Source organism: Oncorhynchus gorbuscha, linkage group LG01 (genome assembly GCF_021184085.1).
Source record: "Oncorhynchus gorbuscha isolate QuinsamMale2020 ecotype Even-year linkage group LG01, OgorEven_v1.0, whole genome shotgun sequence".
NCBI classification, from domain to species: Eukaryota; Metazoa; Chordata; class Actinopteri; order Salmoniformes; family Salmonidae; genus Oncorhynchus; species Oncorhynchus gorbuscha.
The window spans coordinates 6,356,777-6,481,695 of NC_060173.1; the positions used below are offsets into that span (position 1 = coordinate 6,356,777).

General features: G+C 45.3%; 3 protein-coding genes across 7 annotated transcripts; 2 read left to right on the top strand and 1 right to left on the bottom strand.

The window, feature by feature from the left end:
• The first annotated feature begins 26,115 nt into the window (after positions 1–26,115).
• On the top strand, positions 26,116–60,014 carry LOC124032086 (tyrosine-protein kinase CSK-like). The gene is made up of 11 exons (XM_046344168.1): positions 26,116–26,253; positions 26,997–27,113; positions 27,713–27,825; positions 38,814–39,033; positions 49,683–49,842; positions 50,169–50,268; positions 50,984–51,074; positions 51,185–51,258; positions 51,633–51,828; positions 58,033–58,119; positions 58,820–60,014. The coding sequence occupies exons 1-11, from the start codon at positions 26,239–26,241 to the stop codon at positions 59,000–59,002; spliced, it is 1,356 nt and encodes a 451-aa protein (XP_046200124.1). The 5' UTR covers positions 26,116–26,238; the 3' UTR covers positions 59,003–60,014.
• Positions 60,015–63,387: 3,373 nt separating this feature from the next.
• Positions 63,388–105,098, bottom strand: LOC124032090 (caprin-1-like). 5 transcript variants are annotated; one of them, XM_046344209.1, is made up of 18 exons: positions 104,942–105,098; positions 99,886–100,059; positions 95,076–95,138; positions 94,457–94,543; positions 93,337–93,584; positions 92,924–93,006; positions 89,149–89,322; positions 88,695–88,747; positions 88,351–88,428; positions 86,433–86,609; positions 74,423–74,446; positions 74,048–74,374; positions 73,675–73,785; positions 68,976–69,107; positions 66,033–66,177; positions 65,708–65,878; positions 65,212–65,306; positions 63,388–64,460 (listed from the first exon to the last, which is right to left on the bottom strand). In XM_046344209.1, exons 1-18 carry the CDS (start codon positions 104,972–104,974, stop codon positions 64,347–64,349), a joined length of 2,289 nt encoding a protein of 762 aa, XP_046200165.1. In that variant the 5' UTR covers positions 104,975–105,098; the 3' UTR covers positions 63,388–64,346. The 5 variants fall into 5 exon arrangements, with proteins under 5 accessions (XP_046200165.1, XP_046200147.1, XP_046200139.1 ...); XM_046344191.1 differs by having other exon boundaries at positions 65,708–65,875; positions 74,048–74,446; XM_046344183.1 differs by having other exon boundaries at positions 74,048–74,446.
• A 13,388-nt stretch (positions 105,099–118,486) lies between these two features.
• lmo2 (LIM domain only 2 (rhombotin-like 1)) lies at positions 118,487–121,160 on the top strand. The gene is made up of 3 exons (XM_046344230.1): positions 118,487–119,151; positions 119,776–119,991; positions 120,256–121,160. Exons 1-3 carry the CDS (start codon positions 119,111–119,113, stop codon positions 120,476–120,478), a joined length of 480 nt encoding a protein of 159 aa, XP_046200186.1. The 5' UTR covers positions 118,487–119,110; the 3' UTR covers positions 120,479–121,160.
• The last annotated feature ends 3,759 nt before the right edge of the window (positions 121,161–124,919 follow it).

The following is a 124,919-nucleotide window of genomic DNA, read 5'->3' on the forward strand; positions in this document are numbered from 1 at the left end:
CGAGCACCAACGTGAAGTTCACAAGAGCATGTCAAATTGAATGTCAAATGAAAGCGAAGAGTCAATATTTTTGTTATTGTCGATATCAAGGCATATATACATTTTTAACCATATTGTCCATCCTAAAAAATTAAGTATAAGCAAAGGCCTAGATTTGTGGTCAAACGGCTGAAACAAGGGGGTGTTAGGAAACATCTACCAGAAAAGGTCTTAAGTTAAATGGAAATGCATGAAAACAATGTTGTGAACTAAAGACTCCTGCCAACTAATAAACACTTTACAGGGCATTCAGAAAGTATTCTGCCCCCATCACTTTTTTCCACATTTTTGTTACGTTATAGACATGTTTCTAAAAGGGATTCAATTGTTTTTTTCCACCTCATCAGCCTACACACACTACCCCATAATGACATCACAATACCCCATAATGACATCACAATACCCCATAATGACATCACAATACCCCATAATGACATCACAATACCCCATAATGACAAAGCAAAAACGGGTATTTAGACATTTTAGCAAATGTACCAAAAATAGAAAACTGATGTCACGTTTACATAAGTATTCAGACTCTGTACTCAGTACTTAGTTGAAGCACCTCTGTCAGCGATTACAGCATTGAGTTTTCTTGGGGAATGATGCTACAAGCTTGTCACACCTGTATTTTGGGAGCTTCTCCCATTCATCTCTGCAGATCCTCTCAAGCTCTGTCAGGTTGGATGGGGAGCGTCACTGCACAGCTACTTTCAGGTCTCTCCAGAGATGTTCGATTAGGTGCAAGTCGGGGCTCTGGCTGGGCCACTCAAGGACATTCAGACACTTGTCCTGAAGCCACTCCTAGTATTAGTAGTAGTAGTAGTATTAACAGTAGTAGTAACAGCAGCAGTAACAGCAGCAGTAGTATTAGTAGTAGTAGTAGTAGTAGTAGTAATAGTAGTAGTATTAACAGTAGTAGTAACAGTAGTAGTAACAGCAGCAGTAACAGCAGCAGTAGTATTACTAGTAGTAGTAGTACCAGCAGCAGTAGTATTAGTAGTAGTAGTAGTAGTAGTAACAGCAGCAGTAACAGCAGCAGTAGTATTACTAGTAGTAGTAGTAGTAATAGTAACAGCAGCAGTAACAGCAGCAGTAGTATTACTAGTAGTAGTAGTAGTAATAGTAACAGCAGCAGTAACAGCAGCAGTAGTATTACTAGTAGTAGTAGTAGTAATAGTAACAGCAGCAGTAACAGCAGCAGTAGTATTACTAGTAGTAGTAGTACCAGCAGCAGTAGTATTAGTAGTAGTGGCAGTAGTAACAGTAGTAGTAACAGCCGCAGTAACAGCAGCAATAGTAGTAGTAGTAGTAACAGCAGTATTAACAGCAGTAGTAGTAACAGCAGCAGTAGTATTAGTAGGAGTAACAGCAGCAGTAGTATTAGTAGTAGCAGCAGTAGAAACAGCTGCAATAGAAACAGTAGAAACAGCAGCAGTAGTAACTGTAGAAACAGCAGCAGTAGTAACTGTAGAAACAGCTGCAGTAGTAACAGTAGTAACAGCTGCAGTAGTAACTGTAGAAACAGCTGCAGTAGTAACAGTAGTAACAGCTGCAGTAGTGACAGTAGAAACAGCTGCAGTAGTGACAGTAGAAACAGCTGCAGTAGTAACAGTAGAAACAGCTGCAGTAGTAACAGTAGAAACCGTAGTAACAGTAGAAACATCTGCAGTAGTAACAGTAGAAACAGCAGCTGCAGTAGTAACAGTAGAAACAGCTGCAGTAGTAACAGCTGCAGTAGTAACAGTGGAAACAGCTGCAGTAGTAACAGTGGAAACAGCTGCAGTAGTAACAGTGGAAACAGCTGCAGTAGTAACAGTGGAAACAGCTGCAGTAGTAACAGTGGAAACGGCTGCAGTAGTAACAGTGGAAACAGCTGCAGTAGTAGTAACAGTGGAAACAGCTGCAGTAGTAACAGTAGAAACAGCTGCAGTAGTAGTAACAGTAGAAACAGCTGCAGTAGTAACAGTAGAAACAGCTGCAGTAGTGACAGTAGAAACAGCTGCAGTAGTAACAGTAGAAACAGCTGCAGTAGTAACAGTAGAAACAGCTGCAGTAGTGACAGTAGAAACAGCTGCAGTAGTAACAGTAGAAACAGCTGCAGTAGTGACAGTAGAAACAGCTGCAGTAGTAACAATAGTAACAGCTGCAGTAGTGACAGTAGAAACCGCAGTAGCGGTAGTAACTGTAGAAAATGCAGTCGAAACAGCCGTAGAACCGGCAGTAGTAACAGTGGCAGTAGATGTGATTTATTAGGACCCCAATAAACCGCAGCCAACGGCGACAGCTAGGTTTACTGGGGTTCCGACATATAACGAAAAATACATCACAGACAAGACTTTTCAATTAAAAAAATGTGTGTGTGCATCTATCAGTTACATCCATGTCAGTACATACACAACACCAAGTATATCACATGGGGGAGAGGCGTTGTGCCATGAGGTGTTGCTTTAATGTTTCTTAAAGCAAGAAATGACAGTCAGTCTTTCCTCAACTCTCAGCCAAGAGAGACTAGCATACATAGTATTAGCCCTCTAACTACAATGAAGAGCAAGATGTGCCGCTCTGTTCTGGGTTCTGTTCTGCAGCTTAACTAGGTCTTTCTTTGCATCAGTTGACCATATGACTGGACAATAATCGAGATTAGATCAAACTTGAGCCTGCAGGACATGTTTTGTGGAGTGTGGTGTCAACTCGGAGCATCTCTTTTATTACGGACAGACCTCTCCCCATCTTTATAACCATCGAGTCTATATGTTTGGACCATTACAGTTTACAATCTGGTAATACCAAGTAATTTAGTCTCCTCAACTTGTTCAACAGCCACACCATTCATTACCAGATTCAGCAGAGGTCTAGAACTTAGGGAATGATTTGTACCAAATACAATGCTCTTAGTTTTAGAAATGTTCAGGACCAGTTTATTACTGGCCACCTATTACAAAACAGACCTACAACTCTTTAAGGGTTTCAGTGACTTCATTAGCTGTGGTTGCTGATGTGTATATGGATTAATCATCAGCGTAAATGGACACACATACTTTGTTTAATGCCAGGTCATTGGTGAAAATAATAGTAGAGGGCCTAGAGAGCTGCCCTGCGGTACACCACACTTTAGATGTTTGACATTAGATAAGCTTCTGTGAAAGAAAACCCTTTGAGTTCTATTAGATTGCCATATCGTGGATTCAGAGCTGAGGTTGAAAAGCCATAACGCATAAAGTTTTCTCAACAATGGATGATGGTCAATATCAAGAGCTACATTGAAATCTTACTGTACAGCTCCCACAGTCCTCTCATCAATTTATTTTTCACCAATCATCAGTCATTTGTGTCAGTGCAGTACTCTATAAGCATGCTGAAAGTCTGTTGTTAATTTGTTTACAGAGAAATAGGATTGTTTTTGGTGAAACAGCCAGCTGATAGGTCTGCTGTTAGAGCCAGTAAAGGCCACTTTACCACTCTTGGGTAGAGGAATTACTTTAGCTGAGAACAGACTTTCCTCTTGGCTCAGATTTAAAGATGTGACGGGTAAGAGTGGCTATAGAGTCAGCTATTATCCTCAGTAGCTTTCCATCCAACATGCTGACCAAACTGGACGTGCACACATGGTTTTTGTTCACCCACACCAGAAGGGATCAGGACACGCAGGTTAAAATATCAAAATAAACTCTGAACCAATTACATTAATTTGGGGACAGGTCGGAAAGCATTAAACACTTATGACAATTTAGCTAGCTAGCTAGCTGTTGCTAGCTAATTTGTTAACTATTTAGCTAGCTAGCTGTTGCTAGCTAATTTGTCCTGGGATATAAACATTGTGTTATTTTACCTGAAATGCACAAGGTCCTCTACGTTGACAATGAATCCACAGATGAAACGGTCAACCAAATTCCTTTCTCGTCATCCCTCCTCCTTCTTCATGCTGCTTCTTATTATTTCGGACTTTAATAGGGTGCAGTGATTGAATAACATGTACGTGTAAGATTTATTTTGCAGTGCTCGCACACGTGACGTGTCTAGTATGGTCAGCGTGTAAGTTGTCAACGCCAGGAGGTTTGCCATTTTCAATTTGTTTGTTTTATTTAACCTACGTTTTAACTAGGCAAGTCCGTTAAGAACAAATTGTTATTTACAACGACGGCCTACCCCGGTCAAACCCGGACACGCTGGGCCAATTGTGCACCGCCCTATGAGACTTGTTAGAACAGTTATTGTCCACAATAGTTGGTTACACGATTGCTGTATATGATTGTTGGTTACACGACTGCTGTATATGATAGTTGGTTACACGACTGCTGTATATGATAGTTGGTTACACGACTGCTGTATATGATAGTTGGTTACACGACTGCTGTATATGATAGTTGGTTACACGATTGCTGTATATGATAGTTGGTTACACGATTGCTGTATATGATTGTTGGTTACACGACTGCTGTATATGATAGTTGGTTACACGATTGCTGTATATGATAGTTGGTTACACGACTGCTGTATATGATAGTTGGTTACACGACTGCTGTATATGATAGTTGGTTACACGATTGCTGTATATGATAGTTGGTTACACGACTGCTGTATATGATAGTTGGTTACACGACTGCTGTATATGATAGTTGGTTACACGACTGCTGTATATGATAGTTGGTTACACGACTGCTGTATATGATAGTTGGTTACACGATTGCTGTATATGATAGTTGGTTACACGACTGCTGTATATGATAGTTGGTTACACGACTGCTGTATATGATAGTTGGTTACACGATTGCTGTATATGATAGTTGGTTACACGATTGCTGTATATGATAGTTGGTTACACGACTGCTGTATATGATAGTTGGTTACACGACTGCTGTATAATGATAGTTGGTTACACGACTGCTGTATATGATAGTTGGTTACACGACTGCTGTATATGATAGTTGGTTACACGACTGCTGTATAATGATAGTTGGTTACACGACTGCTGTATATGATAGTTGGTTACACGACTGCTGTATAATGATAGTTGGTTACACGATTGCTGTATAATGATAGTTGGTTACACGATTGCTGTATATGATAGTTGGTTACACGACTGCTGTATATGATAGTTGGTTACACGACTGCTGTATATGATAGTTGGTTACACGACTGCTGTATATGATAGTTGGTTACACGACTGCTGTATATGATAGTTGGTTACACGACTGCTGTATATGATAGTTGGTTACACGACTGCTGTATATGATAGTTGGTTACACGACTGCTGTATATGATAGTTGGTTACACGATTGCTGTATAATGATAGTTGGTTACACGATTGCTGTATAATGATAGTTGGTTACACGATTGCTGTATATGATAGTTGGTTACACGACTGCTGTATAATGATAGTTGGTTACACGATTGCTGTATATGATAGTTGGTTACACGACTGCTGTATATGATAGTTGGTTACACGACTGCTGTATATGATAGTTGGTTACACGACTGCTGTATATGATAGTTGGTTACACGACTGCTGTATATGATTGTTGGTTACACGATTGCTGTATATGATAGTTGGTTACACGACTGCTGTATATGATAGTTGGTTACACGATTGCTGTATATGATAGTTGGTTACACGACTGCTGTATAATGATAGTTGGTTACACGACTGCTGTATATGATAGTTGGTTACACGACTGCTGTATAATGATAGTTGGTTACACGACTGCTGTATATGATAGTTGGTTACACGACTGCTGTATATGATAGTTGGTTACACGACTGCTGTATATGATAGTTGGTTACACGACTGCTGTATATGATAGTTGGTTACACGACTGCTGTATATGATAGTTGGTTACACGACTGCTGTATATGATAGTTGGTTACACGACTGCTGTATATGATAGTTGGTTACACGACTGCTGTATATGATAGTTGGTTACACGACTGCTGTATATGATAGTTGGTTACACGACTGCTGTATATGATAGTTGGTTACACGATTGCTGTATATGATTGTTGGTTACACGACTGCTGTATATGATAGTTGGTTACACGACTGCTGTATATGATAGTTGGTTACACGACTGCTGTATATGATAGTTGGTTACACGACTGCTGTATATGATAGTTGGTTACACGACTGCTGTATATGATAGTTGGTTACACGACTGCTGTATATGATAGTTGGTTACACGACTGCTGTATATGATAGTTGGTTACACGACTGCTGTATATGATAGTTGTGCCATCCTTAGCCTTTAGACTATCGACCAACATCGTAGAGGTGTTGTGTTGACGTACTTCTTCTCTCTGGGACTGTCTTTCGTGCCGTTTGTTAGCTGTGCCTCTACCTCTGTAAGTCAGTCTGTATCACAGAGCACATCATGTCGCCATGCTGAGAGAGGCTTTTCATTGAAGCCAACTTCCTGGTTCCTGTTGTAGCCTCGGGCACATGTCACGCAGCACGACAGGCATTCTACTCTACTGTACTGCATGCACTGCAGCGTGTATAGAGGAAACGGGGTGTGTGTGTGTGTGTGTGTGTGTGTGTGTGTGTGTGTGTGTGTGTGTGTGTGTGTGTGTGTGTGTGTGTGTGTGTGTGTGTGTGTGTGTGTGTGTGTGTGTGTGTGTGTGTGTGTGTGTGAGGGAGCCTGGTGGTGTCCATCATAAAATATGTAGGCTGAGTTCACTTTGCTGAATTGTCAGTCAGGAACCAAGGTTAGCAGAGATTCGACTGCACTTCAGACCTCTGCAACTAAAGTATGTCTGACCCACACACACTCTGAGATCAGTAGGACCAGACCACAAAGACTGTGTAGTGTCTTCCTGTAAAGGGAAGGGCTATGTAGTGTCTTCCTGTAAAGGGAAGGGCTGTGTAGTGTCTTCCTGTAAAGGGAAGGGCTGTGTAGTGTCTTCCTGTAAAGGGAAGGGCTGTGTAGTGTCTTCCTGTAAAGGGAAGGGCTGTGTAGTGTCTTCCTGTAAAGGGAAGGGCTGTGTAGTGTCTTCCTGTAAAGGGAAGGGCTGTGTAGTGTATTCCTGTAAAGGGAAGGGCTGTGTAGTGTCTTCCTGTAAAGGGAAGGGCTGTGTAGTGTCTTCATGTAAAGGGAAGGGCTGTGTAGTGTCTTCCTGTAAAGGGAAGGGCTGTGTAGTGTCTTCCTGTAAAGGGAAGGGCTGTGTAGTGTCTTCCTGTAAAGGGAAGGGCTTTGTAGTGTCTTCCTGTAAAGGGAAGGGCTGTGTAGTGTCTTCCTGTAAAGGGAAGGGCTGTGTAGTGTCTTCCTTTAAAGGGAAGGGCTGTGTAATGTCTTCCTGTAAAGGGAAGGGCTGTGTAGTGTCTTCCTGTAAAGGGAAGGGCTGTGTAGTGTCTTCCTGTAAAGGGAAGGGCTGTGTAGTGTCTTCCTGTAAAGGGAAGGGCTGTGTAAAAGGGAAGGGCTGTGTAGTGTCTTCCTGTAAAGGGAAGGGCTGTGTAGTGTCTTCCTGTAAAGGGAAGGGCTGTGTAGTGTCTTCCTGTAAAGGGAAGGGCTGTGTAGTGTCTTCCTGTAAAGGGAAGGGCTGTGTAGTGTCTTCCTGTAAAGGGAAGGGCTGTGTAGTGTCTTCCTGTAAAGGGAAGGGCTGTGTAGTGTCTTCCTGTAAAGGGAAGGGCTGGGTTAGGGTTAGGGGGTAGGGTTTGGTTAGGGGTAGGGTTGGGTTAGGGGTTAGGGGTTTGGGTGGGGTTAGGGGTTGGGTGGGGTTAGGGGTATGGTTGGATTAGGGGTTGTGTGGGGTTGGGTTGGGTTAGGGGTGGGGGTAGGGGGTGGGTTTAGGGGGTAGGGTTGAGTTTCCCTACACTCTGATGTTGGGCCTATCCAAGGAGTTAGGGTTTCCCTACACTATGATGTTGGCCTATCCAAGGAGTTAGGGTTTCCCTACACTATGATGTTGGGCCTATCCAAGGAGTTAGGGTTTCCCTACACTATGATGTGGGCCTATCCAAGGAGTTTCCCTACACTATGATGTTGGGCCTGTCCAAGGAGTTAGGGTTTCCCTACACTATGATGTTGGGCCTATCCAAGGAGTTAGGGTTTCCCTACACTATGATGTTGGCCTATCCAAGGAGTTAGGGTTTCCCTACACTATGATGTTGGGCCTATCCAAGGAGTTAGGGTTTCCCTACACTATGATGTGGGCCTATCCAAGGAGTTTCCCTACACTATGATGTTGGGCCTATCCAAGGAGTTAGGGTTTCCCTACACTATGATGTTGGGCCTATCCAAGGAGTTAGGGTTTCCCTACACTATGATGTTGGGCCTATCCAAGGAGTTAGGGTTTCCCTACACTATGATGTGGGCCTATCCAAGGAGTTTCCCTACACTATGATGTTGGGCCTATCCAAGGAGTTAGGGTTTCCCTACACTATGATGTTGGGCCTATCCAAGGAGTTAGGGTTTCCCTACACTATGATGTTGGGCCTATCCAAGGAGTTAGGGTTTCCCTACACTATGATGTGGGCCTATCCAAGGAGTTTCCCTACACTATGATGTTGGGCCTATCCAAGGAGTTAGGGTTTCCCTACACTATGATGTTGGGCCTATCCAAGGAGTTAGGGTTTCCCTACACTATGATGTTGGCCTATCCAAGGAGTTAGGGTTTCCCTACACTATGATGTTGGGCCTATCCAAGGAGTTAGGGTTTCCCTACACTATGATGTGGGCCTATCCAAGGAGTTTCCCTACACTATGATGTTGGGCCTATCCAAGGAGTTAGGGTTTCCCTACACTCTGATGTTGGGCCTATCCAAGGAGTTAGGGTTTCCCTACACTATGATGTTGGGCCTATCCAAGGAGTTAGGGTTTCCCTACACTATGATGTGGGCCTATCTAAGGAGTTAGGGTTTCCCTACACTATGATGTGGGCCTATCTAAGGAGTTAGGGTTTCCCTACACTATGATGTGGGCCTATCCAAGGAGTTAGGGTTTCCCTACACTATGATGTTGGGCCTATCCAAGGAGTTAGGGTTTCCCTACACTATGATGTTGGGCCTATCCAAGGAGTTAGGGTTTCCCTACACTATGATGTTGGGCCTATCCAAGGAGTTAGGGTTTCCCTACACTATGATGTTGGCCTATCCAAGGAGTTAGGCCCAACATCATAGTGTAGGGAAACCCTAACTCCTTGGATAGGCCCAACATCATAGTGTAGGGAAACCCTATCCAAGGAGTTAGGGTTTCCCTACACTATGATGTGGGCCTATCCAAGGAGTTTCCCTACACTATGATGTTGGGCCTGTCCAAGGAGTTTCCCTACACTATGATGTTGGGCCTATCCAAGGAGTTAGGGTTTCCCTACACTATGATGTTGGGCCTATCCAAGGAGTTAGGGTTTCCCTACACTCTGATGTTGGGCCTATCCAAGGAGTTAGGGTTTCCCTACACTCTGATGTTGGGCCTATCCAAGGAGTTAGGGTTTCCCTACACTCTGATGTTGGGCCTATCCAAGGAGTTAGGGTTTCCCTACACTATGATGTTGGGCCTATCCAAGGAGTTAGGGTTTCCCTACACTATGATGTTGGGCCTATCCAAGGAGTTAGGGTTTCCCTACACTATGATGTGGGCCTATCCAAGGAGTTTTTCATACTGCATGTTCTTCACCCGGCAGGGCTAAATGCAGTGTGCAGCTATTTCTGGTAGAGAGAAATGAAAAGTATCATGTGATGCAGGTGTGGTCCATGTTGTTCCATTCCTTACACAGTGATGTCACTGGCCGGGGGGCGGGACTTTGCCCAGACCCTCTCCTGTGGTCCATGTTGTTCCATTCCTTACACAGTGATGTCACTGGCCGGGGGGCGGGACTTTGCCCAGACCCTCTCCTGTGGTCCATGTTGTTCCATTCCTTACACAGTGATGTCACTGGCCGGGGGGCGGGACTTTGCCCAGACCCTCTCCTGTGGTCCATGTTGTTCCATTCCTTACACAGTGATGTCACTGGCCGGGGGGCGGGACTTTGCCCAGACCCTCTCCTGTGGTCCATGTTGTTCCATTCCTTACACAGTGATGTCACTGGCCGGGGGGCGGGACTTTGCCCAGACCCTCTCCTGTGGTCCATGTTGTTCCATTCCTTACACAGTGATGTCACTGGCCGGGGGGCGGGACTTTGCCCAGACCCTCTCCTGTGGTCCATGTTGTTCCATTCCTTACACAGTGATGTCACTGGCCGGGGGGCGGGACTTTGCCCAGACCCTCTCCTGTGGTCCATGTTGTTCCATTCCTTACACAGTGATGTCACTGGCCGGGGGGCGGGACTTTGCCCAGACCCTCTCCTGTGGTCCATGTTGTTCCATTCCTTACACAGTAATGTCACTGGCCGGGGGGCGGGACTTTGCCCAGACCCTCTCCTGTGGTCCATGTTGTTCCATTCCTTACACAGTGATGTCACTGGCCGGGGGGCGGGACTTTGCCCAGACCCTCTCCTGTGGTCCATGTTGTTCCATTCCTTACACAGTGATGTCACTGGCCGGGGGGTGGGACTTTGCCCAGACCCTCTCCTGTGGTCCATGTTGTTCCATTCCTTACACAGTGATGTCACTGGCCGGGACTTTGCCCAGACCCTCTCCTGTGGTCCATGTTGTTCCATTCCTTACACAGTGATGTCACTGGCCGGGGGCGGGACTTTGCCCAGACCCTCTCCTGTGGTCCATGTTGTTCCATTCCTTACACAGTGATGTCACTGGCCGGGGGGCGGGACTTTGCCCAGACCCTCTCCTGTGGTCCATGTTGTTCCATTCCTTACACAGTGATGTCACTGGCCGGGGGGCGGGACTTTGCCCAGACCCTCTCCTGTGGTCCATGTTGTTCCATTCCTTACACAGTGATGTCACTGGCCGGGGGGCGGGACTTTGCCCAGACCCTCTCCTGTGGTCCATGTTGTTCCATTCCTTACACAGTGATGTCACTGGCCGGGGGGCGGGACTTTGCCCAGACCCTCTCCTGTGGTCCATGTTGTTCCATTCCTTACACAGTGATGTCACTGGCCGGGGGGAGGGACTTTGCCCAGACCCTCTCCTGTGGTCCATGTTGTTCCATTCCTTACACAGTAATGTCACTGGCCGGGGGGCGGGACTTTGCCCAGACCCTCTCCTGTGGTCCATGTTGTTCCATTCCTTACACAGTGATGTCACTGGCGGGGGGGCGGGACTTTGCCCAGACCCTCTCCTGTGGTCCATGTTGTTCCATTCCTTACACAGTGATGTCACTGGCCGGGGGGTGGGACTTTGCCCAGACCCTCTCCTGTGGTCCATGTTGTTCCATTCCTTACACAGTGATGTCACTGGCGGGGGGCGGGACTTTGCCCAGACCCTCTCCTGTGGTCCATGTTGTTCCATTCCTTACACAGTGATGTCACTGGCCGGGGGGCGGGACTTTGCCCAGACCCTCTCCTGTGGTCCATGTTGTTCCATTCCTTACACAGTGATGTCACTGGCCGGGGGGCGGGACTTTGCCCAGACCCTCTCCTGTGGTCCATGTTGTTCCATTCCTTACACAGTGATGTCACTGGCCGGGGGGCGGGACTTTGCCCAGACCCTCTCCTGTGGTCCATGTTGTTCCATTCCTTACACAGTGATGTCACTGGCCGGGGGGCGGGACTTTGCCCAGACCCTCTCCTGTGGTCCATGTTGTTCCATTCCTTACACAGTAATGTCACTGGCCGGGGGGCGGGACTTTGCCCAGACCCTCTCCTGTGGTCCATGTTGTTCCATTCCTTACACAGTGACGTCACTGGCCGGGGGGCGGGGGGGGGGCTGCTATCAATATAACAAATCCAGATGTATTGTCATACAGATCAATATGTAAACAACAGTAAATCAAATTGATATCTCAAAAGCATCAGTTTGATTTGGGTTTCCTCTGTCCTTCTTACATTTGCAAAAGTCTTAAACGGCTGGTCAGGGATGTTTTCATGGTTGGTGTGTTTGGTGCGGCAGCGTAGTGGTTAGAGTGGAGGGGTGGGAGGTAGACTAGTGGTTAGAGTGTAGAGGTGGCAGCGTAGTGGTTAGAGCGTTGGACTAGTAACCGAAAGGTTGCATGTTCAAATCCCTGAGCTGACAAGGTACAAATCTGTTCTTTTTTAATATATATATATATATATATATTTTGTTTTCTATATATTTTTATACCTTTATTTAACTAGGTAAGTCAGTTAAGAACAAATTTTTATTTACAATGACGGCCTGGGAACAGTGGGTTAACTGCCTGTTCAAGGGCAGAACGACAGATTTTGTACCTTGTCAGCTCGGGGATTTGAACATGCAACCTTTCGGCCCCTGAACAGGCAGTTAACCCACTGTTCCTAGGCCGTCATTGAAAATAAGAATTTGTTCTTAACAGACTTGCTGAGTTAAATAAAGGTAAAATAAATAACTTCAGACACGTCAGCTAATCTATTTCTGCATGTGAAGGAAGTGTGTGCTTGACCTTTGACCCGATAAAGGGCAACAGTATGTGGTATTACTCCTCATCATTACAACACCATGTGGAACTGAACTGCCTTGCCCAATGTGTCATGGGTAGGTCATACATTATATGACTGGGAGCCTTCAAGTGTCCTGACTTCTGCTGCTGCTCTACACACACCGTAGCTGTGTTGACCTCTCCTGCTGCTCTACACACACCGTAGCTGTGTTGACCTCTCCTGCTGCTCTACACACACCGTAGCTGTGTTGACCTGACTTCTCCTGCTGCTCTACACACACCGTAGCTGTGTTGACCTGACCTCTCCTGCTGCTCTACACACACCGTACCTGTGTTGACCTGACTTCTCCTGCTGCTCTACACACACCGTAGCTGTGTTGACCTGACCTCTCCTGCTGCTCTACACACACCGTAGCTGTGTTCAAATCAAATCAAATTTATTTATATAGCCCTTCGTACATCAGCTGATATCTCAAAGTGCTGTACAGAAACCCAGCCTAAAACCCCAAACAGCAAACAATGCAGGTGTAAAAGCACGGTGGCTAGGAAAAACTCCCTAGAAAGGCCAAAACCTAGGAAGAAACCTAGAGAGGAACCGGGCTATGTGGGGTGGCCAGTCCTCTTCTGGCTGTGCCGGGTAGAGATTATAACAGAACATGACCAAGATGTTCAAATGTTCATAAATGACCAGCATGGTCAAATAATAATAAGGCAGAACAGTTGAAACTGGAGCAGCAGCACAGTCAGGTGGACTGGGGACAGCAAGGAGCCATCATGTCAGGTAGTCCTGGGGCACGGTCCTAGGGCTCAGGTCCTCCGAGAGAGAGAAAGAAAGAGAGAATTAGAGAGAGCATATGTGGGGTGGCCAGTCCTCTTCTGGCTGTGCCGGGTGGAGATTATAACAGAACGTGGCCAAGATGTTCAAATGTTCATAAATGACCAGCATGGTTGAATAATAGTAAGGCAGAACAGTTGAAACTGGAGCAGGAGCATGGCCAGGTGGACTGGGGACAGCAAGGAGTCCTCATGTCAGGTAGTCCTGGGACATGGTCCTAGGGCCCAGGCCAGTTGAAACTGGAGCAGCAGCATGGCCAGGTGGACTGGGGACAGCAAGGAGTCATCATGTCAGGTAGTCCTGGGGCATGGTTCTAGGGCTCAGGTCCTCCGAGAGAGAGAAAGAAAGAGAGAAGGAGAGAATTAGAGAACGCACACTTAGATTTACACAGGACACCGAATAGGACAGGAGAAGTACTCCAGATAAACAAACTGACCCTAGCCCCGACACAAACTACTGCAGCATAAATACTGGAGGCTGAGACAGGAGGGGTCAGGAGACACTGTGGCCCCATCCGAGGACACCCCGGACAGGGCCAAACAGGAAGGATATAACCCCACCCACTTTGCCAAAGCACAGCCCCCACACCACTAGAGGGAAATCTTCAACCACCAACTTACCATCCTGAGACAAGGCCGAGTATAGCCCACAAAGATCTCCGACACGGTACAACCCAAGGGGGAACCCAGACAGGCCGACCACAACAGTGAATCAACCCACCCAGGTGACGCATCCCCCCCCAGGGACGGCACGAGAGAGCCCCAGCAAGCCAGTGACTCAGCCCCCGTAACAGGGTTAGAGGCAGAGAATCCCAGTGGAAAAAGGGGAACCGGCCAGGCAGAGACAGCAAGGGCGGTTCGTTGCTCCAGAGCCTTTCCGTTCACCTTCCCACTCCTGGGCCAGACTACACTCAATCATATGACCCACTGAAGAGATGAGTCTTCAGTAAAGACTTAAAGGTTGAGACCGAGTTTGCGTCTCTGACATTTAACATTTACATTTAAGTCATTTAGCAGACGCTCTTATCCAGAGCGACTTACAAATTGGTGCATTCACCTTATGACATCCAGTGGGACAGTCACTTAACAATAGTGCATCTAAAACTTAGGGGGGTGGGGTGAGAGGGATAACTTAACCTATCCTAGGTATTCCTTAAAGAGGTGGGGTTTCAGGTGTCTCCGGAAGGTGGTGATTGACTCCGCTGTCCTGGCGTCGTGAGGGAGTTTGTTCCACCATTGGGGGGCCAGGGCAGCGAACAGTTTTGACTGGGCTGAGCGGGAGCTGTACTTCCTCAGTGGTAGGGAGGCGAGCAGGCCAGAGGTGGATGAACGCAGTGCCCTTGTTTGGGTGTAGGGCCTGATCAGAGCCTGGAGGTACTGAGGTGCCGTTCCCTCACAGCTCCGTAGGCAAGCACCATGGTCTTGTAGCGGATGCGAGCTTCAACTGGAAGCCAGTGGAGAGAACGGAGGAGCGGGGTGACGTGAGAGAACTTGGGAAGGTTGAACACCAGACGGGCTGCGGCGTTCTGGATGAGTTGAAGGGGTTTAATGGCACAGGCAGGGAGCCCAGCCAACAGCGGTTGCAGTAATCCAGACGGGAGATGACAAGTGCCTGGATTAGGACCTGCGCCGCTTCCTGTGTGAGGCAGGGTCCTCTGCGGATGTTGTAGAGCATGAACCTACAGGAACGGGCCACCGCCTTGATGTTAGTTGAGAACGACAGGGTGTTGTCCAGGATCACGCCAAGGTTCTTGGCGCTCTGGGAGGAGGACACAATGGAGTTGTCGACCGTGATGGCGAGATCATGGAACGGGCAGTCCTTCCCCGGGAGGAAGAGCAGCTCCGTCTTGCCGAGGTTCAGCTTGAGGTGGTGATCCGTCATCCACACTGATATGTCTGCCAGACATGCAGAGATGCGATTCGCCACCTGGTCATCAGAAGGGGGAAAGGAGAAGATTAATTGTGTGTCGTCTGCATAGCAATGATAAGAGAGACCATGTGAGGTTATGACAGAGCCAAGTGACTTGGTGTATAGCGAGAATAGGAGAGGGCCAAGAACAGAGCCCTGGGGACACCAGTGGTGAGAGCGCGTGGTGAGGAGACAGATTCTCGCCACGCCACCTGGTAGGAGCGACCTGTCAGGTAGGACGCAATCCAAGCGTGGGCCGCGCCGGAGATGCCCAACTCGGAGAGGGTGGAGAGGAGGATCTGATGGTTCACAGTATCGAAGGCAGCCGATAGATCTAGAAGGATGAGAGCAGAGGAGAGAGAGTTAGCTTTAGCAGTGCGGAGCGCCTCCGTGATACAGAGGAGAGCAGTCTCCCTAGTCTTGAAACCTGACTGATTTGGATCAAGAAGGTCATTCAGAGAGAGATAGCGGGAGAGCTGGCCAAGGACGGCACGTTCAAGAGTTTTGGAGAGAAAAGAAAGAAGGGATACTGGTCTGTAATTGTTGACATCGGAGGGATCGAGTGTAGGTTTTCAGAAGGGGTGCAACTCTCGCTCTCTTGAAGACGGAAGGGACGTAGCCAACGGTCAGGGATGAGTTGATGAGCGAGGTGAGGTAAGGGAGAAGGTCTCCGGAAATGGTCTGGAGAAGAGAGGAGGGGATAGGGTCAAGCGGGCAGGTTGTTGGGCGGCCGGCCGTCACAAGACGCGAGATTTCATCTGGAGAGAGAGGGGAGAAAGAGGTCAGAGCACAGGGTAGGGCAGTGTGAGCAGAACCAGCGGTGTCGTTTGACTTAGCAAACGAGGATCGGATGTCGTCGACCTTCTTTTCAAAATGGTTGACGAAGTCATCTGCAGAGAGGGAGGAGGGGGAGGGGGCGGAGGATTCAGGAGGGAGGAGAAGGTGGCAAAGAGCTTCCTAGGGTTAGAGGCAGATGCTTGGAATTTAGCGTGGTAGAAAGTGGCTTTAGCAGCAGAGACAGAGGAGGAAAATGTAGAGAGGAGGGAGTGAAAGGATGCCAGGTCCGCAGGGAGGCGAGTTTTCCTCCATTTCCGCTCGGCTGCCCGGAGCCCTGTTCTGTGAGCTCGCAATGAGTCATCGAGCCACGGAGCGGGAGGGGAGGACCGAGCCGGCCTGGAGGATAGGGGACATAGAGAGTCAAGGGATGCAGAGAGGGAGGAGAGGAGGGTTGAGGAGGCAGAATCAGGAGATAGGTGGGAGAAGGTTTGAGCGGAGGGAAGAGATGATAGGATGGAAGAGGAGAGAGTAGCGGGGGAGAGAGAGCGAAGGTTGGGACGGCGCGATACCATCCGAGTAGGGGCAGTGTGGGAGGTGTTGGATGAGAGCGAGAGGGAAAAGGATACAAGGCAGTGGTCGGAGACTTGGAGGGGAGTTGCAGTGAGGTTAGTGGAAGAACAGCATCTAGTAAAGATGAGGTCGAGCGTATTGCCTGCCTTGTGAGTAGGGGGAAGGTGAGAGGGTGAGGTCAAAAGAGGAGAGGAGTGGAAAGAAGGAGGCAGAGAGGAAAGAGTCAAAGGTAGACGTGGGGAGGTTAAAGTCGCCCAGAACTGTGAGAGGTGAGCCGTCCTCAGGAAAGGAGCTTATCAAGGCATCAAGCTCATTGATGAACTCTCCGAGGGAACCTGGAGGGCGATAAATGATAAGGATGTTAAGCTTGAAAGGGCTAGTAACTGTGACAGCATGGAATTCAAAGGAGGCGATAGACAGATGGGTAAGGGGAGAAAGAGAGAATGACCACTTGGGAGAGATGAGGATCCCGGTGCCACCACCCCGCTGACCAGATGCTCTCGGGGTGTGCGAGAACACGTGGGCGGACGAAGAGAGAGCAGTAGGAGTAGCAGTGTTGTCTGTGGTGATCCATGTTTCCGTCAGTGCCAAGAAGTCGAGGGACTGGAGGGAGGCATAGGCTGAGATGAACTCTGCCTTGTTGACCGCAGATTGGCAGTTCCAGAGGCTACCGGAGACCTGGAACTCCACGTGGGTCGTGCGCGCTGGGACCACCAGAGTAGGGTGGCCGGTGAGGAGCGTTTGTATGGTCTGTGCAGAGAGGAGAGAACAGGGATAAACAGACACATAGTTGACAGGCTACAGAAGAGGCTACGCTAATGCATCTGCCTACCCATCTGACATGGGTAGGCAGACCGTTCCATAAAAATGGAGCTCTATAGGAGAAAGCCCTGCCTCCAGCTGTTTGCTTAGAAATTCTAGGGACAATTAGGAGGCCTGCGTCTTGTGACCGTAGCGTACGTATAGGTATGTACGGCAGGACCAAATCAGAGAGGTAGGTAGGAGCAAGCCCATGTAATGCTTTGTAGGTTAGCAGTAAAACCTTGAAATCAGCCCTTGCTTTGACAGGAAGCCAGTGTAGAGAGGCTAGCACTGGAGTAATATGATCAAATTTTTTGGTTCTAGTCAGGATTCTAGCAGCCGTATTTAGCACTAACTGAAGTTTATTTAGTGCTTTATCCGGGTAGCCGGAAAATAGAGCATTGCAGTAGTCTAACCTAGAAGTGACAAAAGCATGGATTAATTTTTCTGCATCATTTTTGGACAGAAAGTTTCTGATTTTTGCAATGTTACGTAGATGGAAAAAAGCTGTCCTCGAAATGGTCTTGATATGTTCTTCAAAAGAGAGATCAGGGTCCAGAGTAACGCCGAGGTCCTTCACAGTTTTATTTGAGACGACTGTACAACCATTAAGATTAATTGTCAGATTCAACAGAAGATCTCTTTGTTTCTTGGGACCTAGAACAAGCATCTCTGTTTTGTCCGAGTTTAATAGTAGAAAGTTTGCAGCCATCCACTTCCTTATGTCTGAAACACATGCTTCTAGCGAGGGCAATTTTGGTGCTTCACCATGTTTCATTGAAATGTACAGCTGTGTGTCATCCGCATAGCAGTGAAAGTTTACATTATGTTTTCGAATAACATCCCCAAGAGGTAAAATATATAGTGAAAACAATAGTGGTCCTAAAACAGAACCTTGAGGAACACCGAAATGTACAGTTGATTTGTCAGAGGACAAACCATTCACAGAGACAAACTGATATCTTTCCGAAAGATAAGACCTAAACCAGGCCAGAACATGTCCGTGTAGACCAATTTGGGTTTCCAATCTCTCCAAAAGAATGTGGTGATCGATGGTATCAAAAGCAGCACTAAGGTCTAGGAGCACGAGGACAGATGCAGAGCCTCGGTCCGATGCCATCAAAATGTCATTTACCACCTTCACAAGTGCCGTCTCAGTGCTATGATGGGGTCTAAAACCAGACTGAAGCATTTCGTATACATTGTTTGTCTTCAGGAAGGCAGTGAGTTGCTGCGCAACAGCCTTCTCTAAAATCTTTGAGAGGAATGGAAGATTCGATATAGGCCGATAGTTTTTATATTTTCTGGGTCAAGGTTTGGCTTTTTCAAGAGAGGCTTTATTACTGCCACTTTTAGTGAGTTTGGTACACATCCAGTGGATAGAGAGCCGTTTATTATGTTCAACATAGGAGGGCCAAGCACAGGAAGCAGCTCTTTCAGTAGTTTAGTTGGAATAGGGTCCAGTATACAGCTTGAAGGTTTAGAGGCCATGATTATTTTCATCATTGTGTCAAGAGATATAGTACTAAAACACTTGAGCGTCTCTCTTGATCCTAGGTCCTGGCAGAGTTGTGCAGACTCAGGACAACTGAGGTTTGGAGGAATACGCAGGTTTAAAGAGGAGTCCGTAATTTGCTTTCTAATAATCATAATCTTTTCCTCAAAGAAGTTCATGAATTTATCACTGCTAAAGTGCAAGTCATCCTCTCTTGGGGAATGCTGCTTTTTAGTTAGCTTTGCCACAGTATCAAAAAGGAATTTCGGATTGTTCTTATTTTCCTCAATTAAGTTAGAAAAATAGGACGATCGAGCAGCAGTAAGGGCTCTTCGGTACTGCACGGTACCATCCTTCCAAGCTAGTCGGAAGACTTCCAGTTTGGTGTGGCGCCATTTCCGTTCCAATTTTCTGGAAGCTTGCTTCAGAGCTCGGGTATTTTCTGTGTACCATGGAGCTAGTTTCTTATGAGACATTTTTTTAGTTTTTAGGGGTGCAACTGCATCTAGGGTATTGCGCAAGGTTAAATTGAGATCCTCAGTTAGGTGGTTAACGGATTTTTGTCCTCTGGCGTCCTTGGGTAGGCAGAGGGAGTCTGGAAGGGCATCAAGGAATCTTTGTGTTGTCTGTGAATTTATAGCACGACTTTTGATGTTCCTTGGTTGGGGTCTGAGCAGATTATTTGTTGCAATTGCAAACGTAATAAAATGGTGGTCTGATAGTCCAGGATTATGAGGAAAAACATTAAGATCCACAACATTTATTCCATGGGACAAAACTAGGTCCAGCGTATGACTGTGAGAGTGAGTGGGTCCAGAGACATGTTGGACAAAACCCACTGAGTCGATGATGGCTCCAAAAGCCTTTTGGAGTGGGTCTGTGGACTTTTCCATGTGAATATTAAAGTCACCAAAGATTAGAATATTATCTGCAATGACTACAAGGTCTGATAGGAATTCAGGGAACTCAGTGAGAAACGCTGTATATGGCCCAGGAGGCCTGTAAACAGTAGCTATAAAAAGTGATTGAGTAGGCTGCATAGATTTCATGACTAGAAGCTCAAAAGACGAAAACGTCTTTTTTTTTTTTGTAAATTGAAATTTGCTATCGTAAATGTTAGCAACACCTCCGCCTTTGCGGGATGCACGGGGATATGGTCACTAGTGTAGCCAGGAGGTGAGGCCTCATTTAACACAGTAAATTCATCAGGCTTAAGCCATGTTTCAGTCAGGCCAATCACATCAAGATTATGATCAGTGATTAGTTCATTGACTATAATTGCCTTTGAAGTAAGGGATCTAACATTAAGTAGCCCTATTTTGAGATGTGAGGTATCATGATCTCTTTCAGTAATGACAGGAATGGAGGTGGTCTTTATCCTAGTGAGATTGCTAAGGCGAACACCGCCATGTTTAGTTTTGCCCAACCCAGGTCGAGGCACAGACACGGTCTCAATGGTGATAGCTGAGCTGACTACACTAACTATGCTAGTGGCAGACTCCACTATGCTGGCAGGCTGGCTAATAGCCTGCTGCCTGGCCTGCACCCTATTTCATTGTGGAGCTAGAGGAGTTAGAGCCCTGTCTATGTTGGCAGATAAGATGAGAGCACCCCTCCAGCTAGGATGGAGTCCGTCACTCCTCAGCAGGTCAGGCTTGGTCCTGTTTGTGGGCGAGTCCCAGAAAGAGGGCCAATTATCTACAAATTCTATCTTTTGGGAGGGGCAGAAAACAGTTTTCAACCAGCGATTGAGTTGTGAGACTCTGCTGTAGAGCTCATCACTCCCCCTAACTGGGAGGGGGCCAGAGACAATTACTCGATGCCGACACATCTTTCTAGCTGATATGCACGCAGAAGCTATGTTGCGCTTGGTGATCTCTGACTGTTTCATCCTAACATCGTTGGTGCCGACGTGGATAACAATATCTCTATACTCTCTACACTCGCCAGTTTTAGCTTTAGCCAGCACCATCTTCAGATTAGCCTTAACGTCGGTAGCCCTGCCCCCGGGTAAACAGTGTATGATCGCTGGATGATTCGCTTTAAGTCTAATACTGCGGGTAATGGAGTCGCCAATGACTAGAGTTTTCAATTTGTCAGAGCTAATGGTGGGAAGCTTCGGCGTCTCAGACCCCGTAACGGGAGGAGTAGAGACCAGAGAAGACTCGGCCTCTGACACCGACCCGCTGCTTAATGGGGAGAACCGGTTGAAAGTTTCTGTCTGCTGAATGAGCGACACCGGTTGAGCGTTCCTACAGCATTTCCTTCCAGAAACCGTGAGAAAGTTGTCCGGCTGCGGGGACTGTGCCAGGGGATTTATACTACTATCTGTACTTACTGGTGGCACAGACGCTGTTTCATCCTTTCCTACACTGAAATTACCCTTGCCTAACGATTGCGTCTGAAGCTGGGCTTGCAGTACAGCTATCCTCGCCGTAAGGCGAGCACAGCGGCTGCAATTAGAAGGCATCATGTTAATGTTACTACTTAGCTTCGGCTGTTGGAGGTCCTGACGAATCGTGTCCAGATAAAGCGTCCGGAGTGAAAAAGTCGAGGAAAAAATAAATATATGAACGGTAATTAAAAAGTGAAACCCGTAAAGTTGTCAGGTAGCAAAATAGGTTGGCAACAAAACACACAGCAATTTGAAAACAAGCCTGCAAGTTGTGACCTGACCACTCCTGCTGCTCTACACACACCGTAGCTGTGTTGACCTGACCACTCCTGCTGCTCTACACACACCGTAGCTGTGTTGACCTGACCTCTCCTGCTGCTCTACACACACCGTAGCTGTGTTGACCTGACCTCTCCTGCTGCTCTACACACACCGTAGCTGTGTTGACCTGACCTCTCCTGCTGCTCTACACACACCGTAGCTGTGTTGACCTGACCTCTCCTGCTGCTCTACACACACCGTAGCTGTGTTGACCTGACCTCTCCTGCTGCTCTACACACACCGTAGCTGTGTTGACCTGACCTCTCCTGCTGCTCTACACACACCGTAGCTGTGTTGACCTGACCTCTCCTGCTGCTCTACACACACCGTAGCTGTGTTGACCTGACCTCTCCTGCTGCTCTACACACACCGTAGCTGTGTTGACCTGACCTCTCCTGCTGCTCTACACACACCGTAGCTGTGTTGACCTGACCTCTCCTGCTGCTCTACACACACCGTAGCTGTGTTGACCTGACCTCTCCTGCTGCTCTACACACACCGTAGCTGTGTTGACCTGACCTCTCCTGCTGCTCTACACACACCGTAGCTGTGTTGACCTGACTTGCGTTTTAAAAAAAAAACCAAGTGTCTGTAGCGTAGTAACCATGGATGAAAGGTGTTTTCAAAGGGAAATGTCGTAGGTCCTCCTCACTACCAGTCACTCTAGCTGTGCAGCCAGCAGCAAAGAAATGAAATGAACAAGACAAAATGACAGTGAACATTACACTCACGGAAGATCCAAGTGAATAAAGACATTTCAAAAGTACAAAATGGGAAAATAAATAAGCATAAATATGGGTTGTATTTACAATGGTGTGTGTTCTTCACTGGTTGCCCTTTTCTTTGTGGCAACAGGTCACAAATCTTGCTGCTGTGATGCACACTGTGGAATTTCACCCAGTAGATATGGGAGGTTATCAAAATCAGGTTTGTTTTTTGAATTCTTTGTGGATCTGTGTAATCTGAGGGAAATATGTCTCTCTAATATGGTCATACAGGAGGCAGGAGGTTAGGAAGTGCAGCTCCGTTTCCACCTCATTTTGTGGGCAGTGGCTCTTCTCTTGAGAGCCAGGTCTGCCTAAAGAATAGCAAGGCTATGCTCACTGAGTCTGTACATAGTCAAATATTTCCTTAATTTTGACGCATATCCCCCAGTAGTTATTGGGGTCAAATTTGTTTCCACATTTGTGGATTGGGTTGATCAGTCCTTGGTGCCAAATATTGGGGAAGATGCCAGAGCTAAGGATGATGTTAAAGAGTTTAAGTTTAGCCAATTGGAATGTGTTGTCTGCATATTTTATCATTTCATTTAGGATACCATCAACCCCACAGGCTTTTTTGGGTTGGAGGGTTTGTATTTTGTCCTGTAGGTCATTCAATGTAATTGGAGAATCCAGTGGGTTCTGGTAGTCTTTAATAGTTGATTCTACAATTTGTATTTGATCATGTATATGCTTTTGCTGTTTGTTCTTTGTTATAGAGCCAAAAAGATTGGAGAAGTGGTTTACCCATACATCTCCATTTTGGATCGATACAGTGGGGCAAATAAGTATTTAGTCAGCCACCAATTGTGCAAGTTCTCCCACGTAAAAAGATGAGAGGCCTGTAATTTTCATCATAGGTACACTTCAACTATGACAGATAAAATGAGAAAAAAAATCCAGAAAATCACATTATAGGATTTTTAATGAATTTATTTGCAAATTATGGTGGAAATAGTTTGATTTAGGGCCAGATAGCACTGCATTTTGCTTTGTGTTTGTGTTTCCCAATAAGCAATGTAGTTTTGTAATTTGTTTTATTCTGATTGATTAGATGTTCTGGTCCTGAGGATTCAGTGTGTTAGTCTTGCTCTCTCTCTTTTCTCTCTTCCTCTCTCTCTCGGTCTCGCTCTTTTCTCTCTTTCTCTTTTCTCTCTTTCTCTCTCTCTTTTCTCTCTTTTCTCTCTTTCTCTCTCTCTCTCTCTCTCTCTTTCTCTCTTTTCTCTCTCTCTGTCTTGCTCTCTTTTTCTCTCTCTGTTTCGCTCTCTTTTCTCTCTCTCTGTTTCGCTCTTTTTCTCTCTCTGTCTCGCGCTGTCTCGCTCTACTTTTTCTCTCTGTTTCGTGCTTTTCTCTCTCTCTCTGTCTCTCTCTCTAAGCGTGTTTTTTAGCGAACCTACCCTAGTGTGGATTAATCAGTCTTGGCTCTCTGTCGTACAGGAAGTTCACCATTGGCAGTCCTCTCTAGCTGTAATGGGTTCTCTCTGTGATATGTCTCTAGGAGGAAATGTTCTCACGTCGTTACTCAGCAGCCAGGGTCCTGTTCATTAGGGCATGCAACAGAAAACCTTTTATAAAACAGCAGAATAGGGAAAATGTGCATTTCACATTGGAATAGGACCAAGTAGTCTCTCCCTGTTTTCAGTCGTTTCTTTTCATGTGGTCCCTAATGAACACTGCCCAGGACTCATCCATGGCAACTGACCCTGGCTGTGAAGTGGTTTGTCCCGGGATGATGACATCACTCATGGGCCGTGCACCCCCCCCCCCCACGGGTGCATGGAAACAGAATTACTAGAATGGGTTTGTCTGTTCTGTTAATGACATCATCTACGCTTCTACATGCTGCTCTGTTTTGTGTATAAATACTATGTCAATACATCCATATGTCATTTACTGTGGCCGATTTTTGTCAGAATAAAATATGCTTTAAAAAACGCATCACTCCCTATGGTTAGTGTCTGCCAACCTAGAAAATGAAGAATGAGAAGAATCCTTTAATGGTCCAACCACTGGTTTCCATTCCAGTGTTGAGGAGAACTATATTAACCCTACAGTAGATTCACTGGTGCTGAAGGTATCAACTCTGTTTTGGTGAGAAAAGGAATCCAGATGTCTTCTCCATATGGAGACTATATTTTTAGTTTTTGGTTCATAGTTGCTTTTAACTAGCCTGGTTCCAGATCTGTTTGTATTTTCTTGCCAACTATTATGGTCCAGGAGTTGTTTATACAGATCTGGGACCAGGCTAGTTTTAAACTGAGTAGGAGGAGATAAACTGTGTTTGAAATCAAGTGGGAATTTGCCACCATAGAGTTGGATAGAGGACTCTAGATGGATATAAACTGTTTTGACATGGACATTGCCATTGATGGTTTCACCATTTTAAAATAGTCAACTGGGTGGGCCTTCCTATGGGTGAATGAGGGTTTCACCATTTTAAAACAGTCAACTAGGTGGGCCTTCCTATGGGTGAATGAGGGTTTCACCATTTTAAAATAGTCAACTGGGTGGGCCTTCCTATGGGTGAATGAGGGTTTCACCATTTTAAATTAGTCAACTGGGTGGGCCTTCCTATGGGTGAATGAGGGTTTCACCATTTTAAATTAGTCAACTGGGTGGGCCTTCCTATGGGTGAATGAGGGTTTCACCATTTTAAATTAGTCAACTGGGTGGGCCTTCCTATGGGTGAAAGAAGGATCACATGACTCTATCCGGGTCATTAGAAACCAATGAATTATAGTTGAAAGCTGGGGCGGCAGGGTAGCCTAGTGGACTAGTAAGCGAAAGGTTGCAAGTTCAAATCCCCGAGCTGACAAGGTACAAAATCTGTCGTTCTACCCCTGAACAGGCAGTTAACCCACTGTTCCTAGGCTGTCCTTGAAAATAAGAATTTGTTCTTAACTGACTTGCCTGGTTAAATAAAGAAAATAGTTGAAAGCAAATATTCCATATCTGTGATGTAGATGACAGTAACTCACCGTGGATCCCTCGGTGACGCTGCCCGTGCGCTCATGGACGCCATAATGGGACATATAAAGATGATATCTCTGTCTTTCTCTCTGTTTATCACATATTCCTGTGAATAATCTATTTAAATCGTACTGGTCATTACGAGGATCTCTTTTTCATCTTTAAGCTCAGGCCCAGAGGCTCCGTACGTGTGACACAACTGCGGTACCTCTAGAGGCTTTGCAGAGGTCAAATCGAGCTCCGTATCGCATTGCCGTGTGCCTCCCAAATTCTGTAACAATGTGCGGGGGGGGGGGGGGTACGTCCTGTATAAACTCACTACTTTTGACAACTTCCTTCACAACAGCTCTGCAGAGCGCAAGAAGAAGTAGCGATGCCTTGACTTCTGCGGAGGCCGCATCACATCTAAATGCAGATTCCAGGAATGTCCATAAATGGTCTTCTACATACGCAGCATTAATCTGCAGTTCTGTCTACCGTATTGGGCTGGGCCGAACAAAAATGTTGCTGATAACTCGGGAGTATGGTTATTATTGATTTGAACCAAAGATTAGCCCCCCCCATCACCACACGGTGACACCGTTGAATCGTAATGGAAACTTGGTAACCCACGGTTGCGAAAGTGAGATGAAAAAAAAGAAGAATTATCAAAAGCCCTACTTACTTCTGCTTTCTACAGCCGGCTGTTATTTATACTCCTCCCTGTTCACCTGTTTTACTTTCAGATGTGTCTACTGACTGCCCCATTTTGAATGTTGAGTTTAGGTGGTGGTTGTTCACTGTATTGTACGTAACGGTCGCTTCTTGTCTCTCCACAGGTGTGTGTGTGTGTGTGTGTGTGTGTGTGTGTGTGTGTGTGTGTGTGTGTGTGTGTGTGTGTGTGCTATGGTAACGTCTGGTGTGTGAGGCCTGCGTCAGGAGACCCCACTGCCTTGTTCAGCATGTCTGAATCCCAGGTGAGACCCGGAGATCACAGACGAAGGTGGCTTCATGTTGAATAGAGAAAACACTACACTATATACAACATGTCATTTGATTTTTAGTTGTAGCCCTGAACCAGCTCACCTGATTCACCTATTCAGGGAGCTTGATGATCAGTCGACAAGTTGAATCAGGTGTGCTGGCCCCCGGAGTAGTTGAATCGGGTGTGCTGGCCCCCGGAATAGTTGAATCGGGTGTGCTGGCCCCCGGAGTAGTTGAATCGGGTGTGCTGGCCCCCGGAGTAGTTGAATCGGGTGTGCTGGCCCCCGGAGTAGTTGAATGGCCTGGCCCCCGGAGTAGTTGAATCAGGTGTGCTGGCCCCCGGAGTAGTTGAATTGGGTGTGCTGGCCCCCGGAGTAGTTGAATCGGGTGTGCTGGCCCCCGGAGTAGTTGAATCGGGTGTGCTGGCCCCCGGAGTAGTTGAATCGGGTGTGCTGGCCCCCGGAGTAGTTGAATCGGGTGTGCTGGCCCCCGGAGTAGTTGAATCGGGTGTGCTGGCCCCCGGAGTAGTTGAATCGGGTGTGCTGTTGAGGTACATGAAACGTCTGGTGGTCTCCGAGAAGACGTTTCAGAACCCCTTGCTCTACACCACCTATTGTCATTGAACTGGTTTCTGGCAGTGTTGAGGTCACTTCACTTTCAATCCAGAATAAAAAATAAATCAATTCCACTTTTGCTTTTTTGTGATAACCTTTTCCTCACTCCTCCTGTCCCTCAGACCCCATCATGGCCACGGGGCACAGAGTGTATGGCCAAGTACAACTTCAAGGGCACCACAGAGCAGGACTTGCCCTTCAACAAAGGAGATGTCTTGACCATCATCGTTGTCACTAAGGTAAAGTACCTAAACTCTCTGTGTTTAGGAAGCAGGTTGTCTTTCACCACAGCTGCCATTATCTCTGGCAAGAGAGACTAGAAAAACAGACCCAAATGGTTTTAAGGAGAAACGTAGGCTTAATCTTTAACATTTTTGTCGTGTTTCTTGAAATTCTAAAGAATAAAAAAATTGTTTAGACAGTTTTTACTTTTTTTTTTAAAGGAGGCGTAGTACTAAATAATATTTAACAATCTATATTTTATTGTTTTTTATTTAACTAGTCAAGTCAGTTAACAAATTCTGAAATGTATTCAGATCACTATTGTGATCTAACAATTGTTGACCAATCCAAAATGTTATAAGCCATCCAATCAGATGGAAGCAGCCAGCATCCTCTAGGAAAGGGGTGACATCTATGATGTGTCTGAGGAGGTGGACTGTAAATCACTGTCCTTTTGTGTTTTCTGGGTATTTGCCAAGCAGCCCCAGGTGACAGAACACATCATGTAGGACCAAGTCCCCCGGAGGGTTTCAGTCATGTTGTCCATCTCACTACGTTATTTACTCAGTCAACCCTGATCTTCTAATCAAAGTAACGGTGACATGTTTTGTCTCAGGACCCCAACTGGTACAAAGCCAAGAACACAGCAGGTCGAGAAGGCACCATCCCAGCTAACTACGTCCAGAAGAGGGAAGGGGTGAAGCAAGGGGGCAAGCTGAGTCTAATGCCGTAAGTACAGTCTCCATAGCCTGGTTAAACCAGTCTGAGTAAGAGGAAGTACAGTACACTCTCAATAGCCTGGTTAAACCAGTCTGAGTAAGAGGAAGTACAGTACACTCTCAATAGCCTGGTTAAACCAGTCTGAGTCAGAGGAAGTACAGTACACTCTCAATAGCCTGGTTAAACCAGTCTGAGTCAGGGGAAGTACAGTCTCCATAGCCTGGTTAAACCAGTCTGAGTCAGGGGAAGTACAGTCTCCATAGCCTGGTTAAACCAGTCTGAGTCACTCCATGTTGTACTGAAATTACTTACCATGGATACACTCGCCAGTGGCGAGGTGTCGCTGCAGGACTCAGTGGCGAGGTGTCGCTGCAGGACTCAGTGGCGAGGTGTCGCTGCAGGACTCAGTGGCGAGGTGTCGCTGCAGGACTCAGTGGCGAGGTGTCGCTGCAGGACTCAGTGGCGAGGTGTCGCTGCAGGACTCAGTGGCGAGGTGTCGCTGCAGGACTCAGTGGCGAGGTGTGGGACTCAGTGGCGAGGTGTCGCTGCAGGACTCAGGACCAGTGGCGAGGTGTCGCTGCAGGACTCAGTGGCCGCTGCAGTGTGGCGAGGTGTCGCTGCAGGACTCAGTGGCGAGGTGTCGCTGCAGGACTCGCCAGTGGCGAGGTGTCGCTGCAGGACTCGCCAGTGGCGAGGTGTCGCTGCAGGACTCGCCAGTGGCGAGGTGTCGCTGCAGGACTCGCCAGTGGCGAGGTGTCGCTGCAGGACTCGCCAGTGGCGAGGTGTCGCTGCAGGACTCGCCAGTGGCGAGGTGTCGCTGCAGGACTCGCCAGTGGCGAGGTGTCGCTGCAGGACTCGCCAGTGGCGAGGTGTCGCTGCAGGACTCGCCAGTGGCGAGGTGTCGCTGCAGGACTCGCCAGTGGCGAGGTGTCGCTGCAGGACTCAGTGGCGAGGTGTCGCTGCAGGACTCAGTGGCGAGGTGTCGCTGCAGGACTCAGTGGCGAGGTGTCGCTGCAGGACTCGCAGGACTCGTCAATATATACATAGGAATGTGTTTTTGTAAGGGTTCTCATCAATTAAACAATAAACACATTCAATGTAAAGTGAAGTCAAACTATGAAACATTTACGACTTTCAGTTGTTGTTCACCGCTCAGTGACTGATACTCAGGGTTGAACGGTTTCTGTGTATCGGTATGTTTCTGTGTGTTTCTGTGTATCAGTGTGTTTCTGTGTATCAGTATGTTTCTGTGTATCAGTATGTTTCTGTGTATCAGTATGTTTCTGTGTATCAGTGTGTTTCTGTACGTTTCTGTGTATCAGTGTGTATCAGTATGTTTCTGTATGTTTCTGTGTATCAGTACGTTTCTGTGTATCAGTATGTTTCTGTGTATCAGTATGTTTCTGTATGTTTCTGTGTATCAGTATGTTTCTGTATGTTTCTGTGTATCAGTATGTTTCTGTGTTCAGTCTGTGTATCAGTGTGTTTCTGTGTATCAGTGTTTCTGTTTTCTGTGTATCATGTTTCTGTGTTTCTGTGTATCAGTTTCTGTGTTTCTGTGTATCAGTATGTTTCTGTGTATCAGTATGTTTCTGTGTATCAGTGTGTTTCTGTGTATCAGTGTTTCTGTTTTCTGTGTATCTGTATGTTTCTGTGTATCAGTGTTTCTGTGTGTTTATGTGTATCAGTGTTTCTGTGTATCAGTATGTTTCTGTATGTTTCTGTGTATCAGTATGTTTCTGTGTATCAGTATGTTTCTGTATGTTTCTGTGTATCAGTGTTTCTGTGTATCAGTATGTTTCTGTATGTTTCTGTCAGTATGTTTCTGTGTATGTTTCAGTATGTTTCTGTGTATTTGTTTCTGTGTGTTTGTGTATCAGTGTTTCTGTGTATCATGTTTCTGTGTATCAGTATGTTTCTGTGTATCAGTATGTTTCTGTGTATCAGTGTGTTTCTGTGTTTCTGTGTATCAGTATGTTTCTGTGTATCAGTGTTTCTGTGTTTCAGTGTATCAGTGTTTCTGTGTATCAGTATGTTTCTGTGTTTCTGTGTATCAGTATGTTTCTGTGTATCAGTATGTTTCTGTGTATCAGTGTGTTTCTGTGTTTCTGTGTATCAGTGTGTTTCTGTTTCTGTATCAGTGTGTTTCTGTGTTTCTGTGTATCAGAGTGTTTCTGTTTCTGTGTATCAGAATGTTTCTGTGTTTCTGTGTATCAGTGTGTTTCTGTATGTTTCTGGTATGTTTCTGTGTATCAGGTATGTTTCTGTGTATCGGTATCGGTTTCTGTGTATCAGTGTATCAGTGTGTTTCTGTGTATCGGTATGTTTCTGTGTATCAGTGTGTATCAGTATGTTTCTGTGTGTTTCTGTGTATCAGTGTGTATCAGTATGTTTCTGTATGTTTCTGTGTATCAGTACGTTTCTGTGTATCGTTTCTGTGTATCAGTGTGTTTCTGTGTATCAGTATGTTTTTCTGTGTGTATCAGTGTGTATGTTTTTCTGTATGTTTCTGTATCAGTGTTTCTGTTTCAGTGTTTCTGTATCAGTATGTTTCTGTGTATCAGTATGTTTCTGTGTATCAGTGTGTTTCTGTGTATCAGAATGTTTCTGTGTACAGTATGTTTCTGTGTGTTTCTGTGTATCAGTGTGTTTCTGTGTATCGGTATGTTTCTGTGTATCGGTATGTTTCTGTGTATCGGTATGTTTCTGTGTATCAGTATGTTTCTGTGTATCAGTATGTTTCTGTGTATCAGTGTGTTTCTGTGTATCAGTGTGTTTCTGTATGTTTCTGTGTATCAGTGTTTCTGTGTGTTTATGTGTATCAGAATGTTTCTGTGTATCAGTATGTTTCTGTGTGTTTCTGTGTATCAGTGTGTATCAGTATGTTTCTGTATGTTTCTGTGTATCAGTGTTTCAACATAGGAAAGTCTGTGTGACAGCTTGGAGAGACAGCTGACCGGAGGGAATAGACCCCACTGGGGCTGTCATGGGTTAGCTACCCATGTTGGCAGTCTCCGACGCTGTTTCAGTATGTTGGAGACACCCACTAAGTGCTACTGAAAGTCAACAAAGGAACATACCCCTAGAGCCTGCGAGAGCTGGGGCGCAAGATGGCTCAACGACTGATCACACGGTTACGGACCCAGGAACGGAAACGACTACGAGTAGGAACACAGCACATGAGACAACCATAACAGCAGCAGGACACACACTTCAGGTGTGCAGCTGTGGTTGGGAGAGAGTAACATCGGCAAGGGGGTTAAGGATCCATCAAGGGAGGAAAAGGTGCTTGTTAGAGAAGCAGAGACAGGGCCCTCGCATTGACCAGTACTTATTACGAAGCAGCCAGTCAAATCAGTCGAATGAAGCACAGCGACGGGACGCAAACCAAAGTTTGCAGAGCATCAGCACACCTGTAACTGAGGAGGATAATACAAGCACAGAAATGCCGGTGGATGAACTCACCCAACCACAGAGACCTCTAAAAGAGGAAAAGATCAAAGGGCACAGACCGAGTGTGAAGTGGCCCAAAGCCGTTGAAAAGAGAGAGTGGGAAACAATCAACAACGACCTGACAAAAATCTTGGAACAACAGGTAGGAAAAGCAGAGAAAAAGCTTGAAAGGATGGGAGACATTATCTACCACTACGGAGAAGAGCGCTTTGGCGTAAACGAAAGGAGAAGTGGCAAGACACCTCCCGCGCCAGCCAAATCTAGGAGACAGCAGGAGATCGAGATACTTGTCAGAGAGAGAAGGCAGCTGAGGAAGCAGTGGAAGAAGGCCTCTGATGCAGAGAGAGAAGGTCTCATGCTACTCCAAGCAGACATTAAATGTCGGCTGGCAACCTTGCGAAGAGCGGAAAACTTAAGGAAACTTCGTAGGAAGAAGGAACACTCAAGAACACGGTTCTATAAAAACCCCTTTAAGTTTGTCAAAGATCTCTTCGCAAAGGAAAAGTGCGGAATCCTAAAAACTACAAAGCCTGAACTGGAAGAACATCTGGAAAAGGTCCACCAGGACATGAAAAGGCATGAGCAGATAATCATCCCACATGACATCCCACCTATTCAACCACCAGAATTCAATCTGGACACTGACCTTCCAAAATGGAGGGAAGTAGAGAACGTTGTCCAAAGAGCAAGAGCGGCCTCGGCTCCTGGGCCTAATGGAGTACCATACAAGCTCTACAAGAACGCCCCGGATGTTCTACGCTTTCTTTGGAGGCTCATGAGTATAGTGTGGCAGAAGGAAATAATACCAAAGGCATGGCGAAGGGCTGGTGGTGTGCTAATCCCGAAAGAGAAGGATGCGACAGACATCAGTCAATTCCGACCAATCTCCCTTCTCAACGTCGAAGGGAAGATCTTTTTCAGTATAATAGCACAGAGGCTGTCCACTTATCTGGAAAGGAACAAGTACATTGATACATCTGTACAGAAAGCAGGCATTCCTGGTTTCTCTGGTTGCCTGGAACATACTAGTATGATTTGGCACCAGATCCAAACAGCTAAGAAGGACAAGAGAGACCTCTATGTCATCTTCCTCGACTTGGCCAATGCCTTTGGCTCAGTTCCCCATGAACTCCTCTGGGAATCCTTCAACATTTTCCACGTACCAGAACCCATCACTACACTGGTAAAGGCCTATTTCCAAGACCTGCAATTGTGTTTCACAACACCTGACTTCACAACAACATGGCAGCGCTTGGAAGTAGGCATAATGGCAGGCTGTACAATTTCTCCTCTGGCCTTCACTATGGCCATGGAAGTCATCATCAGGGCATCGAGATGGGTGGTCGGTGGTGAGAGAACTAAGGAAGGGCTCCGTCTCCCACCTATCCGAGCATACATGGATGACATGACTACACTGACCACCACTGCAGCATGCACCAGGCGGCTACTTGCAAAACTGCAGGATAACATCAAGTGGGCACGGATGAAAATCAAGCCAAGCAAATCTCGAAGCATCTCCATAGTCAAGGGACAGCTTAAAGATGTGAGGTTCTGCATTGGAGATGACCCGATACCAACGGTGTCTGAGCAACCCATCAAGAGCCTGGGTAGATGGTACAACGAAAGCCTCCGGGATAAAGATCAAGTGCAGCAAGTAAGGCAGGACATCGCCGACGGTCTTGAGAACATCAACAAGACCCTACTGCCTGGGAGGCTCAAGCTCTGGTGCCTACAGTTTGGACTTCTCCCCGGGTAATGTGGCCACTCACCGTCTATGAGGTCCCAATAACAACAGTGGAGAAGATGGAGCGAACCATTACCTCATACGTGAAGAAATGGCTGGGTGTCCCACGATGCCTGAGTAACATCGGCCTCTATGGCAAAGGGGTCCTTGAACTACCTCTTACAAGTCTAACGGAGGAGTACAAGTGCTCTAAAGTAAGACTTCAGATGACATTGAAGGACTCCAAAGACCAGACCATTAGCAAGGCTGCACCTCCCCTACAAACTGGACGGAAATGGACATCATCCAATGCTGTGCAGCAAGCAACATCAGCCCTGAGACACCAAGACATTGTGGGGAATATCCAGCATGGAAGAGGAGGCTTTGGCCTGGCAGCAAGCAAACCAACGTTCCATAAGGCAACAACATCTGAACGCAGGAAGCTGGTGGTCGAGGAGGTGCGAAGACGGGAGGAGACTGCAAGAAGTGCAAAGGCTGTCTCTCTTGCTAAACAAGGGCAATGGACGCGGTGGGAAGGCCTGGAGAGGAGAAAGATCAACTGGAGTGAGCTTTGGCAAATGGAGGCAAGCAACATCAGCTTCATCATAAGAGCTGTTTATGATGTGCTTCCATCACCAAAAAATCTACATCAATGGTATGGGCGAGGACTCGACCTGCCCCCTCTGCCCAGCTCCAGCGACTCTCAGGCATATAATGACAGGTTGCAAGACCAGCCTCTCACAAGGCCGCTACACCTGGAGGCACAATCAGGTCCTCAAGAGCCTGGCTGCAGCACTTGAGACCAAGAGGAGTGCAACCAATTCATTACCTCCAAAAACAAGCAATCCCGTCAAAACAACAACATTCATCCGGGAGGGACAGAAAAGGCCCAAGTATCCTCCTACAAAGCCAGAAACTGGACACCTAGCTATGGCCCGGGACTGGAAGATGCTTGTCGATATTGGCCAGCAACTCATTTTTCCACCTGAGATTGCTTCTACCAACCTTAGGCCAGACATGGTACTCTGGTCCCCTTCACGAAAGGCTGTGTACATCATAGAGCTCACAGTCCCGTGGGAAAACTCTGTTGAAGAGGCCTACGAACGTAAGAAACTGCGTTACACAGAGTTGGCAGCAGACGCAACTCAGCGTGGCTGGAATGCAAAAGTCTGGCCAGTTGAAGTGGGATGCAGAGGATTCGTGGCTTCTTCCATCATCAGGTTGCTGAAAGAACTTGGAATCCATGGACAGGCTCTGTGGCAGACCGTCAGAGCAGTTTCTCAAGCAGCTGAAAGAGGTAGCCAGTGGATCTGGATCAAATGGAAGGACCCTTGCTGGGCTATAACTTCATGACCCCTCACCCCCACCTGAGAACTCAATTCAGATCCCTCCAACTTGAGGAGGGCATATGAGGTATGCGGTCAGCTGTATGGCTGGCTCAGAGAAGAGGACGCCCCTGCCTTGCACAGTCCTGTGGGACATCTTAATTGGGCATGGGACACAAGCTAAGGCTTGATCACCCTTTAGCTGGCCACCTTTGATGAGGGTGTTTAGTGATTAAAGGCCGAAACACCCACTGATTCGAAGGCACACTACTGAGGATGTGTCCCAAAAATTGACATCTTACCCCAGTCTAAGAAATAAACCTCCCATGCCACTCTGTCAACATCACGGCAAATCTCATGCGAGTGCATTCCATCTATTGGCACAATGGACAGTTTTTAACATCTCGTCCCGTGTTTTATGATTCTGTGTATCAGTGTGTTTCTGTATGTTTCTGTGTATCAGTGTTTCTGTGTGTTTATGTGTATCAGAATGTTTCTGTGTATCAGTGTTTTTCTGTATGTTTCTGTGTATCAGTGTTTCTGTGTGTTTATGTGTATCAGAATGTTTCTGTGTATCAGTATGTTTCTGTGTGTTTCTGTGTATCAGTGTGTATCAGTATGTTGCTGTGTATGTTTCTGTATGTTTCTGTGTATCAGTATGTTTCTGTGTATCAGTATGTTTCTGTGTATCAGTATGTTTCTGTGTGTTTCTGTGTATCAGTGTGTTTCTGTGTGTTTCTGTGTATCAGTGTGTTTCTGTGTATCAGAATGTTTCTGTGTATCAGAATGTTTCTGTGTATCAGAATGTTTCTGTGTATCAGTATGTTTCTGTGTATCAGAATGTTTCTGTGTATCAGAATGTTTCTGTGTATTTCTGTGTATCGGTATGTTTCTGTGTATCAGTATGTTTCTGTGTATCAGTATGTTTCTGTGTATCAGTATGTTTCTGTGTGTTTTTCTGTGTGTTTCTGTGTATCAGTATGTTTCTGTGTATCAGTATGTTTCTGTATGTTTCTGTGTATCAGTATGTTTCTGTGTGTTTCTGTGTATCAGTATGTTTCTGTGTGTTTCTGTGTATCAGTATGTTTCTGTATGTTTCTGTGTATCAGTATGTTTCTGTGTATCAGTATGTTTCTGTGTATCAGTATGTTTCTGTGTGTTTCTGTGTATCAGTATGTTTCTGTGTATCAGTGTGTTTCTGTGTATCAGTATGTTTCTGTGTGTTTCTGTGTATCAGTATGTTTCTGTGTATTAGTATGTTTCAGTGTGTTTCTGTGTATCAGTATGTTTCTGTATGTTTCTGTGTATCAGTATGTTTCTGTATCAGTATGTTTCTGTGTATCAGTATGTTTCTGTATGTTTCTGTGTATCAGTATGTTTCTGTGTATCAGTATGTTTCTGTGTGTTTCTGTGTATCAGTATGTTTCTGTGTATCAGTGTGTTTCTGTGTGTTTCTGTGTATCAGTGTGTATCAGTATGTTTCTGTGTGTTTCTGTGTATCAGTATGTTTCTGTGTATCAGTGTGTTTCTGTGTATCAGTGTGTTTCTGTATGTTTCTGTGTATCAGTGTTTCTGTGTATGTTTCTGTGTGTTTCTGTGTATGTGTGTATCAGTATGTTTCTGTGTATCAGTACGTTTCAGTGTATCAGTATGTTTCTGTGTATCAGTGTGTTTCTGTATGTTTCTGTGTATCAGTGTTTCTGTGTGTTTATGTGTATCAGAATGTTTCTGTGTATCAGTGTGTTTCTGTGTTTCTGTGTATCAGTGTGTTTCTGTGTGTTTGTGTTTCTGTGTGTTTCTGTATATCAGTATGTTTCTGTGTATCAGTATGTTTCTGTGTGTATCAGTGTGTTTCTGTGTATCGGTATGTTTCTGTGTATCGGTGTGTTTCTGTGTTTCGGTGTGTTTCAGTATGTTTCTGTGTATCGGTATGTTTCTGTGTATCGGTGTGTTTCAGTATGTTTCTGTGTATCGGTATGTTTCTGTTTATCGGTATGTTTCTGTGTATCGGTGTGTTTCGGTATGTTTCTGTGTATCGGTGTGTTTCGGTGTGTTTCTGTGTATCGGTGTGTTTCTGTGTATGTTTCTGTGTATCGGTGTGTTTCTGTGTTTCTGTGTATCGGTATGTTTCTGTGTATCAGTATGTTTCTGTGTATCAGTATGTTTCTGTGTGTTTCTGTGTATCAGTATGTTTCTGTGTGTTTCTGTGTATCAGTATGTTTCTGTGTATCAGTATGTTTCTGTGTATCAGTATGTTTCTGTGTGTTTCTGTGTATCTGTATGTTTCTGTGTGTTTCTGTGTATCAGTATGTTTCTGTGTGTTTCTGTGTATCAGTATGTTTCTGTGTGTTTCTGTGTATCAGTATGTTTCTGTGTTTCGGTATGTTTCTGTGTATCGGTATGTTTCTGTGTTTTCTGTGTATCGGTATGTTTCTGTGTATCGGTATGTTTCTGTGTATCAGTATGTTTCTGTGTATCAGTATGTTTCTGTGTATCAGTATGTTTCTGTGTGTTTCTGTGTATCTGTATGTTTCTGTGTGTTTCTGTGTATCAGTATGTTTCTGTGTGTTTCTGTGTATCAGTATGTTTCTGTGTGTTTCTGTGTATCAGTATGTTTCTGTGTATCAGTATGTTTCTGTGTATCAGTATGTTTCTGTGTATCGGTATGTTTCTGTGTATCGGTATGTTTCTGTGTATCGGTGTGTTTCTGTGTGTGTTTCTGTGTATCGGTATGTTTCTGTGTATCGGTGTGTATCGGTATGTTTCTGTGTATCTGTGTTTCTGTGTGTTTCTGTGTATGTTTTTCTGTGTATCGGTGTGTTTCTGTGTATCAGTGTGTTTCTGTGTATCAGTGTGTTTCTGTGTATCGGTATGTTTCTGTGTATCGGTATGTTTCTGTGTATCGGTGTGTTTCTGTGTGTTTCTGTGTATCGGTGTGTTTCTGTGTTTCGGTATGTTTCTGTGTATCGGTATGTTTCTGTGTATCGGTATGTTTCTGTGTATCAGTGTGTTTCTGTGTTTCTGTGTATCAGTGTGTTTCTGTGTATCAGTGTGTTTCTGTATATCGGTATGTTTCTGTGTATCGGTATGTTTCTGTGTATCGGTATGTTTCTGTGTATCAGTATGTTTCTGTGTATCAGTGTGTTTCTGTGTTTCTGTGTATCAGTGTGTTTCTGTGTATCAGTGTGTTTCTGTATATCGGTATGTTTCTGTGTATCAGTATGTTTCTGTGTGTTTCTGTGTATCAGTGTGTTTCTGTGTATCAGTATGTTTCTGTGTGTATCAGTGTGTATCTGTGTATCAGTATGTTTCTGTGTATCGGTATGTTTCTGTGTATCAGTATGTTTCTGTGTATCAGTATGTTTCTGTGTATCAGTATGTTTCTGTGTGTTTTCTGTGTATCAGTATGTTTCTGTGTGTTTCTGTGTATCAGTATGTTTCTGTGTGTTTCTGTGTATCGGTATGTTTCTGTGTGTTTCTGTGTATCAGTATGTTTCTGTGTGTTTCTGTGTATCAGTATGTTTCTGTGTGTTTCTGTGTATCGGTATGTTTCTGTATGTTTCTGTGTATCGGTATGTTTCTGTGTATCGGTATGTTTCTGTGTATCAGTATGTTTCTGTGTATCGGTATGTTTCTGTGTATCGGTGTTTCTGTGTATCGGTATGTTTCTGTGTATTCTGTGTATCGGTGTGTTTCTGTGTATCGGTGTGTTTCTGTGTATCGGTGTGTTTCTGTGTATCGGTGTGTTTGTGTTTCGGTATGTTTCTGTGTATCGGTGTGTTTCTGTGTATCAGTGTGTTTCTGTGTTTCTGTGTTTCTGTGTGTTTCTGTGTATCAGTATGTTTCTGTGTATCAGTATGTTTCGGTGTGTTTCTGTGTATCGGTGTGTTTCTGTGTATCGGTGTGTTTCTGTGTATCGGTGTGTTTCTGTGTATCGGTATGTTTTTGTGTGATTGAACAGTGCAGATAGGCTGTTTGTCGTGGCAGTGTGTTATGTGAATCTTAACCCCAGTTGGGCCGTGCAGGGCCAAAGGAACCAACAGGAAACATGACAGCCAGCCAGCCAGCCAGCCAGCCAGCCAGCCAGCCAGCCAGCACAAAGCGGTGCTGGAAACAGACAGTGCACTACAATTACAGGGCACTGTCTGTTTCTGGCTGGCTGTCAGCACACGCTTTGGGCTGGCTGGCTGGCTGGCTGGCTGGCTGGCTGGCTGGCTGGCTGGCTGGCTGGCTGGCTGTCATGTTTCCTGTTGGTTCCTTTCAATCTCCCACATTTAGCCACATACTTCAGTTCTGAGAAGTGTGTGTTGTGTGTGTGTGTGTGTGTGTGTGTGTGTGTGTGTGTGTGTGTGTGTGTGTGTGTGTGTGTGTGTGTGTGTGTGTGTGTGTGTGTGTGTGTGTGTGTGTGTGTGTGAGTGAGTGTGACTCTTTGTTGTAAAAAGAAAAGCACTTTGTGACAACTGTTGACAACAATGTTGACCCCCCCCCATTTCCAGATGGTTCCATGGTAAGATCACCAGGGAGCAGGCAGAGAGTCTCCTGATCCCCCCAGAGACTGGCCTGTTCCTGGTCAGAGAGAGCACCAACTACCCCGGAGACTACACTCTGTGTGTCAGCTGTGACGGCAAGGTGGAGCACTACCGTATCGTCTACAAGGAGGGTCAGCTCAGCATCGACGAGGACGAGTTCTTCGAGAACCTCATGCAGCTGGTGGAGGTACAGGGGAAGACATATGTGTGTGTGTGTGTGACTAGGTAAGGTGTTTGTGACTAGGTAAAGGGTGTGTGTGTGTGTGTGTGTGTGTGTGTGTGTGTGTGTGTGTGTGTGTGTGTGTGTGTGTGTGTGTGTGTGTAAGCCACCCAATCGCTCCCTGACCCCTTGGCCCTTTACCATTTTGACTGTAGTAGATCTGAATATTCTAGATGGGTTTAAACAGTGTAGTTGTGGAGATTCCACCATATTGCGTCCACCTTACAGGTCTGTAAACATCAAAGGGCCAAGGGAAGGAATTGGGGCCGGCTCCTAAAGCAAGCTGGTACCAATGAGCTTTCCACTTGGTCAAAAAAGCTGTCTATTATTTTGCAAGCAGAGTGTGTGAGCACTGAGCACCGTTGTTGACTATACAGACATGGTTTCGCTGTTAGTGAGGTGTTCTGGCCTCTGAAACGGTTTGTTAGCGGTAGGTTCTAGATCATTTCCCCTGAAGACAACTGATCTGGCTTTCACTTTCAAAACCAGCCTCTTCCTTCTAAACCCCCCTCGCTCTTCCTTCCTTCTAAACCCCCTCTCTCTTCCTTCCTTCTAAACCCCCTCTCTCTCTTCCTTCCTTCTAAACCCCCTCTCTCTCTCCTTCCTTCCTTCTAAACCCCCTTCTAAACCACCCTTCCTTCCTTCCTTCCTTCTAAACCCCCTCTCTCTCCCTTCCTTCCTTCCTTCCTTCCTTCTAAACCCCCTCGCTCTTCCTTCCTTCTAAACCCCCCCCTCTCTTCCTTCCTTCTAAACCACCCTCTCTCTCTCTTCCTTCCTTCCTTCCTTCCTTCCTTCCTTCCTTCTAAACCCCCTCTCTCTCTTCCTTCCTTCCTAAACCCCCCTCTCTCCTTCCTTCCCCCCCTCGCTTCCTTCTTCCTTCCTTCTTCTAAACCACCCTCTCTCTCTCTTCCTTCCTTCTAAACCATCCTCTCTCTCTCTTCCTTCCTTCTAAACCATCCTCTCTCTTCCTTCCTTCTAAACCATCCTCTCTCTCTCTCTTCCTTCCTTCTAAACCATCCTCTCTCTCTTCCTTCTAAAACATCCTCTCTCTCTTCCTTCTAAAACATCCTCTCTCTCTCTTCCTTCTAAAACATCCTCTCTCTCTCTTCCTTCTAAACCATCCTCTCTCTCCCTTCCTTCCTTCTAAAACATCCTCTCTCTCTCTTCCTTCCTTCTAAAACAACATTCCTTCCTTCCTTCCTTCCTTCCTTCCTTCCTTCCTTCCTTCCTTCCTTCCTTCTAAACCATCCTCTCTCTCTCTTCTTCCTTCTAAACCATCCTCTCTCTCTCTTCCTTCCTTCTAAACCATCCTCTCTCCCTTCTTCCTTCCTTCCTTCCTTCCTTCCTTCTAAAACCTTCCTTCCTTCCTTCCTTCCTTCTTCCTTCCTTCTAAACCACCCTCTCTCTTCCTTCCTTCCTTCCTTCTAAAACATCCTCTCTCTCTTCCTTCCTTCTAAACCATCCCTCTCTCTCTCTTCCTTCCTTCTAAACCCCTCTCTCTCTCTCTCTCTCCTCCTCTTTCCTTCCTTCCTTCTAAACCACCCTCTCTCTCTCTCTTCCTTCCTTCCTTCTAAACCACCCTCTCTCTCTCTTCCTTCCTTCCTTCTAAACCACCCTCTCTCTCTCTTCCTTCCTTCAAAAACATCCTCTCTCTTCCTTCCTTCTAAACCATCCTCCCTTCCTTCCTTCCTTCCTTCCTTCCTTCCTTCCTTCCTTCCTTCCTTCCTTCCTTCCTTCCTTCCTTCCTTCCTTCCTTCCTTCCTTCCTTCCTTCAAAACATCCTCTCTCTTCCTTCCTTCTAAACCTTCCTTCCTTCCTTCCTTCCTTCTAAACTTCCTTCCTTCCTTCCTTCCTTCCTTCTAAACCATCCTCTCTCTCTCTTCCTTCCTTCTAAAACATCCTCTCTCTCTCTTCCTTCCTTCTAAAACATCCTCTCTCTCTTCCTTCCTTCCTTCCTTCCTTCCTTCCTTCCTTCCTTCCTTCCTTCCTTCCTTCCTTCCTTCCTTCCTTCCTTCCTTCCTTCCTTCTAAACCCCTCTCTCTCTCTTCCTTCCTTCTAAAACATCCTCTCTCTCTCTCTTCCTTCCTTCTAAACCACCCTCTCTCTCTCTTCCTTCCTTCTAAAACATCCTCTCTCTTCCTTCCTTCCTTCCTTCAAAAACATCCTCTCTCTCTCTTCCTTCCTTCCTTCCTTCTAAAACATCCTCTCTCTCTCTTCCTTCCTTCAAAAACATCCTCTCTCTTCCTTCCTTCTAAACCATCCTCTTCCTTCCTTCCTTCCTTCCTTCCTTCCTTCCTTCCTTCCTTCCTTCCTTCCTTCCTTCCTTCCTTCCTTCCTTCCTTCTAAACCATCCTCTCTCTCTCTTTCCTTCTAAACCACCCTCTCTCTCCTTCCTTCCTTCTAAACCAGCCTCTCTCTTCCTTCCTTCCTTCCTTCTAAACCATCCTCTCTCTCTCTCTCCTTCCTTCCTTCCTCTCTTCCTTCCTTCTAAACCATCCTCTCTCTCTCTCTCTTCCTTCCTTCCTTCCTTCTAAACCATCCTCTCTCTCTCTCCCTTCCTTCTAAACCACCCTCTCTCTTCCTTCCTTCCTTCTAAACCATCCTCTCTCTCTCTCTTCTTCCTTCCTTCCTTCCTTCCTTCCTTCCTTCCTTCCTTCCTTCCTTCCTTCCTTCCTTCCTTCCTTCCTTCCTTCCTTCCTTCCTTCCTTCCTTCTAAACCATCCTCTCTCCTCTCCTTCCTTCTAAACCATCCTCTCTCTCTCTCCTTCCTTCCTTCCTTCTAAACCATCCTCTCTCTCTCTCTTCCTTCCTTCTAAACCACCCTCTCTCTCTCTCTTCCTTCCTTCTAAACCATCCTCTCTCTCTCTCTCTCTTCCTTCCTTCCTTCTAAACCACCCTCTCTCTCTCTCTCTCTCTTCCTTCCTTCCTTCTAAACCACCCTCTCTCTCTCTCTCTTCCTTCCTTCTAAACCACCCTCTCTCTCTCTCTTCCTTCCTTCTAAACCACCCTCTCTCTCTCTCTTCCTTCCTTCTAAACCACCCTCTCTCTCTCTCTCCCTTCCTTCTAAACCACCCTCTCTCTCTCTTCCTTCCTTCTAAACCATCCTCTCTCTCTCTCTTCCTTCCTTCTAAACCACCCTCTCTCTCTCTCTTCCTTCCTTCTAAACCACCCTCTCTCTCTCTCTTCCTTCCTTCCTTCTAAACCACCCTCTCTCTCTCTTCCTTCCTTCCTTCTAAACCACCCTCTCTCTCTCTTCCTTCCTTCTAAACCACCCTCTCTCTCTCCTTCCTTCTAAACCATCCTCTCTTCCTTCCTTCCTTCCTTCCTTCCTTCCTTCCTTCCTTCCTTCAAAAACATCCTCTCTCTTCCTTCCTTCTAAACCATCCTTCCTTCCTTCCTTCCTTCTAAACCCCTCTCTCTCTCCTTCCTTCCTTCAAAAACCATCCCTCTCTCTCCTTCCTTCCTTCTAAACCACCCTTCCTTCTTCTTCCTTCCTTCCTTCTAAACCATCCCTCTCTCTCTCTTCCTTCCTTCTAAAACATCCTCTCTCTCTCTTCCTTCCTTCTAAAACATCCTCTCTCTCTCTTCCTTCCTTCCTTCCTTCCTTCCTTCCTTCCTTCCTTCCTTCCTTCCTTCCTTCCTTCCTTCCTTCCTTCCTTCCTTCCTTCTAAAACATCCTCTCTCTCTCTTCCTTCCTTCCTTCCTTCCTTCCTTCCTTCCTTCCTTCCTTCCTTCCTTCCTTCCTTCCTTCCTTCCTTCCTTCCTTCCTTCTAAACCCCTCTCTCTCTCTTCCTTCCTTCTAAAACATCCTCTCTCTCTCTTCCTTCCTTCAAAAACAAACTCTCTCTTCCTTCCTTCTAAACCATCCTCTTCCTTCCTTCCTTCCTTCCTTCCTTCTAAACCATCCTCTCTCTCTCTCCCTTCCTTCTAAACCACCCTCTCTCTTCCTTCCTTCCTTCTAAACCACCCTCTCTCTCTCTTCCTTCCTTCTAAACCAGCCTCTCTCTTCTTCCTTCCTTCCTTCTAAACCATCCTCTCTCTCTCTCTCTTCCTTCCTTCCTTCCTTCCTTCTAAACCATCCTCTCTCTCTCTCTCTTCCTTCCTTCCTTCCTTCTAAACCATCCTCTCTCTCTCTCCCTTCCTTCTAAACCACCCTCTCTCTTCCTTCCTTCCTTCTAAACCATCCTCTCTCTCTCTCTTCCTTCCTTCCTTCCTTCCTTCCTTCCCATCCTTCCTTCCTTCCTTCCTTCCTTCCTTCCTTCCTTCCTTCTAAACCTTCCTCTCTCTTCCTTCCTTCCTTCCTAAACCATCCTCTCTCTCTCTCTCTTCCTTCCTTCTAAACCATCCTCTCTCTCTCTTCCTTCCTTCCTTCTAAACCATCCTCTCTCTCTCTCTTCCTTCCTTCTCTAAACCACCCTCTCTCTCTCCTTCCTTCCTTCTAAACCATCCTCTCTCTCTCTCTCTCTCTCTCCTTCCTTCCTTCTAAACCACCCTCTCTCTCTCTCTCTCTTCCTTCCTTCCTTCTAAACCACCCTCTCTCTCTCTCTCTTCTTCCTTCCTTCTAAACCACCCTCTCTCTCTCTTCCTTCCTTCCTTCTAAACCACCCTCTCTCTCTCTTCCTTCCTTCCTTCTAAACCACCCTCTCTCTCTCTTCTTCCTTCCTTCTAAACCACCCTCTCTCTCTCTTCCTTCCTTCTAAACCATCCTCTCTCTCTCTCCCTTCCTTCTAAACCACCCTCTCTCTCTCTCCTTCCTTCCTTCTAAACCACCCTCTCTCTCTCTCTCTCCTTCCTTCTAAACCACCCTCTCTCTCTCTTCCTTCCTTCCTTCTAAACCACCCTCTCTCTCTCTTCTTCCTTCCTTCTAAACCACCCTCTCTCTCTCTTCCTTCCTTCTAAACCACCCTCTCTCTCTCTCTCCTTCCTTCCTTCTAAACCACCCTCTCTCTCTCTCCTTCCTTCCTTCTAAACCACCCTCTCTCTCTCTCTTCCTTCCTTCTAAACCACCCTCTCTCTCTCTTCCTTCCTTCCTTCCTTCTAAACCACCCTCCTTCTTCTAAACCATCCTCTCTCTTCCTTCCTTCCTTCTAAACCACCCTCTCTCTCTTCTCTTCCTTCCTTCCTTCCTTCCTTCTAAACCACCCTCTCTCTCTCTCTTCCTTCCTTCTAAACCACCCTCTCTCTCTCTTCCTTCCTTCTAAACCACCCTCTCTCTCTCTTCCTTCCTTCTAAACCACCCTCTCTCTCTCTTCCTTCCTTCTAAACCATCCTCTCTCCTCCTTCCTTCCTTCTAAACCATCCTCTCTCTCTTCTCTTCCTTCCTTCTAAACCACCCTCTCTCTCTCTTCCTTCCTTCTAAACCATCCTCTCTCTTCTCCATCCTCTCTCTCTTCCTTCCCTTCCTTCTAAACCATCCTCTCTCTCTCTCTCCTTCCTTCCTTCTAAACCATCCTCTCTCTTCTCTTCCTTCCTTCCTTCTAAACCACCCTCTCTCTCTCTCTTCCTTCCTTCTAAACCACCCTCTCTCTCTCTCTTCCTTCTAAACCACCCTCTCTCTCTCCTTCCTTCCTTCTAAACCATCCTCTCTCTCTCTCTTCCTTCCTTCCTTCTAAACCACCCTCTCTCTCTCTCTTCCTTCCTTCTAAACCACCCTCTCTCTCTCTCTCTTCCTTCCTTCTAAACCATCCTCTCTCTCTCTCCCTTCCTTCTAAACCATCCTCTCTCTCTCTATTCCTTCCTTCCTTCTAAACCATCCTCTCTCTCTCTCTTCCTTCCTTCCTTCTAAACCACCCTCTCTCTCTCTTCCTTCCTTCTAAACCATCCTCTCTCTCTCTCTCTTCTTCCTTCCTTCTAAACCACCCTCTCTCTCTCTCTCTCCTTCCTTCCTTCCTTCTAAACCACCCTCTCTCTCTCTCTCTTCCTTCCTTCTAAACCACCCTCTCTCTCTCTCCTTCCTTCCTTCTAAACCACCCTCTCTCTCTCTCTCTTCCTTCCTTCTAAACCACCCTCTCTCTCTCTCTTCCTTCCTTCTAAACCACCCTCTCTCTCTCTCTTCCTTCCTTCTAAACCATCCTCTCTCTCTCTCTTCCTTCCTTCTAAACCACCCTCTCTCTCTCTCTCTTCCTTCCTTCTAAACCACCCTCTCTCTCTCTCTTCCTTCCTTCCTTCTAAACCACCCTCTCTCTCTCTTCCTTCCTTCCTTCTAAACCACCCTCTCTCTCTCTTCCTTCCTTCTAAACCACCCTCTCTCTCTCTTCCTTCCTTCTAAACCATCCTCCCTTCCTTCCTTCCTTCCTTCCTTCCTTCCTTCCTTCCTTCCTTCAAAAACATCCTCTCTCTTCCTTCCTTCCTTCCTTCCTTCCTTCCTTCCTTCCTTCTAAACCCCTCTCTCTCTCTTCCTTCCTTCAAAAACATCCTCTCTCTTCCTTCCTTCCTTCCTTCCTTCCTTCCTTCCTTCCTTCCTTCCTTCCTTCTAAACCCCTCTCTCTCTCTTCCTTCCTTCTAAAACATCCTCTCTCTCTCTTCCTTCCTTCTAAAACATCCTCTCTCTCTCTTCCTTCCTTCCTTCCTTCCTTCCTTCCTTCCTTCCTTCCTTCCTTCCTTCCTTCCTTCCTTCCTTCCTTCCTTCCTTCCTTCCTTCCTTCTAAAACATCCTCTCTCTCTCTTCTTCCTTCCTTCCTTCCTTCCTTCCTTCCACCCTTCCTTCCTTCCTTCCTTCCTTCCTTCCTTCCTTCCTTCCTTCCTTCCTTCTTCTAAACCCCTCTCTCTCTCTTCCTTCCTTCCTTCTAAAACATCCTCTCTCTCTTTCCTTCCTTCAAAAACAAACTCTCTCTTTCCTTCCTTCTAAACCATCCTCTTCCTTCCTTCCTTCCTTCCTTCCTTCCTTCCTTCCTTCCTTCATTCCTTCCTTCCTTCCTTCTAAACCATCCTCTCTCTCTCTCCCTTCCTTCTAAACCACCCTCTCTCTTCCTTCCTTCCTTCTAAACCACCCTCTCTCTTCCTTCCTTCCTTCTAAACCAGCCTCTCTCTTCCTTCCTTCCTTCCTTCTAAACCATCCTCTCTCTCTCTCTCTCTTCCTTCCTTCCTTCCTTCCTTCCTTCCTAAACCATCCTCTCTCTCTCTCTCTTCCTTCCTTCCTTCCTTCTAAACCATCCTCTCTCTCTCTTCCTTCCTTCTAAACCACCCTCTCTCTCCTTCCTTCCTTCTAAACCATCCTCTCTCTCTCTCTCTTCCTTCCTTCCTTCCTTCCTTCCTTCCTTCCTTCCTTCCTTTCCTTCTAAACCACCTTCCTTCCTTCCTTCCTTCCTTCCTTCCTTCCTTCCTTCCTTCCTTCCTTCTAAACCATCCTCTCTCTCTCTCCCTTCCTTCTAAACCATCCTCTCTCTCTCTCTTCCTTCCTTCCTTCTAAACCATCCTCTCTCTCTCTCTTCCTTCCTTCTAAACCACCCTCTCTCTCTCTCTTCCTTCCTTCTAAACCATCCTCTCTCTCTCTCTCTCTCTCTTCCTTCCTTCCTTCTAAACCACCCTCTCTCTCTCTCTCTTCTTCCTTCCTTCCTTCCTTCTAAACCACCCTCTCTCTCTCTCTTCCTTCCTTCTAAACCACCCTCTCTCTCTCTCTTCCTTCCTTCTAAACCACCCTCTCTCTCTCTCTTCCTTCCTTCTAAACCACCCTCTCTCTCTCTCTTCCTTCCTTCTAAACCACCCTCTCTCTCTCTTCCTTCCTTCTAAACCATCCTCTCTCTCTCTCTTCCTTCCTTCTAAACCACCCTCTCTCTCTCTCTCTTCCTTCCTTCTAAACCACCCTCTCTCTCTCTCTCTTCCTTCCTTCTAAACCACCCTCTCTCTCTCTCTTCCTTCCTTCCTTCTAAACCACCCTCTCTCTCTCTTCCTTCCTTCCTTCTAAACCACCCTCTCTCTCTCTTCCTTCTAAACCACCCTCTCTCTCTCTCTTCCTTCCTTCCTTCTAAACCACCCTCTCTCTCTCCCTTCCTTCCTTCTAAACCACCCTCTCTCTCTCTCTCTTCCTTCCTTCTAAACCACCCTCTCTCTTCTCTAAACTTCCTTCCTTCCTTCTAAACCACCCTCTCTCTCTCTCTTCCTTCCTTCCTTCTAAACCACCCTCTCTTCCTTCCTTCCTTCTAAACCACCCTCTTCCTTCCTTCCTTCTAAACCACCCTCTCTCTCTCTCTTCCTTCCTTCTAAACCACCCTCTCTCTCTCTCTTCCTTCCTTCTAAACCACCCTCTCTCTCTCCTTCCTTCCTTCTAAACCACCCTCTCTCTCTCTTCCTTCCTTCTAAACCATCCTCTCTCTCTCTCTCTCCTTCCTTCTAAACCACCCTCTCTCTCTCTCCTTCCTTCCTAAACCACCCTCTCTCTCTCTCTCTTCCTTCCTTCTAAACCACCCTCTCTCTCTCTTCTTCCTTCCTTCTAAACCACCCTCTCTCTCTCTTCCTTCCTTCCTTCTAAACCACCCTCTCTCTCTCTTCCTTCCTTCCTTCTAAACCACCCTCTCTCTCTCTTCCTTCCTTCCTTCTAAACCACCCTCTCTCTCTCCCTTCCTTCCTTCTAAACCACCCTCTCTCTCTCTCTCTTCCTTCCTTCTAAACCACCCTTCTCTTCTAAACCACCCTCTCTCTCTCTCTTCCTTCCTTCCTTCTAAACCACCCTCTCTCTCTCTCTTCCTTCCTTCCTTCTAAACCACCCTCTCTCTCTCTCTTCCTTCCTTCCTTCTAAACCACCCTCTCTCTCTCTCTTCCTTCCTTCCTTCTAAACCACCCTCTCTCTCTCTCTTCCTTCCTTCCTTCTAAACCACCCTCTCTCTCTCTTCCTTCCTTCCTTCTAAACCACCCTCTCTCTCTCTCTTCCTTCCTTCCTTCTAAACCACCCTCTCTCTCTCTCTTCCTTCCTTCTAAACCACCCTCTCTCTCTCTTCCTTCCTTCCTTCTAAACCACTCTCTCTCTCTTCTCCTTCCTTCCTTCTAAACCACCCTCTCTCTCTCTCTCTTCCTTCCTTCTAAACCACCCTCTCTCTCTCTTCCTTCCTTCCTTCTAAACCACCCTCTCTCTCTCTCTTCCTTCCTTCCTTCCTTCTAAACCACCCTCTCTCTCTCTCTTCCTTCCTTCCTTCCTTCTAAACCACCCTCTCTCTCTCTTCCTTCCTTCCTTCTAAACCACCCTCTCTCTCTCTCCTTCCTTCCTTCTAAACCACCCTCTCTCTCTCTTCCTTCCTTCCTTCTAAACCACTCTCTCTCTCTCTTCCTTCCTTCCTTCTAAACCACCCTCTCTCTCTCTCTCTTCCTTCCTTCTAAACCACCCTCTCTCTCTCTTCCTTCCTTCCTTCTAAACCACTCTCTCTCTCTCTTCCTTCCTTCCTTCTAAACCACCCTCTCTCTCTCTCTTCCTTCCTTCCTTCTAAACCACCCTCTCTCTCTCTTCCTTCTAAACCACCCTCTCTCTCTCTCTCTTCCTTCCTTCCTTCCTTCTAAACCACCCTCTCTCTCCCTTCCTTCCTTCTAAACCACCCTCTCTCTCTCTCTTCCTTCCTTCCTTCTAAACCACCCTCTCTCTCTCTTCCTTCCTTCCTTCTAAACCACCCTCTCTCTCTCTCTTCCTTCCTTCCTTCTAAACCACCCTCTCTCTCTCTCTCTTCCTTCCTTCCTTCTAAACCACCCTCTCTCTCTTCCTTCCTTCCTTCCTTCCTTCTAAACCACCCTCTCTCTCTTCCTTCCTTCCTTCTAAACCACCCTCTCTCTCTCTCTTCCTTCCTTCCTTCTAAACCACCCTCTCTCTCTCTCTCTCTTCCTTCCTTCCTTCTAAACCACCCTCTCTCTCTCTCTTCCTTCCTTCCTTCTAAACCACCCTCTCTCTCTCTCTTCCTTCCTTCCTTCTAAACCACCCTCTCTCTCTCTCTTTCCTTCCTTCTAAACCACCCTCTCTCTCTCTCTCTTCCTTCCTTCTAAACCACCCTCTCTCTCTCTTCCTTCCTTCCTTCTAAACCACTCTCTCTCTCTCTCTTCCTTCCTTCCTTCTAAACCACTCTCTCTCTCTCTCTCTTCCTTCCTTCCTTCTAAACCACTCTCTCTCTCTCTTCCTTCCTTCCTTCTAAACCACTCTCTCTCTCTCTCTCTCTTCCTTCCTTCCTTCTAAACCACTCTCTCTCTCTCTTCCTTCCTTCCTTCTAAACCACTCTCTCTCTCTCTCTCTCTTCCTTCCTTCCTTCTAAACCACCCTCTCTCTCTTCCTTCCTTCCTTCCTTCTAAACCACCCTCTCTCTTCCTTCACTGTACATGTGCTTTAGGTCCACAACTCAGTCCATGTTGATGACATGCGTATATATATGCGTGTATATATTTGAAAAAAAAACTTTAAACCCAAACCAATGGTCTGCTGTATTTAATAATGCTGCCCTCTGTTGGTTACTGCGAGGTCCTGCTGAATAAATCCTAAAGTTCCTACCAGGGTTGGGATCAACTCTCTTTTCTTCCTGAATTGACCCCAAACCTGGTTAAAATCTAACGCATCAACCATCACCAGTATTCACAACCTTTAACCCTTCCTGGGTCATGTTATTGACCTACGCCTTCTCTCTCTCTCTTTGTCCTCTCCTTGTCCTCAGCACTATACCAAAGACGCAGATGGTCTCTGCACCAAACTGATCAAACCGAAGCTGGAGGAGGGGACTGTGGCAGCCCAGGATGAGTTCTCTAGGAGTGGCTGGGCTCTGAACAGGAAGGAGCTAAACATTCAGCAGTCCATAGGCAAGGGAGAGTTTGGAGGCAAGTATGTGTGTGCCTGTCCATGTATGTCTGCGGTTGTATGGGGACGTTAGGCCCTCGGGGGGGGTTGCTCGGTCACTCCTCTGCGTCACACCCTGTTCTGGGATGTCAGTTCACTGGACCCAATGTTCTGTTGGAGTGTGTGTGAAAAATGGTCTTAAATGGATGCTCTCATTCTCACTTACGCAGACGCAGGATGGGTGTTTAGACCGTTTACACAGAGTGTGCCGCTCATTGGCCACCCATGACTATTGAGCCCAGGTATTTCCAGGATGTGGAAGGGTTAAACACCCATCCTGAGTCTGTGTCTCTCTCTCTCTCTTCAGATGTGAAGGTGGGAGACTACAGAGGGACCAAAGTAGCTGTGAAGTGTATCAAGCATGACGCCACGGCACAGGCCTTCATCGCAGAGGCCTCGGTTATGACGTAAGTTTCCAAGCTTTCAGAGAGGACCACAACTCTGGTCAGTTTCACAGTGAACCACAACTCTGATCAGTTTCAGAGAGGACCACAACTCTGGTCAGTTTCAGAGAGGACCACAACTCTGATCAGTTTCAGAGAGGACCACAACTCTGGTCAGGTACAGAGCTTTGGGGGAGGACCACAACTCTGATCAGTTTCAGAGAGGACCACAACTCTGGTCAGGTACAGAGCTTTGGGGGAGGACCACAACTCTGGTCAGGTACAGAGCTTTGGGGGAGGACCACAACTCTGGTCAGGTACAGAGCTTTGGGGGAGGACCACAACTCTGATCAGTTTCAGAGAGGACCACAACTCTGGTCAGGTACAGAGCTTTGGGGGAGGACCATAACTCTGGTCAGTTTCAGAGAGGACCATAACTCTGGTCAGTTTCAGAGAGGACCACAACTCTGATCAGTATCAGAGAGGACCACAACTCTGGTCTGTTTCAGAGAGGACCACAACTCTGGTCTGTTTCAGAGAGGACCACAACTCTGGTCAGTTTCAGAGAGGACCACAACTCTAGTCAAGTGTTTAACATCCTTATTGTTTTCTTAGATCAGTGTTTGTTTGATCTGTGAGGTTTTGGTTGAATAAAAGGTGTTGGTTTACTGTGCAGCTATTTAAACAGTGTTTCTAAAATGATGAGCTCTTGCTAATGTGTGTTGGTCCTCTTCTGCAGGCAGCTGAGACACAATAACCTGGTTCAGTTGATAGGTGTCATCGTTGAGGAGACGGGAAGCCTGTTTATTGTCAGCGAGTACATGGCCAAGGTAGGAAGGCTCTTTATGATTCAGTTAAGTTAAAGGGAGTTCATAAATAAATATATATTTATATATATAAATAAAGAACCAGATATCACTGAAGACTTGTCTTTCTATAGGGCAGTCTAGTGGACTACCTGCGCTCCAGAGGCCGGACCGTAATCTTCGGGGACTGTCTACTCAAGTTCTCACTGTGAGTATGATCATGATTGATCTGTACATCTTCAATCATATTATCAGAAGTCTGTTGACAGTGGCTTAGAGCAGCCAATTGGAATTGTAACATCGTCAATTTTGGTTAGCATTGTCAGACCCTTTACATGTCGACCCCCCCCCCCCTCCCATTGTGACTTGCGTGTGAGGCGATGGAGTATCTCGATGCCAACAACTTGAACAGAGACCTCACTGCCAATGTAAACTGTACATGAAATAATTAAACTAAATGTTGCCTGTGTCCCTCCTCCTCCCCCTCCTCCTCCTCTTCCCCCTCCTCCTCCTCTCCCTCTTCCCCCTCCTCCTCCTCCCCCTCTTCCCCCTCCTCCTCCTCTTCCCCCTCCTCCTCCGTAGTGACGTGTGTGAGGCCATGGAGTATCTGGAGGCCAATAACTTTGTCCACAGAGACCTGGCGGCGCGAAACGTTCTGGTGTCTGACGAAAACATCGCTAAGGTCAGCGACTTTGGCCTGACCAAAGAGGCCTCATCCAATCAGGACACGGCCAAACTGCCCATCAAGTGGACCTCACCAGAGGCTCTGAGAGAAAAGGTAGGCTAGAACTCGCTAGCTGGAAATGTTCTCAATGTCGCTATCGAATGTGATCGTTTTCCATAGCTCAACTGGTTTGTATTCAAATCAAATCAAATTGTATTTGTCACATACCCATGGTTAGCAGATGTTAATGCGAGTGTAGCGAAATGCTTGTGCTTCTAGTTCCGACAATGCAGTAATAACCAACAAGTAATCTAACTAACAATTCCAAAACTACTGTCTTATACACAGTGTAAGGGGATAAAGAATATGTACATAAGGATATATGAATGAGTGATGGTACAGGGCAGCATACAGTAGATGGTATCGAGTACAGTATATACATATGAGATGAGTATTTAGACAAAGTAAACAAAGTGGCATAGTTAAAGTGGCTAGTGATACATGTATTACATAAGGATGCAGTCGATGATATAGAGTACAGTATATACGTATGCATATGAGATGAATAATGTAGGGTAAGTAACATTATATAAGGTAGCATTGTTTAAAGTGGCTAGTGATATATTTACATCATTTCCCATCAATTCCCATTATTAAAGTGGCTGGAGTTGGGTCAGTGTCAATGTCAGTGTGTTGGCAGCAGCCACTCAATGTTAGTGGTGGCTGTTTAACAGTCTGATGGCCTTGAGATAGAAGCTGTTTTTCAGTCTCTCGGTCCCAGCTTTGATGCACCTGTACTGACCTTGCCTTCTGGATGATAGCGGGGTGAACAGGCAGTGGCTCGGGTGGTTGATGTCCTTGATGATCTTTATGGCCTTCCTGTAACATCGGGTGGTGTATTGATGATCTTTATGGCCTTCCTGTAACATCGGGTGGTGTAGGTGTCCTGAAGGGCAGGTAGTTTGCCCCCGGTGATGTGTTGTGCAGACCTCACTACCCTCTGGAGAGCCTTACGGTTGAGGGCGGAGCAGTTGCCGTACCAGGCGGTGATACAGCCCGCCAGGATGCTCTCGATTGTGCATCTGTAGAAGTTTGTGAGTGCTTTTGGTGACAAGCCAAATTTCTTCAGCCTCCTGAGGTTGAAGAGGTGCTGCTGCGCCTTCTTCACGACGCTGTCAGTGTGAGTGGACCAATTCAGTTTGTCTGTGATGTGTATGCCGAGGAACTTAAAACTAGCTACCCTCTCCACTACTGTTCCATCGATGTGGATAGGGGGGTGTTCCCTCTGCTGTTTCCTGAAGTCCACAATCATCTCCTTAGTTTTGTTGACGTTGAGTGTGAGGTTATTTTCCTGACACCACACTCCGAGGGCCCTCACCTCCTCCCTGTAGGCCGTCTCATCGTTGTTGGTAATCAAGCCTACCACTGTTGTGTCGTCCGCAAACTTGATGATTGAGTTGGAGGCGTGCGTGGCCACGCAGTTGTGGGTGAACAGGGAGTACAGGTGAGGGCTCAGAACGCACCCTTGTGGGGCCCCCGTGTTGAGGATCAGCGGGGAGGAGATGTTGTTGCCTACCCTCAACACCTGGGGGCGGCCCGTCAGGAAGTCCAGTACCCAGTTGCACAGGGCGGGGTCGAGACCCAGGGTCTCGAGCTTGATGACGAGCTTGGAGGGTACTATGGTGTTGAATGCCGAGCTGTAGTCGATGAACAGCATTCTCACATAGGTATTCCTCTTGTCCAGGTGGGTTAGGGCAGTGTGCAGTGTGGTTGAGATTGCATCGTCTGTGGACCTATTTGGGCGGTAAGCAAATTGGAGTGGGTCTAGTGTGTCAGGTAGGGTGGAGGTGATATGGTCCTTGACTAGTCTCTCAAAGCACTTCATGATGACGGAAGTGAGTGCTACGGGGCGGTAGTCGTTTACCTCAGTTACCTTAGCTTTCTTGGGAACAGGAACAATGGTGGCCCTCTTCAAGCATGTGGGAACAGCAGACTGGTATAGGGATTGATTGAATATGTCCGTAAACACACCGGCCAGCTGGTCTGCGCATGCTCTGAGGGCGCGGCTGGGGATGCCGTCTGGGCCTGCAGCCTTGCGAGGGTTAACACGTTTAAATGTCTTACTCACCTCGGCTGCAGTGAAGGAGAGACCGCATGTTTTCGTTGCAGGCAGTGTCAGTGGCACTGTATTGTCCTCAAAGCGGGCAAAAAAGTTATTTAGTCTGCCTGGGAGCAAGACATCCTGGTCCGTGACTGGGCTGGGTTTCTTCTTGTAGTCCGTGATTGACTGTAGACCCTGCCACATGCCTCTTGTGTCTGAGCCGTTGAATTGAGATTCTACTTTGTCTCTGTACTGACACTTCGCTTGTTTAATAGCCTTGCGGAGGGAATAGCTGCACTGTTTGTATTCGGTCATGTTACCAGACACCTTGCCCTGATTAAAAGCAGTGGTTCGCGCTTTCAGTTTCACGCGAATGCTGCCATCAATCCACGGTTTCTGGTTAGGGAATGTTTTTATCGTTGCTATGGGAACGACATCTTCAACGCACGTTCTAATGAACTCGCACACCGAATCAGCGTATTCGTCAATATTTTTATCTGACGCAATAAGAAACATGTCCCAGTCCACGTGATGGAAGCAGTCTTGGAGTGTGGAGTCAGCTTGGTCGGACAGACCTCAGCGTGGGAGCCTCTTGTTTAAGTTTCTGTCCGTAGGCAGGGATCAACAAAATGGAGTCGTGGTCAGCTTTTCCGAAAGGGGGGCGGGGCAGGTCCTTATATGCGTCACGGAAGTTAGAGTAACAATGATCCAAGGTTTTACCACCCCTGGTTGCGCAATCGATATGCTGATAAAATTTAGGGAGTCTTGTTTTCAGATTAGCTTTGTTAAAATCCCCAGCTACAATGAATGTAGCCTCCGGATAAATGGTTTCCAGTTTGCAAAGAGTTAAATAAAGTTTGTTCAGAGCCATCCATGTGACTGCTTGGGGGGGGATATATACGGCTGTGATTATAATCAAAGAGAATTCTCTTGGTAGATAATGCGGTCTACATTTGATTGTGAGGAATTCTAAATCAGGTGAACAGAAGGATTTGAGTTCCTGTATGTTTCTTTCATCACACCATGTCTCGTTAGTCATGAGGCATACGCCCCCGCCACTCTTCTTACCAGAAAGATGTTTGTTTCTGTCGGCGCGATGCGTGGAGAAACCCGTTGGCTGCACCGTCCCGGATAGCGTCTTCCCAGTGAGCCATGTTTCCGTGAAGCAGAGGACGTTACAGTCTCTGATGTCCCTCTGGAATGCTACCCTTGCTCGGATTTCATCAACCTTGTTGTCAAGAGACTGGACATTGGCAAGAAGAATGCTAGGGAGTGGTGCGTGTTGTACCCGTGACCGGAGTCTGACCAGAAGACCGCTACGTTTCCCTCTTTTACGAAGTCGTTTTTTTTGGGGTCGCTGCATGGAATCAATTCCGTTGACCTGTTTGTAAGGCAGAACACAGGATCCGTGTCGCGGAAAACATATTCTTGGTCGTACTGATGGTGAGTTGACGCTGATCTTATATTCAGTAGTTCTTCTCGACTGTATGTAATGAAACCTAAGATGACCTGGGGTACTAATGTAAGAAATAACACGTAAAAAAACAAAAAACTGCATAGTTTCCTAGGAACGCGAAGCGAGGCGGCCATCTCTGTCGGCGCCGGAAGTATTTTGTCAAGGAGGGCGGTCACGTTTTAGCGAGGCACAGGGCCCCGAGTTTGAGCCGTGGTATGGAAAGTTTACCCTGGGTTGTGTTCAGAAAGGGAGGAATCTGTAGGTCGAGGCCTGGCGGTGCTCTCTGTGTTTCCAATAGATGGTGCTCTCTGTGTTTCCAATAGATGGTGCTGTGGCCTGGCGGTGCTCTGTGTTTCCAATAGATGGTGCTGTGGCCTGGCGGTGCTCTCTGTGTTTCCAATAGATGGTGCTCTCTGTGTTTCCAATAGATGGTGCTGTGGCCTGGCAGTGCTCTCTGTGTTTCCAATAGATGGTGCTGTGGCCTGGCGGCACGCTCCGTCATCACAGCCACTTCATTCCTTGACGACTTTTGACGTGAAAAATGAGTGCTGCGAAAATGAGAAGTGGACTGAATGTTGTTTTAAAGAAGAATGGACAGCAAAATACTTGTTTTACTAATAATATGCCAAGAAAGTGTTGCCGTTTAACCTCTCTGGGATATTCGGGATGCTAGCGTCCCACCTCAACAACAGCCAGTGAAAGTGCAGGGCACCAAATTCAAAACAAAAGAAATCTCCTAATTAAAATTCCTCAAACACACAAGTATTTTACACCATTTTAAAGATACACTTCTTGTTAATCCAACCACAGTGTCTGATTTCAAAAAGGCTTTACGGCGAAAGCAAACCAAACGAAACATACAATGTTCAAGGCCAAACGTACAATGTTCAAGGCCAAACGTACGATGTTCAAGGCCAAACGTACGATGTTCAAGGCCAAACGTACGATGTTCAAGGCCAAACGTACGATGTTCAAGGCCAAACGTACGATGTTCAAGGCCAAACGTACGATGTTCAAGGCCAAACGTACGATGTTCAAGGCCAAACGTACGATGTTCAAGGCCAAACAGCAGGTCTTTTGCTCATGTTTCCACACTGAACACGCCCACATCAGGACATAGTTGCATGCAGAGTTTTCCCACCTCTTCTCAGACTTCACCAAGATCGAAACTGAGATGGAGCTTGTATCATGGCTCCCTGTCTGTCGACAGTGAGAAAGCACCACCACACACACACAGACACACACACACAGACACACACAGACACACACAGACACACACACACACAGACACACACAGACACACACAATTGTATCTCATCGACATCTAATGTGACACAGTTTTAAAAGCAGAAGTACAAAACGGAAACAATAGACCAGCAGTTCTACGGCTCACTGAATGTAACAAAGTTCCCAAACATTAAAAAAGCCCAAATGGTGCTTGTTTTTATTCAGGTCCAGATATGTGTGTGAACAAACGTTCTCAGTCATGAATCACAACAAATTGCATCACAGGTCAAATTTAATAAATGACCACTTGTCAGCTGTTTATGAGAATCTCAATATCAAAGATGATCAGACTTTTTTTGATTCCCTTTGCCAAGATAGGTGACCCAGACACATTGTTCACATTTTAAGACTCACATAACCGTGACTGGGGTAGGCAAGGATGATGCTTTTTCATGGTGATGGTGATGCAGTGAGAATTATCCAGCGATGCACATGGATACAGGTAATAACTAATCAGTCAGGTTTGGGCTGAGGTGATTGGATAATAACTAATCAGTCAGGTTTGGGCTGAGGTGATTGGATAATAACTAATCAGTCAGGTTTGGGCTGAGGTGATTGGATAATAACTAATCAGTCAGATTTGGGCTGAGGTGATTGGATAATAACTAATCAGTCAGGTTTGGGCTGAGGTGATTGGATAACTGTAAATATGGCTCACAACGGAGATGAGAATTGTTCCTTAATATGCTTTCACAGAAACGGACCATTCCAAAGGAAACCGATGTTTCACTCAAATTTTAGAATCTTTTTTAAATTATTATTTTTTTACACATCTGCTTTTTACATTTTGCATGTCTCCAGTCATATAATATATATATATATTTTTAAGTTTGCACTTTACAAGGGTAGAGATGCAGGGTCTGTGTATGTGTTTGACGGTGTCTGTGATGATATAAATCAAAATCAAATCAAATCAAATCAAATTTATTTATATAGCCCTTCGTACATCAGCTGATATCTCAAAGTGCTGTACAGAAACCCCAGCCTAAAACCCCAAACAGCAAACAATGCCAATGCAATTTGATCAATATTGTGAAGAATGTGTTCACAAGAAAACAAAGGAAATGTTCTGGAATGTTCTGCAGGCATATGTACACCTACAGGTCACTAGTTGTTGCTGTGTCGATGTGAAAATGAATAAAGGCTGCGCATGTTTGTCCCACGTATAATATGTGGCCCTTGAGCCAAAAGGTCGGCCCAACCCCTGCTCTTGGAACTTGTTTTGATTGGAGGAGATTGGATAGGTGTAAAGCAATATGGTAGCAATTCCATCTAGCCTATCAAGAGGACAAAATAGAGCTACCACCATATTGCTTACACCTATCTAATCCTCTGAGATCTACAGGGAGTGTAGGGGTTAGAGGTCGACTTGAGATTTTAGAATATATCGATGGTGTTGTACTGCTGATTGGCACCATTTTAATGATGTACTGTATGTGTTACACATGAGCTGAAATGATGTCTTGATCAACAGAAATTCTCCACCAAGTCAGATGTGTGGAGCTATGGGATCTTGCTGTGGGAGATCTACTCCTTTGGCCGAGTGCCTTACCCCAGAATTGTAAGTATATTTTTGCCTGGACAGATTGGCAGGTGTGTGACAGCTTATACAGTATATATGAATCTAAGCAGTTAAGAGTTGATGTAGTAAATCTGAAATGTGTCCACTCTGATCCTCTATAAATGACTCCCGTGTCCACTCTGATCCTCTATAAATGACTCCCGTGTCCACTCTGATCCTCTATGACTCCCGTGTCCACTCTGATCCTCTATAAATTACTCCCGTGTCCACTCTGATCCTCTGACTCCCGTGTCCACTCTGATCCTCTATAAATGACTCCCGTGTCAACTCTGATCCTCTAAATGACTCCCGTGTCAACTCTGATCCTCTATAAATGACTCCCGTGTCCACTGAGCCTCTATAAATGACTCCCGTGTCCACTCTGAGCCTCTATAAATGACTCCCGTGTCAACTCTGAGCCTCTATAAATGACTCCCGTGTCCACTCTGAGCCTCTATAAATGACTCCCGTGTCCACTCTGAGCCTCTATAAATGACTCACGTGTCCACTCTGAGCCTCTATAAATGACTCCCGTGTCCACTCTGAGCCTCTATAAATGACTCCCGTGTCCACTCTGATCCTCTATAAATGACTCCCGTGTCCACTCTGATCCTCTATAAATGACTCCCGTGTCCACTCCCCTCTTCACCTTTTCATTATTTTCCGATTTCCTCATCCCGACCTTCTCCTCCTCCCTCAGCCTCTGAAGGAGGTGGTACCACGCGTAGAGAAGGGCTACAAGATGGACGCCCCGGACGGCTGTCCTGAGGTGGTGTATGAAGTCATGAAGCAGTGCTGGACCCTGGACCCCCTGGTGCGACCCCGCTTCAGAGTCCTCCGGGAGAAACTGCATCATATCCTAGCCAAGGAGCTCTACCTTTGAGAGGATAGGAATAGGAGGAAGGGGAGAGAGGACAAGGGTGGCTCTCCTTTCATTGAGGAAGAGGGGGAGGTAGAGAAATGATGAGAGAGAGAGAGAGGACATACAGGGATTGCTCTTCTTTTGTGATGGGACCTGCCTTTATCAAGACCTCAGTCAAATCTTCCTTCCTCCCTTTATTTTTCTCCATAAATGAAAGAATCCCACCAGATTGTGTTAAACGTTCACTGCTTTTCTGACTTGATGTTTTATCATTTCTCATTCTGTTGACATGTTTTTGCCACTTGTTGGCACCCCCCCCCACCACCACCTCAGGGCTGCCTGTACTACAGTACAGTAGTGGGTGTGTCTGTCTGGCTGACTACAGTGTGTACCCGGTGTCAAACCAATCCTGCCCTGTCGTGACATACTATACTCCTTTCACACTCTCGCACCGTGCTGGCTCAAATATGTTTTGATTTTATTTTTTACATTAGATGTATAACCAGGCCAGTGCAGTAGGTAGTGCTTGGCTCAGTAGTGTGAATCCACCCAGAGCCAGGTATTACACTTCCCATGTCCCTGCGCTCTACCCATACGGGTTAAGAGGGTATTAATCTGTGCCAAAGTGCCTCCAGAATGAACGCAGGACACGTCACGCCTCTACACGCTTGCCTTTTTTCTTTCTTTCTATTTTTCTATGTTTTATACATTGTCTAAATGTCATTCCACATCCTTCTCTCTTATGGACAAGTGTTCATCTCACATTTACCAAACTGGAAAGCAGGACAAATCCTCCAGGAAAAAAAGTATTTGATGAGCTGTAACATGACAAAGAGCATGGGTACCAGAGGGAAAATACATTATGGAGAAGAAAAAAATAATAATTTTGTAACAGATAAATTTATGGGCCTTGGAATATTCAGAGTAAAATAAATAAAGTTGAGAACTCAAAGGAACTGTGCATGTGGATGAAAAGCCCTGATTCTAATGTTATTTTTTACTTTGCTGAGATGATTAAATCATTCCACTTAAATGTTTTGAGACTTGTCTTATTTTGTTCTTTGGTGATGTGCGTTTGTGAATATAGTTGTGGAACTATTTAGCTTCCGGTGGAATGGGGGATTGGTTGCAACGTAGTGGTGCAACAGGGAAATGAGCACTGAAAACAAAAAGCAAGCATCTGCGCTGAAAAAGTAATCGCGCAGTTTAAAATATCCTTGAGTACATTTATTTCCCGGTAAAGTTTGCATTGGATGAAGCTGATGTATTTTTGACAGCTGCCGACAGTGCTAAGTAACCAAGTCTACAATATATCTTGTTTTTGACCTGGCTGAAGACAAAGTTATTTTTGAGAAGTGAAAATAAATAACCAGCCAGTTCGAGAAGCCGAGACATTTCACTCCCAACCGATTGGTACGCCAACAGCAGGCTTGTTATCCTTTATCTAATCCGGAGTTCCCATCTCAATGGTTTGTCAGCTTCTCAACCTTCGAGAAACGAATATCTATTTAACACAGAATGACAGCGATCCACATTGGTCCGAAAAGGACACGGGACGAGTACGAAGATTAGACTGATTGAGTCCATGATGCATTGATTTGAACATCTATATGATAATCGGACAGGAAATAACTGTCCACCTTACTGTGTATAAAAACACTTTTGTCTGGTCCCCGCAGAGCTTCAGTCATCCTTTATTTAGTAGATACAGAAGAGTAACATTATGGTAAAGAAGGAGATATTGGTTGTCTGTAACTATCAAATGTTATAATTGTGATTTTGAACTATCGGGTGTTTATGTCAAACGGTTGTGTTATATTTCAGTCTTCTGTGATGTATATAAAGGTGGTTTTCGTAAATTCAATCTGGAGTGCAGAGTGTGCTCAGATTGTCCATTTGTAACTTCATGAATTCAGAGCGCACACTGGACGCTTTGACCTCAAGGCACCCAACTTCACTGGCAAACATTGGCTCGTTTACTCCCTATTTCCAGACACAAATGAGAGAACCTCACTGACCATTTTACTCGCCCTAGCAGAGCTAGTTGGGCTGTTTTCATGTTATCCAGGGCGTTTGTAACTGTGCTGCTGGCAGCAATTTTTAATTACGCATTTTTTTTGTGCCGACGTTTTCTGAAACCGGCCTCATCAGCTATTCTGCGCTCTGAAATCGGGATGCCACCCGTTAGATAAAATACGGAACGGTTCCGTATTTCACTGAAAGAATAAACGTTTTGTTTTCGAAATGATCGTTTCCGGATTCGACCATATTAATGACAAAAGGCTCGTATTTCTGTGTGTTATGTTATAATTAAGTGTATGATTTTATATTTGATAGAGCAGTCTGACTGAGCGATGGTAGGCAGCAGTTTGCCAGCAGCTCTTCGCAATGCTTGAAGCACAGCGCGGTTTGACTTCAAGCCTATCAACTCTTGATATTAGACTGGTGTAATTTATTTTCCACCATAATTTGCAAATAAATTAATTAAAAATCCTACAATGTCATTTTCTGGATTTTTTTTCTTCTCATTTTGTCTGTCATAGTTGACGTGTACCTATGATGAATATGACAGGCCTCATCTTTTTTAAGTAGGAGAACTTGCACAATTGGTGGCTGACTAAATACTTTTTGCCCCACTGTATATATACACTGCTCAAAAGATTTAAGGGAACACTAAAATAACACATCCTAGATCTGAATGAATGAAATATTCTTAAATACCTTTTTCTTTACATAGTTGAATGTGCTGACAACAAAATCACTCAAATGTATCAACCCATGGAGATCTGGATTTGGAGTCACACTCAAAATTAAAGTGGAAAACCACACTACAGGCTGATCCAACTTTGTAATGTCCTTAAAGAAAGTCAAAATGAGGCTCAGTAGTGCGTGACGCCTCCACGTGCCTGTATGACCTCCCGACAACGCCTGGGCATCCTGATGAGATGGCGGATGGTCTCCTGAGGGATCTCCTCCCAGACCTGGACTAAAGCATCCGCCAACTCCTGGACAGTCTGGTGCAACGTGGCGTTGGTGGATGGAGCGAGACATGTCTAGGTCTGGGGAAAGGGCAGGCCAGTCCATAGCATCAATGCCTTCCTCTTGCAGGAACTTCTGACACTCAAGCCACATGAGGTCTAGCATTGTCTTGCATTAGGAGGAACCCAGGGCCAACCGCACCAGCATATGGTCTCACAAGGGGTCTGAGGATCTCATCTCGGTACCTAATGGCAGTCAGGCTACCTCTGGCGAGCACATAGAGGGATGTGCAGCCCCCCAAAGAAATGTCACCCCACACCATGACTGACCCACTGCGAAACCGGTCATGCTGGAGGATGTTGCAGGCAGCAGAACATTCCCCACGGCGTCTCCAGACTCTGTCACGTGCTCAGTGTGAACCTGCTTTCATCTGTGAAGAGCACAGGGCACCAGTGGCAAATTTGCCAATCTTGGTGTTCTCTGGCAAATGCCAAACGTCCTGCACGGTGTTGGGCTGTAAGCACAACCCCCATCTGTGGACGTTGGGCTCTCATACCACCCCTCATGGAGTCTGTTTCTGACCGTTTGAGCATACATGCACATTTGTGGCCTGCTGGAAGTCATTTTGCAGGGCTCTTGGAGTGCTCCTCCTTGCACAAAGGCAGAGGTCCTGCTGCCGGCTTGTTGGCCTCCTCCACGTCTCCTGATGTACTGGCCTGTCTCCTGGTAGCGCCTCCATGCTCTGGACACTACGCTGACAGACACAGCAAACCTTCTTGCCACAGCTCGCATTGATGTGCCATCCTGGATGAGCTGCACTACCTGAGCCACTTGTGTGGGTTGTAGACTCCGTCTCATGCCACCACTGGAGTGAAAGCACCGCCAGCATTCAAAAGTGACCAAAACATCAGCCAGGAAGCATAGGAACTGAGAAGTGGTCTGTGGTCACCACCTGCAGAACTACTACCTTTATTGGGGGTGTCTTGCTAATTGCCTATAATTTCCACCTGTTGTCTATTCCATTTGCACAACAGCATGTGAAATGTATTGTCAATCAGTGTTGCGTCCGAAGTGGACAGTTTGATTTCACAGAAGTGTGATTGACTTGGAGTTACATTGTGTTGTTTAAGTGTTCCCTTAATTTTTTGAGCAGTATATATATATATATATATCACACATGTCACCCAACATCAATGTGAAATATATACACACACCAGAATTTGTAATGATCGTCAAATCGTGTGTATTGGAAACATGTTCTAGTAATCCACACTCTCCATAAAGATCTCCTGTTTAACTCCAAGTCATCCATCTGCTGCAATCACTGCTGCAAAGACAATTCAACAAGGAAACCATCTTGTTCGATCCTTGCTGCTCCCAAATCACTCAGCAATAGACGACACTGGACGCAACGACCACAAATCAAGGATAATGCAACATCATCTTTAATGAAACCATTCGATGCAACATCAATTTACAAACTGAGGAATTGAGAGATCCTTTAAAAAACAATTAAAAACAAAATACTTTTTTTAGAACCCAAAATCACATTATGTGGGAGGGGGGGGCTGGGCAAGAGAACAGAGAAGTACTCCTGGGGGCTCGGACCAGCAGTGACAGTGTAAAAATGAAAACTTTCAAGTTTACAGGAATATTTGTTTCAAAACAGGGAATGCTTAAAACCATTTGTCGGATTTACAGCTTGGCTTGTATATTCAGACTCCTTTTAAAACAAATATTTTTTCATTTAAATGGCAAAGCAGGCATGACTGATCCAAAAGTCAGGATTTTAATTATTATTATGATTTTTTAATCTAATGAGGACCACATGACAAATAAAAAGTGAGGTGGGTGCAAACTGCATTCTGGATATCTTGAATAAGTGTGGCATGTTGTCGCTCAGTCAAAACCTGTCCCAATTCGCTCCTTACACCACCACCCCCCCACCACCACCACCTTGGACCCTTACATTTCTTTTTTTACAGATCTGTAAGACGCAATATGGTGGAAACTCCACATGCGATTGTTGCATCTTTGTCCCACTCAGGACAACAACAAAAAGAGACCTAAATCAGTCTACCACTACACCGGTTTTACGTCTCCAGACGTTTTAAGGCTCAGACAGACCAGTAAGTAGCTTTTTCCAGCTGAGAGTACTTAACACTTCTATTCAGAGTGTTGACTGCAAACAGATCTTACACGTAGAGTCGCACAAAAATGTCACATGTCCACCAGCGATCAGGTGGTCGCTGAACAAACAGCAGATCAACATTCAGTACGGTGTGTGTGATCCCTTCGATCTGAAAACATTGAAATGTTGGGGCCAGGGCCAAGAGGACAAGACGTGAGTTGGAACCACCAGTCGGAGTCAGTCAAACAGGCCCGATCAGGACCTGATGGCCTGGGCATTGCCTCCTCGAGATACACCTCTGGGTCCCTGACCCGCACCACGTTTGTAGTTCTGATTCAGCATTTCACGGTCTACCTGATTATAACCGTCCTGAAGCGGTGGGGGAAGAGGGACAAAAACATTATTGACAGTTCTTAGAGAGAGTAGTCCTTTATAGATTCCTAACAAATACAATGAGACTATTCAGTAGAATGGCAAGGAGAAGGAACACAAAACCAGTCCGCTCAGGGATACCGGCCCACCGCTCGTAACCGCTAGGCAACCTGCCACCCCTGCTCTTATAGATGCCAAACAGAACACTCGGGGATACCGGCCCACCGCTCGTAACCGCTAGGCAACCTGCCACCCCCTGCTCTTATAGATGCCAAACAGAACACTCTGGGATACCGGCCCACCGCTCGTAACCGCTAGGCAACCTGCCACCCCCTGCTCTTATAGATGCCAAACAGAACACTCTGGGATACCGGCCCACCGCTCGTAACCGCTAGGCAACCTGCCACCCCCTGCTCTTATAGATGCCAAACAGAACACTCTGGGATACCGGCCCACCGCTCGTAACCGCTAGGCAACCTGCCACCCCCTGGTCTTATAGATGCCAAACAGAACATTTGCGACCATCCAAGATCCCTTATGGCAAAGGGAAGGACAACTTCGAGGGCCAACTTCCCAGACACAGATTAAGTCTAGTCTTGGACTACAAAAAAAATAAAAAAAGAAGCTCCCCCAATTGAAAGTGCTTTTTAGTCCAGAGCTTAATCTGTGTCCGGGAAACTGGTCCTGAGCATGTTAGTTCAACATCCATCCCAAACCTGTGTGAGTGATAAGGTCAAAAGTTATTTACCCCGCGTTGGTAGTTGCCCCCGTTGGAGTAGTCCCGAGGTGTGTTGAACTGGGCCTGTTGGTATCCAGAGTTAGGAGTGTTGGTGAAGGCAGACCCTGGAATGGATCGGTACACTCAAGTTAGATCCACTGCAATTTTAAAAAAATATATATATATATATATTTTAAAAATTCTCACTTCTCAAACACAATCATCAACTCCAAAAGCGAACAGAAAGCTGTAGTATATTGAAGATGCTGGGTGGCAGGGTAGACTAGTGGTTAGAGTGTTGGACTAGTAACCGGAAGGTTGCAAGTTCAAATCGCCCGAGCTGTCAAGGTACAAATCTGTCGTTCTGCCCCTGAACAGGCAGTTAACCCACTGTTCCTAGGCCGTCATTGAAAATAAGAATTTGTTCTCAACTGACTTGCCTAGTTAAATAAAAGGTAAAATAAAAAAATAAATGCTGTGTAGCCCTGCAGTAGTTAACAGTGACTGTAGAGGACTTGTTAACTACCTTTGTAGCCGTTGGCATTACGTGGCCCTCCGCGGGTCATGCCTCTGCTGTTGTAGAAAGCCTGGTGACTGGCCCCAGGGCCAAACCCTGTACCCTGCTGGCTGAGCTGCTGCCTCTGGGACAAGTCCTGGCTGGGCAGGGATAGGTCCTGGGAGTGGAAGGCACTAACTACTACAGGAAAAAAATAATGTTTATGTAAAATGGCAATTTTAAGACCAGTCATGAAATATCGTTGTTGAACGTGTTCACAGTGTCCTTCCAGGATGGTGTTTGGCTCCACTCGGTGGGAAAAAACCCCAAAACTGCTCTAACCCTGCTAGCTCACCAGACTGCAGCTGTTCTGTCTGCATATCCGTCTGCTGTGATTGGCTGCTGAAGCCCTGTTGGCTGTAGCTGTTCTGGTATTGGCTGGCCTGGGTCAAGGCTTCCGTCTCATTGGCTGGCGGGACAGGGGCGTTGAGGTTGAATACCTGAGGGGAATAAGGCAGCCTGGTGAGTACTGTGGTTCAACCATGAACAATAGGTACTTGCTGAAAAGACTGAGAAAAGGTCAGAGTTAGTCACAATCTGGGACTTGTGTTCCTGTTGCTACTCAACCTTGTCCAAGTGTAGCTCGTCAAATCAAACTTTGTCACACGCGCCGAATACAAGTACACCGTGAAATTCGTACTTACAAAGCCCTTAACTCTTCTTGAACTGCGCTGTTGGTTAAGAAAATATTTACCAAATAAACTAAAAAAGTTTAAAAAATAAAAATAACGAGGCTATATACAGGGGGCACCGGTACCTAGTCAGTGTGCGGGGGTACAGGTTAGTTGAAGTAATTTGTACATGTAGGTGGGGGTGAACTGACATTTGCATAGGTAATAAACAGTGAGTAGCAGCAGTGTACAAAATAAAAATGGAGGGAGGAGGTCAATGCTTATTTAAAATGTTACCTTTATTTAACCAAGTAAGCTAGTTCAGAACAAGTTCATTTAAAACTGCGACCTGGCCAAGATAAAGCAAATTGTAAATGGTCCGGGTGGCCATTTGATGAATTGTTCAGCAGTCTTATGGTTTGGGGGTAGAAGCTGTAAATTAAAAGGAGCCTCTTGGTCCTCGACTTGGAACCGCTTGCCATAGTAGTAGTAGTAGCAGAGAGAACAGTCTATGACTTGGGAGACTGGAGTCCTATTTATGGGCTTTCCTCAGACATTATATACAGTTGATGTCTGAAGTTTACATACACCTTAGCCAACTACATTTGAACTCAGTTTCACAATTACTGACATTTAATCCTAAGTAAAAAAATCCCTGTCTTAGGTCAGTTAGGATCAGCACTTTATTTTAAAAAGGTGAAAATGTCAGAATACTAGTAGAGAGAATGATTTATTTCAGCTTTTATATCTTTCATGACATTCCCAATGGGTCAGAAGTTTAGATACTAATTGAGTGTATTTGGTAGCATTGCTTAACTTGGGTCAAACGTTTCAGGTAGCCTTCCACAAGCTTCCCACAATAAGTTGAGGAATGGGCCAAAATTCACCCATGACAGATGGTGTAACTGAGTCAGGTTTGTAGGCCTCCTTGCTCGCACAAGCTTTTTCAGTTCTGCCCACACATTTTCTATAGGATTGAGGCCAGGACTTTGTGATGGCCACTCCAAGACCTTGACTTTGTCCTTAAAACTATTTTGCCACAACTTTGGAAGTATGCTTGGGGTCATTGTCCATTTGGAAGACCCATTTGTAACCAAGCTTTAACTTCCTGGCTGATGTCTTGAGATGTTGCTTCAATATATCCACATACATTTCCTTTCTCATGATGCCATCTATTTTGTGAAGTGCACCGGTCCCTCCTGCATCAAAGCACCCCCCACAACATGGTCCTTCTGTAGCTCAGTTGGTAGAGCATGGCGCTTGTAATGCCAGGGTAGTGGGTTCGATCCCCGGGACCACCCATACGTAGAATGTATGCACACATGACTAAGTCGCTTTGGATAAAAGCGTCTGCTAAATGGCATATATATATATATATATATATATATATATATATATATATATATATATATATATATATATATGATGCTGCCACCCCCGTGCTTCACGGTTGGGATGTTGTTCTTCGGCTTGCAAGTCTCCCCCTTTTCCCTCCAAACATAACGATGGTCATTATGGCCAAACAGTTCTATTTTTGTTTCATCAGACCAGAGGACATTTCTCCAAAAAGTATGATCTTTGTCCCCATGTGCAGTTGCAAACCGTAGTCTGTCTTTTTTTAATGGCGGTTTTGGATCAGTGGCTTCTTCCTTGCTGAGCAGCCTTTCAGGTTGTCAATATAGCACCTGTTTCCTCCAGCATCATCACAAGGTCCTTTGCATTTGTTCTGGCATTGATTCGCACCAAAGTACGTTCATCTCTAGGAGACAGAATGAGTCTCCTTCCTGAGCGGTATGACGGCTGCGTGGTCTCATGGTGTTTATACTTGAGGTCCACAATTATTTTTCTGAGGTCTTGGCTGATTTCTTTTTATTTTCCTATGATGTCAAGCAAACAGTCACTGAGTTTGAAGGTAGGCCAGGAAATACATCCACAGGTACACCTCCAATTGACTCAAATGATGTCAATGAGCCTATCAGAAGCGTCTAAAGCCATGACATCATTTTCTGGAATTTTCCAAGCTGTTTAAAGGCACAGTCAAATTAGTGTATGTAAAATTCTGACCCAGTGGAATTGTGATACAGTGAATTATAAGTGAAATAATCTGTCTGTAAACAATTGTTGGAAAAATTACTTGTGTCATGCACAAAGTAGATCTCATAACTGACTTGCCAAAACTATAGTTTGTTAACAATAGATTTGTGGAGTGGTTGAAAAACGAGTTTTAATGACTCCAACCTAAGTGTATGTAAACTTAAACCCCCGAGCTGACAAGGTACAAATCTGTCATTCTGCCCCTGAACAGGCAGTTAACCCACTGTTCCTAGACCGTCATTGTAAATAAGAAATTGTTCTTAACTGACTTGCCTGGTTAAATAAAGGTTTAAAAAAACAACAACAAAAAAATTCTGACTTCAAGTGTAGGTCCTGGATGGCGGGAAGCTTAGCCTCAGTGGTATGGCTCAAATCAAACCAATGTTCTTCTCTTAGTTCAGTAATGTTAACATAGGGTGTCAGACCCCCCCCCAAAATAGTCATAAAAAAAGTCGCTTCCTGGTCTCAGAAAAGATGACATTTCAGCCATTGTGTGTGTGTGTCTCCAAGTATCCAAAAGTGTGTGACCTTACTGTTTGCATGGACTGGAATGGTGCTGCGTTGACATTGATGCCGGAGCTGTGTGGGGGTTTGGGCCCGTTGACAGACTGGAAGACCTGGGTCTGAGAGGAGGAGGCAGGGGGCTGCTCTGACGACAGGGACACCTGGATGGGAAGGAATAATGGCTTTAACATGTATGTCACCAGGGAGAGATGGTGGTTGTCCCCACCTAGCTACACTACGTGACCAACTGTGTGTGGACACCTGCTCGTCGAACATGTCACTCCAAAATCATGGGCGTTAATATGGAGTTGGTAACCCCGCCTCTGCTGCTATAACAGCCTCCACTCTTCTGGGAAGGCTTTCCACTAGATGTTGGAACATTGCTGCTATAACAGCCTCTACTCTTCTGGGAAGGCTTTCCACTAGATGTTGGAACATTGCTGCTATAACAGCCTCTACTCTTCTGGGAAGGCTTTCCACTAGATGTTGGAACATTGCTGCTATAACAGCCTCCACTCTTCTGGGAAGGCTTTCCACTAGATGTTGGAACATTGCTGCGGGGACTTGCTTCAATTCAGCCAGAAGAGCATTAGTGTGGTTGGGCACTGATGTTGGGCGATTAGGCCTGGCTTGCAGAATGGCTTATTTTAGAGCTCAGTAAAAATCGTGTCCTTGGTTGCAACACTCACAACCAAGTTCCAAACTGCCTCTGGAAGAAACGTCAGCAGAAGAACTGTTCGTCGGGAGCTTCATGAAACAGGTTTCCATGGCCGAGCAGCCATGGAATCCCATATGTGGAAGAACTTGACTGGCCTGCACAGAGCCCTGACCTCAACCCCATCGAACACCTTTGGGAATAAATTGGAACGCCGACAGAGCCAGGCCTAATCGCTCAACATCGGTGCCCGACCTCACTAATGCTCATGGCTGAACGGAAGCAAGTGTGTCTGTACATGGGTCAATAAAAGGGTCAACGCCGTCTGTGTAGCCAGGTTGTTATCTATTTAGCAGCGTTTTGACAATAGAAGCTGTTCTATCGCCACTAATTATGTCCCTGTGGCTCCGATAGAGTGATGAGATTCTGGTAGTCTGGAGGGGCGCAGAGGATAACTTGAGTAGATGTGTCGTATCAACTTCACTTATCTCCATTTATTATTTACAGAAGAGCATTACACCTCCTCTGTCAATTCCCTGGACCTCACCAATATATATATATATTTTTTTTTAAAGGTACGGTGATACGCTTCAAACGACTATTTCTCGCAAACTTCTCTGTAGGAAAACGCTCCTATGATAGTAAACATCCCAAACCTCTAAAAATGCAATATCCCTACTGGTCAATTCCTTAGACCAGTGGTCACCAACCGGTTGATCGCAATAAGACTAGTCGATCTTCAAGGCATTCCTAGCAGATCACCAAGTGTTTCTGTAGAAAAGCCAACGAAAGGCTTTCGCTCCTATTTTTTGGTTTTATTAGTCTCACGCTGTTGGAGGTGGGTGCACTTGATTCACAAGCCCTGTCGGGCGAGATGTGGGTGCACTTGATTCACAAGCCCCGTCGGGCGAGAGGCGGGTGCACTTGATTCACAAGCCCCGTCGGGCGAGAGGCGGGTGCACTTGATTCACAAGCCCCGTCGGGCGAGAGGCGGGTGCACTTGATTCACAAGCCCCGTCGGCGAGAGGCGGGTGCCCTTGATTCACAAGCCCCGTCGGCGAGAGACGGGTGCACTTGATTCACAAGCCCCGTCGGCGAGAGGCGGGTGCACTTGATTCACAAGCCCCGTCGGCGAGAGGCGGGTGCACTTCATTCACAAGCCCCGTCGGCGAGAGGCGGGTGCACTTGATTCACAAGCCCCGTCGGCGAGAGGCGGGTGCACTTGATTCACAAGCCCCGTCGGCGAGAGGCGGGTGCACTTGATTCAGAAGCCCTGCCGGCGAGAGGCGGGTGCACTTGATTCACAAGCCCCGTCGGCGAGAGGTGGGTGCACTTGATTCACAAGCCCTGTCGGGTGAGAGGTGGGTGCACTTGATTCAGAAGCCCTGCCGGCGAGAGGCGGGTGCACTTGATTCACAAGCCCTGTCGGGCGAGAGGTGGGTGCACTTGATTCACAAGACCCGTCGGCGAGAGGTGGGTGCACTTGATTCACAAGCCCCGTCGGCGAGAGGTGGGTGCACTTGATTCACAAGCCCTGTCGGGTGAGAGGTGGGTGCACTTGATTCAGAAGCCCCGTCGGCGAGAGGCGGGTGCCCTTGATTCAGAAGCCCTGTGTGCCAGGTAGCCAAAGTGTTCCCATTTTGTACCATTTAAATGTGTCTTAAAGAGACCAACTCTGCCTACCCAGCTGACCAGGATAGCTTTATTCAGCACTATCATCAGTGCTTCTCCCTACTTCCACAGCTGCAATGAATGAGGAGCCAAGTGTATCGATAGGTCTGCGTTATTGTTAGCAACTCGTATCGTCCATTTCATCTGGTCATAGGAACAACAATGCAATGCAAGGAGTGTTGCCATCAGTTGGAAGACTGCCCCCCCCCTCTCTGGTCAGAGGTGTGTTCATTCCACCGATTCTGTTGCAAAAGGTTTCTTAAATGGAATGAAACGGAATGGGACCTACCCGAACTTGTCCAATAAAAACGCTTGTTTTAGTTGCAAAATGTTTTGCAACTGTTTGGAGGAATGACGCCACCCCAGTCTCACCAGAGGAAAGAGGACCGTGAGAGGCCCTCTGCTGCGGTCTTCTGCCAACGTGACTGAACATCAGGTACTATCAGTCCAGTAAAAAATGTTAAAAAGCGAATTATTTCAATTTATGCTCAGCTATGCATCGCAAGTGATACAAGTGATCTATTCTGTCATCAAAGCTCGAGTTTTGAAATATAGTACGGTCCGAGAACAACATTGGCAGTCCAGGCATATAGCCAATATGCTGTGATCATTTTTTTTTAAACTTACTGCACAAACCTCAATCCTACAAAACAGTTTTTGGTATGTTAATGTTGCATAGCATTTCCTTTTTTTTTTTTATTTTTAATAATTTTTATTTTTTACATTGGAGCTGTAGATCTCGGCTTGATCTTTCAGAGAAGGATGGTGACCACTGCCTTAGACTAAGGCGAATGATTGAGACTAAAGCGGAAATCATTTTTTCCCCCCAAAGGAGGTTCCTGGAACACGGCCACAGTCATGTCTCATCATGGCTCACCATAGAGAATGAGAGTCACGCCCTAAAAGACAAAAGGTGAGAAAATCTGCAAGGGTTTGTTTTTCCACACTTGTGTATTATAATATTGTGTGGAAATTGTGACAGAGAGGGGCACTTTGGATCGACTGCTTAGATCGTGTCGAGACTAAGGCTCTAAATGAACAGCGGTCTCTCATATGTTTTGTCTCTTGTTATTCAGGTGGAGTGTGTGTGTGTGTGTGTGTGTAGGAATCTTCAAATGATGATCATCCTCATTTGGACAAGCACATCTAGTTGCTACTCTATTGCCCTGATGAAGCGGGACACCCCTCTGTGAGGGTATTGACCTGATGAGCAGGACACCCCTCTGTGAGGGTATTGACCTGATGAGCAGGACACCCCTCTGTGAGGGTATTGCCCTGATGAGCAGGACACCCCTCTGTGAGGGTATTGCCCTGATGAGCAGGACACCCCTCTGTGAGGGTATTGCCCTGATGAGCAGGACACCCCTCTGTGAGGGTATTGACCTGATGAGCAGGACACCCCTCTGTGAGGGTATTGACCTGATGAGCAGGACACCCCTCTGTGAGGGTTTGCCCTGATGAGCAGGACACCCCTCTGTGAGGGTATTGACCTGATGAGCAGGACACCCCTCTGTGAGGGTATTGACCTGATGAGCAGGACACCCCTCTGTGAGGGTATTGACCTGATGAGCAGGACACCCCTCTGTGAGGGTATTGACCTGATGAGCAGGACACCCCTCTGTGAGGGTATTGACCTGATGAGCAGGACACCCCTCTGTGAGGGTATTGACCTGATGAGCAGGACACCCCTCTGTGAGGGTATTGACCTGATGAACGGGACACCCCTCTGTGAGGGTATTGACCTGATGAGCAGGACACCCCTCTGTGAGGGTATGTAGGTGCCACCCACCTTCCTGCTCAAGGCTCTGATGAAGGCGATTCATGCGGAAAACTATTGTTTGTTTTCAATCAATCAGATTTACTCAAACAGTATGCGACTGTTTTTGTTATTCTCACGGACAGTCACCAGTTGAATTCTCCTGGGGGTAAGGAATGACAGTCACCAGTTGAATTCTGCTGGGGGTAAGGAATGACAGTCACCAGTTGAATTCTCCTGGGGGTAAGGAATGACAGTCACCAGTTAAATTCTCCTGGGGGTAAGGAATGACAGTCACCAGTTGAATTCTCCTGGGGGTAAGGAATGACAGTCACCAGTTGAATTCTCCTGGGGGTAAGGAATGACAGTCACCAGTTGAATTCTCCTGGGTGTAAGGAATGACAGTCACCAGTTGAATTCTCCTGGGGGTAAGGAATGATTTGGGGATTTTCAAGTCCCTCAGTCGAGCACCCGATTCCCCTTTTTCTTGTTTAAGCTGGGCTGAAGCTTGTTTTTCCACTGTTCAGGAGCCTGTTGGTGCTAGACTCGATGCACCGGTACCACTTGCTGTGCAGAAGCAAAGAAGACAGCCTATGGCTATTGGGTGGCTGCAGTCTAACAATACTCCTGGACTTCCTTTATTTACCTGGATGGTGTCGATGGACTCGGTCTGCGGTCGGGATTCTGCCGCGTGTGACGAGTGGAACATGGGAGGCGGCGTGGAGTAGACCTCGGGCGTGGGGGACACCATGGGGACCTAGGGAGAACAGAGGACTGAGACATCACACTTCTACCACACCTCAGACAGTAGTACTTTCCAACAATCCCTAAAAGGGAAAACGGATTAATCGGCACAAGCGAGTGGTCGACAATAGAGTTACAGACAGATATCAAATAGTAAACAAGGTCGCAGTAGGAGAAACAGAGGATCGTATCTGGACAGGTGGGATGATGATGTTATGGTGGTTTTGGAAAGGACAACCTGCTGTCATGCTGTGGTAAAACCTCTGTAAACTCACTTGTGTGGCCTCAGGCTGTACAGAAACAGTGTGTGGTGAGAAGCACGATTCTGGGTGGGCTGGGGGACAGCCCATCTGAGGCAGGTCTATGTTCTGTGTTGGAGGCTTCATGGGCTGGGCTGATACGATGGCCGGGTCGATGGGCTGGGCCGATACGATGGCCGGGTCGATGGGCTGGGCCGAAACGATGGCCGGGTCGATGGGCTGGGCCGAAACGATGGCCGGGTCGATGGGCTGGGCCGATACGATGGCCGGGTCGATGGGCTGGGCCGATACGATGGCCGGGTCGATGGGCTGGGCCGATACGATGGCCGGGTCGATGGGCTGGGCCGATACGATGGGCTGGGCCGATACGATGGCCGGGTCGATGGGCTGCCCATCAAACTCCAGCATTGAGTCCTGAGGCAGGAAGCATAAAACAGTTATGGCTGAATATCAAAAATGCTTCCTTGATCATCATGTCCAAGGTCCAAATAGAGAAACCACAGTCAACCAGCTAGCAGCCCAACGCTCTATATCTGAACCAGTCAACCAGCTAGGAGCCCAACGCTCTATATCTGTCCCACAGTCAACCAGCTAGGAGCCCAACGCTCTATATCTGAACCAGTCAACCAGCTAGCAGCCCAACGCTCTATATCTGAACCAGTCAACCAGCTAGGAGCCCAACGCTCTATATCTGAACCAGTCAACCAGCTAGGAGCCCAACGCTCTATATCTGAACCAGTCAACCAGCTAGCAGCCCAACGCTCTATATCTGTACCACAGTCAACCAGCTAGGAGTCCAACGCTCTATATCTGTACCAGTCAACCAGCTAGCAGCCCAACGCTCTACATCTGTCCCACAGTCAACCAGCTAGGAGTCCAACGCTCTATATCTGAACCACAGTCAACCAGCTAGGAGCCCAACGCTCTATATCTGTACCAGTCAACCAGCTAGCAGCCCAACGCTCTACATCTGTCCCACAGTCAACCAGCTAGGAGTCCAACGCTCTATATCTGAACCACAGTCAACCAGCTAGCAGCCCAACGCTCTACATCTGTCCCACAGTCAACCAGCTAGGAGTCCAACGCTCTATATCTGAACCACAGTCAACCAGCTAGGAGCCCAACGCTCTATATCTGAACCAGTCAACCAGCTAGCAGCCCAACGCTCTATATCTGAACCACAGTCAACCAGCTAGGAGTCCAAAGCTCTATATCTGTCCCATAGTCAACCAGCTAGCAGCCCAACGCTCTATATCTGAACCAGTCAACCAGCTAGCAGCCCAACGCTCTATATCTGAACCACAGTCAACCAGCTAGGAGTCCAAAGCTCTATATCTGTCCCATAGTCAACCAGCTAGCAGCCCAACGCTCTATATCTGAACCAGTCAACCAGCTAGGAGCCCAACGCTCTATATCTGAACCAGTCAACCAACTAGCAGCCCAACGCTCTATATCTGAACCACAGTCGACCAGCTAGTAGCCCAACGCTCTATATCTGTCCCACAGTCAACCAGCTAGGAGCCCAACGCTCTATATCTGTCCCACAGTCAACCAGCTAGGAGCCCAACGCTCTATATCTGTACCAGTCAACCAGCTAGCAGCCCAACGCTCTACATCTGTCCCACAGTCAACCAGCTAGGAGTCCAACGCTCTATATCTGTACCAGTCAACCAGCTAGGAGCCCAACGCTCTATATCTGTCCCAGTCAACCAGCTAGGAGCCCAACGCTCTATATCTGAACCACAGTCAACCAGCTAGGAGTCCAACGCTCTATATCTGTCCCATAGTCAACCAGCTAGGAGCCCAACGCTCTATATCTGTCCCATAGTCAACCAGCTAGCAGCCCAACGCTCTATATCTGTCCCATAGTCAACCAGCTAGCAGCCCAACGCTCTATATCTGAACCACAGTCAACCAGCTAGCAGCCCAACGCTCTATATCTGAACCACAGTCAACCAGCTAGGAGTCCAAAGCTCTATATCTGAACCAGTCAACCAGCTAGGAGCCCAACGCTCTATATCTGAACCAGTCAACCAGCTAGGAGCCCAACGCTCTATATCTGAACCAGTCAACTAGCTCAACCAGCTCTATATCTGAACCAGTCAACCAGCTAGGAGCCCAACGCTCTATATCTGAACCAGTCAACCAGCTAGGAGCCCAACGCTCTATATCTGAACCAGTCAACCAGCTAGGAGCCCAACGCTCTATATCTGAACCAGTCAACCAGCTAGGAGTCCAACGCTCTATATCTGTCCCATAGTCAACCAGCTAGCAGCCCAACGCTCTATATCTGAACCAGTCAACCAGCTAGGAGCCCAACGCTCTATATCTGTCCCATAGTCAACCAGCTAGCAGCCCAACGCTCTATATCTGAACCAGTCAACTAGCTAGCAGCCCAACGCTCTATATCTGAACCAGTCAACCAGCTAGGAGCCCAACACTCTATATCTGAACCAGTCAACCAGCTAGGAGCCCAACGCTCTATATCTGAACCAGTCAACCAGCTAGGAGCCCAACGCTCTATATCTGAACCAGTCAACCAGCTAGGAGCCCAACGCTCTATATCTGAACCAGTCAACCAGCTAGGAGTCCAACGCTCTATATCTGTCCCATAGTCAACCAGCTAGCAGCCCAACGCTCTATATCTGAACCAGTCAACCAGCTAGGAGCCCAACGCTCTATATCTGAACCAGTCAACTAGCTAGCAGCCCAACGCTCTATATCTGAACCAGTCAACCAGCTAGGAGCCCAACGCTCTATATCTGAACCAGTCAACCAGCTAGGAGCCCAACGCTCTATATCTGAACCAGTCAACCAGCTAGGAGCCCAACGCTCTATATCTGAACCAGTCAACCAGCTAGGAGCCCAACGCTCTATATCTGAACCAGTCAACCAGCTAGGAGCCCAACGCTCTATATCTGAACCACAGTCAACCAGCTAGGAGCCCAACACTCTATATCTGAACCACAGTCAACCAGCTAGGAGCCCAACACTCTATATCTGAACCAGTCAACCAGCTAGGAGCCCAACGCTCTATATCTGAACCACAGTCAACCAGCTAGGAGCCCAACACTCTATATCTGAACCAGTCAACCAGCTAGGAGCCCAACGCTCTATATCTGAACCAGTCAACCAGCTAGGAGCCCAACGCTCTATATCTGAACCAGTGATTTGGACTAATTCCCTCTACCACACGGAACCCCACTAATCTACTGACGGAACGCAAGAGGTGGCTAACAACAGACCCCCTTCCTATGCTAGCTTGCTACCGATGTCCTGGCTAGCTGTCTAAATCGCCTTGACCCCGAAACCAACCACTCCACTCTCTGGACTCTTTTGATCACTCGACTAAGGATGCCTCTCCTTAATGTCAATATGTCTTGTCCATTGCTGTTCTGGTTAGTGTTTATTGGCTTATTTCACTGTAGAGCCTCTAGTCTTGCTCACTATACATTATCCAATTTATTAGTTCCACCACCCACACATGCAATGACATCTCCTAGTTTCAATGATGTTTCTAGAGACAATATCTCTCTCTTCATCACTCAATACCTAGGTCTACCTCCACTGTATTCACATCCTACCATACATTTGTCTGTACATTATACCTTGATGCTATTTTATCGCCCCCAGAAACCTTTTACTCTCTGTTCCAGACATTATAGACGACCAATTCTTATTGCTTTTAGCCGTACCCTTATTCTTCTCCTCCTATGTTCCTCTGGCGATGTAGAGGTGAATCCAGGCCCTGCAATGCCTAGCTCCACTCCTATTCCCCAGGCGCTCTCTTTTGATGACTTCTGTAACCGTAATAGCCTTGGTTTCATGCATGTTAACATTAGAAGCCTCCTCCCTAAGTTTGTTCTATTCACTGCTTTAGCACACTCTGCCAACCCGGATGTTCTAGCTGTGTCTGAATCCTGGCTTAGGAAGACCACCAAAAATTCTGAAATTTTAATTCCAAATTACAACATTTTCAGACAAGATAGAACTGCCAAAGGGGCGGTGTTGCAATCTACTGCAAAGATAGCCTGCAGAGTTCTGTCCTACTATCCAGGTCTGTACCCAAACAATTTGAACTTCTACTTCTAAAAATCCACCTCTCTAAAAACAAGTCTCTCACCGTTGCCGCCTGCTATAGACCACCCTCTGCCCCCAGCTGTGCTCTGGACACCATATGTGAACTGATTGCCCCCCATCTATCTTCAGAGCTCGTGCTGCTAGGCGACCTAAACTGGAACATGCTTAACACCCCAGCCATCCTACAATCTAAACTTGATGCCCTCAATCTCACTCAAAATATCAATGAACCTGCCAGGTACCCCCCCAAACCCTTAAACATGGGCACCCTCATAGATATCATCCTAACCAACTTCCCCTCTAAATACACCTCTGCTGTCTTCAACCAAGATCTCAGCGATCACTGCCTCATTGCCTGCATCCGTAATGGGTCAGCGGTCAAACGACCTCCACTCATCACTGTAAAACGCTCCCTGAAATACTTCAGCGAGCAGGCCTTTCTAATCGACCTGGCCGGGGTATCCTGGAAGGATATTGATCTCATCCCGTCAGTAGAGGATGCCTGGATATTTTTAAAAAATGCCTTCCTAACCATCTTAAATAAACATGCCCCATTCAAGAAATTTAGAACCAGGAACAGATATAGCCCTTGGTTCTCCCCAGACCTGACCGCCCTTAACCAACACAAAAACATCCTATGGCGTTCTGCATTAGCATCGAACAGCCCCCGTGATATGCAGCTATTCAGGGAAGCTAGAAACCATTATACACAGGCAGTTAGAAAAGCCAAGGCTAGCTTTTTCAAGCAGAAATTTGCTTCCTGCAACACTAACTCAAAAAAGTTCTGGGACACTGTAAAGTCCATGGAGAATAAGAACACCTCCTCCCAGCTGCCCACTGCACTGAAGATAGGAAACACTGTCACCACTGATAAATCCACCATAATTGAGAATTTCAATAAGCATTTTTCTACAGCTGGCCATGCTTTCCACCTGGCTACTCCTACCCCGGTCAACAGCACTGCACCCCCAACAGCAACTCGCCCAAGCCTTCCCCATTTCTCCTTCTCCCAAATCCATTCAGCTGATGTTCTGAAAGAGCTGAAAAATCTGGACCCCTACAAATCAGCCGGGCTAGACAATCTGGACCCTTTCTTTATAAAATTATCTGCCGAAATTGTTGCCACCCCTATTACTAGCCTGTTCAACCTCTCTTTCGTGTCGTCTGAGATTCCCAAAGATTGGAAAGCAGCTGCGGTCATCCCCCTCTTCAAAGGGGAGGACACTCTTGACCCAAACTGCTACAGACCTATATCTATCCTACCATGCCTTTCTAAGGTCTTCGAAAGCCAAGTCAACAAACAGATTACCGACCATCTCTAATCTAACCATACCTTCTCTGCTATGCAATCTGGTTTCAGAGCTGGTCATGGGTGCACCTCAGCCACGCTCAAGGTCCTAAACGATATCTTAACCGCCATCGATAAGAAACATTACTGTGCAGCCGTATTCATTGATCTGGCCAAGGCTTTCGATTCTGTCAACCACCACATCCTCATCGCGACGTCCCCCCAAAGGTTAACTCTCTAGCCCTCGCTATCTCCCTGCTTGCTAATTCGGCCTGCTAACGGCTAGCTTGTCTAGCCCGGGCCTACGAACTGTTAGCTTGTTAGCACAGGCCTGCTAACCATCTGAATCACTGCATCCCAAACACTCTGAACCCATTTACTTTCTATCTCTTTTTGATTTTTATTTTGTTTATACCTTCCGGAAACTTGCCTCACCCACTGTGGTACGGAATCGCTGTTACTTTTAATTTTTTATTTTATTTTTATGACACACTCAAGAACCTCCAGACGCTAACCAGCTAACTTAGCTACAAGCTATTTAGTCATTGTTAGTAAAAAAAATATATAAAAAAACCTGGATAACACTCACCAGCCCAGCCCCCCCTGCCCCATCCACCGCTGCCCCCTGGACACTGATCTCTTGGCTACATAGCTGACGCACACTGGACTGCCCATTAATCACGGTACTCCACTCTGCTTGTTTGTTTTATCTGTCGGCCCAGTTGCCTAGTCAACGCCATTTTACCTGCTGTTTGTTGTGCTAGCTGATTAGCCTCGCCCACTGTTTTTAGCTAGCTTTCTCAATTCAACACCTGTGACTACTGTATGCCTCGCTGTATGTCTCTCTCAAATGTCAATATGCCTTGTATACTGTTGTTCAGGTTAGTTATCATTGTTTTAGTTCACAATGGAGCCCCTAGATCCACTCTGCATACCCCTGTTACCTCCCTTGTCCCACCCCCACACATGCGGTGACATCACCCATTACAACCAGCATGTCCAGAGATACAACCTCTCTCATCATCACCCAGTGCCTGGGCTTACCTCCGCTGTACCCGCACCCCACCATACCCCTGTCTGCGCATTATGCCCTGAATATATTCTACCATGCCCAGAAACCTGCTCCTCTTATCCTCTGCCCCCAACGCTCTAGGCGACCAGTTTTGATAGCCTTTAGCCGTACCCTCATACTACTCCTTCTCTGTTCCGCGGGTGATGTGGAGGTAAACCCAGGCCCCGCATGTCCCGAGGTACCCTCATTTGTTGACTTCTGTGATCGAAAAAGTCTTGGTTTTATGCATGTCAACATCAGAAGCCTCCTCCCTAAGGTTGTTTTACTCACTGCTTTAGCACACTCTGCTAACCCTGATGTCCTTGCCGTGTCTGAATCCTGGCTCAGGAAGGCCACCAAAAATTCAGAGATTTCCATACCCAACTATAACATCTTCCGTCAAGATAGAACTGCCAAAGGGGCGGAGTCGCAGTCTACTGCAGAGATAGCCTGCAAAGTAATGTCATACTTTCCAGGTCCATACCCAAACAGTTTGAACTACTAATTTTGAAAATTACTCTCTCCAGAAACAAGTCTCTCACTGTTGCCGCCTGCTACCGACCCCCTCAGCTCCCAGCTGTGCCCTGGACACCATTTGTGAATTGATCGCCCCCATCTAGCTTCAGAGTTCGTTCTGTTAGGTGACCTAAACTGGGATATGCTTAACACCCCGGCAGTCCTACAATCTAAGCTAGATGCCCTCAATCTCACTCAAATCATCAAGGAACCCACCAGGTACAACCCTAACTCTGTAAACAAGGGCACCCTCATAGACGTCATCCTGACCAACTGGCCCTCCAAATATACCTCTGCTGTCTTCAACCAGGATCTCAGCGATCACTGCCTCATCGCCTGTATCCGCCACGGAGCCGCAGTCAAACGACCACCCTCATCACTGTCAAACGCTCCCTAAAACACTTCTGTGAGCAGGCCTTTCTAATCGACCTGGCCCGGGTATCCTGGAAGGACATTGACCTCATCCCGTCAGTTGAGGATGCATGGTCATTCTTTAAAAGTAACTTCCTCACCATTCTAGATAAGCATGCTCCGTTCAAAAATGCAGAACCAAGAACAGATACAGCCCTTGGTTCACTCCAGACCTGACTGCCCTCGACCAGCACAAAAACATCCTGTGGCGGACTGCAATAGCATCGAATAGCCCCCGTGATATGCAACTGTTCAGGGAAGTCAGGAACCAATACACGCAGTCAGTCAGGAAAGCTAAGGCCAGCTTCTTCAGGCAGAAGTTTGCATCCTGTAGCTCCAACTCCAATAAGTTCTGGGACACTGCGAAGTCCATGGAGAACAAGAGCACCTCCTCCCAGCTGCCCACTGCACTGAGGCTAGGAAACACGGTCTCCACCGATAAATCCATGATTATCGAAAACTTCAATAAGCACTTCTCAACAGCTGGCAATGCCTTCCGCCTGGCTACTCCAACATCGGCCAACAGCTCCGCCCCCCCCGTAGCTCCTCACCCAAGCCTCTCCAGGTTATCCTTTACCCAAATCCAGATAGCAGATGTTCTGAAAGAGCTGCAAAACCTGGACCCGTACAAATCAGCTGGGCTTGACAATCTGGACCCGCTATTTCTGAAACTATCTGCCGCCATTGTCGCAACCCCTATTACCAGCCTGTTCAACCTCTCTTTCATATCGTCTGAGATCCCCAAGGATTGGAAAGCTGCCGCAGTCATCCCCCTCTTCAAAGGGGGAGACACCCTGGACCCAAACTGTTACAGACCTATATCCATCCTGCCCTGCCTATCTAAGGTCTTCGAAAGCCAAGTCAACAAACAGGTCACTGACCATCTCGAATCCCACCGTACCTTCTCCGCTGTGCAATCTGGTTTCCGAGCCGGTCACGGGTGCACCTCAGCCACACTCAAGGTACTAAACGATATCATAACCGTCATCGATAAAAGACAGTACTGTGCAGCCGTCTTCATCGACCTGGCCAAGGCTTTCGACTCTGTCAATCACCATATTCTTATCGGCAGACTCAACAGCCTCGGTTTTTCGGATGACTGCCTTGCCTGGTTCACCAATTACTTTGCAGACAGAGTTCAGTGTGTCAAATCGGAGGGCATGCTGTCCGGTCCTCTGGCAGTCTCTATGGGGGTGCCACAGGGTTCAATTCTCGGGCCGACTCTTTTCTCTGTGTATATCAATGTTGTTGCTCTTGCTGCGGGCGATTCCCTGATCCACCTCTACGCAGACGACACCATTCTATATACTTTCGGCCCGTCATTGGACACTGTGCTATCTAACCTCCAAACGAGCTTCAGTGCCATACAGCACTCCTTCCGTGGCCTCCAACTGCTCTTAAACGTGAGTAAAACCAAATGCATGCTTTTCAACCGATCGCTGCCTGCACCCGCATGCCCGACTAGCATCACCACCCTGGATGGTTCCGACCTTGAATATGTGGACATCTATAAGTACCTAGGTGTCTGGCTAGACTGCAAACTCTCCTTCCAGACCCACATCAAACATCTACAATCGAAAATCAAATCAAGAGTCGGCTTTCTATTCCGCAACAAAGCCTCCTTTACTCACGCTGCCAAGCTTACCCTAGTAAAACTGACTATCCTACCGATCCTCGACTTCGGCGATGTCATCTACAAAATGGCTTCCAACACTCTACTCAGCAAACTGGATGCAGTCTATCACAGTGCCATCCGTTTTGTCACTAAAGCACCTTATACCACCCACCACTGCGACTTGTATGCTCTAGTCGGCTGGCCCTCACTATATATTCGTCGCCAGACCCACTGGCTCCAGGTCATCTACAAGTCCATGCTAGGTAAAGCTCCGCCTTATCTCAGTTCACTGGTCACGATGGCAACACCCATCCGTAGCACGCGCTCCAGCAGGTGTATCTCACTGATCATCCCTAAAGCCAACACATAATTTGGCCGCCTTTCGTTCCAGTACTCTGCTGCCTGTGACTGGAACGAATTGCAAAAATCGCTGAAGTTGGAGACTTTTATCTCCCTCACCAACTTCAAACATCAGCTATCCGAGCAGCTAACCGATCGCTGCAGCTGTACATAGTCTATAGGAAAATAGCCCACCCATTTTCACCTACCTCATTCCCATACTGTTTTTTATACTGTTTTTATTTATTTATTTTTCTGCTCTTTTGCACACCAATATCTCTACCTGTATATGAGCATCTGATCATTTATCACTCCAGTGTTAATCTGCAAAACTGTATTATTCGCCTACCTCCTCATGCCTTTTGCACACATTGTATATAGACTGCCCATTTTCTTTCTACTGTGTTATTGACTTGTTAATTGTTTATTCCATGTGTAACTCTGTGTTGTCTGTTCACACTGCTATGCTTTATCTTGGCCAGGTCGCAGTTGCAAATGAGAACTTGTTCTCAACTAGCCTACCTGGTTAAATAAAGGTGAAATAAAAAATAAAAATATCAACATGACCTGAAAGGTCGCTCAGCAAGGAAGAAGCTACTGCTCCAAAACCGCCATAGAAAAGCCAGACTACGGTTTGCAACTGCACATGGGGACAAAGATCGTACTTTTTGGAGAAATGTCCTCTGGTCTGATGAAACTAAAATAGAACTGTTTGCCCATAATGACCATCGTTATGTTTGGAGGAAAAAGGGGGAGGAAAATGAGGTGGATATATTGAAGAAACATCTTAAGACATCAGTCAGGAAGTTAAAGCTTGGTCGTAAATGGGTCTTCCAAATGGACAATGACCCCAAGCATACTTCCAAAGTTGTGGCAAAATAGCTTAACTTCTTGAGGGCCGGGGGCAGTATTCAGATGACTGACGTGCCCAAAGTAAACTGCTTGTTACTCAGGGCCTGAAGCTAGGATATGCAAAGTATTGGATAGAAAACACTGAAGTTTCTAAAATTGTTAAAATAATGTCTGAGTAAAACGGTACTGATATGGCAGGTGAAAACCAGAGGAGAATCCATTCTTATTTTTTATTTTTTTGAGCTGTCTGCCCATTCAAATCCTTGTTCTTGGGAAAATCAAAAGGAATATCTCCCAGATTGCAGTTCCTAGGACTTCCACAAGATGTCAGTCTTTAGAAAGAAATTCAGGCTTGGTTTTTGATAAATGAGCTAGAATTCGGCTCCCATTTTGACTGTAGTGTTGTGGTGCGCACTTCCTTATTTATCTCCGGAACATACTATTCTCCGTCTTAAATTGTATTGTTTATTTACATATTAGGGTACCTGAGGATTGATTTAGAAACGTTGTTTGACTTGTTTGGACGAAGTTAATTGGTAACGTTTGGGATTCATTTTGAATGAAGGAAACAGGTGGATTACTGAATCAAGCACGCCAACTAAACTGATTTTTTTGGCATATAAAGAAGGACTTTATTGAACAAAACGACCATTTGATGTGTAGCTGGGAGACCTACAAAACTGACTCAGTTACACCAGCTCTGTCAGGAGGAATGGGCCAACATTCACCCATTTTTTTGTGGGGAGATTGTGGAAGGTCTACCTGAAACGTTTGACCCAAGTTAAACAATTTAAAGGCAATGCTACCCAATACTAATTAAGTGTATGTAAACTTCTGACCCACTGGGAATGTGATGAAAGAAATAAAAGCTGAAATAAATCATTCTCTCTACTATTATTCTGACATTTCACATTCTTTAAATAAAGTGGTGATCCTAACTGACGTAAAACAGGACATTTTTACCAAGATTAAATGTCAGGAATTGTGAAAAACTGAGTTTAAATGTATTTGGCTAAGGTTTATGTAAACTTCTGACTTCAACTGTAGGCACGCACGTCACCTACCTACGTTACGCAGGTACGCACCTCACCTGCCTACGTTACGCAGGTCACCTGCCTACGTTACGCAGGTCACCTGCCTACGTTACGCAGGTCACCTGCCTACGTTACGCAGGTCACCTGCCTACGTTACGCAGGTCACCTGCCTACGTTACGCAGGTCACCTGCCTACGTTACGCAGGTCACCTGCCTACGTTACGCAGGTCACCTGCCTACGTTACGCAGGTCACCTGCCTACGTTACGCAGGTCACCTGCCTACGTTACGCAGGTCACCTGCCTACGTTACGCAGGTCAACTGCCTACGTTACGCAGGTCACCTGCCTACGTTACGCAGGTCACCTGCCTACGTTACGCAGGTCATCTGCCTACGTTACGCAGGTCATCTGCCTACGTTACGCAGGTACGCAGGTCATCTGCCTACGTTACGCAGGTACGCAGGTCATCTGCCTACGTTACGCAGGTACGTAGGTCATCTGCCTACGTTACGCAGGTACGTAGGTCATCTACCTACGTTACACAGGTACGTAGGTCATCTACCTACGTTACACAGGTACGTAGGTCATCTACCTACGTTATACAGGTACGTAGGTCATCTACCTACGTTATACAGGTACGTAGGTCATCTACCTACGTTATACAGGTACGTCAACTTTGACATCGGTTTTGCACATCGGTGTTAAACCTACACATCGGGCCGATGCAGATGCTGCCATTTTTTAGCTAATATCGTCCGATTCCGACATGTTCACCGATATATCGTTCGTCCCTAAAATACAAGTGAGTCTGGACGATAACGTTGTTTGATTGAAACATTAAGGCTGTTTTTCATAAAGAAGTTAAAATCTGCTTTACGTTCCGTTTCCTTGCCACGACACTAACGAGTAATTGTGATATTGTCGTCGCCCTAATTTTAAAAAGATCTTTGCACTATCCTGCAGTGTTTTAGTAAACATCAGTTTTTCAGTTGTCTTTTACAGTTTAATATGCGATAGTCTGTATGCCCTTTGCTGCAAAATAAATTGCCTCGAGGACATGAAAGTTCTCAATCTGAAAGGTCTTGAAGGAAGCTCAGCTTCTTTACCTGCACAGAGTTGTAAGGCCCCTGCATCTGTCACCAGTCAGAGATAATGCCTGGGCTTTAGCGCTGCGGGAAAACAGTCTTAAATAGAGTTGTTGTTTAAATCCTCACCTGCATGAAGTTGTAAGGGCCCTGCATCTGTGACAAGAGGTTCTGGACCTCCTGCTTCCTGACCACCGGGTCTGCAGGGGGTGTGCCTGGGGGCGTGGTCCTGTTCAGTGATTGGGCCTCTGTGGTGATAGGGGGAGGGGCTGACTGTACAGGCTGTTGCAGGATGGTACTCACCACCTGAAAAAAAAGAAAAAGGGGGAAAGTGGTCAGTGGTTGTCATGGAAACCCGGCAGGACCTGGGGTTGAAAATCTTCGGATACTTTCCCGATCTATAAACAAGAATTCTTAAAAATAAAAATGTTAAAGGGCATTATGGGAATGTTTTATTTTTAGAATGTTGTTGCAACCCTAAACTGGCGCTCTAAAACCAGAGTTGGTTACTTTCTAAATGTAATCTATTAGTTGTAATCAGTTAAAACTTTATACCCAAACTAAAGTAATCGGAATAGTTTACTTTTACATTACTTTCCCCTTAAAAAAAGGCATTAGAAGATAAACAATATTACCATTTTTTTTTTTTCAGGATAAATCAATGTTGCATTTTACTTTGTGTTGGTCATGCAGACTTCTAACTCATTGCTTTCTCCTACATGTAATGCCATTAGGCTATATCTTTATATTAAATGTAAAAAAATAAATAAGTCTGTCAGATTCAGTCATTTAATTTAATACTCGTGGGGCTTCAAAAATTGGACTTGGAAAATAGATTAGAGAAAACATTGTTCAACCTGAGCATAACCCACAAACGAAGAAATCATTAGTCTAATCTGTCGATTGTGATTTTGTCGTCATGGAGGACTGATTGGGCTCACTGCTTCGAGTTGAAACATAAATGCTGCTCTCGTGGAATGGCATGCTTTGTGCAATAACGAAAAGTGCTATTTGCGTGTGAAATATGTAATTGTTCTTCCACCACACTTTCTCCCTTATCGCAAACTTTCCAAGTGCCAGTAGTTTTCCCCAGTCACAGCTCATGAAGTACACTTCATTACCTTCTCACCACCACCCCCTCCCGTGGTCAGGTTTCTCACCTTAACGTTACCTCTTCGTTATCGTTCAGGGGACGTGCTGCTGCAACTAGTAAATTGGTCGTCTCTTCAGTCGAGTGCTGCGTTGTATTCTGTTATGTAAACGACTGACTGAGCGTTGGATACAGCAGCCAGGGGTGCGCCAAACGCGCATCACTCGTTCGCTTACAGCCAGTAGTGATCTAACCCCCCCCCCCAAAAAAAACTTAAATCGGATCTACACGAATCACGTAGGTCACCTATTTTGGATTCAAAACGGCGAATTCCGCCGAAACGCGACTAATTTCCATCCCTGCTGCGGTCATCCTAACATCCAAGCCGTATATTCATGTTGGTTCATCTTCGGATGCCGACAGCAGTCGCACCATTGGAAGACATATCTTGGACTGTAGTTGACAAAAAGCCCATTCCTGCCATTTTCCCGCGATCCAAATGTATTTGGTGTCATCAGTTTCCCCTAGCTTGTCAGAATCGTTCACCCCCCCCCCAATGCAGATTTGAATGTCATTTCGAAAACAGAAAGGTGTCAACTTTCGCAAACATCCTTTACGTCTAAAATTACTTTTTAAATTCATAATTTAGTTGTTAAGTATCCGATTACAATGTGTTAGCTGGTAATGTAACTGATGTTGTTACATTACAACCTACCTGGTTTGTGTGGAGCATGTTCAATGGATCTTTAACAGATGCTGTCTGTTAATGACCAGAGATAGATTTTTATTAAATTATGAATGTTTCTATATCAACAACAAAAAAAAAAGATACCCATCAGTGTTGTGTGATGGTAGGGAGAGAACCAGTGGACTGTCAGTGAAGAGGACACATTAGAGTCAATACAAAATGGAGGACGAAGGAGGAGGTCGTCAGGAACAGGCGAACTGCATAAATACCTCCGTTTCAGTGGTCCACTCGTCTCCTTGCTCCTTGTCGCTGTATGTGGTGTCTAGAATGAATTGTCTGTTAACGAACTGAAAGACAGAAACAAGATGGCCGCCGTCACAAACCAGCCGAGTCATAAGAACTTAAATAGAAGGGTCGTGTTCAGTAGGCACTAAACGGAAGAAATCGTCCCGAAATCAGTGAACTTGAGAGGTACCATCTGAATTCAATTTGTCCAATAAGAAGCACTAATTTTAGTTTTCCGTCACAAAATGCTGGGCCATTATTTAATCGTTTCAAGTTTGGCCAAAACGGAGGTCTAATCAACACGACCCAGGGTAGGAAAGCCTCTCACCTCTGTAGCTTCCACCTCAATGGGCTCTATGTACTCTTCAACTATTTCGCCCTCTGGAAAGAGAAAATAACTTTCAGAACGCAGGACGAAAGCCAATCAATCAATCATCTTTATTGTCCCAATTGGGAAATTTGTGGTGGTAAAATAAAACAACAATTACAACAAACTTAAGCTAACAGCTACATTTTGTATTGCTTACAAATTAACTTTAAAGTGTACTTTAAGATAACTACATGTGTATTGCTTCCAGCTCGATTACTATTTAACCAAATAAAGTGTACTTTCGCTAACATTGGTATTGCTTAGTCATTAAAAAAAAGAAAAAAAAGGGAATAAGTGCACATTTGTAAGGATGGTCAAGGAAAGAGACTCATTTAGCTAACATAATATGTATAACTTTGGTCAATTTATAACTCAGTGCACATTTCTAAACGCCAACGTCAAAGATTTTGACCTGGGTCGACGGCCTTCTCCTCGGTCTCCTCCACTACGGCCTTCTCCTCTGTCTCCTCCACTAGAGCGACGGCCTGCTCCTCGCTCTCCTCACACACTCCATTCTGGTGAGACTGGGCTTGGTCAAAGTACCCACTTAGCAGCACTCGGTTCAGGCTGTCCTTCAGAGCTTTGTCTGGGTAGGGAGAGGAATTGAGAATAACATCAGAAACACCATTAACAAACATGTCAATTGTACAAAACAATATGGTGGACATCTACATTTGAGAAGAATCAAATCAATCAAATCAAAATAAATTATATAGCCCTTCGTACATCAGCTGATATCTCAAAGTGCTGCACAGAAACCCCAGCCTGAAACACTAAACAGCAAGCAATGCAGGTGTAGAAGCACCTAGCCGATGTTTTCAACTCGGCTAGGCAGAGACTGCTGATGTCTAAAGGGACCATCTGACACCCCCTTTTCAAACCATCATGCCAAGACAAACTGTGATGGAGTCATCAGTAACAATTGAAACTCCATGTAAAAAATAACACTACACTGTGATGGTGGACAAATCTAACCAGCGAAGCTAACAAGAAACGGAATCGAGCTAAAATCACAAGTCCAATCTGTTTTCCCCAGACAGACAAATCCCCTTTCAAGTAGGACAATAACCTAAAACACAAGGCCAAATCGACACTCGAGTTGCTTACCAAGACGACAGTGAATGCTTCCAAGTGGCCTAGTTACAGTTGACTTAAATCTGTGTCAAGACATGGAAAATGTCTAGCAATGATCAACAACCAACTTGAAGAATCTCAAATAACAAATGAGCAAATATTGTACAGTACATGTCAACCGATTAGGATTTTTCAATGCTGATACCGATTATTGAAAAAAAGGTGATACCGATTAATCGGCAGGGAGAGATTATTTATATATATATATATATAAATTAGTCTCAAATAAATAATGAAACATGTTCAATTTGGTTTAAATAATGCAAAAATAGTGTTGGAGAAGTAAGTGTAATATGTAAAAAAACTAACGTTTCAGTTCCTTGCTCAGGACATGAGAACATATGAAAGTTGGTGGTTCCTTTTAACATGAGTCTTCAATATTCCCAGGTAAGAGGTTTTAGGTTGTAGTTATTATAGGAATTATAGGACTATTTCTCTCTATACCATTTGTATTTCATATACCTTTGACTATTGGATGTTCTAACAGGCACTTTAGTATTGCCAGTCTAATCTCAGGAGTTGAAGTCATAAACAGCGCTGTGATTCAGGCATTGCTAAGAGCTGCTGTTTGAATGAATGCTGACGAGCCTGCTGTTGCTGCCTACCATCCCTCAGTCACTGCTCTATCAAATATAAAATCATTTACTAAATTATAATATAATAAACACACAGAAATACGAGCCTTTGGTCATGAATATGGTTAAATCCTGAAAAGTATAATTTCGAAGCATGCAGGGACAAGCTAGTTAAACTAGTAATATCGTCAACAATGTGTAGTTAACTAACGATTATGTTAAGATTGATTTATTTTTATATAAGATACGTTTAATGAGAGCTAACATATTTATTTTACCTTTATTTAACTAGGCAAGCTGACATCTTAACATGGCTCCTTGCTGGCTGCACTCACGTAACAGGTGGTCAGCCTGCCACGCAGTCTCCCCATGGAGTGCAATCTAGTCAAGTGTCCAAAATTGCTGATTAGCGATTGTTATCAAAAACTTGAAATTGGCCCTAATTAAAAACCTCTTATAGGTCTCTTAAGAGACTCACAGCTGTAACCACTTCCAATGCTCATCAAGGGGGTTGAATTCTTATCAAAATCAGGATATGCCCCCCCCCAAGACCTCAGCAACAACCCCCCAGCAACAACCCCCCCCAGACCTCAGCAACAACCCCCCCCAGACCTCAGCAACAACCCCCCAGACCTCAGCAACAACCCCCCCCCCAGACCTCAGCAATAACCCCCCCCCAAGACCTCAGCAATAACCCCCCCCAAGACCTCAGCAATAACCCCCCCCCCCCCCCCCCCAAGACCTCAACAATAACCCCCCCCCCCCCCCAAGACCTCAGCAATAACCCCCCCCCCCCCTCAGCAATAACCCCCCCCAAGACCTCAGCAATAACCCCCCCCCCCCCCAAGACCTCAGCAATAACCCCCCCCCCAAGACCTCAGCAATAACACCCCCCAAGACCTCAGCAATAACCCCCCCCCCCCCCAAGACATTTACATTTAAGTCATTTAGCAGACGCTCTTATCCGACTTACAAATTGGTGCATTCCCCTTATGACATCCAGTAGAACAGTCACTTTACAATAGTGCATCTAAATCTTAAAGGGGGGGGGGGCGAGAAGGATTACTTATCCTATCCTAGGTATTCCTTAAAGAGATGGGGTTTCAGGTGTCTCCGGAAGGTGGTGATTGACTCCGCTGTCCTGGCGTCGTGAGGGAGTTTGTTCCACCATTGGGGGGCCAGAGCAGCGAACAGTTTTGACTGGGCTGAGCGGGAGCTGTACTTCCTCAGTGGTAGGGAGGCGAGCAGGCCAGAGGTGGATGAACGCAGTGCCCTTGTTTGGGTGTAGGGCCTGATCAGAGCCTGGAGGTACTGAGGTGCCGTTCCCCTCACAGCTCCGTAGGCAAGCACCATGGTCTTGTAGCGGATGCGAGCTTCAACTGGAAGCCAGTGGAGAGAGCGGAGTAAGCAATAACACCCCCCCCCCCCAACGAACCCTGACCCAATCTCTAACCACCACTCATATAGCCATGACTACTCATGATTCTACACCTGCATTGCTTGCCGTTTGGGGTTTTAGGCTGGGTTTCTGTACAGCACTTTGAGATATCAGCTGATGTACGAAGGGCTATATAAACACATTTGATTTGATTACTCATATAGAATGCACCCTCAAACTACTGTACAAGGCCATGTAAATCACAGAACAGACAGGAACTGGGTTGCTGGATAGTTACCACTGGCTGTTGAGAGCTGGCAGTATATAAAGTCCAAACAAACTCACAGAATCCTTTCAGTCTTTTCTGAGTTATAAATCCATTTGCCACAAGATCCTGCCACCTACTGTGTAACTAAAAGACGGCATGTCTTCCTGAATAATTCCTGTCTAGAGAACAAATATTAGACAAAGTCATTGGCCAAACTAGCCTGGTGCCAGATGTATTAGATCTGGGGGAACACGCTATGGCCAAACTAGCCTGGTGCCAGATGTATTAGACCTGGGGGAACACGCTATGGCCAAACTAGCCTGGTGCCAGATGTATTAGACCTGGGGGAACACGCCATGGCCAAACTAGCCTGATCCCAGATGAATTAGACCTGGGGGAACACGCTATAGTCAAACTGGAACACCGAACCCCCCCAGCAATGCTACTCTACAGCCACTGGCATCTATTTTTATTATGAAAATCAAATGCTTTTCAGTAGCTTCCATCGATGCAGAGACGACTGCAGAGGGGCCTGATGTAAATCAAGTTAAAGAACATACCAACAAACAAGTATGCTGTAGAACAGAAATGGTTGTCAGCTGTGTGGTCCTTCTGTAGCGCAGTTGGTAGAGCATGGCGCTTGTAGCGCCAGGGTAGTGGGTTCGATTCCCGGGACCACCCATACGTAGAATGTATGCACACATGACTGTAAGTCGCTTTGGATAAAAGCGTCTGCTAAATGGCATATATATTATTATTATTATTAGCTAGAATATAGAATCCTCTCAGCAACATCACTGAACACACCCGGGCAGTTGTTGGTTAGACTTACACGTAGTTCCTGCCACTGCTTTGTCCTTCCCCTCCAACAGATCCATGAGGTGTTGAGAAGCCTCCTCGTACTGGTCAGTAAATCTGCAATGGGAGTGGTAAAGTTGGAACGTGGGGAAAGAAAGGTAACCCCCCTCCCTTACACGCTGCTCAATGCTCCTGCGGTTTTATAGAGTGCAACATTGACACAAATGTCTTGGTCAGGCTTGAGTTGCAACTCCCTCTCAAATCGGGGCTGTCAACAAACAACAAAAGGTGAAACCCCAGTTTCTAAACATCCAAGTTGACCATCATGTTCATGGTATGTATTTGACAGATAGCCGAGAAGCCCTCTCCTGAAACCCAAGACATGTTATAGAAAAAAAAATAGAAAAAAAAATCCACACATATATATCTTTTCCCCCACTGTCTAACCTGGTGTTTTGATCTGGTTCTGGTCCCACTAGTTTATAGAGCTCGTCCAGGGCAGTGAGCTCCGTGTCGGTGAGGAGTGAGGGTGTGTCAACAGTGGCAGGCCCCTGTCTCAGCTCCTGCCTCACACTGTCCTCTCCAAGCCTGTCCAGGAGAAACTGGAGCTCTAGGACAGTCTTCAGCCTCTTCTGCTCAGACTCTTCTCTCTGCAGCTGTTCCCGTCGCGCCGCCTTCTTCACCGCCTTCTGGATCTGGAGAGAAATAATAATAATAATATATGCCATTTAGCAGACGCTTTTATCCAAAGCGACTTACAGTCATGTGTGCATACATTCTACGTATGGGTGGTCCCGGGAATCGAACCCACTACCCTGGCGTTACAAGCGCCATGCTCTACCAACTGAACTACATTGGTCACGTTGGCCCCGAATACGACTGATACAGACTTTACCCTGAAATTCTTGCTTACGAGCCCTTCCCCCAACAACACAAAGTTAATAAGTCGAGGGTTCTGGAATACTTTCTAAACGTACTGTATAGTCTAGTGAGTAATGCGCATGGTTCATGCAAGAGAGTCAGTGCAGATAGTTTTGGTACCACTCATTGACTAATTTGTGGTCTGGCTATTTAATCAGTCTTATGGCTTGGGGAGCCGGTTCGTCCGAGAGCCAACTTTCTGGTACCGTTTGCCAGACAGATAGGCAGGCAGGGAGTCAGACCACAATGTTATGAAAATATTTTTTTTAAATCAGTCTCCTGGTACCTCTAGCGTACAGGAGCTTTGGTGTTAGCCCCATGTCTTTTTGCATTGATATGGATAACACCAGACCCCCAGCGCCAGAGACCCCCCCAGCGCCAGAGACTCCCAGCGTCAGAGACCCCCCCAGCGCCAGAGACCCCCCCAACGCCAGAGACTCCCCAGCGTTAGAAGAATGCTTTATCATCCATTGCCATTTTCTATTTTAACCTCCAAAAGAAACACCACCCCCTAGGGTCAGCAGGAATCTAGGGTCAGCTAGGGTCAAGGAATCTAGGGTCAGCAGGAATCTAGGGTCAGCAGGAATCTAGGGTCAGCCAGAGCAGTGCAGCCTGGAGCAGTTTAGTGGTCAAGCGTCTTGCTTACATCTTGTCCCAGTGACAGGAAGCTCTTCTGTAACTCCCTGGCAAACTCCAGGTTATTAGTCACTTCCTGGTACTTGGTCAGGGCATCCTTCAGAGACAAGAGCGAGAATGCGAGAGAGAGCGAGAGAGAGAGAGGAAACTGGTTAACACAAGAAGCCCAACATATACCGTTCAAAGTCTTAAAATGCATTGCATCCCTAATTCCTGCTTCCTTGAAGCACTGAACTGAAGACAGGCTAATTGGTGAAAAGCAATACGGTGGACCATTTGCAAACACCAACCCAGTGATGTCATTTTTAGTCCCTCAACTAACTCATACAGTGTGTTGTTGAACGTTATAAACTGGGGTGGTTCGAGCCCTGAATGCTGATTGGCTGACAGCCGTGGTATATCAGACCACATACCACATGTATGACAAAACATTTAATTCCATGTTCTAATTCCATTGGTAAACAGTTTATAATAGCAATAAGGCACCTCGGGCGTTTGTGATATGGCCAATATACCACGGCTAAGGACTGTATTCAGGCACTCCGTGTTGTGTCGTGCCCAAGAACAGCCCTTGGCCGTGGTACATTAAGCCATATACACCCCCCCCCCTTATTGGTTAATTGACCCACCAGTTGGTCCTGGTTGAGACGTTCCCCTTTATTCTTCTTCGATTGATAATCGTCCAGCTTGCCCTGTAAGACAGAAAGAACCATTACAACAACAAAAAAAACACTAAAACCTGCAACAGAGATCCACTGGTAACCTCATCCCCAGGTTCAATTGCTAATCCCATGGTAACGGTACACTAACAAAAATGCAAGGTTTGTTGGACACCTCTGAGCAACACAATACTAGCGTGCCTTTACAGCTAGTAGGTTAAATGAGATGGACACAAGCTTCTTCAGAACAGCTTTGGCTAATACCACGTGTGTAAACTCAAGTCCAGTGTTTTCCCCCAACTGCGATCCCCCAGTACCCCCCCTGGACCAGTACCCCCCCCCCCCCCTGGACCAGTACCCCCCCCCCTGGACCAGCACACCTGACTCAACTATTCATCAGGCCCTTGACAAGTTGAATCAGGTGTTGTATGCTGATGAGGGCAGGCCTGGAAAAACTGCTCTAGTCAATGCATGCCAACATGTATATCAAACATAAATAAATTAAAAACACTTATATGGTGAACACTTGCCATCTTAAAAATAACGGACTTTCATCTCCCAAATGTGTATTTTGAACTAATGCGGTGGCCGAAAACGGCACGCTTGAGCTCGCCTAGCGAGCTACTTTGTGACAACACAAAGCCTAGCTAAAAGTGAGAAGTTGATTTTAACTAGACCGGTAATTCGGAGAATGATCATTATCATGTAACAACGTCGCCAAGACATCAACGCCAACCAACAAGTTTGCCCGCAAACATTCGTCATGTTATTAAGGCTGTTAGCTAACGTAGCCGCTTTCCGCGTGCTTGACAAATTAGCCAAATTAAATACGACGCTAAACGTTTGTATGATTCTACACATACAAAATAATGCTTCATAATGAATTGTCGGCATCTGCCTAATGTGCTTGCTAACTAGCTTGCTACAGTAGCTAGCTAGAGCAGGGGTTCTCAAATGAGGGTCCACAGCCTACTACAGGCACTGCAGGGCCTACGCAATTAGTATTTTCTGGGATTTTTGGGATAGTTTTGTGAAATTATTTGAATATTGCTAGCGGCAACAGAATACCATCGTGGATAAAAATGTTATATGTGTAAAAAAGGAAGTTAGAGGTAGTTTCACAAGCCAATGCTAACTAGCGTTAACACAATGACTGGAAGTCTACAGGAACTGCTAGCATGGTAGTTGTTCCTGTTCATCTGACTCTGGGGGAAGTGCATAAGTGGCTTCATTGGCAAAATCTCCTCCTTCAAAATGGAGGACATTACAGTAATTGGAGCTAATTTAAAAAAAAAAATATTTATATAAAAAGTAATTTGGAAAAACTGTTTGTCTCAACTTTAAAAAAAATCTTCACCGCCAAGATATCCTTCTAGCTAATAGACTGATAGAGTTTACACTTCCTCTTCCAGGTCAAAATAAAACTGCCTCACATATCAATTCATTTTTATTTTTAAATGTTGATTACTTCTAACATATGATGGGGATTCCTGGGTCGTCAGTTTGCCTGGGCGGGGGGATCCCTTGGCAAGAAGAGTTTGAAAACCCCCTGAGCTAGCTGGCCAGGGAATGCACTTTCATCGTGCAACTGTGAAATGTCGGCGAAGACGATGTGATGATGTTGCAACTAAGCAGTGAGACCCAGAAAGCAAGACGCTGTGTCTGCAGAAATGATGACTTACTAGGACAGCTGTGTCTATTTTAGAGCACCTTCCTCCTCCCCTACAAAAAACACAGTTGGAAGGAATTGGATAATGCAATTTGCATTGATTGATTTTGTCAGAGAGGAAACTGCTGTCAATCTCCACCCGGCACAGCCAGAAGAGGACTGGCCACCCCACATAGCCTGGTTCCTCTCTAGGTTCCTCTCTAGGTTTCTTTCTAGGTTTTGGCCTTTCTAGGGAGTTTTTCCTAGCCACCGTGCTTCTACACCTGCATTGCTTGCTGTTTGCGGTTTTAGGCTGGGTTTCTGTACAGCACTTTGAGATATCAGCTGATGTACGAAGGGCTATATAAATAAAATTTGATTGATTGATGATCAGCACAATGATGTTGGCACTGAACCCGTGCAGTAGCATATGCGTCAATAGAAAAACCATGCAAGTCGTAACTGTTGTCCATCAAAACAGAAAATGTGTCTGTTTGCAGTCTTTTTTTAAAATTCAATAAGTCCCGACACACAAGACGCTGGAAGCATTGCCCGGATCAGCCCAAGAGCAGGGGTGTATCACTAGGAACCAAACGAGAAGGGACCTAGCTGAATTTGTCTCAATAGATACTCCCGCAGGCCTGGAATTTTGTGGTTTTAGGGGCAAGACCATTTGGCTTTCAAGAGGTGCCCAGTCTGCCAGGGCACCAAAGCCATCATCTCTGCCAGGGCACCAAAGCCATCATCTCTGCCAGGGCACCAAAGCCATCATCTCTGCCAGGGCACCAAAGCCATCATCTCTGCCAGGGCACCAAAGCCATCATCTCTGCCAGGGCACCAAAGCCATCATCTCTGCCAGGGCACCAAAGCCATCATCTCTGCCAGGGCACCAAAGCCATCATCTCTGCCAGGGCACCAAAGCCATCATCTCTGCCAGGGCACCAAAGCCATCATCTCTGCCAGGGCACCAAAGCCATCATCTCTGCCAGGGCACCAAAGCCATCATCTCTGCCAGGGCACCAAAGCCATCATCTCTGCCAGGGCACCAAAGCCATCATCTCTGCCAGGGCACCAAAGCCATCATCTCTGCCAGGGCACCAAAGCCATCATCTCTGCCAGGGCACCAAAGCCATCATCTCTGCCAGGGCACCAAAGCCATCATCTCTGCCAGGGCACCAAAGCCATCATCTCTGCCAGGGCACCAAAGCCATCATCTCTGCCAGGGCACCAAAGCCATCATCTCTGCCAGGGCACCAAAGCCATCATCTCTGCCAGGGCACCAAAGCCATCATCTCTGCCAGGGCACCAAAGCCATCATCTCTGCCAGGGCACCAAAGCCATCATCTCTGCCAGGGCACCAAAGCCATCATCTCTGCCAGGGCACCAAAGCCATCATCTCTGCCAGGGCACCAAAGCCATCATCTCTGCCAGGGCACCAAAGCCATCATCTCTGCCAGGGCACCAAAGCCATCATCTCTGCCAGGGCACCAAAGCCATCATCTCTGCCAGGGCACCATCCAAAATATCCAATGACCCCCCCCCCCCCCCCCCTATTCAAAGTGTAGCTGATAGCCTACTGGGTACAGCCTGTCATGGAGGCACCCGAAAATGTATCCAAATTTATTTATTTTTTAAAGTGACTTGTCACACAAAACGCCGGTCATGTTCGACAAATATAATGTAGGATCATGACTAATATTAAACAACTAAAGACTTGAGTCTGTGGACTTACTGAAGGTACTAAATTATTCGTATAGGGAGAGAAGGGTCAGTGTCTGTTGCACACTGCAAACTGAGCAGAGGCAGTCAACATTTTGAAAACGAATATAAACCATAAACGTAAATTGCTTAAAACCTGGACATTTCTTTATCATTGAGGCTTGTCTTGGTCCGACCATAGGAATGTTAAGTGAATTATTTTATTTATATATATATTTTTTAAAACACTTCCTCATATGCCATTGAAACCAGTATTTCATATTCTCAACTTTCTTTAGTTGTCCAGCAAACTGCCGCGCATCTGTGCCCACGCGCGCATCTGTGCCCACGCGCGCATCTGTGCCCACGCGCGCATCTGTGCCCACGCGCGCATCTGTGCCCACGCGCGCATCTGTGCCCACGCGCGCATCTGTGCCCACGCGCGCATCTGTGCCCACGCGCGCATCTGTGCCCACGCGCGCATCTGTGCCCACGCGCGCATCTGTGCCCACGCGCGCATCTGTGCCCACGCGCGCATCTGTGCCCACGCGCGCATCTGTGCCCACGCGCGCATCTGTGCCCACGCGCGCATCTGTGCCCACGCGCGCATCTGTGCCCACGCGCGCATCTGTGCCCACGCGCGCATCTGTGCCCACGCGCGCATCTGTGCCCACGCGCGCATCTGTGCCCACGCGCGCATCTGTGCCCACGCGCGCATCTGTGCCCACGCGCGCATCTGTGCCCACGCGCGCATCTGTGCCCACGCGCGCATCTGTGCCCACGCGCGCATCTGTGCCCACGCGCGCATCTGTGCCCACGCGCGCATCTGTGCCCACGCGCGCATCTGTGCCCACGCGCGCATCTGTGCCCACGCGCGCATCTGCCCACGCGCGCATCTGTGCCCACGCGCGCATCTGTGCCCACGCGCGCATCTGTGCCCACGCGCGCATCTGTGCCCACGCGCGCATCTGTGCCCACGCGCGCATCTGTGCCCACGGCCACGCGCGCATCTGTGCCCACGGCCACGCGCGCATCTGTGCCCACGGCCACGCGCGCATCTGTGCCCACGGCCACGCGCGCATCTGTGCCCACGGCCACGCGCGCATCTGTGCCCACGGCCACGCGCGCATCTGTGTGTTGCTCAATGGCAGGAGGTAGCCTAGTGGTTAGAGAGTTGGGTCAGTAACCTAAAGGTTGCTAGATCGAATCCCCGAGCTGACAAGGTGAAAATATGTCTTTCTGCCCCTGAACAAGGCAGTTAACCCACTGTTCCCCGGTAGGTTGCCCATTGTAAATAAGAATTTGTTCGTAACGGACTTGCCTAGCTAGCTAAAAAAAAAAAAAAAAAAAATGGAGGTATCAAAAGGCAGAGGCACTTTTCACCCTCATCACAATTGTGGAAGTTTCATTCCCCAAAAAGAAAAGGAGACTTGCCTTTTTCTTCTCCATGTTCCGGACTTTCTTGTCGACGACGCCCAGGACTTGCTTCATTGCCTCGGTCTGGGCCCCAGAGGACTGTCCTCCGCCCAAGGTGATCTGTCCAGGAGCAGACCCCACATCTGGGCTGGCCGACTGCACTGTCCTGTTACCATTCATTGCTGAGGGCATCTGAATAGACAAAGCGAAAGCCACATCAATAAATCAGTTATAGAGGTGGAGACGAGTAACAAATAGATGGATTTTGATAGTTTTCCCAGACACTCAAGTTTGCTTTTTAGTCTAGGTCTGGACTTAAAATCTGTGTCCAGGAAACCACCCACTCACCTAACAAAATAACTACTTGGTGTAGCCAAATCGTGGCCATTTCACATGCCCAGGAGGGAGGAATAAGTGACTGTTTTAATGCAGCGTTGGATTGGTGCACAATGAGCGTCATGGTGGAATATAACATCGAAATTCAACAAGTAGTTAAGTTACATACACGATCCACTTGATCGGATCCAAGTGTTGCCAACCAGCTCCGCCGGACCATTTAAAATAATAATAACTAATTAACTTGTTAACCAATTTCAAGAATATTAGTTGACCTAGCTCGCTAACACGTCCAGCTCAAAGTCACCGAGATGATAAGCTTGCTAAGCTAACTTTAAAATGAGCCGATCGTCGCATAAAGCCCGTGTACCAAAGAGCCTTATCGTCTATCTGGCCCGTTAGCTACCTGCTAACTGACATTAGCTAAATCTAAGGCTAAAAAATAATAATATCACACTTATGATCAAAGGAGAAAATTCAATGTAGATGTAACGTTAGCTAGTTAATAACTAGACGATGTAGTAATTGTGGCTCATTAGCTAGCTATAAATCATCGCTTTTAACAAGGAACTTTAGCTGTGATTACAGCCACACTGGCCCATAAACTCAGCTAGCTAAAGTTAGCATATCATTAGCTAGAATAAGCTATTGCTTTCCTTGTCTCATAGGTTCATTTGGCTAGCTTTATATCCCCTTACCTTTATGTTCCACTGGGGGAAAGCTTATTCACGAGAGAAATGCAATAGCAAAGGTTGTTTAAAAAATATATATATATTATTATTTTTATTGTGTTGCTTTATTTTCTCTTTGAAAAGTGAGGATCCGCCCAGCCGGCCTCACCGACAACTGAGACAGTGTGATTAGTGAAGGAACGCTTTATAAAGAAGAAGGACCCCTTTCCGGCTGTCCAACGATATGCCAGACTGAAACAAATCATAAAAACACAATATAGAGACAGCTTGTGAAAGCCTGTTTTTGCGATGTTGATTAAATATTCAAATGTACATAACAGAGAGTAAGTTTTCTAATACGGCCCCCAAAAAATGTGCATATAGCAAATCTTCGCCCCACAAAAAATCGCCAAAATAACTTGTATTGATTTGTTCAAGCTTAGTGGGGTGTGCGCTCTTGCACTGTACAATGCTGCTACAGTGTCTGTAATCAGTGCAGTGATTTAAATTGAAGTTTTTTCAGATTAATGTAGCCTATTGCTAGCTACATGACATTGTGACATTGTTGAGTCGACAGTTTTGAGTGTTAAGATGTTTGGTGATGAGATCCATGTATCTACTGTAGATCAGCAGAGGGCAATAATGAGCCATGGACAGTGTTGGGAGTCCTGAACAACATATAGTTCAACGAGTCTTTTAATTGACTTTTCGCAGTAGCTTGGTAGTAGTTGAACAAACTAAATAAACATGTTGGTAGTGTTTCAGTAGTTATTTACTCTTTTTTTTGCCATGTAGTGGCTAATTACTGGCTAACTACTGGAACTACACACTACATTTATTGCAAAAAAGAAGAGAAAATATGACAAAACTAGGCAAGAATTTCCTTTCCTTTTTCAGCATCAGACTTGCCTAATTCTCACTTGAAACTTAGTTTTTAATAGGCTAAATTACACATTCTGTTAACATCTGACTTCAGATTGAGATACGATACTTTTTCACAAAGTACTTTGTATTTAGTAAACTACTTTATCAAAGTAACTTTAGTTTAGTAAACAATATTTTTTATTAATGTTAACTTATTCCAATGTGAAGTAATTGGTAGTTTGGTACTATATTTTCAGTAGTAGCTTCCCCAACACTTGCAGTGGAAAGTAACTGTACTGTATACCGTAGACCTATGCCTGTCAGATTGGTGACCAAGATTCCTGACCTGTTTTAGCTTTTAAATTTTGCACCTTGGCTCACCGGAACTGAGGACCGGCACATCAAATGTTCTACTCTTTTGAGTTCCTGCACCTATTATAGAATATTAGCTCAAAAGTATTGTGGAGTTCCTGAACCTTATGTGTATACTACTACTGCTATTACTACTGCATAGTTAAATACAATTAAAATAATGGCCATACACCAGTTACTAAAAGTGATATCAAGTTTATTTGGTCACAAGTCCTACTTGGATTATCCAGTTTGTCTTCTATTGGTTTGTTGATTCAAAGGTGTGGATGAATTTACAATTTACAATTTATTTATTTTTTATTTCACCTTTATTTAACCAGGTAAGCTAGTTGAGAACACCTTTATCTAACCAGGTAAGCTAGTTGAGAACACCTTTATTTAACCAGGTAGGCCAGTTGAGAACACCTTTATTTAACCAGGTAGGCTAGTTGAGAACACCTTTATTTAACCAGGTAAGCTAGTTGAGAACACCTTTATTTAACCAGGTAGGCCAGTTGAGAACAAGTTCTCATTTACAACTGTGACCTGGCCAAGATAAAGCAAAGCAGTGCGACACAAACAACAACAGAGAGTTACATGGAATAAACAAGAGTACAGTCAATAACACAATAGAAAAAAATGAAAGTCTATATACAGTGAGTGCAAATGGCATGAGGTGGTAAGGCAATAAATAGGCCATAGTAGCGAAGTCATTACAATTTAGCAAATGAACACTGGAGTGATAGATGAGCAGATGGTGATGTGCAAGTTGTGAAACTGGTGTGCAAAAGAGCAGGAAAGAAAATAAAAACAATATGGGGATGAGGTAGGTAGATTGGGTGGGCTATTTACAGATGGGCTATGTACAGCTGCAGCGATCGGTTGGCTGCTCAGATAGCTGATGTTTACAGTTAGTGAGGGAAATATAAGTCTCCAGCTTCAGCGATTTTTGCCATTCGTTCCAGTCATTGGCAGCAGAACCCAACCATAACATACATAATTATTGGCATTTCCACAATTTGGAAACATGACAGTTAACTACACAAACAATTCTCCTCCATTTGAAAAAACAAAATGGAGATAAAACTATCTCAATGTCTATGGGGTGTTCTCTATTCCCATGAAAATGAACGTCCCTCTGAAATACATTCGGATGTTGTGTCTTCAAGTCAGAGCCTGTATTTAACATCAAACTCTCCAACAGGACAAACTAACCAGAGTCCATAAGAATGTGGAATCAGCCTTCATGAGGTTTTGTTTGGCTTATTCAGGAAGCAGTTAACATGGCCGCGCTGCTCTTTGATTGCACTGGCCCATTGAAAGGCTGTTTTTTTTAGTGATAATACTGATTATGGGAGGTTCCCTAAGGGAAGCGAAGCTCCCTTTCAACCAGTGACTCATTTCCTCTCCATGGTAACCTGCTCTGTTCCAGTTAGACAGCAGGGCTGTACTGTTTGTCTTCAAATTTTCTAAACTACTGTATTTATTGCTTAATGTTCAATAAGCAAGAAATACAATGTCTTATTGGACAAGTCCAGGTAGTCCCCTCCTGTTCCAGGATGCTTTCTTCCGTTCTATGCATAATTAACACAACCCTGACTAAAGCTCTGACCTCTGACCTCTGCCCTTATCAGCAGGAGTTTGTCAAACCATCAACTCGATTCTCTCCAGGCTATTTTCTCAAAGTTCACCACGGCAACGGTGTAATAAGGCAGAATGAATCCGATGGATTTTCATCTAAGAGAAGTGAACTAAACTTTAACAATAATAAAACAATACTGGATTTGCTTCATATTATAGACAGGAAGCTGTAGCCTGGCTATTGCTGCTCCAGAGTTTGCAGTTTCACCACAGTGTCCAGAGCACTCTCTCTCTCTAGTTACAGGAAATAGGCCTGCGTGTGTGTGTGTGTGTGTGTGTGTGTGTGTGTGTGTGTGTGTGTGTGTGTGTGTGTGTGTGTGTGTGTGTGTGTGTGTGTGTGTGTGTGTGTGTGTGTGTGTGTGTGTGTGTGTGTGTGTGTGTGTGTGTGTGTGTGTGTGTGTGTGTGTGTGTGTGTGTGTGTGTGTGTGTGTGTGTGTGTGTGTGTGTGTGTGTGTGTGTGTGTGTGTGTGTGTGTGTGTGTGTGTGTGTGTGGACAGTCTGTGATGGATGACCACGGTGTCTTACCAGTTGATGTATGCTTTAAATAGAAGAAAACAAGGAGTCTACATGTGTCCAACTAGCTTTCTCTACCCTTAACCTTGTTCTGAACACCTCCAAAACAAAGGTCATGTGGTTTGGTAAGAAGCATGCCCCTCTCCCCACAGGTGTGATTACTACCTCTGAGGGTTTAGAGCTTGAGGTAGTCACATCATACAAGTACTTGGGAGTAAGGCTAGACGGTACACTGTCCTTTTCTCAGCACATATCCAAGCTGCAGGCTAAAGTTACATCTTGTCTTGGTTTCCTCTATTGTAATCGTTCCTCTTTCACCCCAGCTGCCAAAGTAACCCCGATGAGTCCTTTTGCCTTTTGGTAGGCCGTCGTTGTAAATAAGAATTTGTTCCTAAAGGTTAAATAAAAGGTTCTGTGTGGGACGTAGTCCATGTGGTGACCTAGCCTGGCCCCAGATCTGTTTGTGCTGTCTTGCCAACTCCTATAACACAGTGACCATAGGAGTTGGGAAGAGAGCACAATCAGATCTGGTGCCAGGCTAGTTGTGACCGACTAAAATCCCCAACTTTCGTGCTGATCAATGAGCTTGACCTAATCTCCATAGTTCACTATATGATTACAGAGAGTTACAAGTGGTATCAACGACAATAGTTTTACTGTTTGCTTAATAGCTCCAACCCATTATATTTTCCACTTGCCTTGAAATTCCACCCAACAGCCTTCAACTCCATAATGCTCTCTCTCTCTCAACGCCAAACAGCACAAAACAGGAAGCCAGATATGAGTGACACCACTTCCCAAAAGTTCATCTAGCAAAGATCATTAACTGTTTGTTTCCCATTTTCTGCTGTCAGACACCAAAAGCCTCGGCCGGTGAATAACAGTCCTGTATACTAGATCATATCCATTCAACAGGGTTGACTGTCTTTAAGTTCAGATAGCTTGGTAGCCAGATCTGTTTCTGCGTTACCATGTAGTTACAGTATATTATAACATGTTACCATGTAGTTACAGTATATTGTAACATGTTACCATGTAGTTACAGTATATTATAACGTGTTGTCACGTAGTTACAGTATATTACAACATGTTACCATGTAGTTACAGTATATTGTAACATGTTACCATGTAGTTACAGTATATTATAACGTGTTGTCACGTAGTTACAGTATATTATAACATGTTACCATGTAGTTACAGTATATTATAACGTGTTATCATGTAGTTACAGTATATTATAACATGTTACCATGTAGTTACAGTATATTGTAACATGTTACCATGTAGTTACAGTATATTATAACGTGTTGTCACGTAGTTACAGTATATTATAACATGTTACCATGTAGTTACAGTATATTATAACGTGTTATCATGTAGTTACAGTATATTATAACATGTTGTCATGTTATCATGTAGTTACAGTATATTATAACGTGTTGTCATGTTGTCATGTAGTTACAGTATATTGTAACATGTTATCATGTAGTTACAGTATATTATAACATGTTAACATGTAGTTACAGTATATTGTAACATGTTGTCACGTTACCATGCAGTTACAGTATATTATAACTTGTTGTCATGTTACCATGGTAATATAATGTGTTGTCATGTAGTTACAGTATATTGTAACATGTTGTCACGTTACCATGCAGTTACAGTATATTGTAACATGTTATCATGTAGTTACAGTATATTATAAAATGTTACCATGTAGTTACAGTATATTGTAACATGTTGTCATGTTACCATGGTAATATAACATGTTGTCATGTAGTTACAGTATATTATAACGTGTTACCATGAAGTTACAGTATATTGTAACGTGTTGTCACGTAGTTACAGTATATTGTAAAATGTTATCATGTAGTTACAGTATAGTATAACATGTTACCATGTAGTTACAGTATATTATAACATGTTACAGTATATTGTAACATGTTATCATGTAGTTACAGTATATTATAACATGTTACCATGTAGTTACAGTATATTGTAACATGTTACCATGTAGTTACAGTATATTATAACGTGTTGTCACGTCAGTATATTACAACATGTTACCATGTAGTTATATAAACATGTTACCATGTAGTTACAGTATATTATAACGTGTTGTCACGTAGTTACAGTATATTATAACATGTTACCATGTAGTTACAGTATATTATAACGTGTTATCATGTAGTTACAGTATATTATAACATGTTGTCATGTTATCATGTAGTTACAGTATATTATAACGTGTTGTCATGTTGTCATGTAGTTACAGTATATTGTAACATGTTATCATGTAGTTACAGTATATTATAACATGTTAACATGTAGTTACAGTATATTAACATGTTGTCACGTTACCATGCAGTTACAGTATATTATAACTTGTTGTCATGTTACCATGTTATAATGTGTTGTCATGTAGTTACAGTATATTGTAACATGTTGTCACGTTACCATGTTACAGTATATTGTAACATGTTATCATGTAGTTACAGTATATTATAAAATGTTACCATGTAGTTACAGTATATTGTAACATGTTGTCATGTTACCATGGTAATATAACATGTTGTCAAGTTACAGTGTTTACCATGAAGTTACAGTATATTGTAACGTGTTGTCACGTAGTTACAGTATATTGTAAAATGTTATCATGTAGTTACAGTATAGTATAACATGTTACCATGTAGTTACAGTATATTATAACATGTTACAGTATATTGTAACATGTTATCATGTAGTTACAGTATATTATAACATGTTACCATGTAGTTACAGTATATTGTAACGTGTTGTCATGTTACCATGGTAATATAACATGTTACCATGTAGTTACAGTATATTGTAACGTGTTGTCACGTTACCATGTAGTTACAGTATATTATAACACGTTATCATGTAGTTACAGTATATTATAACATGTTACCATGTAGTTACAGTATATTATAACGTGTTACCATGTAGTTACAGTATTTTATAACGTGTTACCATGTAGTTACAGTATATTGTAACGTGTTGTCACATTACCATGGTAATATAATGTGTTGTCATGTAGTTACAGTATATTATAACGTGTTACCATGTAGTTACAGTATATTGTAACGTGTTGTCACGTTACCATGGTAATATAATGTGTTGTCATGTAGTTACAGTATATTATAACATGTTAACATGTAGTTACAGTATATTATAACTTGTTGTCATGTTACCATGTAGTTACAGTATATTATAACATGTTACCATGTAGTTACAGTATATTATAACATGTTACCATGTATTTACAGTATATTGTAACGTGTTGTCATGTAGTTACAGTATATTGTAACATGTTATCATATAGTTACAGTATATTGTAACGTGTTACCATGTAGTTACAGTATATTGTAACATGTTATCATGTAGTTACAGTATATTATAACATGTTAACATCTAGTTACAGTATATTGTAACGTGTTGTCACGTTACCATGGTAATATAATGTGTTGTCATGTAGTTACAGTATATTATAACATGTTGTCTTGTAGTTATACATGACAAGATGTGTACCCGAGATGGCATAGCAGTTCAGACGTCTTTTGTCCTCGTCTTGTCGTGTCCTGTATATATATATATATTTACAACTTTTTTTCACATACATTTTATTTTTATTTTCCATCAACTCATCTTCAAAACAGTCTCCTGCAACCCGCCTCACCAATTTATATTTATAAATAAGTATTATTTACCTCAAATCTGCAATCCTCCAAGAAGCTAGCCAGAAACTGACCAGAAGCTATCCAGGAGCTAGCTAGAAGCTAATCAGAAGCTAGTTCAGAAGCTAGTTAGCTTCTTTACTGGCAAATCGTTAGTATTCAGCTAACCACGGTTTGTGGTCATCAGCTATCCTTTAGCTCGAAAATCTATCGCCAGAAACGGAGCATACCGGACCAATTTTTCTCTCCATGTCCTTGGATTTCAACTGCTCTCTGGACATTCATTCCCGGATCTCACAGCTAGCCAGCTGCTATCCGTGTGTCTATCTGCTCTCGTCGATTCCGGAGCAAACATCAATTACTCCGGAGCTAGCCAGCTCCGTCAATCACTCCTGGGCTGCAGTCACCTATCCGGACCCGTTTTACTGCCTACATGGAGCCCCACCAGGCCTTCACAACTGGACTGCCGACGTTATCTACCCGAAGGAGATCCGGATGGCTCCTCCGTCGCGATGTTACCTGAACGCCCATCTGCGGCCTGCTAACTGTTAGCTGTCTTACCGGCTGCTCTCAGAATAGACAATCGGACAATTTATTTATTTTTATTATTATTATGTTTCTTCTTGGGCCTCTATAACTATATCTATTGTTTTTATTTTATTTTTGTTGTTGTGTGATTTGGACTAATCCCCTCTACCACACGGAACCCCACTAATCTACTGACGGAACGCAAGAGGTGGCTAACAACAGACCTCCATCCTATGCTAGCTTGCTACCGATGTCCTGGCTAGCTGTCTAAATCGCCGTGACCCCCAAACCAACCACTCCACTCACTGGACTCTTTTGATCACTCGACTAAGGATGCCTCTCCTTAATGTCAATATGTCTTGACCATTGCTGTTCTGGTTAGTGTTTATTGGCTTATTTCACTGTAGAGCCTCTAGTCCTGCTCACTATACCTTATCCAACCTATTAGTTCCACCACCCACACATGCGATGACATCTCCTGGTTTCAATTATGTTTCTAGAGACAATATCTCTCTCTTCATCACTCAATACCTAGGTTTACCTCCACTGTATTCACATCCTACCATACCTTTGTCTGTACATTATACCTTGATGCTATTTTATCGTCCCCAGAAACCTCCTTTTACTCTCTGTTCCAGACGTTATAGACGACCAATTCTTATTGCTTTTAGCCGTACCCTTATTCTTCTCCTCCTATGTTCCTCTGGCGATGTAGAGGTGAATCCAGGCCCTGCAATGCCTAGCTCCACTCCTATTCCCCAGGCGCTCTCTTTTGATGACTTCTGTAACCGTAATAGCCTTGGTTTCATGCATGTTAACATTAGAAGCCTCCTCCCTAAGTTTGTTCTATTCACTGCTTTAGCACACTCTGCCAACCCGGATGTTCTAGCTGTGTCTGAATCCTGGCTTAGGAAGACCACCAAAAATTCTGAAATTTTAATTCCAAATTACAACATTTTCAGACAAGATAGAACTGCCAAAGGGGTCGGTGTTGCAATCTACTGCAAAGATAGCCTGCAGAGTTCTGTCCTACTATCCAGGCCTGTACCCAAACAATTTGAACTTCTAATTTTAAAAATCCACCTCTCTAAAAACAAGTCTCTCACCGTTGCCGCCTGCTATAGACCACCCTCTGCCCTCAGCTGTGCTCTGGACACCATATGTGAACTGATTGCCCCCCCATCTATCTTCAGAGCTCGTGCTGCTAGGCGACCTAAAGTGGAAAATGCTTAACACCCCAGCCATCCTACAATCTAAACTTGATGCCCTCAATCTCACTCAAATTATCAATGAACTTACCAGGTACCCCCCCAAAGCCTTAAACACGGGCAGCCTCATAGATATCATCCTAACCAACTTCCCCTCAAAATACACCTCTGCTGTCTTCAACCAAGATCTCAGCGATCACTGCCTCATTGCCTGCATCAGTAATGGGTCAGCGGTCAAACGACCTCCACTCATCACTGTAAAACGCTCCCTGAAACACTTCAGCGAGCAGGCCTTTCTAATCGACCTGGCCGGGGTATCCTGGAAGGATATTGATCTCATCCCGTCAGTAGAGGATGCCTGGATATTTTTTTTAAATGCCTTCCTAACCATCTTAAATAAACATGCCCCATTCAAGAAATTTAGAACCAGGAACAGATATAGCCCTTGGTTCTCCCCAGACCTGACTGCCCTTAACCAACACAAAAACATCCTATGGCGTTCTGCATTAGCATCGAACAGCCCCCGTGATATGCAGCTGTTCAGGGAAGCTACAAACCGTTATACACAGGCAGTTAGAAAAGCCAAGGCTATCTTTTTCAAGCAGAAATTTGCTTCCTGCAACACTAACTCAAGAAAGTTCTGGAACACTGTAAAGTCCATGGAGAATAAGAACACCTCCTCCCAGCTGCCCACTGCACTGAAGATAGGAAACACTGTCACCACTGATAAATCCACCATAATTGAGAATTTCAATAAGCATTTTTCTACGGCTGGCCATGCTTTCCACCTGGCTACTCCTACCCCGGTCAACAGCACTGCACCCCCAACAGCAACTCGCCCAAGCCTTCCCCATTTCTCCTTCTCCCAAATCCATTCAGCTGATGTTCTGAAAGAGCTGAAAAATCTGGACCCCTACAAATCAGCTGGGCTAGACAATCTGGACCCTTTCTTTCTAAAATTATCTGCCAAAATTGTTGCCACCCCTATTACTAGCCTGTTCAACCTCTCTTTCGTGTCGTCTGAGATTCCCAAAGATTGGAAAGCAGCTGCGGTCATCCCCCTCTTCAAAGGGGGGGACACTCTTGACCCAAACTGCTACAGACCTATATCTATCCTACCATGCCTTTCTAAGGTCTTTGAAAGCCAAGTCAACAAACAGATTACCGACCATTTCGAATCTCACCATACCTTCTCTGCTATGCAATCTGGTTTCAGAGCTGGTCATGGGTGCACCTCAGCCACGCTCAAGGTCCTAAACGATATCTTATCCGCCATCGATAAGAAACATTACTGTGCAGCCGTATTCATTGATCTGGCCAAGGCTTTCGACTCTGTCAACCACCACATCCTCATCGGCAGACTCGACAGCCTTGGTTTCTCAAATGATTGCCTCGCCTGGTTCACCAACTACTTGAGCTCAGTGTGTCAAATCGGAGGGTCTGCTGTCCGGACCTCTGGCAGTCTCTATGGGGGTGCCACAGGGTTCAATTCTTGGACCGACTCTCTTCTCTGTATACATCAATGAGGTCGCTCTTGCTGCTAGTGAGTCCCTGATCCACCTCTACGCAGACGACACCATTCTGTATACTTCCGGCCCTTCTTTGGACACTGTGTTAACAACCCTCCAGGCAAGATTCAATGCCATACAACTCTCCTTCCGTGGCCTCCAATTGCTCTTAAATACAAGTAAAACTAAATGCATGCTCTTCAACCGATCGCTACCCGCACCTACCCGCCTGTCCAACATCACTACTCTGGGCGGCTCTGACTTAGAATACGTGGACAACTACAAATACTTAGGTGTCTGGTTAGACTGTAAACTCTCCTTCCAGACCCATATCAAACATCTCCAATCCAAAGTTAAATCTAGAATTGGCTTCCTATTTCGCAACAAAGCATCCTTCACTCATGCTGCCAAACATACCCTTATAAAACTGACCATCCTACCAATCCTCAACTTTGGCGATGTCATTTACAAAATAGCCTCCAATACCCTACTCAACAAATTGGATGCAGTCTATCACAGTGCAATCCGTTTTGTCACCAAAGCCCCATATACTACCCACCATTGCGATTTGTACGCTCTCGTTGGCTGGCCCTCGCTTCATACTCGTCGCCAAACCCACTGGCTCCATGTCATCTACAAGACCCTGCTAGGTAAAGTCCCCCCTTATCTCAGCTCGCTGGTCACAATAGCATCTCCCACCTGTAGCACACGCTCCAGCAGGTATATCTCTCTAGTCACCCCCAAAACCAATTCTTTCTTTGGCCGCCTCTCCTTCCAGTTCTCTGCTGCCAATGACTGAAACGAACTACAAAAATCTCTGAAACTGGAAACACTTATCTCCCTCACTAGCTTTAAGCACCAACTGTCAGAGCATCTTACAGATTACTGCACCTGTACATAGCCCACCTATAATTTAGCCCAAACAACTACCTCTTTCCCAACTGTATTTAATTTATTTATTTATTTTGCTCCTTTGCACCCCATTATTTTTATTTCTACTTTGCACATTCTTCCATTGCAAAACTACCATTCCAGTGTTTTACTTGCTATATTGTATTTACTTTGCCACCATGGCCTTTTTTGCCTTTACCTCCGTTATCTCACCTAATTTGCTCACATTGTATATAGACTTGTTTATACTTGTATTATTGACTGTATGTTTGTTTTACTCCATGTGTAACTCTGTGTCGTTGTATCTGTCGAACTGCTTTGCTTTATCTTGGCCAGGTCGCAATTGTAAATGAGAACTTGTTCTCAACTTGCCTACCTGGTTAAATAAAGGTGAAATAAAATAAATAAATAAAGTTACAGTATATTATAACATGTTAACATGTAGTTACAGTATATTGTAACGTGTTGTCACGTTACCATGTAGTTACAGTATATTACAACGTGTTGTCACGTTACTATGTAGTTACAGTATATTGTAACATGTTACCATGTAGTTACAGTATATTATAACATGTTATCATGTAGTTACAGTATATTATAACATGTTATCATGTAGTTAGAGTATATTGTAACGTGTTGTCACGTTACCATGTAGTTACAGTATATTATAACGTGTTATCATGTAGTTACAGTATATTATAACATGTTGTCATGTAGTTATAGTATATTATAACTGGGCTACTGGGCTACTGCTGTGTGGGATGCCCATAGTTCCTGCTGTCCCACCACCAGGAGACTGTCCGACGCCACCACCGTGCGGAACTGGATGGCATAGTCCGTCACGCTGCGCCGACCTTGGTGGAGAGTCAGGAGCTGTTTGGCTGAGTCAGGACCACTGCTTGGGCCTTGAAACACTCATTTGAATTCCTCAGCAAAGGCAGAGTAGCTGGCACAGCAGGAACTATGGGCATCCCACACAGCAGTAGCCCAGGCCAGGGCTTTTTCCGACAGCAGGGTGATGATAAATGCGATCTTAGACCGGTCGGTGGGGAACGACGAGGGTTGCAGCTCGAAGGATAGAGAACATTGGGTGAGAAACCCTTTACAAGCACTTGGATCACCTGAGAACCGTTGGGGAGGTGGAAGACGAGGTTCAGCCAGAGGGTTAACTGCCATGGGTACGTGAATCTGAGGTACTGGGACGGGAACTGTTGCCGGGGTAAGTCGATCAGATATCTGCTTTATGGAAGTCAGCATCTCCGACAGAAGATGAGAATGTCTAGCCATTAAGGCCTCTTGCTGAACCAGGGCGGCTTCGTGGCGTTGGACAGTCTCCTGGTGGTGGGACAGCATGGCAACAAGGTCCTGGGAACTGGCTGCCTCTGGGTTCATTTCTGGCTCTGTGTTTCTGTCAGGACCCGGTTACGAACCCGGGTCTCCGGAGTGAGAAACAGTCACTAAACCAACTGAGCCACGAATAGTCAGCAGAACCCAGAAGATGAGGCAGACACAGCAGTACTTGAGACAGTGTATTTAATGAAGTAAAAAGTGAAGTTCTTCAGGAAAACATGTAACTCCACAACCTCAAAAGGAATTCCACAAGAACAAAGGTAATCCTCCAAGGCAAAAAGGTAAATCCACAAGGTGGAAGGTATAGCACAAAAAGTGTCAAAAGATACTCAAAAACAAACAAACAAGAACAAAAAACAGAATTCCACAAGAGAGTCCACCGGGATCAACAAGAGTTCACAGAGTACTAGGGCTGGGTGCTAACATACAAACACAGAGCCAAGAACTGAGTAAAACAAAGGGTTTAAATACAATCAGGGGAAACGAGGCACAGGTGCAAATAATAATGGGGATCAAGGGAAAACAAAAGGTCAAAAGACACAATGGGGCCATTTAGTGACCAAAAACCGGAACAACCCTGGCCAAATCCTGACAGTTCCGTCCAGCCCCTTTTCCCCATATTACCGTGTGAAGGAATAAAGTCCTTGTAAACGGTACCACATTCGGCCTGTTGTCATCCTTACTTGCACCTACAGTCCAGACCTTTATCACTTCACGGAGAGTTTAGTTGTAGCGGGGTGTTGCGTTCCCTCTTCATAGAGGCGTGCGTAACAACCATGGAGTTACAGTATATTATAACATGTTGTCATGTTACCATGTAGTTACAGTATATTATAACTTGTTGTCATGTTACCATGTAGTTACAGTATATTGTAACATGTTACCATGTAGTTACAGTATATTATAACTTGTTGTCATGTTATCATGTAGTTACAGTATATTATAACTTGTTGTCATGTTACCATGTAGTTACAGTATATTATAACTTGTTGTCATGTTACCATGTAGTTACAGTATATTGTAACATGTTACCATGTAGTTACAGTATATTGTAACATGTTACCATGTAGTTACAGTATATTATAACGTGTTGTCACGTAGTTACAGTATATTATAACATGTTATCATGTAGTTACAGTATATTATAACATGTTACCATGTAGTTACAGTATATTGTAACATGTTACCATGTTGTTACAGTATAATATAACGTGTTGTCACGTTACCATGTAGTTACAGTATATTATAACGTGTTGTCATGTAGTTACAGTATATTATAACTTGTTGTCATGTAGTTACAGTATATTATAACATGTTACCATGTAGTTACAGTATATTGTAACATGTTGTCATGTAGTTACAGTATATTGTAACATGTTACCATGTAGTTACAGTATATTATAACATGTTACCATGTAGTTACAGTATATTGTAACATGTTGTCACGTTACCATGGTAATATAACGTGTTGTCATGTCATACACCATTTGTTTTAGAAGCAGCAAAGGAAACCCTTGAGGACTAATGGATTCCTTCCCACTATTGAACTCAGAACAACAAACCAGGGTTGTGGTCGTTAAAGGTGCATTCTGCAGTTGTGACATCCATTTATGGACATATAAATCAATGATAGTATGTACCCAATGATTATTGAAGAATATCACTTAAAAAAATGCCTCAAAGTAAATGCTAACAATTATGGTATAACCTCAAAACATGATATCATGGATGGTCAGTCCTTGCATCTATAGCTCTGTTTTTAAATTTGAGAGTGGTTACATTTCTCCAGCGCCATCCCTCAGCCTTTTACCGAAACCGTGACGGGGACGCACTTTGTTACTGTGTCAACTGCTGATTCCCACTTTTAGCACCAAAATGGACTGAAACATTTAGGGACTATCTAGACTTGCACAGTAAGAAAGGCTCACTTTCTGTTTCCTGTTGCGTGCCCTCATGTACAGATCTCAATTTTCTCCAGAGCTCTATCAGCCTCGTCAGCCGCCTATCAGTTTGAGCCAACTGCAGTCAGACAGCGGAGTCAGTGGGGCGATTGAGAGTAAGCAGTAGAGCAGTAGTAAAAGTGGGCCTGACCCCTCCCAGGATAGACAGCTCTTCTTCTGTGATGTAAAATTGCGCAACTGAGATCTACTCTGCAAAAACAAATGTATGACAGATTTCTTGAGTTATTTTAGATGAATTCAGACTATTTTGAGGAAGTGCATACTGGCTACGGCGCCTCAAAATGGACAAGCAGTACTATTGCCACTTTCTTGTTTATCAAACAAAGGTTTTTAAGGGAGTATGCGAGCACACTCGTTCGGTTCGCTAGGCACCAGCCGAACTGAAGCATGCTGACACCTTTAGCACACCATTTCCTGTCAAATCCACAGGAAATGGTGAATGGTTTTAAGTACTGGATTCATCTTCACAGCAGCACCAACTGTTGGGGATATGCTGACTGCGTTGTCTCAAAGTCTTTGGATTTAGGCTTAGACTTAGATTTAGGCTTAGGCTTAGGCTTAGATTTAGGCTTAGGCTTAGACTTAGACTTAGACTTGGGCTATAGCCCTTGGAAGACTAGACTACAGTCTTAGACAAAGGTTTTTTAAATGTATTCATCAACTGTCCCCATAGGAGAACACTTTTTGGTTCTAGGTCAAAATCCGTTTTTGTTCCAGGTAGAACCATTTTGGGTTCCATGTAGAACCTTCTGTGGAAAGGGTTCTACGTGGAACTCAAACGGTTCTACTTGGAACCAAAAGGGTTCTCCCTGGATCAACAAAGGTTCTCCTATGGGGACAGCCGATGAACCTTCTTAAGTTCTAGAGAGCACCTTTTTGTGTGCCACTGTATATGATGAAGCTTGTGTTGTTGGTTTCTCTGGATAAGGGCATCATTATTCCCCTTTTCCATCAAAGGCTCCACGAGCACCAACATGTAAAGTTAATAGGAGCACATCAACTTGGGTTTTGGGTTTCAAATAAATCTTCATTCAGAGCAGATATTTAACCGTATAAAAAAATAATGTAGTCTCATAAAAACCTGAGGTAGATTTAACCGTATTTCCATTACCAAAGTTAGCATCTGCACAGTTCTTCCACAAAATTAGTTTTTGGACACTTTTCTGAGGAAATTGTTAAAAGTAGTCCTGTGTGTAGAGTTGTATGGTTTGTTAAACTTTTAACTCAATGATTTTTGTTTGACATACAATTTAAAGTGAAAAAAAACATAGTCAAGGTGTAACTCCAGTCTATTGTCGTAGACATCATAAGTTCTTCTCCAAATCACCTGTCATCAGATAAGATAAAACCCTATTTCAAATAAAGGTTCCAAGATTCCTGTCTAACCAAATGTCTTGGTTGGTGTTCTAGAACTCATTAGCCTCTTAAGATTCCTATCTAACCAAATGTCTTGGTTCGTGTTCTAGAACTCATTAGCCTCTTAAGATTCCTGTCTAACCAAATGTCTTGGTTGGTGTTCTAGAACTCATTAGCCTCTTAATTAAGATTCCTGTCGAACCAAATGTCTTGGTTGGTGTTCTAGAACTCATTAGCCTCTTAAGATTCCTGTCTAACCAAATGTCTTGGTTGGTGTTCTAGAACTCATTAGCCTCTTAATTAAGATTCCTGTCGAACAAAATGTCTTGGTTAGTGTTCTAGAACTCATTAGCCTCTTAAGATTCCTGTCTAACCAAATGTCTTGGTTGGTGTTCTAGAACTCATTAGCCTCTTAAGATTCCTGTCTAACCAAATGTCTTGGTTGGTGTTCTAGAATTCATTAGCCTCTTAATTAAGATTCCTGTCGAACCAAATGTCTTGGTTGGTGTTCTAGAACTCATTAACTGTGAATTGTGTTCTGTTCTGTGATCATGTAACTCTGAATAGTCATCTCTCTGTCTCTCAAAGCTGTTCTGCATTAGATCTCCACTAGACATAGCTGTGCTCCGGGGCCTTCTCAGCTCTGCTTCTGTCTCTGTGTGGCCACTGGGCCTACACAACAAAACCCACAACACAACCTAACAGCCAGAATCGAGCCACAGGCTGTGATCGACCTACATTTAACCAAGCATCTGCCTGGGGAGGAGTACACTCGGCCTAGCCTGAGTGCCAGCTTGAGTGGCATGACAATGAGTGACAATGAGTTGGCATGATGGCACAAACAGACTGGCACTCTCAGGCTGTATTCGGTCCACCCACCATCAGCAGTAATGTAACAGTGGAAATTGGGGTTGATGATGATTGATTATTAATGCCTGACAAGTGTGTATAAACCGGGTGTTGCAGTAGGCAAGGTGCTTTATCTCTCAGCTCAGTCCAACTGCTGTGTGTGTCTCCCTCCCTCTCTCCCTCTAACAGCCAGCCTGGGACCCTGGCAGCAGATAAGAGGAAGGCTCCCTGAGGACGTTGGTTGAGGATGGGTGTAAGAACACAGATTATACAGAGAGAGATAGGGAGTCTTTCTGCTGGTCAAATAAACCTTTTTTTTTGGACATGAGAGTTGTAGATCCCTTTTCACTGTAATGATATATATATGCATGTTAACCAAGTCCAATGCTCCTATAACGCAAATGTTACTCGTCCAATGTGATGTCATAAAACTGCTGAGAAAAGGCACTGTCCAAAAGAACACATACCATGGCACATTTCAACATTCTTTTCAATAAAAGGCAATAGACCCATCAAGGCTCATGATAATCCAACCTGGGGGTTTCCACCAGGAGCTGCTGTACCCAGAGCAATGCATTTATGTTATGTTTGCTCCTAATTGTATTTTGACTGTTGGGTAATTGACCTATTAGGAATGAAACAAACCATAAATAAACAGGCACTAATAAGACTACCACACGGTGCAGTGAGAATGTTTCACACAAATAAGCTAAAAGGCTTTTATGTATCTCACTTGTGTTGCCATTTAGACATATAGACACCACTTGAACTCGAGGCAACACTTCGTGACCCCAAGTTCTGTGACGACATACTTCTTCAATCATGCATGAAGGAGTTGAGCTCTCGAGCTCTGCTCTGGGCCGGCTATCTGTCGCTTTAAGAGCGATTTCCCCCCATTGTCAAGTAGTCGTGAGCAGGAAGGGTGAAACGAAACCAGAGACCGAGCTAGGGGGCCTGAGCTGGTATTTAAAAGCACGACGCAGCCGCTCAATAACGGAACCGCGGTAACGTTCATTCTCAGGACAGAGCGCGTGTGGAGAAGAAGGGAATATAAATAAGAACTGAAGAGGAAGGGGAGACTCAGTCAAGCAACCGTTGCTGATTTTAATTATTCTAGGGTCTGAAGACATATACACAGTCGCAATGGAGTTTAAAAAAATGCACTTATGAAAGACGAAGGCTGCACCGAATTTCACCGCGGTTTCTCAATTGCCTGAGGAAATATACAGAATAGCCTCCATCATTGAAAATGCGTCACATGTCAGGATGATCTTCGTTGGACATAGACTGCTGGTGGAAATTATGTCATATAAAATGAAGGCAAATTCCGCGCGCAACTGACGTCTAGGGCGACATTATATCAGAGCAGGTGCAGTGTGTGTCCCTTCGACATTTACGGTTATACGCGTGTTCTGAAGATTTAACTGTGGACGTGGTGTGGCCCTGCCAGGCTGATCATAGAGAAGAGAATCGGGAACATCTTGATTGATATCAACCTGAGAAATAAAACATACCGGGACAATGTCATCTGCAATTGAAAGGAAGACGATGGAGGCTAACGAGTAAGTGACGTACCAGTCGGCTGTTTCCTTGAAATATAATATAATAGGCTATAATAGATTCAAGGACCTTCAATGTAGACCTGATACTGCTGTAAAATGTCTTATTACGCAAATTACAATAGTTGCTTGGAAATAAGCAAACGCAATAGACCAGTGGCAGTTTCCAAAGTCTCTTCAGAGTTCAATCCATTTCAAATACAAAATCATGAAAGAACCAATTGAAAAAGGAAGCACCAATAAATGGGAAAGGGATGATTATAAAGAACCATATAAGTCTATTTAGAAGGCTGCTGAATGTCGTGACCCTTTTTGTCAGTCCATATTTTGGCTGTATGAACAGGACACGGGGATTATGTGCTGCACTCACTGGTATATAGGTCAATGGCTCCATCCTGTGGGTTAAACTAATAATAATATGTGCATATTACATGGTAGAACACACACACACACACACACACACACACACACACACACACACACACACACACACACACACACACACACACACACACACACACACACACACACACACACACACACACACACACACACACACACACACTTCTTATTATGGACTTGTATTCTTCCATGTCCTCATCTGTCTCTTGTCGTCGTTCCCCCTAGGGAGCCGGTGGACGAGGTGTTACAGATGGCCCCGTCCCTCCTGAACTGTGGGGGTTGCCAGCAGAGCATCGGGGACAGGTTCTTCCTGAAAGCCATAGAGAAGTACTGGCATGAGGACTGTCTGAGCTGTGACCTGTGTGGCTGTAGACTGGGAGAGGTGGGACGAAGACTCTACTACAAACTGGGACGTAAGCTCTGTCGCAGAGACTACCTCAGGTTAGACACTTTACAGTTGACATTTACCATATGCACTCACCCCAAAAACAGAGTTAGATATTTTGCTGTTGGGCACCCCCAAGAGTCAATAAGTAATTGAAATCCTGCCCATATGACGCTTACATATAAATTATTCTAAATGTTTCCAGAATTCATACAAATATGACAAAATATGAATTAGTCAATAGCATGTAAACTATTTATAATGTTTTATTAATGCTTATCCCGTGGAAGTTACACACCTTCATCTCCCTTCCCTCCCAGGCTGTTTGGACAGGACGGGCTGTGTGCTAGCTGTGAGAAGAGAATCAGAGCGTTTGAGATGACCATGCGTGTGAGGGACAAGGTCTACCACCTGGAGTGTTTTAAATGCGCGGCCTGCCAGAAACACTTCTGTGTCGGAGACCGTTACTTGCTCATCAACTCAGACATTGTGTGTGAGCAGGACATCTTTGAGTGGACCAAACTCAACAACAACATGGTTTAGCAGATTCATGAACATTCTACAACATTCTACAACACTCACAGAGCACCTCAAAAACATGGTGTAGAACACTGTAGAACATTCTACAACACTTTAGAACACCTCAAAAACATGGCGTAGAACACTGTAGAACATTCTACAACACTCCAGAGCACCTCAAAAACATGGTGTAGAAAACTCTAGAATATTGTAGAACACAACGATGAGATGGTTTTGATTGTGATCGTGATCTCTCCATTTGGGGATCAACAGCATGATAAAATATCTCCAGATGTACAGCAAGATAATAGATCGCAAACTTTCGGACAAAGGTCGCCACATACAGGCTTCTCTTGTACCTCTGAAATCTGTTAGATGTTTGAAGAGGGTTGTTTCACCATTGATCTGTTCCTCTAGGCTGAATGAAGGCTCGATCCACCAGCCAAATGGAGAACTGGTTCATTATTTTGGGTTCCACCCTTTCAATGCAAAAAAAAGGAAAATGTAATAACGCAATAATCTATGTGCTCATTGCAGAAATCTCAATATTTCTTGTATCATACAGTGTAATAGAGATTTGCTCATTGAGCTAAATGATGAACGATGTCACTGGAATTTGTTGTAGTCCAACACTGTTATTTCACCTCTAGAGAAATATGTATTATGACATTTGTTATGAATATATATAAAGTGTTATGTCCAAAAAGGTCTGGTCCATTCCGGAGTAAAACATTCATAAAGTAAAGGTCTGTTCCATTCCGGAGTAAAACATTCATAAAGTAAAGGTCTGGTCCATTCTGAAGTAAAACATTCATAAAGTAAAGGTCTGGTCCGGAGTAAAACATTCATAAAGTAAAAGTCTGGTCCATTCTGAAGTAAAACATTCATAAAGTAAAGGTCTGGTCCATTCTGAAGTAAAACATTCATAAAGTAAAGGTCTGGTCCGGAGTAAAACATTCATAAAGTAAAGGTCTGGTCCATTCTGAAGTAAAACATTCATAAAGTAAAGGTCTGGTCCATTCTGAAGTAAAACATTCATAAAGTAAAGGTCTGGTCCATTCTGAAGTAAAACATTCATAAAGTAAAGGTCTGGTCCATTCTGAAGTAAAACATTCATAAAGTAAAGTTCTGGTCTGGTCCGGAGTAAAACATTCATAAAGTAAAGGTCTGGTCCATTCTGAAGTAAAACATTCATAAAGTAAAGGTCTGGTCCATTCTGAAGTAAAACATTCATAAAGTAAAGGTCTGGTCCATTCTGAAGTAAAACATTCATAAAGTAAAGGTCTGGTCCATTCTGAAGTAAAACATTCATAAAGTAAAGTTCTGGTCTGGTCCGGAGTAAAACATTCATAAAGTAAAGGTCTGGTCCATTCTGAAGTAAAACATTCATAAAGTAAAGGTCTGGTCCATTCTGAAGTAAAACATTCATAAAGTAAAGGTCTGGTCCATTCTGAAGTAAAACATTCATAAAGTAAAGGTCTGGTCCATTCTGAAGTAAAACATTCTGGTCCATTCTGAAGTAAAACATTCATAAAGTAAAGGTCTGGTCCATTCTGAAGTAAAACATTCATAAAGTAAAGGTCTGGTCCATTCTGAAGTAAAACATTCATAAAGTAAAGGTCTGGTCCATTCTGAAGTAAAACATTCATAAAGTAAAGGTCTGGTCCATTCTGAAGTAAAACATTCATAAAGTAAAGGTCTGGTCCGGAGTAAAACATTCATAAAGTAAAGGTCTGGTCCGGAGTAAAACATTCATAAAGTAAAGGTCTGTTTGGGGAGTCCGCATGCGCCCCCTAGTGGCCAAGTTCAAAAGACAAGTTTCCAATGTTTATGTGTTTTGTTTTTGTAACTTTTCTTTTGTTTCAATATGGCTCAAAAACTTTGGGATATTTGTTATATATATATATATATATATATATATATATATATATATATGTTTAATTAAACCCTCATTAAAATATGTTACATTTAGTAGACCACGGATCCTCTCTTTTCAGAGGATACATTTTATATTCATTGGCTGGAGCAAAGATAAAAAAAAATGTAAAGTATCATATTTTTTTTATTTACACTACAAGACCAAAAGTATGTGGACACCTGCTCTTCGAACATCTCATTCCAAAATCATGGGCATTAATATGGAGTTGTTCCCACCTTCGCTGCTATAACAGCCTCCACTTTTCTGGGAAGGATTTCCACTAGATGTTGGTACATTGCTGCAGGGACTTGCTTCCATTCAGCCACAAGAGCATTAGTGAGGTCGGGCACTGATGTTGGGTGATTAGGCCTGGCTGGCAGTTGGCATTCCAATTCATCCCAAAGGTATTCGATGGGGTTGAGGTCAGGGCTCTGTGCAGGCTAGCCAAGTTCTTCCACACCGATCTCAACAAACCATTTCTGTATAGACCTCGCTTTGTGCACGGGGGGCATTGTCATGCTGTAACAGGAAAGGGCATTACCCAAACTGTTGCAGCAAAGTTGGGAGCACAGAATCATCTGGAATGTAACTGTACTGTTAAGATATCCCTCCACTGGTATTAAGGTGCCCGAACTATGAAAACCAACCCCAGACAATTATTCCTCCTAAACTAAACTTTAGAGATGACACTATGCATTCGGGCAGGTAGCGTTTTCCTAGCAAACCCAGATTCATCAAACCCAGATTAATCTGTCGAACTGCCTGGTGCTGAAGCGTGATTCAGGGGCAACACACTGCAGCTATATAGCACTTCCTGTAGGGGCAACACACTGCAGCTATATAGCACTTCCTGTAGGGACAACACACTGCAGCTATATAGCACTTCCTGTAGGGGCAACACATTGCAGCTATATAGGACTTCCTGTAGGGGCAACACACTGCAGCTATATAGCACTTCCTGTAGGGGCAACACACTGCAGCTATATAGGACTTCCTGTAGGGACAACACACTGCAGCTATATAGGACTTCCTGTAGGGACAACACACTGCAGCTATATAGGACTTCCTGTAGGGGCAACACACTGCAGCTATATAGCACTTCCTGTAGGGACAACACATTGCAGCTATATAGGACTTCCTGTAGGGACAACACACTGCAGCTATATAGGACTTCCTGTAGGGACAACACACTGCAGCTATATAGGACTTCCTGTAGGGAGAACACACTGCAGCTATATAGGACTTCCTGTAGGAACAACACACTGCAGCTAAATTGGACTTCCTGTACAGACAACACACTGCAGCTATATAGCACTTCCTGTAGGGACAACACACTGTAGCTATATAGCACTTCCTGTAGGGGCAACACACTGTAGTGATATAGCACTTCCTGTAAGTGCAACACACTGTAGCTATATAGCACTTCCTGTAGAGGCAACACACTGTAGCTATATAGCACTTCCTGTAGAGGCAACACACTGTAGCTATATAGCACTTCCTGTAGAGGCAACACACTGTAGCTATATAGCACTTCCTGTAAGGAAGGGCACTGCGTTCATCCACCTCTGGCCTGCTCGCCTCCCTACCACTGAGGAAGTACAGCTCCCGCTCAGCCCAGTCAAAACTGTTCGCTGCTCTGGCCCCCCAATGGTGGAACAAACTCCCTCACGACGCCAGGACAGCGGAGTCAATCACCACCTTCCGGAGACACCTGAAACCCCACCTCTTTAAGGAATACCTAGGTTAGGATAAGTAATCCCTCTCACCCCCCCCTCTTTAAGATTTAGATGCACTATTGTAAAGTGACTGTTCCACTGGATGTCATAAGGTGAATGCACCAATTTGTAAGTCGCTCTGGATAAGAGCGTCTGCTAAATGACTTAAATGTAAATGTAATGTAAAATGTCTGTAGAGGCAACACACTGTAGCGATATAGCACTTCCTGTTGGGACAACACACTGTAGCGATATAGCACTTCCTGTAGAGGCAACACACTGTAGCGATATAGCACTTCCTGTTGGGACAACACACTGTAGCGATATAGCACTTCCTGTTGGGACAACACACTGTAGCGATATAGCACTTCCTGTAGAGGCAACACACTGTAGCGATATAGCACTTCCTGTAGGGACAACACACTGTAGCTATATAGCACTTCCTGTTGGGACAACACACTGTAGCGATATAGCACTTCCTGTAGGGACATCACACTGTAGCTATATAGCACTTCCTGTTGGGACAATACACTGTAGTGATATAGCACTTCCTGTAGAGGCAACACACTGTAGCGATATAGCACTTTCTGTAGGGACAACACACTGTAGCTATATAGCACTTCCTGTTGGGACAACACACTGTAGCGATATAGCACTTCCTGTAAGTGCAACACACTGTAGCGATATAGCACTTCCTGTAGGGACAGCACACTGTAGCTATATAGCACTTCCTGTTGGGACAACACACTGTAACGATATAGCACTTCCTGTAAGTGCAACACACTGTAGCGATATAGCACTTCCTGTAGAGTCAACACACTGTAGCGATATA

What these genes read in the sequence shown, in the direction of transcription:
- LOC124032086 (XM_046344168.1), top strand. An exon ending in GCAGAGGCCTCGGTTATGAC is followed by an intron (nt 50,269 to 50,983) that starts GTAAGTTTCCAA and finishes CCTCTTCTGCAG; the next exon opens with GCAGCTGAGACACAATAACC. An exon ending in TCAGCGAGTACATGGCCAAG is followed by an intron (nt 51,075 to 51,184) that starts GTAGGAAGGCTC and finishes GTCTTTCTATAG; the next exon opens with GGCAGTCTAGTGGACTACCT.
- LOC124032090 (XM_046344183.1), bottom strand. Translation starts at nt 104,974, where the DNA reads ATGGAGTTGAAGGCTGTTGGGTGGAATTTCAAG. An exon ending in CATTCCAGTCCATGCAAACA is followed by an intron (nt 66,178 to 68,975) that starts GTAAGGTCACAC and finishes TATTCCCCTCAG; the next exon opens with GTATTCAACCTCAACGCCCC. An exon ending in GACAGAACAGCTGCAGTCTG is followed by an intron (nt 65,879 to 66,032) that starts GTGAGCTAGCAG and finishes TTTTTCCTGTAG; the next exon opens with TAGTTAGTGCCTTCCACTCC.
- lmo2 (XM_046344230.1), top strand. Translation starts at nt 119,111, where the DNA reads ATGTCATCTGCAATTGAAAGGAAGACGATGGAGGCTAACGA. An exon ending in AAGACGATGGAGGCTAACGA is followed by an intron (nt 119,152 to 119,775) that starts GTAAGTGACGTA and finishes CGTTCCCCCTAG; the next exon opens with GGAGCCGGTGGACGAGGTGT. An exon ending in TGTCGCAGAGACTACCTCAG is followed by an intron (nt 119,992 to 120,255) that starts GTTAGACACTTT and finishes CTTCCCTCCCAG; the next exon opens with GCTGTTTGGACAGGACGGGC.